Source organism: Ciconia boyciana, chromosome 16 (genome assembly GCF_034638445.1).
Source record: "Ciconia boyciana chromosome 16, ASM3463844v1, whole genome shotgun sequence".
NCBI lineage: Eukaryota > Metazoa > Chordata > Aves > Ciconiiformes > Ciconiidae > Ciconia > Ciconia boyciana.
Genome location: NC_132949.1, coordinates 9095365 through 9237571, shown reverse-complemented (window position 1 = coordinate 9237571; position 142207 = coordinate 9095365). Strand labels below are relative to the sequence as shown.

Here is a 142207-nt window from a genome sequence, read left to right as displayed (position 1 = left end):
TAACCACCACCTGCAAACGGACTTGGAAATAAAGATGAGATTGGCTTAATGACCAAATCCGCTGTCGATGGCAACCGAGCACGGTTTGAGAGAGCAGTGACCCCCTGAGCACCATCGCGCGCCCGGCGTGGGTTTGTGACCTGAAAGCATTTGCAAGCAGCCCGGCCTGACCGATGGGCAATGCAGGCGAAGGAGGCAGGACTGGCACGAGGGTGGCCGGGAGGGCCATCTCGTCACTGGGGTAATCGAATAAATGTGAGGAAGCTTCATTTCTTCACCCGGTGACTCCAGGTACAAGCCAGCTAGCCTGTGCCTCAGTTTCCCCATCTGCAAAATCACACTGCTCTTTTATACAGAGCATGATTGGATATCGACTTGCAAATCTGCCTATTTATATATATATATATACACACACACACACATATACTATTTATAGTGGGAGAAAGAGGAATTTCTGGCTAAGATGCAGGACATGCTCCCCCTCCCTCAGACATGCTTCGAGGGGGTCACAGCATCGCAGCCTCCAGCTGCGTTTGCCAAGTTAAACCCAAGGCAGAAGACAGGACAAACAGCCAGAAAGGGGCTGGGCTGGGGCAGAGGCTGGGTGCTGGATCCGAGCGGGGTCCAGCGAGTCCCGGGGGGTTTCCGTCAGCTGTGCCGGGCTGGAAGCAGATGTTTTGCAGCGCATCGACAGATGCTGCATTTCTGCTCTGCTCATGTGCAGGCAGTAAAATGCTGGACGCCAACTGGGTCCACTTTAGCTGGGATTTTTATGGTTTCCCTGAGAGGGGTTTTGATAAAGTTAGAAGTGTTAAGCAGAGCTTTGAGCCCCATCAGCGTTAGTAAAGCCACGGTGCCGGGGGGTCCCTGCAGGTCAGGTTTACCCATCTCCAGTTCCCCTCCAGCAGCATCCAGCTTCACCACGGAGCCAAACCAACACCCAAAACAGGAGCCATCACCTTAGCCCTGCCGATAGTGAGCTCCCTGCTGCCGAATGACGATCTTGGGCCAAAACTAAGCGTGTGTGGGGTGAATGAAGAGGTGGGTTGCAGTGGGACAGGGAGAGCAGGAAAGCATCGACATGCCCGAGCATCCAGGCTGAGCGGTGCCTTGTCGCCTCATACCCTGCGAGACAGGTCTTCCCAAGGGAGGAGAAGGAGCTCAGGGAGCTCGTGCACACCAGGGTGGGCTTTTATACCTTCAGGCCTGAGGTCTGGGGAGGTGATCCCTTTTGGGGGGTCTCGGGGGCACCCAGGCATAGTGCCTCCCGTCCCAGCTGCCAGGCACAGAGCCGGGGAACCTCACCAGAGAGCATCAACCGCGGTGGGGTTTGCACTGACGGAGCTGCAGATTTTTACCGGGCGTGAGCGAGCAGCCTGCCCAGCAGCAGCGGCTGTTTGCCTGCGCACGCCGCAAATCCTCCCTGCCTGTGAATCAGCAAGGTACTGGGAACGCAGGCGCAGCTGAGCAAATACAGTCGCTACATGCGGTTATTAATTGGACAAATCTCATATATTTTGGTGCTTGTGGAGCTCTTTCAGGGAGGTTTCAGTGGCTGAGAGGTTATTCCTCCTTGCATAGCTGCTCTGGGAGCACCCTGGGTTGCTTGGTGGTTGTGGGTGCTGTAAGTCATACGAGGACCTTGCTACACCCAGGCACGTGGAGAATAAAGTCCCGCTGTGCACATGTGCATGAATATAATGGCTTGTGGCAGAGAGAGGGCATGGGGGCACAGAGGGGGGGCTTGCCTGAGGGCACAGGATACCCACAGTCCCTGCTCACTTTGGCTTCACAGCCCTGACTGCAAAGGCTGCAGCCTGCTGTCCCCCACAGCGTCCCGGGTCCCCCAGTCCCTTTCCCAGCGGGCTATTCCAGCCGCTTTTGGTGCTGCTCCCTAACACCCCTGTTTACCCACGTTTTCCCAAACACCAGTCCAACGGAGACGTTCAAAGACGGCCGGGGCAAACACATTTGATAAAAGGCACAAGTAAATACCTACAGCCTCCAGCATTTGCTCTGGATTAGGCAGCCGGCAGCAGCTCTGCCCATGCCCCCGGGACCCTGCTCTTCCCTCTGCCCCCGCCCCGCATCCCTCCCGCTGCTGAGAGCCCCTCGTGCCCTGAAAAGGAGGGCAGCGGGCCGAGAGCTGGCTGCACCAGAGAAAAACCCCTGCAAAAGGTTCGTGTGGCAGGTAAAACCCTGCAGCGCGGTCCGGGCTGGATGCTGGCGCTGCCCGAATGCCCCACAGCATCTCAGGGGTCAGCGAAGGGAGCGCTGCTGGTTTTCCCAGCCATAAGGGGACATCAGACAGTGGAAGAGTCAAGAGCAACACTCAAATGAAGCAGAAAAGGAGGAAGAGGCTGAGCCTCGCTCGCCGGAAAGGTCACGCACGCAGCATCTTTATGCACAGCTAATGATCCGCACGGGTCAGCGCTCCCCGCCCCGACCCCACATCCTGATGGCAAATAAAACTGCTTGCGCTATTAGCACTGTGTTACTCAAGCTGAGGGCAAAGTTATCAACTGGTTTTGCTCTTATGGAGCCTGGAGACAAGGGGAGGGATGAGCAATTTCAACCCCAGCACACGCAGGGAGAGGGCTGGCAGCGGGCGAGGGTGGCAGAGCAAAGGGGAGAGGCAGAGCACCCTCGGAGCATCTTCGCCGGCACCAAAAAGCGCTGTGATTGCTGTGGATAACACCCAGGGAAGGGAGCACAGGCAGCCGCGGGCTGGGATCACCCCGGATCCAGGCCAGGGGCTGGCTGGCTGCAGCAGGAGCATCACCCCAGGGCCTTAACAGAGGGATTCCCACTGCGGAGAAGAGGATTCGCCCCATGGCTGACCTCTTACCGAGCTTTTCCACGTTTCTTATTTTCCAAACAGCTGCTTTCTTGCGTGCAAATAACACTCGCCCCCTCCACGCTGCCACTGCAGAGGGTGAACAAGTCACACGCTTGGGGACAAATTCCAGAGCTGCCACCTTCTATGGCACAAGAAAGAAGCTGACCCAGCTGGGCTGCAGGGCTTGCTTCACCCCGGCACCCTGGGATAAAACACTCCCACACCGACCCCAAAATCAGTGGGAACCGGCCTGCCAAAATGCAAGTTAAGACAACAGCAGCTGGAAAGGCTTTGCTGCTGCCACCGAGACGCCAAGCCCACCTCTCCCACTGATGATATTCAGCCTGAAAACATCTTTTTGATTAAATTCTCCAGCTTTCAGGGTGCTGCGCTGCCTGGCATGTAATATTTAGGCTGTTAACGGGGTGTTTCATCTCCGCCTTCCTCTCCTTCGTGCCACTTGCCTCTGGGCAATATGAAGGACTACGTGTGCTCCCTTCCCTGCTTGGATCCATGTAGTCAGTAGGTGTTTTTCCTCTCCTCAGCTGCAAGACAGGGATAGCAGGGCCCCTGAGGAGGCTCAGTGGTATCTTTGGTTTATTCGAGGGTGGCAATAGATCAACATTGCTTTGTACGAGCCCTCTGAGATGGATGGTGCAGGAAAAAAGGACAAGCCAGGGCTGGTGGGGGGGTCCTGCCTCCTCCTGTGCGATGTCCCAGTGGGTTTGGCCAGCCCCAGTGACACAGCCTGCGTGGGTTTCGTCTTTGCTTTGGCTTTGTGTGCAAAGAAAGCAAAGCTCGCTTTCCCTTCAGATACGTGTTTCCGTCGCTGCTGGGGCTGCACAGAGCACGCAGAGCCTCTGAGCTCCTGGGCACATGCCTCGCCCCTGCAGAGCCCACCAGCATCCCCCAAGGGATGGACCACCCCCCCCAAGCTGGAGAAATTCGTGCTCAATAACTGCTGCGACGGCTCCTGCGGGCTCTGGCTTTGGAGTTTATCTGGGCAAGATGTGCTTAAACACAAACAGGACAAAAGGTTGGTGGCAGATGGGATGGGGATCCCAGCAGGTGACATGGGACCAGCCTGTTCCCCACCGCCCTCGCTGGCCATGGGGACAGGCAGATCTGGGCCAGGAACATCCCCTCCATCTTCCCTGGCAAACGCACGGAGGAGGCTGCGGAGCTGCCTGGTAAGCGATGTATTTGGCCCTGGCCTAAAAATGTCAGTTGATGTTCTCCTTCCCCATGACAAACGTGCTGAGGTTTGATGCTAATAAAACTGGGGGCAGGAACTCAATAAAAACTCCAAATACAGATACAGCAACTGAACTGTCCAAAAAAAAGTTTAACCCTTGATCATCCTCTGTTTTGATATATCATTTATATTTTTTTAACACAGAGAAAATAGAAGTTCCTTCATTTTAAGCAGCTGCCACACGGCCCAGGCCAGTGATGAGGGCAGATGCACTTCAGAAGCCCTGGGGAAGGGGGACGGGGCCGGCCCGGCCGCTCTGCAGGAGCGAGGAGCATCCGGCCCCGCCAGCAGCACCAACCTGCTGCACCCAGCCTGCAGCCGGCGCGTGGAGTCATGGCGATGAGCCTCATCTCGCTAATAAAATAATTGAACATGATCGGCTGCCCTACTCGGATCATGGCCAATATCCATCACATAAACCTCATCCGCCAAGAGATTTATTTGTTAATGAGGGAGGAAAAAAAAAAGCCCATGGAAGGCTCAGTTCTGCTCCGAGTGGCGCTGGGCTGCTGCTGCAAAACACAGCCCTGGAGCTCGTGTGGGTTTGCACCAAGTGAACTGGAATCAGAGGGCACCTGAACCCATGCCAGGAAGGCTGGGCTCCTGCTGAACTGGGGATGGTGGTTTGTTCTGGGATGATAGAGTACCGAGGGTTGGAAAGAGGCCGGTTAGGTGATATCTCAGTGCCCGTCCTCCGGCTCTCGTTAACAGGGTTTGCACCCTGCACCCTCCTTACCCGACTGGCGGGGAACAGCCCGGCCGCTCCTACGGAAAAACAATGAGAAAGCAGAAAGAGAAAAATGCCCATAATGTAACTTCGCTAATAAAAGACATGACAAGGATAATAAATGCAACCTTTCCTCGGCTGCTCTTCCTGCTCCAGAAACTATCCCTCACTCTGAAGCACAGGGTGAATTTTTTTTTTCCTTTTCAATACTGAGCAGATTCGGCTGCCTGGCACAGCATTTTTTTTTCCCCCAGCTTGGTGCAAAGTGTCTGGGTCTGATCTCGGGGGCCAGATCCTCACGAAGGATTGAAATTTGTGAGCACGTGGGGCAGACGGCTGCTGCTCCTCCCCAGGCCATCAAGGCTAAAAAAGGACCTGCTCCAGTCACTGTTTTGGGGGGATTTAGAAGGGTTTGTGTGTTTTCAGGTGGCGTCTTCTGGACTTGGCTCCAGATGCTTTAGATTTTGATATTATGTATTAATTCTTCCCGGATGTTATCAAGGTAACCAGTGAGCCGGGATCTAGAAGCACAATTCCACATCGCTAGACTGCAACGACAAGTAAAGGATTTCACCCTGGGGGGAAAATCCCTATGTTCGTACACAAACAATATGAAAAACACAAGTTTTGTTTGTACATGAGCAAAATCCCGTGTTTCTGCCCCTTGGACGTTGGACAAAACCCGGGATTTACTGGAGGTGCGGGCCAGCGTCCCGGGGATGTCGGCTCTCAGGGTTTCTGGGGGAGCCCGGGATGGATCACAAAACCCCCCAGACAGCAAACCCACCGCCCTGGGCTGAGTTCCCCATGCATTAGTCAAGAAATATAGGGTATTTTTGTGGAAATCAATCAGTTTGAGAACAATTTGCAGATGGAGCAAGCGGCCAAATGCCCGCAATAACAGCGGCAAACTCCTCTCACCAGCCCTGTTTTTTTTCCAGCCCCTTTTCCACGAGCACCATGGGCTTTCCTCCACATCTGCATTGCACGGACACGTCCCTCCTCTCACCCCAGCCTGGTTTAGGCCACAGCAAACGATACACTAAATTGATCTGAAAACACAATCCGGCTCTTCTTTTCCTTTCTCAGAGCACAGGCAGCTCTGCAGGCAAACCCTGCTGGGCAGGAGGAGGGCAGCCAGGCAAACCCAGACGGATGCTGCAGCCGGCTGAGAGGGTCCCTGGCTCCTCTCATCCCCCAGCCTCCACCTCGCTGTTGAAGCCGAGACCACAGGCAAAACCTGCCTGAGATGATTTTTCTTTCTCATTTTCTATCTTCCATATTCTTTGGACAGCCCTTCTGCCTGGCAATATGCTAACGCTGCCACCAAATTGAAGCTGGAAGATTAGAGCAATCGAATCCATTTCCGCAGGATACATTTAACTGGACAGGTTTTGCTTTAAACCTAAGTACCCTACTGGGGATTCATTACCAAAATCCATCCGCTTCCCATTTGTTTCTAATGGGAGGGAAGATGAGTTTTGAATAATTAAAAGCCAGCTCCTCTTTGCCTGCCCGCCACTGGACGGAGCAAAGGTTGTGCTGCTGCTCTGCCCACTCGCCGCTGCTCCAGGGTCCGAGCACTGCACTATGTAGTAACCCTACCAAACCCAAGCTATTTACTAACCCTGCAACCCCCCTGAACTGTTTAGTAACCCTACAAAACCCCCACACTATTTATAGAATCACAGAAAGGTTGGGTTGGAAGGGACCTTTACAGGCCATCCAGTCCAACCCCCCTGCAAGAGCAGGGACATCTCCAGCTAGAGCAGGTTGCTCAGAGCCCCGTCCAACCTGACCTTGAATGTTTCCAGGGATGGGGCATCTCCCACCTCTCCGGGTGCCTGTGCCAGTGTTTCACCACCCTCGTCGTAACAAATTTCTTCTTTATATCTAGTCTGAAGCTCCCCTCTTTTAGTTTAAAACCATTCCCCCTTGTCCTATCACTACAGGTCCTACTACAAAGTCTGTCCCCAGCAGAGTAACCCTACAAAAACCCACCTGGCTCCTATTTGCAGGACACACGCAGGATCCTGGCTGGGACATGAGCTCCTGGGATGGGCGCTGGGCTTTGCAAGGCACCGGCTGCGAGTCAAACCAGGCACCAGGTGAAACCAGTGCTTTAAAAATATCTCCCTAAAGGAGGAGCTGGGGAACAGGCACTAATGTTTTCCAGCTTAAAGCTCTTCCAAATTCTGGTCTGTAGCTGCATCATCTCAGAAGGGCTGGGCTGCCCAAGCACGTCGGATGGCAATCGCTTTCCCTTGCAAGGGCAGTGGGGGAAAGTGATGACAAATTCCTCCGGTTAATTAAAAAGCCCCACTCCAACAACATAGCAGAGCTTCTGAAGTAATTTATGATCGTTTATTCATTTTGTCCCAGCACAATCTCTGTGGAAATGTAAAATTCAGCTACTGTATGATTTTCTCTTTACATTGACTGGAAGGAGAAAGAACGAATACATTCTGTTAAATTAATTATCAGCATTGATTTCTTGTCTTTTTTATATTTTTATCCTGAGACAGAGCCCTTGGTAACTTTGAAGAATCTCTAGCACTCAGGCTTGGAAAATTGATCTAGCGGTTTCTGTGAAGCAGCTTTTCCAAGCTCCCCTTCCTCAAAATACACTCTAAATGTTAATTTGCATGCTCGAAAGGAACTGGGTGATTTGTCATTATATTTGCCTCCTCTCCCCTCTCCCAGATGTAGCTACTCGTTCCCTTCTTAATTGATTTTCATATTTAGATTCAGTTCTAGGGAAAGTAATTTGGGGACTGAATCGGAGAGAGAATTAATAGCTGACAACAAACGAGAACTTCGATGGGACTTCATTAGGCCATCCGAGCGCCCAAACTGGTCCTCTCTTCCTCCAGCAGTTTAATTTTCTTGTTCTATTATAAATCATTATATTGAAAAATAGCTACTAAATAGAGACTCCTCACTGCTTTTGTAAAGCAGAGGCGAAAGCTGCCAGAGAAGGGGGAAGAAATTATTTGCAAACATTCATTGGAATAAAAGCCCTGGAGGGTCTCTCCCGGCTCCATCAGTCATTGCCAGCGGCAGCTCGGGTGCGCAGGATCCGTGCATCGCTGCAGCCTGGGGCCGGACCCAAAGCACAGGGGGAACGTGGGCAGCAAGGGCAGGTGCTGCAAAGCCTGGTGTGAGGTACGTCCTCCCCCAGGCATCGCGGACTCGCCTTGGGACGTGTCCCCATCTCCGGCTGCGTACAGCGGGAGCGGGACCTGCACTGGGGAGGGGAGAGGAGCCCGAGGAGGTGCCGTGACTTGCCCAGAAGAGATCCCATGTCCTGAAGGCACCTAGGGAAGCACAGCCACAGAAAACAGCATGGAGATCTCCCAGGATAAATGCATTCCAGGCCTTTTGCAGCTGGCACCCACAGCTTGCAGCACCCTTCGCTGGCAGAGGACACATGGCAGTGCTCGTGTCCCCTCCCTGCTCAGGGACCTCGAAGCGCACGGGGTGCTCGTGACGGCCAAATACCTGCGAGCTTTGGTTGGAAGAAGCCTGAAGCCCCGAGACACCCTGGTGCTGCTCTGAGGCTCCTGGGGCAGCCCTGCAGGGATGCCATGGCACAGGCAAGCCCTTGATAGCCTCTATCATCCCAGAGCTCTCGTTAACATTACTTAATTAACGGTCACAAGGATACCAGGCAGCATAGCAGTGCTCCAGCTGATGGGAATTACCCAACACCAAAAATTTCCCTGGGTTGACCTGCCCAGGGAGCTGAAATTCCACTTCAACACTGGTTTTACTCATTGCACTTTCAGCACCTGAACTTGTAAAAAAAAAAAACAACCCATCTTTTAAGGAAGAAATGTTTTTCTGCCAGTATGTTTCATTTTAGGGCCACTCCAAAGCTGGCTGGCTGGAGAAAGCAGTTTCTTCCTCCCTCCTACTGTTCTAAACACAGTTAATTCTTTTATAAATTAACTTGCACAACGTCACAGTACATTACCTCACCTTGGAATATTTTTATTCTGAACTTTGCATGGCTGATAAATGGAACGATGCTTGGATTTTCTCTGGGGATGTTTTACCCATAATGTAACTTATTAAAATACAGCTGACTGCAGAAGAAATAGCACTTTTTCAACAGGGTCCAGGTTATCCAGCGAAACACAGATAATGAATAATGGTTTATGGCAAAACTGATAATTCAGCAGCTATTATATAGACTGGCCCTGTGGTTTCCTTTAATCATTGGAAATTGCTAGGCAAGGTGCCATGGACCACTGGCTAGCTGAAAAGCAGGGGTCCCCACGAGAGGAATGGCACAAGGTCACCTCGAGGGGTGACAAGCTCGGGTGAGCCCTGCCAGCCACAATGTCCCTGCCCACCCGCTGTGGCCAGGGAGCTGTACCCGCTGCCACAGCCGTTGTGGTTTATTCCAGCATTTTATCCCTGGCTGTGAAATGCTGCTTTATTTATAGCAGGGGCCGAGAGGTAGAGCAAAGCGGTTTTATTTCTGCGTGTGTTTGCTTTCTCCCATGTGCAGGGCAGGATGGGGTGGTGGTGCCCAAGCCACAAGCAGGAGTCTTGTCTCGCCCGGTACCACCGGCTGCTCCGCCGGATCCAGGGGTACACGTCCCTTGGGGTACCCCATCCCCTGCCAGCCAAGGGAGGGGATCCCAGCCCTGCTGGCTGTCCCCGGAGAGCGGGGAAGGGCTTTCCCCCTCCCAAAGGTTCAAGGACACTGGGCACGTTTCTCCAGTTATTATCCACATTTGCAAAGGCTGCCCCTCCTTTCTCCATCAGCTGCAACCAGCTCCAACAGTGTTAGGTTTTGCTGTCAGCTGGCAAACACCTCCTGCCATTCAAGTCCCCCTGCCCACCCCATGGCAGAGGCGAGGTGGCTGCTCACACCGTCCCATCCCTGCTCCCAAACCGGCTCCAGTTTTAGCCACCGGCAGCCTGGCTTGGGCCCAGCACATGCTAAAGGACAATTTCAGCAGCCGAGAAGAGAGAAGGCAGCTCCCACTAGAGCCAAGAAGTGGACATAACCCCTGATGCACCAGTCTTTCCACGTTTCTAGAGACAGACACGTGCCCCGTACCAGAGCCGTGGCTCTGGACCAAAGGCACCAGGATGCCTCCAGCAGCATCACAGCTCCTCTGCAAGGTGGGGCTGGGGGAAGCCGTGGGGCAGGGGGGAAAGCTGTGGGGCAGGCAGCCCTGCCCAGCCGGGGCTGCCCTTAGCCCTGCACTGCCCATGAGCAGCACCTGCCTTTGGCCTCATCCTTCCTCAAAAAAGAAAGGACATGCAAACCCTCTTTCTCCCTTTCCCTCCCTTTTATAGCCAGGGAGGGACCGTTAACCCTTCCCTGCCTGCAGGCCCTTGGCTGTAACCCAGCTGCCCCCTGGGCCGGGCAGCAAGGGGACATCATGGGGAGAGCTGGCGCTTCCATGTTGGTCCCCTCCCATTTCTTCCCTTTCCGGCCCCCCGTTGCTACCCAGGGTATTGCTTGGCTGCTACCAGCGGTGATGAGAAAAAGCGAATGGTAAATAGACTCATTTTCTGCAGGAAGGTTAGCCTGGAGAATAAGCGGCAGAGGGGCAAGTGGAGCTGTTTGAAGGATCACGGAGTCGGGGGGAGCGTGATGGGCAGGGAAGGAAGGTGCAATATGCTCTCAGGTGGAAGAGGAGAGCAGTCTGGGATCGCTCCACCCAGCCAGCATGGTATCATCCGACAAGCAAACTGCATTGTGTCGGGAGGCTTGGGCTGGCCCCAGCCTGGGTGACGTCCAGGGACGCTGCCGGGACTGCCAGGGGCTCTGTTGGGTAACGCTAAGTGACCACTTAAGTCCTATGCCTCAGTTTCCCAACTTGGACCCCAAGGCTAACCTCGGTTATCAGCAGTGTCAGTAGTGACATGTCACACGTCCAAAGTACAGTGAGAATCTCTGTAGAGAGATGTAAATCCAAGTCAAACACTTCTTTGTATCTCTTGGGAAGATCAGACGGTAATTAGCTCTGACAGCAGGATCCCAGCTGGCAGGAGGGCAGGAGCACGGTCTCGCTCGCAAGCACCAGGCACTGCTTGCTTAGAGCCAGCTCTCCAGTCCTGCCTCATGCCAGAGCATCCCAATTTCATCCCCGGTGGGGCTTGTAAAACCCAGGCGTTTGCACGTGTGGGCTCTGCTCAGTGCTTAGTTGGGTCTAAAATAGCTTCCCTGTCCTGCCTGCAGCCGAGCCTGGCTGGGTCGTCTGGGATGGGAGGCAGCGAGCAGATTGGTTGGAGGCAACAGGCTGCTAGAAGAGGGCAGCTGCCTGAAGGGTTTCATGAAGACCCCCCTCTGCATTAGTGACCCCCATGCCAGCCCCAGCACAGCCCGTTATCCACGGCGTGAGGGGCTGCAGCTTGCAAGGCTTGGCTGAAACTGCCCCAGACAGCATCCGAAGACCTCCCTTTTGCTGATTAGCAGGCAGTCATGCTTGCAGCTCCTTGAGACTCTTCCTCCTCTCTTTAATAAATACCTCCTCTTCCTCCAGTGGCAAATCTGCCTGCGCGGGCAGGAGCCCCGAGGCCGGACCGCAGGAGCTGCTGGGGCAGCGAGGTGCCTGGGAAGCGGGGCGGCAGCTGCTGCTTTCCCAAATCCCTTCTTAATTATGCACAATGAACACTTGAAAATCTGACCCGAGGTGGCTGTTGTTGAGTCATCCTCTGTTTAATCGCTTGCAAATATTACAGTCTCGCAGTGTGGGCTGTAAATTACCAGCAAATAAAGTGTGGAAGCTGCTTTACAGCTAATATATTGCTTCTTGGGAAAGTTTTGGATTAAATGAGTCTTTCTGCTGAGATAACGGCCCCTTCCACAGGTATCAGGCTCTGGTGAGGGGCGCAGGGGATGCGGAGTGGAGGGCTGGGCTGGAGGATGCTGCCCGCTTGCCAGACCGTGCCTGCACCTTGCAGGTAGGAAGAGCCATGGGGAGGGTAAAACACGGAGGCATCCAGTCCAGCTGCTGTGACAATGTTTGTGCCACTTGCTGAGAGCCTCCGAAGTGCCAAGCGTTGTTTGTCAATATTTCCCAATACCCTCCAAGGTGAGTCTTTCTGAAGATTTCAACATGAGAGTTCGTTAAGTGACTTCAAGTGAAAAAGAAAAAAAATATCCACTATTCAGCAGTACAGATTTCCCCGGAGGCTTCTGTTATTATCGTCTTCCCAGTTATGAGTGATTTATCCTTGATGTTCCTGGCTTGGCATACGCTCTGCAAATTATCGCTCCGGTTGTGAATCCGGCCCATCTCAACGCCTGGGCAGCCGCCGCAAGTGCCAGCATCCCTCCGCCTTCCCGGGCAGTCCCCAGGCTCTGGGCTGTCCTGCTGCCCGTGCGCGAGGCTGGGGCATCATCCGTTGCTGATGTCTCTTAAGCTCCAGCCATGGCCAGCCCTAGATGATTAAAAATTGTTGCAGGAAATTTTGAGATTGGGATGAAGCTTGGAGGTCTCTGCTGTGGGTTGATGAAGCCTTTGGGGCAATTTGGCTGCTGCCATGTGGATCTTCATGGCCACATTTGGTGGTGACCCGAGTCAGGCAGGACTTCTGCCAGCAGCCAGCCCTTTTAGGAAGGTCTCCAAGAACAAGATTGTCGAAACTGCCCCCAAATTTAACCTAATTTATTAATTCCCATCTCTGGACTTCAAGGTCCTCTGTCCATCACCAAAATGCATCTGTCCCAGGGGAGGGAGGTGGCAGTTGTTTGGGAATCTGAGGAAAGGTGATGAAAAGCAGAAAATACCAGCAATGCTGCTGAGCCGTCTTCCAAAAATAGGTGGTGGCCAAGCAAAGAAAGAAAAAAGTGTCTCCTCCCTGCCTTGAGCTGTTTGGGTTTTTTCCAGGCACACAATTAGATGAATTAGAGGGTTACAGAGAGGCCCAGGGCTGAGCCGTCGCCGGGAGAAAGTCCTGCTGGGGATTTGGCCCTGGCACCGGCTGGTGACGGCTCAGGCCTGCGGCAGGATGTCCCGTCACATTAAAAAGACACATTTCCAACCTGTGGCAAGCACAAAACGATGACTTGGATGTGGTTCGTCCATGACTAACAGGAAGTAAGATTTCACATCGTTTCTAGATCATTCTCTTAGTTGTGCTGAAAGGAAACGGTACTCTGTGGAGCAAAGCGTCCCCCCCAGGAAAATCAAGGTTATTTCAAAGTTTTATAACTTCCCATTGGCCATCAGAAAACAGGAGGCAAAATCAACAGCAGCCTTGCTCAAACGTACCCCAACCCAGTGTCCCTCTCATTTCCTAGAAAGGCAAACTAAGTGTTAAGAAGCGCTACTGCTTTTCCCAATCTTCCTCCGTAACTCCAAGACAAAGGATAATTAATTGATGAAGGAGCCTCTTTCTATGAAGACACTTACTCTACTTTGCAAAGAAATGCAAACTATAATTAGCAGGGTTTTTTTTTTTCTTTCGGCGTGTGCAACCTGCAAACACTCAGCAATCCTTGGGGGCTGCTGCGCCGGGGGATGGATCATTTATAGGTGTTGAGCAGGGGTCAGTCCTTCAGGCATTTCAGCAGCAGCTGGTGGCACAGATGAGGATTTTTCAGAATCAGCCAGTGAGTTTAGCTACATTTCAACTCAAAGCATCACCTTGAGGCAGAAGGAGATGTGTCCACAGTCTGTCAGTCCCTCTGTCTCCATCACTGATGGCTTTTAAAAGTCCTGCAGGTTCCCCTTCCTCCCCATCTGCCTCAGACACCTTGCCACCACTCGGGACTGCAAAGGAAAACCACAGTTCCTATGAAACAGAGGTGGGAAATGAGATGTATGTTTATATCAAGGATGACAGATAGAAAGGCTGTGGTTGTTTTCCCGGGGTGCCCAGCCGGGGTGTGCCTTCCCAGGGCTCACCCAGCATCTCCTGCGGACCGGTCCCTCCCCAGCTAGGCACCCAGATCACTCTTTATTTGGAAAACACTACCCATCCCATATAGAAAAAGCCTGGGGCAACCAGAAAGCCATTTCCTCTACCAGAAATACCTGGAAGAGAGCAAAAGAAGCAGGGAGGAAGGAAGCTATAAAGCAGAGGAAGCTGTAAGGCATTCAAAACCTTGGTACGGCGACGCTCGGGAGCTGGAAAGGAATAAAAGAGAATCTGGTCTTTGTTCACCCCTGCAGCCACAGCTTTGGCAAAGATGAGCTAGAACAATAAAAATTCCACCAGTCCTAGGTTTTCCTTGATGAATGTTGAGGATTTTCTCAACAGGAATTCTGAATAGTGTGAAAATAATAATGGAAAACATTTTTGCTGTCTCCAGGGAGGAAGATGCACATAAAGTCTTTTTTCCTGGCCAAGTCATGCTGGCAGCAGCCCTGGGTACAAATAGCTGCTGCACGGATTTCAGGAGCCACCCTTGGAGAAAGACTGGAAGGAAACATGTCCTTCCCTCCTTCTCTCTCTCCTTCAGCTAATTTTGTATTTCTCTTTCTGGCTGTGCTGCAGAGAGTAATGAACATGGGTGATTTGCCATCAGATAAATGGCATGCCATTAGCTGCCTGTTTAGAGACTATATTTCCTCTCTGTGATGAGAGCTCAATATCTTTCCGATGAGTTATTACTTGGAGATCTTCTAGACCTGGACTTTAAGTACTGAGCAATTACTGTGCCGTAATTCCAGGGCTGCTCGCCTCCCTGCTAGGCACAGTCTCTTAAGCCTCGTCAGGTTGACTGGAGGAAGCTTTTTTAGTTTTAAAAGAATGACTTAATGGCACCTGTTTCAAGCAGCTCCCTTTTCCCTTCTCCTTTTCCATCCACCCTTTTCAGTCACCTACTGCAATCTCCTCACCCTGCCCAGCAATGCTGGGTGGTGATGGAGGGGGTTGTTGGGGCTCCAGGCACCAGGGTTGCATCCTGCAACAGGAATATATTGGAAATAACAGAAAAGTGGCCAAAAGCTTGTACCTACACCTGCATTAAACCATGGCACTGCTGCCCCGTTATGCCCAAGCTCTCCTGGGGGGCTGGCACAGCTGCACGTCCCAGCCCCGCGTCTCCCAGGGATGCAGCCCATCGCTAACCCTGCTCCCACCTCATCTGCTTGGTACCGCCGCCGCTGCCAGCTCCAGTGGCCTGGGGCAAACTCCTTCCTGCTCTAGGGCCATCTCCCCTGTTTGCAAAGCAGGAAGAAAAGCCCTCCCCTCCACTTTGGGAAGAGCCCTTTGCCCTGGGACACAAGTCTGGAGCCACGTTTGCATCTTTAATACAAGCGATTATTGCACTCCAAGCTCCCAGTCGAGGCTGGAGCTCGGTGTGGCAGCAGCAGAGGCTTGAGCGGTGGTTTTGTCTTTAAACCTCATTTTAGCGGGAGTATCAGCATGTCCTGAACTTTTCTATGCCTCGGGGGAGTAGTGGGTGATGTTGGGAGCCACATTTGGAGCTGTTTGAACAAAAGGTTCCCAAGATATGCCCATTTTCCCCTCCTAAAAATGAATTACAAAAGTAATAGGTGCTTCTTCGGGCTTTGCATGGAGCTGGAGTTGAGCCCAGCTCTTGTCTGACATGATCGCGGCGTGGGCTGGAGGGAAGTGCTGAGGCTGTGAGAAACAGGTGCTCTAAAACTGAAGGAAAAGCACCGAAATTTTGCCAACAGGCTGAGCCAGCCCTTGCGCTCCCAACATGTCCAAGCGCAGGCAGTCACGCTGCTTCCCTCAGGGGCTGGAGGCTGAGGGGAGACAATGTGCCTGGAAGCATCGTCCCTTTTAGCAAGCACCAGCAGCTCCTCTGCCTGCAAACCTGTGCAATCACTGCCAGAGATTTGCTCCCTGAAAGTGCATTTCTTTTTTATTAAAGAATACAGCAACAACAAGCAGAAAACTCAGGGCTAAAGCCGCTAATGCGGAGTTCACGGTGCCTAGGGCATCTCATGCATTTTTAAATGTCTCAACCTGCGGAAGTGGAAAACAAGAGAGCAGAGTGGCCCGGGGCCATCCCGCTGCCCACGGGACTCCTGCTCCGGGCACCCCTGCTTCCTCCCAGCCCCAGGGCACCGGGGCTCCGCACTGGGTCCCCAGCAGCCTGGGCGGTGGGATGGGGTCGGGGTGCAGCAGGATGGGGTGCAGCGGGAGGGGATCAGCAGGGATGTGATGCAACAGGATGGGATCAGCAGGATGGGATGCAGTGGGATGGGGTCAGCGGGATGGGATCAGCGGGATGGGATCAGTGGGATGGGATGCAGCAGGACGGGATCAGTGGGATGGGATCAGAAGGATAAGATCAGCCAGATGGGATGCAGTGGGATGGGATACAGCAGGATGGAATGTAGCAGGATGGGATGCAGTGGGATGGGATCAGTGGGATGGGATGCAGCTGGATGGGATCAGAGGGATAAGATCAGCCAGATGGGATGCAGTGGGATGGGATACAGCAGGACTGGATCAGCAGGATGGGATGCAGTGGGATGGGGTCAGCGGGATGGGGTCAGCAGGATGGGATCAGTGAGATGGGATGGGATCAGTGGGATGGGATGGGATCAGTGGGATGGGGTCAGCGGGATGGGGTCAGCGGGATGGGATGCAGTGGGATGGGATGCAGGATGGGATGCAGTGGGATGGGATCAGTGGGATGGGATCAGTGGGATGGGGTGCAGCAGGATGGGATCAGAGGGATGGGATGCAGCGGAATGGGATCAGTGAGATGGGGTGCAGTGGGATGGGGTGCAGCAGGGGGGGGTGCAGCAGGACACAACACAGCAGAACAGGAGGAAGCGGGATGGGACGCAGCAGGATGGGATGCAGCAGCATGGGACGCAGGGGACGGGGTGCAGCGAGCCGCGATGCACCAGCGAGGCCGGGTGCCTCCCCAGCCCTGCTGGGAGCCGCTTCAGGAGCAGGGCCCAGCTCTTGCAGCAGCCCCAAACTCTAACTCTCAGAAAACAGGTTTATTCACAAATGACAAATTCCTATTCATTAAAGAAGAACATTCCTGATGAGCAATTAAACACCTGAGTAAGTCTCAGGTGGATGGATGGATGGATGGACGGACAGACAGACGGGTGATGAGCACCACAAACCCCCTGGTTTACCAGGGCAAACGCTCTCTTACAGGAGAAACGGTAAAACAGAGCTAGCCAGGAAACTTGCTTTTTTCCTCTTTTTTTTAGCATCTCTTCTTACTTTTGACTTCACTGCACCTTCAGGGCTTGGGAAGTCTCCCAATACACTCACAAAGGCACCGTGTGCCTGACGGGCTCAGGGGGCTGCCCCGGCCGCTCGTGGTTGGGGAGCTGCCTGTTTGAATCGAAATCTCTTTCTGTTCTTCCTATGACTTTATTCCCACTATCAGATGCAGGAAAAGCACCCCATCCTGGGACAAGCCAGGCAAGATGTCCCACACCACGGTCAGGTTTGTCTCTCCCTTTCTCTCCTCCAGAAAAAAACAGGATTATTCTTTGCAGCGCTGGGGTTTTTTTGAATGACCAGGTAATGGAACAAACCTATGGGAGATATTTCAGCCTCCCAAATTGCTGACGTTGAAATGTATCCAGGAGACCAGGCTAATACTGGGAGTATTTTAAATAGATCAAATAATGATTGCTTTGCAAAGCCAGATTTTTACATCTCAGGCCTTGGGCAGGTAGAGTTCAAGTGCGTTTCAATATGTATTAATAGTGTATTAATGAAGTCCGCATACGCCGCTTGCAATCTTCAAAGGCACTCTTGTTTTTGAACTGTAATTGTCCACTGAGAAATGACAAAACAAACAGCAATTACACTGGAAAAGGGATTTTTAAAAAATTATGCCAGTGGGACTGGAGCTCATAAAACAGCGTTGGTGATATATACACATTAAACATTTGCCAGTTGCTGGAGAATTGAAAGCAGAGAATTGCCTTGTTTTCATGTTTTCTTTCTTTTCCCTTTTTTTATTATTAAATTGTTGCAGTGAGAGTGATGCCCAGGGATGAAGGCAGATGGTGCATCTGCAGCCAGACCCGCGAGGAGCTCCCGAAACACCCCCAGGCTGAGCGGGGGACCAGGGCTGGTCCTCTGGCATCCCGGGCTCGCAGGAGACGCGGTCCCCAGAAATGCCAAATAATTCCTCCGCACCCAAGGTGCCCGATGCGGCTGCGGCACCGGGAGCTCCCTTCCAGCATCGCTGCCCTGTAGGAACGAAGCTACAGGACGTGCCCTGAAAACTGGTCCAGCCTCTCCAAAAAGATGAGACTTTACCCACCCAGAGGACATTTTTATTAGCATGACGCTAATAGTTCGTTATTTTTATTAGGGTGGTGCTGTCCCTCTTTATGTGCAATCTGTAGAATTATTTTCCACAAGATAATATAACCCACTTTGGACCCAGTGTGCAGAAAACTGTTGATAACAACACGGGGCCATTTATTTTGTGTGGTATTGTTAAAGTGAAAACACCAGCCAGGCAGCGGTGGGCAATTACTGTCAGCTCCTACCTGCAAATAGGGAAAAATTCCCCTTCCTAGGAAGGAGAAAGAGAAGTTATGGACTGGACTCAGTGCTGCAGCAAGGCAAATAATAATAATAATAATAATAATAATAATAATAATAATAATTTCTGTGTCTGGAAAGATTAGGGGCTGAAGTGTTCCCTGCCTGCTCTGCTGTGTTGGGTTTCCACCTTTATTTTTGGAGCATTTCTAGTTTCAGACTGGTTTCTCTTTACCTTAAGTACACTTTTCTATTAAAAATAGAGCATTGTAGTGTTGAGACCTAACCTACTGTAATTTAAGTAGCTTGTATAAAAATGTTAAGCAGCACATGGTTGCTGTCAGCTCTATAAAGAAGCTCTAAAACCACTGAAGCGTTAGAAGGCTCTGGCTGAAGGGCCGGATCCAGCACCTGCCAGCATTGCTACCCTCCGAAAGTGCAGGCAAAATAAATACCTCTCTGCATCGACATTTTCCACTGATTTAGTCATCGCAAAACCGAGGAATTTGGGATGAGAAAAAATGGAAAAGCTCGTTTGCCTTTTCCTGCCTGTGAATAAAGCCTAAGTAATATATTAATTTTAAAACCATAAAGAATATGAAAATCGGGAACAAAGCACCAAGCTCCCTCATTGCAGATCGTACTTACCTTGTTTAGGAGATCAGTTGAAAATGCATGCTCAGATAAGCTTATTTTTTCATCTGTAGCTAGCACATTTTAAATGGTTTTATTTAACTAATAAAAACCATTTTTGATGCTGGTTTTTGGGCATCTTAAATTGAAAACCAATTTCCATCTGAATAGACCATGGCACACGTTGTGAGTTCAAAATTAATAATCATCTCATAAAAAAGAAATGCATCATTCCCTATATTATAACATAATAAACTGCAAACACAAAGATTTGCCATAAATATACATTAAGCTACATAATTGCTTAAGTAATCTCGCATACATGAAGTGTTTTCTGTTTAGCAAAAAAAGGAATTGTAAAAGAAGTAAGCCTGCAGGTTAGTGGTTACCAACCAAGAAGAATCAAGTTAAGAAAATAAATAAAACGTAAAAATGAGAAATAAGATTAAAGCCGATCGTTTAAACCAAGCTTTCTGCTTTGCTAATTTAAATCATGATTAAAATGGGTAGCTGAAATCAATCGTCTCTGAAGTCTTCAGCTTTAAAGCTCTTTCCACCCCAGCAAGGGCTGGGGAAGGGGGGGGCAGCCCTGGCATGCCAGGGGGTGCAGTGGGCTGCGGTGGGACACGGTGGGACACGGTGGGATGGTGGCAGGGGATCTGCCAAGTCACCCCACCTGCAGCTGTCGGGCTGGTGCTGAGCTCTCATGGATTAAAAAAACTAAATTAAAAGTGCCAAGACCTACCCAGGGTCGTTAAATCCTTCCCAGCCCTGGCTCCGTCAAACGCTGCATGCTTGGGAAGACGCTTGTTCCACAGTTGTTCCTGACTGCACGGGTCAAGAAAATAAGCTAGAGGTTCAGGGAAAGCCAGGAGTATTAGAAAAGAAGCGGTCTGATGGTTGATGCTCAGTTTTGATGCACATCCCCTGACGTTCAGGAAACGATGGGTGGCCCAGAGCCGCAGGGTGGGGAGATGGGGGGCCAGCACCCAGCAGCCACCAAATCCATCCCCTCCCAAGTTTTATATGAGTAGGATATGCAAGCTTTATAGGAAAGCATTAACAGGCATCCTCCCAGGTAGGCATCCTGGAAGCCAGACAGGGTGAGAAGGGGCAGCAGCCGCGTGCCAGCCCCACGGCAGTGTCCCATCTGCTAACCCATCCCACCTTGATGGGAGACGGGAACCGCCTTGCTGCGGCCATCGCTGTTAGGGTGCTGCGGGGAGCCCAGGGATGTGCTGTGTTCGCAAAGCCCTACAGCAGCACCCACGCCAGGACCCCCCCGCCACGCATGGCCGTGCCACCACCCATGGGTTTCCCACCGCTGGGGAGCAGTGAGGGCTTCACATCCCTCCATGCCAGGCTCCTGTGGTCCTTTGCACTGCTCTCGAGGAAGCGTAGTCTTTTTGGAGTGGATGGGGAGATATCCGAGGAGCTGGTTTGGGATTTTAGCAGGGCGTGGGACAGCCCAGGGGACATGCAGTGACGTGGCGGTGCAGCTTCCCGCTGTCTACGGCAGCATCCCGGGAAGATACTGGGTTAGAAAAAAATACAATTCCTTCCTGGCATCTCTCCCTGTGACACGCTTCCAAAGTGCACCCCCGCTCCTGAGCAAAGCAGACCACCTTTCTTTCATATGAAAGAGAGAGGCTCAGCAAGATGTAGCAATAATCTGTTGTTTTCTATTCCTCTGCTCAGCAAGGAGCCTCTGGCAATGGCAGGGAAGGAAAGGGACCTCAAAATAGCAGCAGACTTTCTGTGCAGCTGGAGAAGCTTTCTGGAACAAAGAAAAACCTGGAATAGAGCAAACGTTCCCCTTCCCCATCCCTATCACAAGGAAAGGGCTTGGGTGCAAGCAGCGTGAAACACCCTATGGATTTGCTTGGTTGGGAATAGCTAGCAGCACCCGCTTGGAAGAGGCAGGAGGCTCCAAAGGGGCATCTACCACCCTCAACCAGCTGTGGCAGCCCAGGGCTGGGGCTCCCCAGTGCATCTGCTTTGGAAGCTGGGTTTGCTTCTGCTCCCCCACCAGCGTGTCGCGCAGCTTCGCGTCTTGGCATCGATTGCTCGTTCCATGGAACAGGCACCTCTGGCCTCAGCCGGGGACCGCTGTGCAGTGCCCTGCCGCTTGCCCGGCCAGCACGGCCCCGTGGTCCCACCTGCGCTTTGAACCCTCCAGCAGCTGATGGTTTTGGATTGAAACCAGAAAGGGCATTGGCGGAGTGCTGGGTCTGAAGGAGAGGCAATCCAAGAGCATGTCACCCAGGGGCTCCCTCTGAGCCCTTGCCTGGGAGAGAAATGCTAAAAATGCCACCGTTTCCTCTGGGGGGAGCACCCACATGCCAATAGCCAGGCTGGCGCCAGGGGATGAGCATCTGCTGTACATGGCTGGCACAGGAGGAGCACACCAGGCTGCACCACGTCAGACCCTCCCTGCCTTGGGGCGCAGGAGGGACAGGGCCACCCATCCCCACGGGAGCCACCGCGTGAGCAGGGCGCTGCGCTGGCTACCAGGGCGCTGCGCTGGCTACCAGGGCGCAGGGGAGGCGGCAAAGGCTCGGCCAGCTTGAAGCCCCCATTTGGAGCCCGTTGCCTGCGGATGGGACCACGCTGAGCTGCGCCTGCCCGGTCCCCACCATCAGTCCCCTGCCATGCCTCCAAAATGAGACCTGAGCGTCTGAGCTTCATACTCTTCATCAAACACTGCAGGCCTTCATCCCCTCTCCCCATCATCCTCCTGCCCTCAGAAGGGAGAGGAGATGCCTCAAGCCAGCACAGGGGAAGCTGCCCTGTAGCTGGGGCTGCAGGAGCTGCTCTTTGCTGGGGATGGGACAACAGAAGGACCAGGACAGCGTCATTCCTTCTGCTGGCGCACGCAAGCAGAGATTTGGTCTCTGGGAGGGGTGAGAGGCATTTTTGCACCACCCAACCTTGAGAAGGGCTCAGCCCCAGGAGGGTGCAGACCCCACAGCCGGTTGCCTGCCCGAGGAGCAGGGACCAAGCTGCTGCGATTTTTGGTGCCTGCCTGACTTGAGCTCTGGCCACATCCCAGCTTGGTAATTTCCGAGTTCCTACCACCACCTTGTTAAACCAAACTAGGCATAAGCTGAAAGCAAGCCGTGGCGAGGAAAGTGTTTGCAAAGCACCAGCACCAGATGTCCCAGGTCCCGGGTGAGCTTGTCTATCATAAAAAGCACTAGCTCGAGGCTTTCTTTGTCTCGCCAAAAAACAAGCGCTAAGGCTAAGCACGGGCCTCACGCTGCCAAGGGGTATAAATTGGCACCTATTAGCCATCCTCAAAATAACTCTAACTTGTTTGACATAATGAGGTGATTAAATCAGCATGAGAAATTCTGCTTCTTGAAGCCAACAGGACACGGCGAGATAAATTGCGTTTCAAATCTCAGCACAATTAGGGAAAGGAAGGAGCATGGTTTGGGGAGGGGGACGTCTGTGTGGGCTTCATTGAGCTTGCTGTGCCGTGCCAGCAGCTCCAGGCTGGGGTGAACAGGGAGTCTGCATCGACCCACAGCCCTGCCTGCTTTGTTAGTGCTCTGAGGGCTGGGGAAACACAAAGATTGCCTAATATGCCTGATTTCGCCCATTTTTCAGCCCCCCAGACCTATGAGGGCATGTGAGGACACAGCTGCAATGGGTGCCAGCTCTAGTCAACAACCTGCCACCATCTCCCACACCTACTGCCCACGTGTTTTCCTGCCGCCAAACTCTTGCTGTAGAAACTCGATGCGTTAAAGCTGATGTTAAAACAGATGGACTCCCCTGGGACAGCCTCTGTTAGCAAAGAGCATTTCGGCAAAGAGTTTACTTTTGCTTCAGCAGGTAGGGGAAACAAGCAGGAAAGATGCTGCGCAGCACTTAGGCAGTCAAGGGAGTTTGCCCTGTTGGTGAGGAGCACCCAAGCAGAGTCTCGGGTTGGTGTCCTCAGCTGCTGGAGCCGGTGAGCATCTCCACACCACAATGCAGGAGAGGATCGGCCAAACATGAACACATGGGTGAGAGCTCCAGAAATCAACCTTCTGCCAACACCAGCTGACCCAGGAACTCCCCAAGATCCTGTGGGACCTCTCGGACCCCCCCAGCCCTCTGCTGCTTTGGGAGACCTCCAGGGTCTCCACGTCAGCATAGATCTGCGGAGCTCCACGAAGCCATCCGCCGCCATCCCCCTGTACAGACATTTCCAGCAGATTTTCAATGACCTTCAAAGGGTTGTCTCTGCTTGGCCGGCTCTCGTCTCTGATGATTTGGTGCCTCTCTGGTTCCTGTCATGCAAATGGAGGGATGGTAAATCTTTGGCCAGCGGTAAATCACATTTAGACATCACAGGGACTGAAGATAATGAAGGTTTTTGAAATCCAATAGTCCCTAAACACTTTCAGGTGCCGCCTTTGCCTGTCTGTCTTCATGCTTCAGGGACAAATAATTCCTTACAATCTGTGTTCCCGGACCCTTTCGCCTGAACTCCAGAGAAGGATTTCAGTTAGGTCTAGCACAACGTATGGTCATTTGTCATAAAATTATTTTTGTTCATTTATCTCCATTCTGCCTTTTCAAGTCCTTTTCTTGAGCGCTACTTCGGCCAAATTCCCAATTCCCTGAATTTATTATCACTATAAAATGGTTGCCTGCTCCACAGCATGACCTAGACGCGCACCCCACTGCGATGCTTTAGAGGCCTTCGTCTGTTCCTATGGCAACTGGAAAAAGAGGCAAGCACTGCAGCCAGCATGGGGACGCGTCCTGCATGGGTGCTGACACCCCTCCCAGCTGGGAGGCCGCGAGGAGGCCGGAAGAACACGGGGGATACGCAACGCTGGGAAGAGTGGGGCAGAAACACATCTCCCTGGTGCTTTCTGTTCCCCCGTCACCACACGGCAGCTCTCTGCTGGGTCCGCCTGTGGCCAGGAGGACGCAGCTCCGCTGGGATGGTGCTTGGCGCTTTGCGTGTCGGTCTTGCTTTGCCGAGGTGGGATGGAGACAACAGGCGCTCGGTGGGACGTGGATTTAACCACGGGGACATGGATATCAGCCCCAGGTCACCTGGGTACCCACAGTGCTGCCCGTCCATCAAAGCCCACCGCAGCCTAAGGGAGCGCAGCCGGGGTGGTGGGGGGACCTCTGCCCCACGATGACATCCAGCCGGGTGGCACAAAATCCTGTGCCCTGCTGGGCTGGTCTTGCTCTGGTTTCTTACTCTGTTTGTCCTCCAAGTAAAATACCTTGCACAACCCCACTCTCTCCAAAGCAGCCACCTTTGCAACAAAAAGCTGCTTCTGCAAACTCTACTGCCTTTAACCTGTTGATAGACATTAGCGCCTTTACTTTCATTTACTGATGTTATTATCTTTTAATTATTTATTAATCAATTCCCACATCAGCCACTCCATCAGTTTGCCCGGGATCGAAGTGGAGCTGACAGGCCTGTAATTATTCAGGTCATCTCATTTATCCTTTTTAAATGTTGGCAGAGATCTCACCTGGGAAATCAGCAGAGCAGATTCAGCTCTTGCTTTTGACACAAACACGATTTTGTTTTTCCTCCTGTGATGGGTCCCTGCCCCCAGGCCAGGGATCCTGCGGGGATTGCCTGGCCAGCACCTTGCATACAGCCACAGGCACCGTCCCCGTCTCCTGTAGCATCCCAGCTTTCATTAAAAACTGGGAAAACAGCATGGAAGGGCCCTTCCATCCTCTCCGTGGCACAGGGACCAGCTCCTCTACTGCTTGCAGAGCATGAGCTGGGCACCAGGTATGACAGCTCTCAGGTGTCACCACAATATACACTGTATTTCCTAAGCATGCCCTGTCCTGGGGTCTATTAGTCAGCCCCATCACGCAGCAGGATGCTTTTCCCCCATTTCCCAGTTTGAAAACAAATGTTTAAAACTAAAACAAATAAAACTGAGGGGGGTGCTGGCCTTGCCCCAGGGGAAAATTGGGAAATAACCCAAGGGGGCTACAGATTTCGCCCTCCTGGGTGTTCACCGTGGTTCCTGACCCGATGTCCTCATGTGGGTCGCGCTGACAGCGTACGCGAGCATCCCCACAGAGCTTGCCACGGCCACGGGGCTCAGCCCCGAAGGGGAGGGGACCGGCAGGACTTGTAGCGGAGCGGGGCAGGAGCTCTCAGGTGCCTCCTTCCCTCCCGAGGCCAGCGGTGTCGGGGCCAGAAGCTGTCCCCACAAGGACTCCTGGCTGCTCTTTGGCCCAGGCTGATCTTTCCCCAGTCAAGCAAAATACCGTGAAGCTGCAACAGCCTGAAAGAAAACAGAAAAAAAGAGCATTTGCGGGCAGCAAACATTCATATCAGGGCTCCTCCAGCAGATAACTTATAGCCACCTATAAAAGCTACACGCAGCATGTCTTCCGAGGCCAGGCTGCTTTTAACACCCATCAAAAGACACTGAAAAAAAAGTGAAGGGGGATGAACAAAAGCAGCAATGCTACGGAGAAGCACCCTGGCTGCATTGCATGGGAGGCGGCGCGTTTACACACACCTATCGCCCTTGATCCGGCGCTCCTTGTTTCTGATTTTGCACTTACAAAGGATGCTGCTTATTCAGGCAGTGCCTTGAGCGACCGGCCGAGCCCCACGCGTCCCTGCTGCAGACAGTACAAAGCACTCCAGAGATGGATGGGAAATAGCTTCTCCTCCATCTGCAGCCACGCGGTCATGACACCCTGGCAGGAGAGACGGGCAGAAAAGCCTCGCTCGCTGCCATCTGGCAGCTGGAGCCCAGGGAGCTGGGGCTGGAGGTGAAGGAGAAAATAGCTTTTCTGTTTACCCGCTTGTAGGAAAGAGCAGGAGGTTAAATTGGGACCAAGAGCTGCTTTGCAACCCTGGCAGGGAGCGCAGAGCCACATTCACGACCTCTGCTCACTGCTGCAAGAGGTTCTTCCTGAAGGCAGATGAAAATATGGGGTTTTTTGGTGCTGGGATGCACTTGGAACCAGAGCAGACATCACCGGGCTTCATCCAATGTTGATCAAAACCCCTCCAAGAAGCGGCTTTATACCAAAGGATTTGTGTGGGGTTGCTGTTGAGCAGCAGCAGAGTTTGTTATGAGCAAAGGTGCCGCAGGGAAGATACCAGGGGATGAAAAACTACTGCATTTTAATGCCCAAGGCTGGCTGGGGCTCAGTGGCATCTCCCTCTAGCTGCTGCTTTGTAATCCTGGTTTGTGCTCCCCAGCCTCCCAGCGGGTCACAAGCTGGAGGCCAAAAGCATGAAGCAAAAGGGCAATCTGCTGCGTGGAGGAGGTGGTCCGATTGCAAGGGATGTTCTGCAGGGCTCGGCACTGCGGGGACTGCTCAGCGCTGCTGTGAGGAAGGAGACAGCAGCAAATGCCATGGCAGCGTTTGCCAGCCGGGAAAGCTTGCAAAAAGGTAACAGCCTCCAAGCAAGTGTTTGCGTGCGAGTTGCAGAGCAAGCGTTGCTGCAAGGCCCTCACAGAGGAAGCTCAGCGCTGTTCCAAAGAGGCTGAAATTTGGGTCAAGGAAGGGTTGGAGTCAACCGCCTTCCTTCCCTCCGCCTGAAGGCATGTTTTCAGGGTCCTTGGGCATGGGAAGGAACCCTTGCTCCAGGGCAGCCTGGGGGACATGATGGGGGCTGCTCCCATCCAACACACCGAGCTCCAGATGAGCGGACCCAGGGAGCCTGCACTGAGCTGGCAGGCAAGCGGCACTGCTCCGGTACCGTCAGCAACCTACGTCAAAGCAACACCAACGTTTCCCACCAAGCTTTCTGAACATGAAGTTTCTGTCTATGCCCAGGCTACTTCATTTTTCATCTCTCCTGGCTGTGAGCTGCTCCGCTCCTTTCCAACTGATCCTGGGCTCCTCTTCCTATTTACTGCCTGCCCCATCCTTTGACCACAGAGATGGGACGCGCCTCTCCCTTCAGCAACGCAAGGGGATGGCTGGAGGCAGCGTGGACACCAGAGATGAAGGAAACCCACCGGGTCCCTCTGCTCTCTGTGGCCACGGCAGAGCCATCAGCAGGGAAGGGTGTGCGGAACCACGGGTTGAATGGCCCCAGCTAGGAGCAGCTTCGCCGGTGCCGCAAGCCAACCTCACACTGCAATTGGGAGAACCACCACCGACACGGAAAGGACGAACACCAAGCGCTTCCTGAGCGTGGCAGGCAGCATTTCCACGTGTCCCTATTTCTGGCATGATAAACCCCAGCACATTATAAGGAGGGAGCCCACTGCTGTCTGAAAGGCTTTTAAAAAGCTTTGTTCAATACACGCGTGGTTGTTAAAAAGCCCGGCATCGATTCTCCTTGCGCATCCCTGCCAGCCCATCCCTCCCCAACCTCCCAAAGCCACCGCTTCTCCAGCGCTAGGATCCCTTTGTATGGCAGCATTTTGTATAATGCACTCAATATGATGAAGCTATGCAGTGGGACTCACAGAAAAGTCTTTTGAGCACACCTAAAGCTGCTTGTTAACCAGAAGGGAGATACAAAGAGCACAAACTGCTTACTGGGATATTACGGCTCACGTGTGCTGCTTACGCACAAGCCCCATCGCTACCCAGCAAACTTCTCAGGAATTCAATAGTGCTGAGAATTTAATAGCTGCAGGGATGAAGCTGTGAAAAATAAACGGGCTTTGTTTGGTAGCTTCCTGCCACTTGTGGAAAACAAAGTGGTTTCAAATGCTGGGACTTTAAAGCTGGGTATTTTTAAAATAAATAAATAAAAAAAATCAAAGGAGATTTCCAGCCGACATCTGAGCGGTGAGATGAGCTTGTTTGGGAAGTGTTGGGGAAGGAGCTGGAGGCTTTAGAAACGCTCATCCCTTCCTCCCTCCCGTGACAGCATTAGGACAAATGGAAAGAGCCTTCAGCCTCCCGGGGTCTGCATCGCACTGCCTCGCTTCTCGGCTCTGCGCTGGGCTTGGGTGGGATGTTGCCGCCGGGGTGCCAGGAGGGGACATTTCTTGCAGGAGCAGAGGTGTACGTGGCCTGGGGTGAGCATCAGCCCCGCTCGCCCCATGCCGAGGGACGGGGCAGGATGACGGGCCTGCGACCCACAGCAGGGAGGCTGCAAAGGGAAAGCTGCTCACCTGTGGAAATACAGCCCAGCAGCTGGACAAAGCGTTTCCCTTATTTACAGCAACTTCCCAGGACCCCAGGTCTGAATTGAAAGCATTTGCTCGCTTTAAGAAGCTATTTAGTCCTCTACAGAGAAATGCACAGCATCTCCATAAATTCCAGCAGTGTCCAGAGGGCAGCAGGATCAGAGAAAATGCCCTGACCACAAATCCATCAATCTCTTCAGGAAAGAATCAATTTTTATGTGCTTGTAGCTGTGGGCATTATTGTTGACCTTGTGAAATCATAAATAGAAGGTACTTTAGGCACAGTCCCTGCTTTCATGTGGCTTATTTTTCTCTTCCTCTCTCCCCCACCTCCCCATTTTTGGAAGGTAGCTGCCTACTTTGCAGGCAGCCTGCCTAGAGCATCCTCGCTTGGAAATATCCATGCTTTTTTTTTTTTTTTTTCTTTTTTTTGCTAAAGGCAGAAGAGCCTCTTGATGCTCCTGGGCTCCATCTCCTGCTGGGGGAACAGACCCAGCCAGCGCTTGGGTTAGCATCAGCAGGGCACAGCCAAGGCGGGCGAGCGCGATGCACAGAGCTGCTGCAGCCTGCGAGATGCATCCAAAGTCCTTACCGCACTCATTTAATAAATTCTTACAGCTATGCTTTTTTCACCATGCACCCACAGGTGTCATGCTCCTAGGTCAAACTGTGCTGTTTAGTTGTACAGGGTAAAATAAAGTCTATATGTCCATAACAAATGAGCTCAGAGTTTAAGTCATTGCACTCTTAAAGGTACCTGCAACATCAAATTTTGCTCTGAATATGCCCTCAACCCCCTTTTATGGGCGCTTGAAATGCCTGCATGCATGAGTGCACTTCTGCAGAAGCACAAACTCCCAAGAAACCATTTGGAAACGGATCAGGAATCTAAAGGCTTTTGCAATAATCTTCCCCCTGCTCTCCCACCTCCCAAGCCTTCCTGTAGGGAGAGCTACGGGTTTCTTCCTACAGCGGTGCAGGTAGGTATTACAGCATCTTACTCCAAAAGTGCCTGAACAAAACTCCATGAAGAAAACTCCTCCTTGTCTTTGAACGTAACAATGCCACCCTAGAGCAGCAGCATGGGATGCTCTAAGAGCTGGTCCAGCCTCGGATGGGTGCCTGGTACCCCCTGGGCTACATTAGACACCCAGACTACCCATCTCATTCCTTGGGCTATTTTCTTTGCCTGGCCAGCTAAGGAAACTGTAGGGATGCTTTTATATTTGGTAGATTACAAAGCTGCTAAGCTTTGAGAAGGACACGAATGAAGAACTAATACAAATTGAAAATGTTCTTTTTCTCCCCCCATGCCTTTGGAGCAGCCCTGCCAGCTCACTTCACAGAGGCTCCCACTTGGACCACAGCCCCGGTTGTCAGCACCGTGACACAAGGAGCAGCCAGGCAGCGCAGGGTCCTTCCCTCTGATGGACCCGTTTTGCCTTGTCATTAATCATCCATCTAAGGAAGCAGCAAATATTTTTCCGCATTATGCTTCAGTGGAAAAAAAAAATATATATATTTTGATAGAAGAAGTTCTAGCACTCCAAAACAGTGGCTAAATCAGACCTCTTGCCTCTTCCCAGTTGCACAGGCTCTGGACAGAGCAGCTGTGGATTTGGGGAGACACCCCCCATGCCATGAGCATCACCTGTCACCCCATTCACTCTCCTGGGGTTTTTTGGTGGTCAGAGGGCGAGTGCTGCTCACGCTCCCCTCGAGCGGGCCCTGACATGGCTGCACCATTCGGGGCATCCTACCCCAAGAGCTACAGAGAAGGAGGGTCAGGAGGGTCCTGGAGAGAAGATTTCACAGTGCTTCCCTTTTGCCGTTGCCTCTTGGCAGGCAGAAGCAGGCAGCACTGAGGGCATCTTCCTGCGGCTCCCTGCCACAGCTGCAAGCCAGCGTCACCCGGGACTGGCACTTATCCTGCCTGAACCTGACTCCCCCCCTCTAAACCCACAAACATACCATTCCTCCATGCGGCTTTTGGCCCCCAGCACCTTTGCAGACCCCATCCTGAGCTCAGTGCTTTCTGCAAGGCAGTAACACGCTATTCCCTCAATCCACACTTGTAATAAAAACAGGGCTCAGACCTTCCTAGGTTTTAAGAAAACGAGAGCAGGGTCTGACCCTTGCAAAGGATGGGACCGGTGCTGGGATGCTGCTTCCCTGCAGCCAAGCTGCCCAGGGCGCGGGCAAACTGCTCTGCTGCTAAATGAAGGCAACACAGTGCCCCAGCAGAATATGATGAACTGCATAAACAAATGCAAGGCAGCCAGCACGAGCAGCACTTTAATCAGGTCAGATGAAAAATTAAGTTTAAAAAAAAATCCCAGATTCAAATCTAGTTTCTCCCATCGACAGTTCATGAGCAGCTCAGCTCTGGAGAATGAGCAAGAAGAGAGGACAAGGGCTCTGCAGAGCATGGAGAGACCTGTCTGGGTCCTGCTCCCCTCTGCTCAGCACAGGACCTGGTGCATGTCCTGGAGGGGAATGTTCAGTGCTGGGCTTTGTCTGAGCAAACCCACCTGTAACCATCACAGCTGGTCCTCTCCTGTGGGGACCACGAGCATCCCACAACCAGGATTTAAACCCAGAATTGCCCTTTGCCAGATGCAAACCCAGATCCGGCAGGAACAGCCCGAGCAGTACCCCAGGCTCCCCGCACGCACTGGATCGTGCCGATCCAAGAGCTCTCCTCCCCGCTCATCTACCCTTGGGCATCCAAGTACGGGAGCTATCGCAATTGCTCCCATAGCTCTCCCCAGCCCCAGCCCCTGCAGCTGGTAGGACCCCTGGGAGACCAGCAAGATTCATTCACGACCATCATTAACTCACGGCCACTCTCAGAAAACCGGGGGAATCATGGCAAGCCAAGCCAGCAGGCAGCACAGGTCCCTCGGCCGATGGCCAGGAGCGCGGTGCCAGCCAGCCCTGCTCTTTCTCCAGATGCACAGCCCAGGGTTGCCTTTTTCTTCATCTCCAGCACCCAGCCAATTAACTAAATAAACAAGAAAACAGCAATTAACCCGGCGTTGGCCTCTCCAGCACCCTGCTAGCAATGCTCCCTCGAATGAAAGCTAACAGATTTCCCTGCCACTCCAGACAGCTTGAGGGCATGAAATCAGCCATCATTTTTCATCCGCCGCCCCCTCCAGCGTCCCGTCTGTTCTGCGGCTCCCAGCCCCTCCAGCCCGCTGCCCTCACCAAAACGCACCCGGCGGATGCCTTTTAAGTGAAGCCAGACCCAGAGCTCTGCCTGGCCCACCACCACTCAGCCGCTTGGCCTGGGAATATCTGCAGAGGCAAGTGCCCGTGGGTGCGTCTCAAGAGCCGGCCGAGTCCCCGTGACACGTGGCCCATGCAGGGCTGCACGGGTGGCCCTCGGCACCCCCGGGTCTGAGCACCCCAGGGCAGAGTCAGGTCCCTCTTCAGCCAAATTTGTCAGCGTTTCAACAGTCTCTGTCCTTGATCCTGTAGCTCAACCCAGTTATCTAGATGTCTGCCCTGGCCCCATCGCTAGTGGCATCAGGGCAGACCTGGGGTCCTCAGGTCTTCCCGCACATGGAAACACGCTGCAGCCTCTCACCAAAACTCCTCACCCACTCCCTGGGAGCATCGCAGCCGCTTTACTGCTCCGGGATGAGCTGCAAGGCTGGATCAGGTTTCCCAAAAAACTTCCTCCTTCCTCTCAAAGGAAAGAGGAGAGGCACGGGTTTTGTAAAACTACTAAGAAAAAAAAAAATATATATATATTTTACAGACTCATCTGCACTGACAGGCAGCTCTTTGAAAGCCAGAGTGCCTTGTAAAATCTGGGTCAGTTTTGTGAGATTATTTTGAAGGAGCGGAAAATCATTTTGACAACTTCAAACTACCCCGTTTTGGCTTCCCCCTCCACCCCCCCGGGAATAAAGCGCGTTGGAATGACTTTTTGTCTTTATAATCTACTGAAGTTAAATCAAAGTTAAGACCCAAATAAAATGCCCCGAATGATTGGCGACAGAGCTCTGTGAACTCTCCCCGTGGAGCCGGCGGGGATCAGCCAGGTCTCTCACCCAGACCAGCGCTGCCACAACTGATTAACTGAGTCAGTTAAATCACTCCTTGTCTCACCGATGCTCCTCATTTAAGCCCAATTCCCTTATATTTCCAGCCCAGCAGACATCACCCTGAGGGACAGAGACCTGGGATTGGTGTGCCCATCCAGGAACCACTGATGCCCTGTTTATGGGATGGGAATGAGAAAATATTCACGTTACAGAAGAGGAGTATCCCCAGCGCGGGGATGGAGCTGGTCATGCTCTGTCCTTAATGCAGGCTGCAGGCGCTGCCCCACGCCCCGAGGGACAGACTCGCTGCCCAACTGCAGGCAGAAGCTGCCTGCAAAGCCCCACACCTTCCCATCACATGCGGGTGGGCCAAAACTGCCATCCCACATGTGATGAGACCCATTTGAGGACATGAACCTGGGTGACAGCAGCATCACGGCGCAAGTGCCCTGGGTGCTGCCACACCAGGGTTCACCTGCTTCAGCAGAATCTCATCCTGATCAGCATCGTCTGCTCTCCTTACCCCACCGCTCCTATTTCAGGAGAGACTGACCAGCATTTATTGCCATGACCTTCCCTAAATACAGCCCAAACAGTGCAAGATGAGCTTTGACAAGTAGAGAAGTGGCAAAGGAGGTATGAGCCCACGCCCTGGGCAGCAGATCACCCCCAGGCCCCTTGGGGGGCTGCAGCAGCCTCACCTGTACGAGGACCTGCTCCCGCGGGGAGGGCACCCAGGCTCGAGCAGGCTGCGCTCCCACACTGGGCTGCTGGGTGCTCCCAGGGCCACCCACTCCAGCACCCTCCCGGCACAGCTCGTCAGTCTCCGCAGCACAAGGACTGCAGACAGAGAGGGTGATAATTTCATTTCCCTTGCAAATGAGGCCCCGTTCATTCCCCATCCCCAGCACCTCATCAGCAGAGCCGTCATCTCCGCCCCGCTCCCCACCAGCCTTCACCGCCGCCTCTGCTCGCTTCAATTTGTTCACCCAGCCCTGACAAACAGCCATTTCCATCTCATGAGGAGCCCTGGCCGTCACTGTGTTCTTACCGTCCTGTTGCAGACGGTTGATCAGGCAGGTTTGCTTATTAATGGAGTTATGACAATTAACTATTAATAACAACAACAACAACAACTTGCTTTTCTAGCAAACATGGTTCCCCCAGACCTTATCCAATGCCAATTGCTGAAGGCCGTGGCCGTATGGATATGCTGCTTAGGATGGGATGCTGCAACGGGCTGGTGCCTATGTGGAAAAGGGGCTTTGTGGATGCAGGAAGAGCGCTGAGGTCGGAGACGTGGGTGCAATGAGCTGGAGAACCCCAGCGGGTCCCGCCTCAGCACGATGCTCCCCACGAGCCCCCACGCCTGCAGCCCCACTGTTCACTCCTGGCAGGGAGTATTTTATCCCCCTGTTTCCCCATGCCTTGCCCTCCTCCATCAAAGCTTTCCCAACCCCGCTGCTACCCCACGCAGGGTGGGGGTCCAACATCAGCCAGCCTGAACCCATGAGCTTTGCCAAGACACCGTTTTGCTATATTTAAACACGCCTGGGACCACTCTGGGTCTCAACAGACCCATTCCCCAGCAAAGGTGCTTTTGAACTACACTGTGCTGTAGCAGAGTAATTAAAAGCAAGCCTGAAATCTTCCCAGGGAACTCAGAGCACAATTAAGGCTGAGAAAGCTCCAGAAAACAGACTTGGACCTCCCGAGTCCCCTCCCAGGCAAGGGACGGCTGCAGGCACTGGGTGGGGGGCACAGCAGAGCAGCCACGGGATCACGCTACCTCCTGGGGTGGGCACCTGCCTCAGTTTCCCCACTCTGCTTACTGCACGGTCTCCCATGGCATTGATTCCGATCACAGCAGTCACTGACCTCCCAGAGAGAGCTGCACCCCACGGCCGGGAGCCTGCACCGCCTTGGCTGGAAATCCTGCAGGGAGCAGAGAAGGAGCCAGTTACAGGGGGTCCCGCTGCCCCCCGGGATCTCTCCTCAGCCCGACCCAGCCCAGCACATTGGTGCCCCCCAGCCCACAGCCAGCGTCTGCCCTGGCTGCTGACAGCACCTGAGCATTCCTGGGTAGCCCAGAGGCACCGGGGATGGGCTTCATCCTACCTCAGCCCTCCTCCCTGCAAAGCAGATCGATGCCAGCCCCACTAGGAAAAGCCAAGACAGCCAGCAGGATCCCACCCCGCTTTCATTAATTTCTGTTGAATAATTAAACCCTGGGAAGTTAATACTTTCTGCTTAAAAACTCAAACTGCAGTGTTTGTAATTACTGTTTTATTGAAGCATTAAAAATTAAAGGGCATCCTGAGGTTGCAGTTAGTGCGAGAGCTGCATTTCGCCCTGGGTAAGAGGAAGCCGAGCTCTCGGACTCCAGCCCAGTGGGGGGGGGGGGGGGGGCACGGCCTCCCATCCCTCCCCCTGCCACAGAGAGCAGGTTTTGGGGATCAGCAGTTACAGGAAGAGCAGCCCCCCCAAGCCTGGGGGTCCTGGCCACAAACCCTGCCCAGCTCAGCCTGGCTCCTGAGACTCAGGCTGCCTAGCTCAGGATGGGGGGGGACCCCTGACAGCCCCCAAACCATCACCCACATCACTGCCAACACCACCCCAACCCTCCCCACAGGGCACAGCGGTGGGGATAGCAACTCACCAAGGCAGCCTTGGGGCCCCCAACCATCCCTCCCCCCAGAGCCCCCCACCCACAGCAGCACAGCCCAGATCCCCTCTAACAGCCCTTTATAGGCTCCAGCTGCTCCCACCCTCCCTGCACCGTGGTGTGGGCTCGCTGGAGGCCAGGCTGGCTCCAGGCTGCTGCGCGTGGACCCCTGGGAATAGTTAACGAGGGCGGAAAGGTGCTTTTAGGACCACAGCTGCAAGGAACCCTCATCTCCCCCCCACCCAGCTCTTGTGTGCTCCCATCCCTTTGCCATCACTTCATCCCATCACAACTGGAGATACTCAGTCTCGAAATTCACAGCCAGAGCATCCGCTGGCCCCGCAGGGCTAGGGAATGTCTGGGCTGGGAGGATGTCCTGACGTGGGGTGGCTTCCCCCCCGGAGCAAGGGGGCACAGCCGGAGGGTTGTGTCCGACCGGGCGGCTTCACAGCAGACAATAAATGGCTGGAAATGTCGGCGGAAATGTTTTCATGCGTGCAAAAAGGCGAGCAGGCGGGTTGGAGAACTACCAGCTCGTGGCGAGGTGCTCATCGCCCGTGCGTGGAGGATCCCTCTGCCAGCTGCTGGCGGGGAGCTGCTGCTGGATGCAGGAAAAAGGTGGGGAGGGGACACGGTGGGAGAAGGCAGAGCTGCTTCTCCTCCGCCGCGTGTGGCGGGGAGGTGACCCTCAGACCCTGCCAGCCCACCCTGCCAACCCAGTGTGTGCCAGGAGCAAGGCTGGAAGGGCACAGAGGCATCCCGGGATTTTTAAAACACTTCTGCGTGGCTCATGGGAAGGGTGACAAAAGCCACTTTGGTCCCCACGGAGGACGCCTCTCTCTTGCAAAGGAGAAGCTTAGCCCGGGGGTGACGAGGCCTCCCTTGTTTTCCCAAATCCTATTTTAGGAAGGAAAACAAACATAAAACCCAAACAGGAGATGCTTTATTGGTTCTGGGTGGGGAGGAAGAGCTATTCAGCGCTATTCACATCACCTCACTGCTGCCAAGCCGAGAGCATCCCCTGTCCCTCCTGCTGCTCCCGCCGGCCCCTCATCCCAGTCCTGCTCTTCCCTCCCAGCCTCCGTGTAATTTCTCTCAGGAGATGTGGCTTGTGCCACGTTTCCACCCTCAGCTGCCTTAATGTTCGTGTTTCTGTGCAATTCGCAGTCCTGAGTGTTGGCAGGTTGCGTGTTTGAGAGCCCAGAAATATCCATCAGCTCTTTCCCCACCAGCCCGCATTACTCCAGTTTGGGCTGCTTGATTCCCCAGTCTGGGGCTGCGTTACTCCAGTTTGGCCCCCTAATAGCCCATTTTGGGGGCTGCAGCAGGCCTCAGCCCTGCCCTGGAGCATCCGACCGTCCCAGCCATCCCACGCCACATGGACCAGCACCGTCCCCACGACCCGGGGACCAGTCCAGCCGGATGGCTCCACAGACTCCCAAACTGGTTTCCATGGCAGCCAATTTTCAACTGTCTCATCGGTCTCCATGGCAATAAGACTTCTCCCTCCCCATCCAGGGTGGTGGGGCGTTGCTCAGGGATTCCCACAGCAGCCCCCCTCAGCTTGAGAACATCCCCCCCGGCTTCCCCAGCAGCTCCCCCAGCCCCCCCAGCATCTCTGCCCTGCGAGCAAACCAGTGCAACCAGTGCAGCTCACTGCACCTGCATGGGCAGCACTGCCTGGGGGCCTGAGGGGCACAAACCTGCTGCGAGCGCCAGGGATGGCCCCCAAACTCAGCGAGAGACAACATCAGTTTTTCTTCCTTCTGCCCCCCCCATCCCTGATGGTTTCCTGCTGCTGTCTGTTGTAGCTGGGGCTGCCTGGCAGGTACTTGGCACTCTCCGAAACCGAAACAAGCAGGGTTGTGAGCCATCCCTCTGGTAGGAGAGGAGACAAGCTTTGTGACAATGACGCACAGCAGATGCAGATTAATTTTATTTTACAGTCCTGTTGAGGATTTCGAGCTAGTCACCGATACGGGACTAAAAATACCACCAGGGTCCTCAAGTTTTTATTTTTCCCGTTCAACGACACTTATAAGAAAAACACCCAACCAAAATAGCATCTACAGAACCGGACCGAGCCCCGCGGGGGCGATGGCAGGAGCTGGAGGTGGGAGTGTGAAGGCACCGGCTGCGCGCGGGGCGGCCGGAGGAGGATGCAAACAGCGTTGCCCTTCCTCTGCGGCAAAACACGCTTTCATTGAAGATAACCCACGAGACCTGCGGTGGACAAGTTCTCTGCAGCTTTGGATAAAGCTGAGCCAAATGTAAGAAGCATAATCCTGTATTTTCTGTGCTGCTAAATATTGGCAGTAATGATTCTGGGGGCTGCTGCAGTGAGTTTGTCCTCTCCGGGGCATTTAATAGAGCTTTTCCCAAGTGCTTTGATGCATCCTGGACACCGGGCACCCAACATTTCCTTTGGGGCCACGCTGGGAGCCAGCCTGTGGGGTGAAGCCCCTCCAAGAGTTCCCCTTTCAGCCCCCCGGCCAGTGCTCAGTAGCCCAGGAAGGGACCTGAAGCCAAACCGGCATTGGCAGCATCTTTCCCAGTGCCCGGGCAGGAGGCAGGCAGGCAGGGGGGTTGTGGCTACCGGGCATGATTCTCACCCCGTGGGCCCAAAAGCAAATTCCCCAAGGTAATAGCAAAGCCGTGCTGCGATGCTCCCACAAGCAGGAGAGGGGTGCAGGGAAGAGGTGTTGGGGTTTTGCTGGGTGGCCGTTAGGGAGCAAGGGAGGGAAGCAGGGTGGGTTTGGAGCCGGGGCTGGGCTCAGTCCTGAGCTGCCGCTGGGACTGCAAGGGAGCCAGAGGCCACCGGCACCCGTGGGCTAACAAATGCAATCAAGAGCGGCGCAGGAGGAAAGGACTGCTCCGTATTCCCATTGAGACCAACCCGTCATGGGAGGACGCTGCTTAATTTATGTGCTCAGAAAAAGAAGAACAAGCAGATGTTTTCATTCAGGCTCTTTTTAGCATAAAACAGCAGTGGAGAAGGACAAAAAAAGTTGATGAAATCTCCCCGCAGTTTAGTTTTCTGGTAGGAAACCGCTGTAACGGGAGCACGAGCAGCCAAATTCGCAATGTTCTTGGAAAAGCAGCGATGATGCAATCCAGCGCAACAGGCCCTGGCAGTCACGGGGGGGTCACTCTGCTGTCCCCCCACCTGTCCCCCATCCTGGGGAGCGGCACGTCGAGGGGACCAGACCCAATCTGACCCCCGCTGGGGTATGCCCGGGTGGTGGCGGTGGCAGCTCTGGTGCTGGGGACATGTAACTCCACGTCCTCTGCTTTTATAATAAAGTTAAGGCAGATAGTGCGGTTGTTGCTTGGGGGGAAAGATGATTAACCACTATAATCCCAATTACAGTTTCTAATTGGGATTAATTTGCTGAGTTAATTAAGTGTGGAAATCTGTTGCCTCCCAGATTCCTTTTATGTACTTCTTGCTCCCAAGCCCAGACCCTGCCTGGCCACATGTGGCCACAGCTGGAAGGGCAGAGCACTGGTCACTACTGTGTGACAACTAGAGATTTCTGTGGCACTGCCACCGCCGGTGACAGCCAGCTGGGCTCCACTTTACCACCCAGTTGCTGCTCTTCACTTGACCTAGATGGAGAGACGGCAAGATCTGGGTCAGGAACCAAGGTGGCTTAAACCTCAACGCCCAACCTGAACAAGCCTTTGCAGAGGGACAGAAATGTTGCAAGAGCCTGGGGACAGCAGTGGCCGAGGAACATCTTCGTTGCAGCTGCATCACAGCCGATGCACGAGGGGCTGGTGACGGAGGCTCCTTGCAGGTAAAACTGGTGCAACGCCCTCCCGCAAGGAAATCCCAGCGTGCCAGACGTGGTGAGAACAAAGGACGTGGGGCGAAGCACACATGGGGGGCTCAGTGGACAGCAAAGGCATTTCCTGGGATTGGCAATGCCAGGAAAGGGGAGACGCAGCGGTTCGAGCGCCCAGGCTCTGTGCAGTAGCCAGGGCAGCTGGGTGTACCTTTCCCGAGGAAAGCGTTGCTGGAAGGGTGCAGACCAGGCTCTCCCCGGCTGCAGCTGCTGTACAAGAAAGACATGGAGCTGTTGGAGCGGGCCCAGAGGAGGGACACAAAGATGATCAGAGGGCTGGAGCACCTCTGCTATGAGGACAGGCTGAGAGGGCTGGGGTTGTTCAGCCTGCAGAAGAGAAGGCTGCAGGGAGACCTTATAGCAGCCTTGCAGTACCTGAAGGGGGCTGATAAGAAAGATGGGGACAGGCTTTTTAGCAGGGCCTGCTGTGATGGGACAAGGGGGAATGGTTTTAAACTGAAGGAGGGGAGCTTCAGACTAGATATAAAGAAGAAATTTGTTAGGATGAGGGTGGTAAAACACTGGCACAGGCACCCGGAGAGGTGGGAGATGCCCCATCCCTGGAAACATTCAAGGTCAGGTTGGACGGGGCTCTGAGCAACCTGCTCTAGCTGGAGATGTCCCTGCTCTTGCAGGGGGGTTGGACTGGATGGCCTGTAAAGGTCCCTTCCAACCCAAACCATTCTGTGATTCTGTGATTCACATCTGTGCCAGCGCTGCACAACCGGCTCGCCTAGCTCCCCTGAGCCACATGTACGGATCATGCCCCCGCTCCCACCGCAGCAAGACAGCTGGCAGAGCTGCTGGCACTTCCTATTATTTTTCTCAACACTCTCCTGAAAATTAATTAATTCAATTAATTGAATAAATAAACAATCCTCCACACTCATCGGCACTGAGCCAGCTGTGCATTGCATCAAGCTGCAAGAACATCACCGATTCCCAGGCTGACTTGCTAAGGAGTGAGCGGCCCAGGTCTCTGTGACATGAAACTGGGGAGATTTGGGAAGGAATTGGGGCTGGCAAGGCAGGGGTTGCAATGCAACGTTCAGCAAAAAGTTGCATCCACACCCCTGAAACAGCTGCTTTTCCATGCAGGTTGCAAAGTCTTTCCTTCTTTCTTAGAGATGCTGTCAGATGCTTAAAGGAACTAAATTACCACAGATCATTATTTCCTGTTTTCTGGCTTATATTTATAGAAAAGCTGATATGTCTGGTAGCTCACACTACAACTAAAAGCAAATCTCTGTCGTGTTTCCAACTGGTCTTTACTGGAGCTGGGTTCCAGAGGGTGGGAGGTGGTGGGAGCCTTCTGAGGGATGGCGAGGAGCGGGGCTGCACACCCCGCCAGCCCCTTTCCTCCCAGCTTTCCAAAGCCAGCAGCCAGGGGTTGGGAATGGCCACATTATTCCTATCTTTTTGCCCTCCTGAGGCCCTTTGCAGGCAGAGGTGGCACCTGCACCCAGGGGCCCTAGCTGGGGGTCCAGCCCCACAGAGGCACCTAACCCCCCAAAAAACCTCCCCTCTCTCCTCATCCTCCCAACCCTTAATTTTTCCCCCTTTCCAGATGACCTGGATGCCAAGGGCCGGATCCTGGCTCGGCTCCCACGCTGCCTGGGCTGGAGGACATCCCATCCCCGCCATGGGTGCTGGCAGAAGCTGCATCCTCAGCAGTTTCCCTCTGCTTTGTGGATGGAGCGTTGGTATTTCTCTGCCTGCCTGGGGAATAATATTGAATGGACCCCATCTCTCCTGAGAAAATATTGATCCAGAGTTTTAATGGCTTTCCGCTAATGAGCCACAATGAGTGTCACTCGGCATCACTGCTTGAGCTGATAAGAAAGCTCACTTAGCCCCACAGCTTCAAAAGGGTTTGCCCCCCCTCCAAGTCCTTTCTACTGGGAAAAAAAAAAAGAAGAAAGGAAAAAAAAAGGCAAAATATTTCACTGCTCTTTTCACTTAGTAAGTCTGAGGACAGATTTTCAATTTGTTAACTTTCTTTATGGCTCTGGCTTTGCCAAAGGGAGCAAGAGATGAGGGAAGGGGACAGGAGATTAAATGCATTAGTTTATTTTGGGAAGTCTTTCTAAAGGGGGAAAAATAATAATAATTAAAAAAAAAAAAAAGAAAAAAAGCATGACACCAGGGAGACAGGACTCAATTAAAGCAAGACCTTGAAATACATGCACCAGTAGTCCCAACCACAGGTCCATTAGACATCCCTGTCAGGCAGATGCGTTGGTTACCGGAGGCTGTGTGGCAGCTAGATCCATCACCTGGGGAAATAACCACCGGTGCTTACATCTTCAGCAGCTCCTTGATCTAGCGATAAACCCGTTAGGGGAAATAAATGGGTTTCTTTTGCCCGGACTGTCCACATCATGGATGCAATTTGCCATTTTACTCAGCTGCTGATAAGCAGGGGATCGGGAGGGAAAAGCCGCTTAACGATTTCCTAATAAAGCCCCAGATAAGAGCGGAGCAGCGCTATTACCTCCCTCCGGTTGTGATTTACAGCCCCGATTGCTGCTCCGGGAGCCAACGGTGGCTGAGCCTCTGCAGGAGAAGATGCTGGTGCGGGGAGAGGGGCCCAGCCGGCAGCAGGATGCTGCGAGGGGATGCTGCGGCAGGGACCACCCGCCCTCCCGCCAGACCCCTCCACTGCCCCAGCTGCACTGGCAAGGGAAGGTTTTGATGGCATCAACATTAAAACCAGAGGATGAAAAAACTCCAGAAAGAAAGTTCTGAGTGGCATTCCTAAGAACAAGGCTCAGGAACAAAAAATCACCCCTGGCTCCATTTCTAGGTACAGCAAATGGATTTCCAGAACAATATCATTCTTTTGACACGCCTGTCCTGGTTTCACAGCTGCCAGAAGAGGAAAACAGGTTAAAAAAAAAATTCCAGGAGGCTCTACCCATGCGATGTCACCAGAGATGCCATCAGAAGGTCCTGAGCAGACCCCAGGGGCTCCCCACACACGTGCTCTGGTTGTTAAATAAACTGGCCTGGCCATGAAGCTGACAGCTCCTCATTTGATTTTTAATTGTTTGATTTTATTCATAGTTTTGACACTGTTTCCCCTTCTCTTCCCCCTCCCAACTGGGGATTTATTCTTGGTAATTAGCTGCGGTAATTAGAATCTCTTTCACATGGCAGTGCTTCATCTTCCCTTTAAATCTCTTCCATGCTCCTACTTAATAAAATGTGAACTTAATGTTTGTATCATCCTCAGATCTCCCTTCCAGATGGAAACGTGTCCTGGCTGGGGAGACCGGGGCAAGCGCTGGAGACCTGCTTGAGCAAGAGCTTGGGATGTTCCAGCGATCTCTCAGGCACAGCTGGGCTCAGAAACAGGCAGAGAAAAAGCATTTCCAGGTGACGAAGTCCCTTCTCTTTTACGCCAGCTCCTCTGGGAGCTGCTGCTGACCCAGCAGCTCTGTTCCTTGCTGCCACCTCCATGTCGGGGTGCCCGGGACCAGCAGCACTGCCCAAGTCGATATGCCCCACAGCCCTGGCACACGAACCCCACATAGCAAACAATTCGGTGCCAATTCTGCACCCAAAGCCACTGTTAATACCCAGCATTGACGTTACTGAAGCAGGCAAGCCCCCACCTTGCCCCTACGTGGGATTCTACAGACCAAGGCCTCCCCCTGCTCCCAGCAGCTGGGGGTCCATGCGGGACAAGGCAGGAGGGGCTGCCCCGAGCCCCGGCTCCGGTCCCCGTTACATCCAGCATCCGCAAGCGATGTGCAATTACCGACGGGCCAACAAGAGAGGCTTTTCCCCGGGCAGCACCGAGAGCAGGACTCAGTGCCAGCTGATAGGGAAGAGACATGACAGGTAATACCAGAGCATTACTCAGCCCCATCACCCAAATTTACAGGCTGGCTCGAGATCCAGCAAGGTTCCAGACAGATCATTATGTCCCATGACAGCAGAGAAGGTGAGACAGCCGCCTTTTATTTCAGCTTAGAGAAAAATGCTCCTGCCAGGGGATAATTGGGACTCTCTGCAGCGGGAGGCAGGCGCTGGACTGCCGAAAGGTGAAGGCTGTTTTAGAAGCAGGTGAGCAGAACCAGTGGAGAAAGCTGCCCAGGGAGCTGATGCGCAGTGAGCGCTGCCTCAAGAGGCATACTCAGCCTCTTGGTCTTTAAAGCTCACTTAGATCCCCTATAAAACCAAGTTTTATTTGGTCCTTGCAACCCTGGGAAGTGAATCGCTGGTGGTTCCTGCTTGCAAATCCCCCGTGCCTCTCCCAGGCCGGCTCCTGCCCACCCAGCGCTCGCAGCAGCCGGGGCGAGTCGTGCCGGAGCCTTTGCCAGGCGACGCTTTGTGACCGAGATGAAAGATGCCATAGAAAGGCACAAGGTATTGTTGTTCAGCTCTGCAAAGAGAGGTTTGTGCTGCTTTTATTTATACGCATGCTGGCTGCAAGACACAAAAATTACTTAATCAATCCTTCCCCTTGTCTGGCGTCGCAGGCAGGATGGAGGCTGCCTACGCAATTTTGCGCTGAAGATGACAAATTGCTCCAGGATAACGGCAGCGTCTCCAGCTCCTGCCTCATCCGGCGCAGGGTGCGGCCGATCTTGCCGTGGTGGGCTCGCAGGCTTGGCCAAAGGGATGCCCGGAGGACACAAGCACCATGCGGTGTCCCCCTTCCCGGGCCCAGAGCAGGGAGATGGCAAGGGGAGCTGGGGGGGGAGCTGGGGTCTGCCTGATGCTGTTGCATCGCTGAGGGAATGGGATTTTTCTCCCAAAACCCAGCTGCAAGCCACCGAGCTGTGGGGAGGACGCGCTGGAGGTGCCAGGGCCGTGTGGCACAGCTCCAGCGAGCGGCTGGGTCGCAGGGGAGACCTCATGCGCTCATCCTGCCATGCCGCTGCTCTCCATCAGTCACCTCGAGCCGGGGCAGGGACAAGCCTGCCAGGGCCTGGGACCCTGTGGTGACACTGTCAGGACAGGCTGCCACCCCCCCAGCCTCCCTCGCCAGCCGTGCCAGGAGCTCTTCCATGCAGGGAAGGGCTGGGAGGGAGTTTCCAGCCCATAACTTTCCAGCCACGTGTTTTACGGGATGCAGGAGTCTCACCATCGAATGATTCCAAGCAACTGGAGGGCTGAGCACCAACCTCACAGCAACACACTCGCAGCCTTGCTCCAGTGAGCAACCCTACAAAAACCAACCAGGTCACCCCAGCCAGCACTAACCCAGCAAGGGGACACGCCGGGAGGGGAAATACCGGCAGCAGTGAAAACTCCCCTAAAGTGAGATGAATGGCATGAAGAAAAGTTAGAGAAGCGAAGACCACGCATGGAAGATGGTTGCTTGGAGCTCACCTCTTCCCGTGGCTGCAACATCTGGGGCACGCAGAGACACGATGTTGCTTTCACAGCTGCTGAGTTGCCCCCTCTCCCCTGGCCTCGGTCTGTGCCCGCCGGCAATTCCTTTCGACTGCTGCAGCGTCCTCCTTCCTGCCTGCTCATTTGAACCCCGAGCAGCCCCCGTGCCCCTGCCACCACCTCCAATGCCTCGGTCCCTGGAGGGATGTACAGCTCCATGCACGGTGCAGCGGGGCAGAGAGCAGCCCAGGGGCCGGGGGGGGAATCGCTTTGGGCACCTCCGCCCTGCCAACAGCATTGCCCGGGGGCTGGCATCCTTCCCGGGAGCCCTCCGTGGGCCCATCCTGCCCCTCGCTTCCCAGGGACGGCCTGGGGCCGTCCAGCCCCTGCCAGCTCTTCCTGGAGGCACCGTGGGTGCAGACCCCGCTGTGTCCATCCAACCCAGCCGCTCTCCTCGGGCTTTGCCCTCCCCCAGCTCCACAGCCAAGGCAGGCACCCGCAGCCCCCCTGCACCCCCCAACACAGCTCTGCCCAATAACTCCCACAGAAGGGCTGGGTGTTGCTTCCCCTTTAATTTACCACTTGTTGGGGGGAGGGTTAAAAAAAAAATCAATAAATAAAACAACCTAGGATGCTTGAAGAGGATGAAAACCCTGAAACTGCAGTCTGCTGGTGGCTTGTCCCATTGCCAGAGGAGGGGAAGGGTGTCCCTGGCCCCCCTCTCCCACCACCCTGTCCCAGCACCACCAGGTCCAGGTGGGTTCGGATGCAGTCAGACGATGCTCCTCGAGAAGAAAATGAAACCAAAGGTCAGGACATGGTCATTCACAGTTGACTGGCAGATGAAACAACCCCCAGAGTCTGACACCGCTGGCTCACCCGCCGGGAGGGACCCATCCCATCTCCCTTGGCTATTGCAGAAGCTTTGAGAAAAAGCCACTCGTTGCACGTTGCGTGTCGCAAACACGGGGAGGGGACACACCAAGTCACAAGCAGTCCCTGCACAGAGCCACTTGTCCTTTGCGGTAGTCGCGGCAGGGGCAGAGGCGCCGGTACTTGGTGTTGTAGCCTGCACAGCTGAAGAGCAGCGGCTCCTTCTGGAGGTAGCACTCGTGGACGTTCTCGGCCACTGCCGGGTAGAGATGGTTCATCTCGTACTCGGTGCTGTCACAGGTGATGCTGAGCCTGGGAACAAAGACAAAGGGTTGGTTCAGGTGAGGAGGCTGCCTGGCTTCACTGAAGGGTTTTTAGTGCTGTTCTGTCCTTCTTGGGGAGGTTCCTTCACCAAGCGTTGAGCCATGTCTTTGTTGGTTGCACCAGCTGTGTTTGGCACCCTTTGGCTAGACGTGAATGCTTGTCACCAGCCCAACACACCACGCAGGACGGAGTGACCCTTGCAACTCAACCCTGCAGCCCAGAGACCACCCCAACCCTTGCATGGGCCATGGATAGCTCAGGAAATCAGGCATCTTTTATATCCCCCCACTGACCAAGAGGTCTGTCCACTCTCCGTGGGCACCTCCCGCAGCAGCTGATGTCCCCTGGAAGGGCACACGAGCTCAGTGGATGCCCACGTGTCCCCGGATAGCCAGAATTAGCCAGCAAAGCTGAGGTGGGCATCAGCAAACGCCCCGAGGAGCAGCAGGAATGCCCGGTGCGGATCTCAGCATCCCTCTCCTCCCACCTGTGCCTGCGTCTGCAGACGGAGAGGCATTGCTGGCATCACCCTCCCACCAACCCCTCTCAACCAGTGAGTCCCTGAGCTAGCTCGTTTTAAGGTCTGGAGGGGGGGGAATGGGGGGGAGAGAGTGAAATCCAAGCCCCAGCTCTAATTTATCATATAAAAATGTCAGTGGGACTCACAGCACCTGCCTGGCCAGCGTGACAGCAATGGTAATGCTCGCATTTTAATTGCCCACAGAGCAGCACGGAGCCTGGTGGCAGATTTATACTCCATTAAAACTTCATTGCTGTATGTTCAAAATGCAGTTTTATAGAGAAAGACATTTAAAAAGAGGGAAAGGGAGAGAGCGTGGAGGAGGTGGAGAGGAACGGGGTGGTAGAGAGGGAGGAACAGGGTGGCAGAGAGGCGGAAACGTGCCTGGAAAGGCTATCGTTGCCTTCTGAAGCGTGAAGCTGGTCAAGGCCAACACATGTGAGCAACGGGCTGCTTTACAGGCAGCACCCTGCCTACATTGCCTGGGGTGTGAAGGTACCTCGATGGGATTTCGGGAGGGAGGACACAAGGAAAATGGGTGCTGGGGTGGGGGGGGCAGGGGGAGCACCGTCTGGCTGATGGCCCCCACCACCGCCTTGCCGAGAAGAGCACAACTCACTGGAGAAACACCTCCTTCTTGTTGAGGAACCTGAAGAAGGTGGGCTCGCAGACCAGCCCGTGCCGCCGGCATGTCTCGGTGCAGGCGTGCCGGGTCTCCGACACCCACACCTGCAGCGAGTCCACCGGTGGCCAGGCGCGGGGGTTCCGGCTGGCGCTGGGGGACCACACCAGGTGAGTGGCGTTGGGGGACAGGGCCAGCGGGCTCGGAGGGCTTTGCATAGCAGGACTCTTGGCCTTGGGAGGCAGAGGAGGAGACGATGTGGTGCAGAAATCCTAGTGGGAGAGAAGACAACGGGTCAGTGCCCGGAAGGACAAGACGAAATGTTGGGGATGGGGAAGGGAGGCTGCTGGTGGGACAGGGTGACACTTGGGCTGCTGAGTTTGCTCCTCAGGTTGAGGTCACCTGCATGTATGGATGGCACCTCCTGCTGTGGGCACCAGCCACCTCTTCTTCTCCCAGTGCTGCCTTATTCTCTGCAGCAGAAAGCTTGGCCTCGACCCAGCCCCAGCACCCCCAGCCGCCCTCCACCAGCCCCCCAGAGCCTTTGGTTCATGACAAATCTCCCCCAGCCCCCACCTCCTGGTGTCTCTGTGCTTAGGCCACTGGCTGCACAGCGCTGGGACTCGGCGTCCCTCGCTGGGGAGCTGCACTGGGTCACCGGTTTCTCTTGCCCAGGGGAACAGGGACCGACCCATGGGAGAACAGGGATGGTTCCCAGGGAGGACAGGGATGCTCCCCCAGGAGAACAAGGATGCTCCCCAACCTGGTGCTGAATGTAGGCGTGGATCCGCTCCAGCATCCCCTCGCAGGTGTACTCGTAAGGCAGGTAAGGGTCCACCTGTGAAGGGGGGAGAGCAGAGCGCAGGCAGCAAGCGGGGACAGCCTTGCCCTCCCCCTGGGCCTGGTGGCCCAGGACAGCAGTGCCCTGGGCAATGGCTCTCCCCACCCGCTGAGGCCCACGGCTCGTGTCTGTCCACCAAAGCAAGCAGGGCAGAAAACTAGGACTGGAAAAACTTCACTAGCCATAAAGCACTTGAGAGAAAGAGGGTGAAGGATTAATTTGGGTTCAACCTGTGTATTGGTGAAAATGAAGTCACCCTGTTCCATTTTAGTCTCACTTTTCTTCATTTTTTGGTAAGTTATAAAATAAAATCAGTTTTCACGCAATAGGTCACTTCCAATTAAAGTATGAACTGTTTCAGCCCAAGAAACACTGCAGCTGCAGGCAAGGGGAAGGGGGAGTAATTTTAAAATACAGAGGAGGGCTTAGGACTGGTAAAGATGCTAAGCTAGTCCAGAGCAAGAGCATCCCGGTGGTGCCCTGGGTCTGGTCTAGCATCCCTTGTTCCTCTGCTCCCGTGTGCTCTGACCTGGGCACGGCTCTGCCTGCTCAGAGGAAGGTCCAGGCTTCCCTGCCCCGGTGCTACGACCACCAAACCCCGCGGCTGCTGAAAAGCCCACGGCTAGGACCGGCTGTGCACCATACAGAAAAAAAATAATATCTCTTTTCCCACTGCCACTTCTCTGAGGGTTCGCTGCCCAGCGTGGCTGGCTGTGATGGGGTGGAAGCTGGCGTCTCTCCCAGCCTCCAAGGCTCGGTGCCCCCCGCTGCCGCCGACACAGGCTGGGATGGGGCTGGGAGGCAACAGCCGCCGCACACCGGGACGGAGCAAACGTTGATGCCCACCTCGATGCCGGCACTGTCGCTGCATCCCCACGTTGATACCTGCTATTTATACAGAGCCGGCAGCACTTAAACCACGGTGTATTTTTAGCGTGGGTTACGAAATGCTGCCGGTCTTCGGGAGACTTCTGCCTGCGCTCACTTCCCAACATCGCATCTCCCTGTCCCGAGAGTCACCCTCGGGTCCTGGCCTGGGAAACCCCCTCCTCTGCACAGCAGCTCAGCAGCATCCCCCAGACCAGCATGTCCCCTGCACGGCGGCAGCGCAGGGTCCGGGGCGAGCAGGCAGGAGCAGGCAGGAGCAGGCAGCTGGGCTCGCTGCCCTCCAGCGGGGCTGGTCTGTGGCCATTGACCCGGGGTCAGCGGTGATTTTCCCTGTGGGAAGAGCATTGCCACAAGGGCTGCGTCACTGATGCACCCCTTCCCTCCGGAACAAATTATTTTTTCAGGAACTTTCTGCCCTGGGAAGACAGATTTTTCCACACTCCCTTATTTTTCCGGAGAGATGTTACATGACCCGCAGGAGAAGGGGCTGGTCCTGGGATCCCTCTTTCCCCTGTGCATCTCTGCGGAGCTTCATGCAAAAGAAGGATTATAAGCAAAAACACCGCAAAGATAATTCATCCGGAAAACACTGTTTCATCTATTTTCTGAGCTCTGCACCTCCAAAATAGCTATCTCCTTTTGAAGTACCTGTCAAACCCAAGCTCAAAGGCTCAGTCTGACGAGAAGATCCCTCTAAGCATCTCCCTGCCATAAATATCCCACCTGAGATCTCAGCCAGGCTGGAAATCACAGCTGCTCCATCTAATTACAGATATGCATGCTAATCAGGACTGACACAATGACAGGCACTGATCCTGCCTCTGAATTGCTGATGGGCGCTCAGTTAACCGGGGCAGAGTACTCCACAAAGTAAAACCCTGCCCCTCTCAGCTGCACGACACCTGTGCCAGGCTGGGTGCTGCCTGGCACCTATTCAGGGAGCCAAACCTCCCCTGGTCAGCGTCACCAATGCTTGGTCTCATCTTACCGCTTTCATGGCCACAATGCTGAGGGGCTTTTCCCAGGACCCCATTACGCCAGGCACGGTGCAGATGTAATTCTGTAAAACGGCGTCTTTCCCCCCCAAAACACCGCCCCGTTACACCCAGTGGGATACAGCACATCCGCAGCGGGGTGGAGGCAGAAAACCTCCTTGTGCCTGCACGTGTACCCACAGGTGATGCTCCAGGCGCAAGCCCACCTGCCCGCGGGCTCCCAGGAGCCCTGGTGGGTCCAAGGGCATCAGGAGGCTGCAGCCCCCGCTCCTCCAGCCCCAACACCCCCATGTGCCCCTCTCCCCCCAGGGGCTCCCCAAAAGGCTCCTATTCCCCCCCGCTCCCCTCTCCCGGTCTTGTTAGGTTTCAGCTCGTGCACCTGGAACTGATAGAAAATGCCAATTTCAGGAAGATAATTGTTTAATTAAAATCTGACAGGCTTGGCCTCCTCTTGACAGCCACATCGTTAATGCTGCTCCCCCCACTGGGAGCTCAGGATCTCCCCAGAGCCCTGGGAGGGGGCAGGAGGGGGGCTCCGAGGTGGGAACCACCACGTCCCGCTACCCGGCAGAGCGATGCACGGGATGCCAGGGGAGGGAGCGGAGCGGTCAGTGAAGATGGATTTTGCCATCCTTTCCCCCAGACGTCAGTGGAGAACACAGGGCCAGAGCTCTCCATCAGCCCCGGCGCTCTCCATCGGCCAAATGGGGAGCTACTGGTGCCTCATGGGGATATCGCCGCCAGAGCCCTGGTTTTACAGTCTCCAGCAGGAATCCCAGAGCTGAAGAGAGCAATAAGTCTCCCTCGCTCAAAAGGAAAGGAAAAAAAGAAAAAAATCCAAACGTCATCAGACAAATAAGTAGAAAAATAATGCAATTCTCTGCCGGCACTTAACAACAGGCTGGGAACACTTTAACCAGCTATTTCTGCTGTGATGTTTAATATGCCACTCTTTCAAGCATAGTCTGAAATGTATAATTTTCCATTATATTCTTGTATGTTTGACTTTAATATAATGAAACCATCTCCCTTCACTACACCAGAATATTGGGTCTATTAAATTGCTTGTGCGAGGACTATTTTTGACAATGGAAAAAGCTGAAGGCCAAGAAAATGGTGGTGCCTGCAAACCTCTCTCCTTCTCCAGCCTCTAACCCCCGGCTAACGGCCGTAATCCATCACCGGGACAAGCCTCCCGGCATCACCTTTTCCAGGAGGATGCAATTCATCTCTTGGCCCCGTGCGACTGTGCCGGGATTTGATCTCTGGGGTAGAGGCACTTGGTGCTTCCACGATTTCAATTTTCCTTATAAACAGGTCAGGGATGCGAGCCATCAGGGAACCCAAAGACCGCTCCAAGGGGAGATGAATGGCAGAGGCACGGCTCGCCAAACACCTTCCTCAGCAGTTGCAGGGTGACCTGGAGCGGGTGCCACCTCCAAAAGGACGAGGGAGAGGAGCACAAGGGCTTTTCTTGGGAAAAAAACCCATATTGCAAACCCAAGCCACGATTCAGATCTCTCTCCAGAAATAAGACGTTTCTTTCAAGCAAATCTAGGTTGGCGAAGGACACCGGCTGCATCTCAGCTCCTTTATTTGCACAAATACAGCAGCCAGCCCTGCCAGCAGACCCGACCAGCTCCAAACGCACCAAAGGACGGGCTGCCAGCCTGGCCGGAGCCAGGGCAGGGCTGTAGGTGCAAGGATGGCACATCCCAGCCCGAGCTGCAGCTCTGGCTGTCTGCGATATAAATCGGGACAGCTGTACAGCCACGCCAGCAACCTGGCCGGAGAGCCATGGGCAGGCTGGGGCAACCGCAAAGTAACTCTAAAATATTGCTGAAGCATCAGCAAATCCCCCAGAGCCACGATGCTCTAAACCAGGGTGAGCTTGTTTGTCAGCTTGACCGTATCAGAATTACTACCAGGTTCATGAAACCAGCTCCCAAAGCCCTTGAGGGGTCCCAGCACCCGGCACCCTGGTTCCCAGCACCCGGCACGGCATGGCTGCCGCTGGGAAAAGCCGATGGCAGAGGCAGAGCAAAGGAGACACCTCACAGCTTCCCACAACATCCCACGTCACCAAAAATGTTTTACTGAGTTTTGCCTGGAAGATGCAAAACTAAAGCTGTGGGATAAGTGATTTTTCAGTCATCCAACAAAAAAAAAAAATAAGAAAAATAAAGTCCATTTCAGGTCAGTTTTCAATTTCCAATGTTTCCACCCACCAAGGAGGGGAAAAATGCTGTGTTTCAGGTTCAGCAATCTGTTTGGGTTGGTAAAGCAAAGGGAAATGCATCATTTCGGATACAACCCTTCCTTTCAATAAACTGGCAGGGTATTTTCAAACAAAGGAAGGCAGATGGGAAACAAAAACATTATTTCATTCCACTAATGTTGAAATGAAGTGTTTTGACTGAAAAAATAAATTGGTGGTGGTTATTCTGAAACACAGACAAATTTGTTAGATATTCTGATAACAGAACACCCCATTTTGCCTTTGGGGAAAAAAAGAAGTCAGTAAAATAGTTTCTCCAGGCTCCAGTACCTGGCTGGGAACAGCAAGGCTAAACTGCCTGGCCACCGGCTTTCTGCCGCTCCTCCTGCTAATGCCCTTGTTTTCAATTCCTGCTGTAACAAACAGTATTTTAAAGACAAGATACCAAGGGATTCCTGAAGCCAAAGACCATAATCAGGCTCTTAAGCCTGTAAGGTAGGTCAATTTTTAGGCTTAATTGCCTTGACAACATCTCTAATAAAGCAGACCTTTCTATCTAAAAGACAAAAAGGGAAAAAAAAGAAGTTGCTGTAAGTTATTCACACTCACTCCCTGCTCTGCTTCGGGAGGATTTATACAATATCTTCAAAAAACAACCCAGAGAGGCGAGTTGTGGGGTTAACCCAGTGCGCTTCTTGGTGGGAAGGAATAACTTCTCTCCAGAGCGACTGCACGTTTTCAATGCAAGCGGGATGTCGGCACCTGGGTTTATCCATCTGAGGCAAATTTAGGACTTCAGCCTCCCGGCAGTCGAGGGTAATTACAGCGGCTGGGATGCTTCGTGGGAGGGGACCTCGGGGTGGGGGTCCCTGTTTCCGCAGAGGTGGGTGGCAGCTTTAGCTGCCCCGTGGTCCCATAGGAGACAGAGTTTATCCGACTATACGTGGTGTCAGGCGGGGATGGCAAACCGGGAGCAGCCGCCCTGGGATGCCTGGCTGCGGCAGCCGGCCCGCCCAGGCAGCTGCCAACACTGCTCGCACGCTGCGCCGACGTTACAGACGCCCTTGTTCCAGCTCTGCTTCCCCTGCCCTCCGTCAGCTGTTTAGCAACTGAAGAAATGTTAATTAGAGGAGGGAGGGAGGACGTGTTGTGACTGCACCACAGCTGCATTTACATGATGAGTGGGAATGGGGAGAAGAGCGGAGATGGGAGCTCGTCTTCGGGCAAAACAGGGGTCGGCACGGCAGCGGCACGCTCCGGGTGAGCATCCGGTGCCAGAGAGAGCGGGTCCTCCTGCCCGGTGCCCATCACACCACCAAATCCTTTCCTAAAATCCCTTTTTTTTCTTTTTGTTTTTAACCAGAATTATCATTAAGCATCGAAATGACCCGGTGCACATCCAGTTGACATTGCAGTGCAACACAGCTGCTCAGGAGCGAGCAGAGCCCTTTCCTCCCGCTTAATTCTCCAGTCATTTTTAAATTATTTTAATAGCATGGCAGCACTATTTTCTTTCTCCTTTCTGGAAAAACTGAAAATTTCCTTCTCTCTCCTGAAACAGAGACCAGCAGGTCCCAGCTGCCCGCCCATGGCGTTGCCTTCGCTTCGGGACCGTCTCTTCAGCCCAGATGGTGGAGGGTCAAGCGCTGACAGCTGGCCCGGCAGCACAGCAGCAGGGATGTAATTATTTTTAATTTAATTTTAATCGAGATACCAGAATGAATGTGCAAAACAACAACTGTTTTCATAAGTCGGGTTTGTTCGGTCTTCGCAAACTCGTAGAGAAAATCAGTGCGAGGTGAAGAGCTGCGGCAATCACCCTTGATAAGGTGCCAGACCCAAGCAGACGGCACGGCTACATCAGCTGAATAAAGTCCCCAGACTGCCACAGACACCCACCTCTGCAGCCTCTAACATGGGGAAAAGCAAAGATGACATCTCTCCAGCCAGCATCACTCCTGTCCCCCCCAAAACCCCACCCGGCACCGCAAACCCTGGACCTCTGCAGCCCAACACAGAGCCCCGGTTTCACAGCGCATCGCTACCCTCACGAGGGGATGGCTCATCCCGAGCGAAGGAAATTGCCAGCAAAACAGAGATCAGCACTTTTCTTCCCTCCAGGAAAATTGACTTTAATAATTTGGACAACTTGAAAGGCTCCTGCCACAGGGCAGGAGGTAAATATTCATGAGGGAGCGTTTCCAGGGCGGGCGCAGCAGGAGCGCTGCCTTCCCGGGGGGGCCTCACGTCCCTCCCTCTCCATACTTCCCTTCATCCTTCACAGAGGCAATTCCTGGGGCTCTTCCTATCGATTTGCTCGATCTGAATGATAACGACGAACAGTGAAATGGGGAATGGCAGGCGCAGAGGTCAGTAGCTCCCAGGGTACTTGCAGGGAGATGCTCTCTGGGTTTATCTTTGCTTCACGCCCAGCACTGCCACGCATCTCCACTAACCTCAACCTCCAGCTCCCAAACCTCATCTTCCTTATCTCAGCTTCCCCTTGCTCCAGCTCTGCCTGGAGGATGCCCAGGGGATCCCTCAAAGGCACGGCACTGCCCTGGGGAAACATCTACGATGCTCGGTACGAAAGCAAGGCGAGAGCACATGTCCCCCTGAAGCTGCAGGAGAGGGGTTCTTCTGCTCTGCACATGCAAATAATATCCGAGGGGAAGCAAGGAAGGAAAAGCAATTAACGCTCGAAAGGGAGAGCCAGGCACCAGCAACCGCTGCTGAGATCTGTCTCTGCAAACCCATCAGCAGGGAGATCGCCCCACCACCTCCTCCGAGCTGTACCTGGGTCCTCATGATGGTTTTGATAGCAGCTTCAAATTCCTCGGAGTTATTGTAGTCGACAGTCCACACATGCGGCTTCCCGATGAAGTCTTCGGCATATGGGTGTTGGGAGGACACCTAAAACACAGCAGTGTGAGCTGGTTTTTGCAATCCCTGCCAGAACGGATGCTGTCTACTGCTCGCAGACGTGACAGCAGAGAGGAGCAGCAGGCTGAGGCATAGGCACGCTGGGTTTTAAACAACTGCATATAGAGATATGCTGGAAAAAGAAGGTCTCCTCTGAACCCAGCTGCTCCCCGACATCAGGCTGATGCTCTAAAATTCCCGCAGGGTTGGGATGCCCCATTCCCATTAACACTGAAATCACCTCCGTGGCCCTGAATATCTCCATCTCCGTGATACAAGTAAAACCTAACCTTGACCTGAGCCATTTGTGGGTCTGGAGTGGCAAAAATAGACCAAAGCAGCAAAGCTCTGGGAAGGCACTGTGTCTCTAGGGTTTGCCAGCTCCAGAAACATGGCAGAGAGAAAATCCATCACCACCAAAGGCCGGGGAAGTCTAGCACCATGAGAAAGTGGTGCTGGAAGCCACATCGCCCCAATGCCACAGACAGCCCCATGCACTGGTACCCTGCAGCCACCTGCCTCTCACCAGGCAATTTTTAGGGATATACCTCTTTTGTTTCAGCCCCTGAGCTGCCTTTTCAGCCCCACATTGCTGCAAGGCAGCCAGAGCCCCAGATCTGCTCTCAGAAAGGGAAGAGAGAGGATGCTGAGCAGAGGAGGTGTTTCGGGGGCACCGTGAAGTATTGCGGAGAGGCCTGAAAACCCGCCAGCTGGAGGAGGAGAGCAGTGCATGCTCTGTGTTTTATTCTCCAGCTTGCTGTCCTTTCTCATTTTTTGCTGACAGATTGGTCACCTCTTTCGCCTCCAGTGTATAAACGCCCTGGGGCATTTCACAGCCCTCACCCGCAGCTGCCCTCCCGGCTCCGGGCTGAAGCACAACCACAGCACCCACCCAGGACGGGTGCTAAGACTGGCAACTAATTAGGGACAGACACGGGGGTGAAGGACAGCCCCACCCCCCAAACCCATGATGGGCACTGCTGAGCCAGGCTGCGGCAGGGCTGAGCCGCACGGCCCCCCCGACAAAGCCCTTCTCGGCGGAGGCGAGCATTGCACTGCATTATCCACTTTATTAATAATAAAAGAGGCAATTTTCTCAACCCTTTAACTTTTAAAGAGTTCCTGCTTCACTTAGATTGAATTCCCAGGGATGGGCAAGCCTGGGAGGGATTTTGTACCCCTGCAACACCACGGAGGTCCCGGTGCCCCTCCAGGTATACAGAAGGATGAACAGGGGAGCATCAAGCCCCGAGTTGGGAGCAGAGTATGGGCTGTGCGTGGATCTGTGCTGATGGGGAAGGAGCTGGGGATTGTGGTCTGCAGAAGTCTCCTGCAATCCCTTCTCCTGCAACCCTTGCACCTTCTCCTTTGCAACCCCAAACCCACAGCAGGGCCCCTTGCATCCAAGCGCTCTGGATGGAGACAATGAGAGGATGGGAGAGGGGACCCCACCTGCAGGTATCCGCACTTCTACATTTGGAGGAAATCTCACAAAAAAAAAATAAATCTCAGTTTAGCAACTGCTCTTCCCTGGGCCAGCCCGAACCCCGGTGTAAAGGGGGTGGCTCCATCCAGCCCATCCGCTCGCCTCCTGCCAGACTCGCCTCTCTCGACGTCGGCTTCCCGCGGAAGAACTCGTGGTTGAGGGAGCTGTGCGGGGGGTTGAAACGCGCCTGCAGGAAAACGCAGCCGTTGGCGATCGCCTCCAGCGGGGCAGGACCCTCGTAGGGGAACCCAAAGCCAATGAAGAGCTGCAAGGGAGCAAACCCATATGCTGGTGAGCGAACATGGCCAACGCTATAGGAAAGTCTCCCAAATAACCCTCCAGCATCCCTCTCTGCTGCTCTGGTCCGGCACGCCAAGCCTCTAAAGGCAGCTCCATGCAGTCCAACACCCCATAGCTTAAATGTGCTAAAAGCTCCCCCTGCTCCATGGCTCACAGCCCGCTTGGGCAAAGCAACGGGGTGTTCAGGAGCTGCAAGTTCCCCCGTGGTGGCTATAACCATCGTATTGGTCCTGTATGGAGAAATACTGGTTTGCCAAAGCCATTTGGGCTGGAGAACTGACAGCATTTCCCCCAGACACACCAGCTGAAGGTGACCGGGATGTGCCTGCACCCCGCACACTCACTCTGAGAATCCCGTTTATTTTTATCACAGCCACGGGGAGAAAAAAACCCACCCCCACTTAGCAATAAATGAATTAATCAGGAAACTTTGTGCTCCGTCTGCGGACAGTCTGCAAGGAGAAACTCATCAGACACATCTTGATTTGAAATTATGTGCTCTGCTCAGCTCCCGGCTAATTAGCCCTGCTGATAGCGCCTGCAAGCCTGGGAGGAGCGCAGATAACGGCCTCCCCCCCGCCCCTTCCTTTAATTAGGTTTTATTTCTCAAGGCAACTGAGTCCTCGCTGCTGGCTGGTTACCGGGGGACGGCGAGCAGGGTCCCGCGGACGCCCCGGCTGGCTCTCACCCACCTTCGCCTTCCTCAGTAGCTGCTGAAATTCGTGCTGCGGCAGCAGCCCGTGGTTCTTCACGAATGCCGGGACCTCGGGTGGCCGCTGTGTCTCGTAATAAACCGTGCCGTGGATCTCCATGTACTTGTTGAGGATGGCCAGGAACTTCTCCTTGCCCTAGGCAGGAAGGCAGAGGTGTGAACTGCACCAGAAGATGGGGCTGACCCCCCCACAGTTATAGGGGGAGATTTAACTCTCAAACTGCTGTCCCGGAGCACCCACGATGCTTCAGCCCAACCCACAGCAGTGCAAAACCCACACCCTCCCCTCCGCATCCCTTGGACACACGTCCTGGACCGCCCCAGGCTCCCAGTGAGCCCGGGTGGCTGCAGGATCCAGCACCCTGAACATCAGCACCTCGAGCCCCTGCCTTCCCTGCCACCTCTGCAGGCCACTTCCACTCCGGAGCTGCTCAATTAAAGGTTTCAGGGGTTTCAGGGGGAAGTTTGCAAAGACCAGAGCTTGCTAATGGCCTCTTACTCCAAGTGACAAGTCCCCAGGATTTTCTCACTCAGGTTTAACCCCGTTTTACTACCTAGAAAATCAAGGTGGTCATCAGTTTTCTTCTTTTGGAGGCTTTCCTCCTTTTGCTCTCCAAAGCAGCCTTCGATTTTAACAATTTCTCTACTGCAGGTTTTTTTGCTTGGAAAAACCACACAGGGACCATCCTTTGGATGCTGTATTTTCAGCTTGTTCCAGCTCTGCAATAGGCCCCGAAACAGCAGAGACTGAACGCTGTATTTCTGCCCTCAGCCACATATGCCTGGACTTCTCTAAGGCTAAAAACAAGCACTTTTGGTGGGATGAGCCTGTGGGGTGAAATCCTGGCCACGGTGCCACTAACACTCAGATCAGCACCAGTCTTATATCGATTCCCTAATGCAAAGGGCCTGGGGAGATGGGAGTGAAACACAGCTTACAGTCCCTGGGTAGCACCGCACATCACTGAGCATCATCGGGGGGGACCGATCCCCAAAGCCCCCTACACAGTGGGGTGCTGGCATGGGAGACTCCCTCCACCCACTCCGTTCGAGCACCACGAGCCGCTTCGACCCCTGGAAGCTGGGCAGCAGCCTGATGAAAACAGCATTTCCCAGCTTATTAAAACTTCGGAACACTCCTGTTGCGAGCCAGAGGTGAGAAGTTCAGAGGGGTAGGAAATGAGAAATAACGGGAACGTAGGTTTAATGAAATGTTTCTAAATGTCAAAAAGATCCTGCTCTGGAGATGGCTCTTAGTCCAAGGCTTGTAAATAAGCACCCGGCTCCAGAAGATGGAGGTGCTCTTTTCCTTCCTAGTCCTCAAAATCATTCAAAATAAAGAAACACTCCTCTTCCTCCTTATTTTATTACACGGGGTGGCACAAGATGCGAAGCAATGCCCAGGCAGCCTGGCCTCGAGGAACGGCCACCAGCAAGAACCAGCCCCAGCCCCTTCACCCAGTAATAAATTACCCCAAATATGCAGTTTTGGGGAAACTGATGTTGTTTGTGAATTCTGGCTAAAAGAAGCAAAAGTTCATAGCACTAAGGGTGGAGGGAAATGTCCGTTCTGAGGTTTAACTCTCTTTAGTGCCTTCCCAAATTAACCTAACTAAGCTCAAATGAAACTTCTGGACAAGAAAGGGCGGGGAAATGGTAGAAAAAGACGACAAGATGTTACAGTTCCCCTAAAACGAGGTTTCGTGGGTTTCAGTAGGTTTTTTAGGGAGCCCCCACGCTAGGCAGATGCTGGGGGAATTTGCTCTCAGACATGGGAGGTGACGGAAAAGCCACAAACACCAGTGAACAGGAGATGGCGTGGCTGGAATCCTGGCCCACCGCGGGCATCCCTGTGAGGGCAGAGCTAATCAGGAAAAGTGGGGACAGGGAGGAGATACAGCCCCCGGCTGCATCAACCCGCATCGATCCCGGCAGCTCAGGAGGACCGAGCCCACGACGACAAGGCAAAGTCGACTCCAGCAAAACCTTTTCTCTTGCGAGAAGATGCGCAAAGGTAAAGCCCAGCAGCAGCTGGTGTGGTACAGTACCTGCAACTGGAACAGCCCCAGGCGGTGCACAAAGGGAAAAAAAATAGAAATAAATCAAGAGACAGTGAGAATTAACTCCTTCTTTTAAGCCCTGGAAGGAAAAGCAGCTGGCTAGCTCTGGGTAAGAGAGGGGAGTACACATGTCCCTGGTCACTACAGGAGATGTAGGGGAGATGTTTTGGGGGGCCGGGGGTATTATTGGTCTTTCTGCTCACTGGCAGAGCAGTCTGGGGCTGGGGGAAGAGCGCAAAGGCTTTTACCCCACGTCTGCTGGCCTAGAGGTGACCTCAGCCAGGATGCACCAAATGTGGCCGAGTGTTGGGTCCCAGCAAGGACCAGCACCGGCCACCACCGGGGACGGAGCAAGAGCCCCCGCAGCACTGCCCAGCCCTCTCCCCTGGGCATTACAGGCATGGGAGGGCAGGAGGGCAGCACAACCCCCTTTCACAGGTACCTGAAAGCAGAGACAAAGCATCCCCATCATAACACAGGAAATCACCTAACGGCAATCATTGTAATTAATACATAAAATCATTGATATGAAATCCTCAGTCTAAGCAGCCTGTTGGGAGGAAGCATCGCCTGGAGCAAAGAGCAGGGAACGGGGTCTCGCCAGCCTCTGCCTGGTTTGCTGGAGGCACTGGACAGGTCACATCACTGCAGCAGCCTCAGCTTCCCCTCTACGAACGGGACAAAGATGCTTCTCTACAAACGCACCGAGATCTGTGCCTCAAAAGCTCGGGGTAAGAGCCAGAGGCTGCTGCTACCCCACAGCTCTGCCCACGACTGCCCCTGCCTGCCTGGCTGCTCCCCGCAGTGCTGAGGACACCCACCTTCCAGATGCTGGCCTCCTTCCCGTACACCACTGCCATGCTGCTCACTTTGTTGGACTTGATGAATTGCCTCTCCGTCTTGTTGAGCTCCTCTGACACGAAGCCCATGAAGGAGTTGTCAGGGGTGTGAGCTGTGGACACCAAGGGGAGAAGACACGTGGCTGGACAGATGTTTTCTGGGACCTCATCAGTGTTGAGGACGCAGCCCCATTGCAGTACCAGAGCTGAGATGAGCCCGGCTCCAGAGCCTTGCTGGAGCTTGGAGGAAAAATGGCATGAATCCTCATCCAAGCAGCTCATAAAATACAGGCTTTGGAACGCGCTCGAGACACTCTTTAAACAGTAAGGCATTTTTAAGGCTGCCAAATGGGCTTTATCCAGCAACGTTTGAGTCACCCAGTGCCCAATGGGTCACCACGTTCCTTTCAGAGAAGCACATCATCTTTCCACACCACAGGCAAATCTGAACCACTGAGCTGCCTCTTGCCTCTAAAACCCCAGCTGAAACAAAACCAGGCTTTGCAACCAAGACCGCCTTGGCATTTGCCATCCCAGGAGCTGGAAGCTCCTGGCTGTGCCTCGTGTTTGGCCCTGGCTGTGCTGGAGCCAGCAACCCGTCATGGAGAAAGGAGCCAGGTCTTTCTCTCCAGTGCATTTCTATAGCCCAAGAGATGGCCAAGCAGATTCAGGAGCTCCTTGCAGGCAGTGGACAGGCAAGGGGAAGCAGGAGCAGAGCCGGGGAGGACGGCATTGCCCATGCATCACCTCCTAAAGGAGGCAAGCCCCCGAAACTGCCCTGCCGTGCCTCTGTCCCCCACTTACGGAACATGGTCATGAACTGGGTGGGCTGCAGGTTCCAGTAACCCCAATTGGTGCGGTAGCCACGCAGCGTGGCATACTCCTCATGGTTGTAAGCCGGCTCCGTCCCAAAGGTATCGATGACCCGGACACGGCACCTGGGAGAGGAGACAGGACCTTGGTCACACCTCGAGGACCTCGGTTCGAGAAAGTCCCACTGCCAGGGACATCTGGTGTCCTCGGGCAGCTCGTCCCTTGTCTGCTCCCCGAGCAGAGCGTACGGGAACATCCCAAGCAGCCCTTCCCAACCCACTGCTCCCTCCTGTAACATGCAATTTCCCCTTGCAGAGCTTTCATCTCCCTGACGTTTGCGAGAATGATGTATCTCCTGAAGACTTGTTAATGCTTTTCCCAATATCCTGGGAATGCTGAGGCAGGCATTACCAGCAGAAGAACGAGGAGAGAAGGGGAGCATCAAGCAAGGGAAGAGCAAAACAAGCTGAATGCAAGAGCAAATGCATTTATAATAAAAGCAATAACACCGCTTGTCATTTTTCTCTCTAATAAAATTGTGTAGGATAGTGGAGGAGATGGGAGAAAACATAATAAATAGCAGGACTATCAGCACTAAATTAAATCGCATATTTTCCTGGCTGGTGATGTACCAGAGGATGATGACATTTGTCTTGATGCCGAAGGAGCCAGGGACGGGGCTCTGCTTCTTGCAAAGAGAAAAGGCTCGCGCTTCCCTCTGTGGCGTGGCCAGCCCTGTCTGCAGGCACGGTACTTGGAAGCACACATGCACCGCAGACACACGCAGGGCTTTTTTTCCCAATTCAGTCTCTTCTAATGAGGTTTCATCTTAAACACGTGAGGCTCTGGAGCGAGCAGACCTCGTGCTGCAGCAGCGGGGGACACAGCACGGCAGCAGCTGGCAGAGCCAGGCAAAAATCAAAGGTGCAATCAAAGAGTCCGACTCCTTGGACGTGGAGGCTATCCTTAGAGGTCATTAGCATTAGTCTTTGCCTGCTAATTAATGAAATGGAGAGTAAGAGAAGGGAGTGGCTTTGCTTACCTGTATTTCTTAAAGGAGAGCCCCATGTGCTGCTTCATCTGTTGGAGACCGTGGTAGTCAGTGTAAATCAGGTCGAAAGGCAAAGGATTGGTCAAGGGGCAGTTTCCCCGTCCTGGAGGCACCCCTAAATGACTGGGGAGAAGCAGGAGGGGCTGATCAGCTCCCCAGCACCACAAAAGCCCTGCAACACAAACACTCATTTCCCTGCCCAGTGTTTAACAGGGGCCATCAACCAGCTCCCCAGCTGATGGAGGGGAAGGAAGATCGTTCTCCTCTCCCCACCCTTTATTTCTTGGGCCAAAAATCTGAGGTTTTGGGGAGTCCTCCCCATCTTTGCACCTGCTCCAGCCGAGTTCCTGCTCCTCACACATGGACGATGAGGCTTTTGCACAGCATTCCCAGCCAGGGCTCACCAGCATCTCATTCAACACACACACTCCCCTGGACCTCTCTTGTCGAAGACACTGGATTTCATTTGCTTTCATTGCAGTCACATCAGTGACAGACTTGCAGAGCCACATCTTTCCCCTCTTCCCCGCCTGCAAAGCTCCCAGCTTAGCCTAAATCTCCCTCTTCCCAGTCCCATATCCCTCCCAGTACAAACACCATGCATCCTTTCTCTTACTCCAGTCCTTACAGGTACCCACCACATCCCTGAGCACCCTCAGAGTCTCCTCAACGCTGGTGGCACTGCCTGTCCTTGGATGTTGTGCACATTTCATTAATATTTCTGACTTTTTGTCCCATTTATGAAATAGTTCAGTAAAGCGAGGGCAGCCGGACCCTGGGTCTCGCTCAGTGGGTTTTCAGCCAGTTCCTTACAACAGCTGTACTCAGCCCCTCTTCCCTCCTCCAGCTGATAAAATGCATTATGAAAATCCAGATAAACTAGATCAACTGCAGTCTCTTTATCAAGATCATCAGTTACCTTGCTACCAAGGTGATATGTGATTAATCTGGCATGATACAAGGCTGGTAAACCTGTGACACGTCTCCTTCCATTTTCAATTACCTCTGTGAACTGATGAATCCCTCTCTCCAAAGCTGTTCCACTAAGTGTACCACTGATGTCAGCCTGACAGCCCATCTGCTCGTCTGGACCGCGTTTCCTCCCTCTCAGAAAAAAATCTGTGACACCTTCCAGCTTCAGCAGGTTTCTCAAAAATCCTTGTTACATGTACTTGTGATTTCTGAGTGCCAGTTTGCTCAGAAATACAAATGATCCACCCCTCAGTTTCAATGTTCTTGTATTTTTTTTGTCCTCCTAAAGAAAATAATTCCTCATCCTCACTCCCATAACCCCACTCACACCCAAAGAGCAACAGCAACATCCTCATGGAAAACCAAAATGTTGAGCTGATTTGGTCCGCTCAGGGTCTGCCCCACTCCCACCACGCAGTCACCCCATTTCGTTCTCAGTCCTTCTAACAGGGCTGAGGAATTTATGTTTTATTTTGCAAGTCTGAGCTCAGACAGTGTGAAATCTCACCCTTAGCTCCTGCCTGCCAAGATATCTGTCTTTGTTTTCTTCTGGGCTCTTCACTTACTCCTGGCACCTGTCTGGAGATGGGAATTTATCCCAGCCACCCCTGCAAGTATTTCCCCTTTTCTTAGGAATAAAAGGTCCAGCCAGGTTTTAAATTCCCAGGCTTTGTAGCCTTCATTCTGTGACCTTTCTTACTGGTTCTCCTAATCTCTCTGCATTTCCACTTCTGAACTTGAGAATCCTCTTTCCAGCCCTACCTGGATTTTCTCTGTCCCTTAGCTGAAGCTTGAATGGACCCGCAGTCCAAGGGTCCATCCTCCAAGGAGCACTTCCATAAGGTCCTCCTTGCCCAGGCCTACGACTACGCACAGCATTTCATCTATCGATCCCATGGCTGTTTGCAGAGGAAATTGATAGCTCTCGCACCCGGGGAACAGCCAAGTTATACAGTTATCACAAGCATTTGCTCTCCAATCTCTCCCTAGTCTTCACCAACATCATCAGAAGGGTCATATGTAGCCAGTGAAATTGGTTGGCCATTATAGCTACGATAAAGGGCTCTTGGTTGGCTCCTGGCCATATCTCCCTCTTCTGATATGGCTTGCAAGCCCTTGAGTGTTGGGCACCAAAATCCTTCTTCCAGCCCCATCCCAACCTGAGACCGGTGAAGGGTCATCCCACACTCCTGACCACGACTGTGACTCCAGAGAGTGAGTAAACGTGGAACCACGTCGCTCGCCAAAGCCAGGAAAACCACAGAATTTCAACTTAAGGCAAAAAGCTGCGTTTGCAGCTGCTTCATTGCTCTTGTCACAAGGAATATAAGCGTCAGCTCAGGGCAGCCCGGCCGGGTCAGCCGCGGGGGAAACAGGTGGCAGTTTTATCACTTTTATGCACAATTTTACACGACATGGCTGATTGGGAAGATGGCAAGAATAGAAAGGCTCTCACCTCCAACAGCCACCTCAGTACGATAAATAGGGCAACAAGGAGACCCACCCCTCCCGGGGAGGCTGAAGCAGAAGGGGAAATTTTAAGCCAGTAAAAAACCCTAGGATTTTATAGAGATGCAATGCTAAATATCACATTTGCTAGCTCGTGTACTGCTTTTTCCTCAGTCATCAGGAATGTGTATTCAACAGCTACAATTACTTTGCTGCTAGAGGATGAGCACGCCTCTGCTGACCCCTCAAGCCGGGCAGCACCTCGCACTCTGCTCCTCTGTGCTCCTCAAACCACCCCTGAATTTTGACTAAAGCTGATTGATAAACCTTGTATTTAACTAAAAATCCCCAAATCATAATGCTTCTCTTCCAGCATACCCCATCCTCTCGCTGGTAGGCATCACACAAGACACGGTGTTACAAAATCATCCATAATTTTAAAGAGCCCTAACCAAACTTGACAAGGGGCTGCGGGAGACAGCAATTAGTGTATCTCATACTGAAGCCTCCAAAAACCTTCCCACTGGTTAGGTAGAGCAGGTCTGGCTTTCCCAGCTCCCCCTCATCACCGCAATCTGCCACCTGTCCCCTCTTCGGGTGTTCGGGACTTGCCACGTCCATTTATACTCCCAGCACCAAGGCTGCGAGGCAGGAATAGATCTAAAAGCAGGACTGGTGTCTTTAAAGCAGAGCATCTCTCTCATTTACCCCCCTTATCCTTCCTAAACACTTTATAACCACGGATTTTAATATTCCAATCATGCAATCCAGGCTGCATCTCTGAGGTGGGGGGGATTTTTTTTCATTTTTCCTTATTTAAACATTCTTTATTCAAGCTTTCATCATTTGCCAGTTAAGTCAACTAATCTTCTACTAAACCCAATTTCACTCATGGTTGGAGTGAAATTTCCCTGATTTTTCCTCGTGCCATGTACTATTAATGGCGCTTGAAATTATGCAAATAAAATTGATGAGCGCAAATGCCGCCTTCTCAGCCAGCGCAGCCAAGAGATTTGTTTTTGAAAACCGCTCAATCCCAGCTCCTGGAGAAATCTCCCCTCCCAGACCAGCCAAGGATGGCCACCGGCTCGTGCCCGGGCTCAGCAGCTCTGGAGCCCCGGCAGGTGACCCGGTGGCTTGTCCCATCCCGACGTCCAGGATTAGTGCCTCAGCTCAGCCATCTCCTCTTTGGGAGAGAGCAGCCGAAGCAGCTTCAATCCAAGCGGATGCAAGCGCCTAGCTCGCCTCTCCGCCAGCTGCCTCCACCAGCTGCGCCTACTCCAGAATAAATCTACAGCAGCTTCTTGTCCTCCTGTTTTCCCCTTATAGGTACTTTAATCAACCAGGGGACGCATTCCCTTCCCCAGCGCGGTGCAGGCTCTCTGAAATCAGATGACTGGGGGGTTATCTTTACATCCCATTGACCTATTTTCAAATTAACCCAACATTTCCTTCCACGTTATCACTCCTGGGGCTGAAAAGTCCAGCACTAAATGGATCTCGTGGGCATCTGCTGGCAGGCTGGGCCAATATCCTATATTATATTCAATTGCATCTTCTCTGCCCCCATCTGCTGTCGTCAGCAAGGCAGACTGCAGCAGGCGAAATGGAGGAGGGCTTCTGTTCTCTCTGCTCCCTCGGCTTCTCCCTGTCTACAAGAGCCCAGCAAGCCCAGGGCCATTATCTGGGGGATGAAAGGTGCCAGAGCCAAGCCCGAGCGGCTCCCGGGGGTCTGTGACAAGCCTATCACGAGCAATTTAAAGTGCAAGTCAGAGCCCATGAGATCAACACCCCACTGCCTGGCCGCTGCTCCCAGCTCTTTCTCCTGCTAGAAGGGACACGATGACCCCAAACCCAAGGTTTTCCAAGCAATTACAGTATGCTTTTTAAGCCATCTGCAATGGTTTTACTTTTGCAACACGCATCTGGATTGTTTCTCTGGCCCATCATCAATCCCGTGTGACACAGCCCTACCCAGCTGGGGGTGATGTTCAGCAATCAAGTTATTTATTTCTGAGGTTCAACAAAACCCTGTTTTCCTGTCATAGCAGGACGCAGCACTTGCTGGAAACCTTTGCAGCACGTCCCCAGAAGGCAGCTAATGCCGAGATTTTGCTGCTCATCTGAGCAGCAGCAGCTCCAGCGGGTCTGGGCAGGGCTCTGCTGGGACATCCCCAGGAAGGCATTTTTTCTGGGCTGCAAAGATAAGCCATGAGGAGTGAAGAGTGCTGGATGCTTTGCATCTTGTAAGGGGATTGAAAGCCTCCAGAAATCGGGAGTCGACAGTCCTGCGGGGCTGGAGGCTGGGTTTGATCCAGGGGCTCCCGGTTGGACCATCTCTGGGTATGCTGAAACCTGCGTCCTCCCCGACCTCGCCAGCCCAGAGGGGCTCTGGACCCCTGCAGGGAGGATCAACCCTCCCTGCATGCCAGACGTAACCTCCTCTCACCTATATAAATTATCCGGCAATTAATAAAGTTATTATAATCTTTATGTGACAAAGCAGAGGTTTCTGCAATGGCAAAGAAGCCAGCGAGCGAGTCATAATTTGGCTACAAAACAAACATATTTCACGAAGGAGCGCAATTTAACAGCTCGGTAATTCCTGCTAATGTATGCACCTTCCTCTCCTACAAAATAAAGCCCTCAAAGGTGGAAGAAAGCCCTCCCCACCACTCCTTGACATGGCAGGGCGGCTCATCCCTGCTCCTCACGTGGCTGCTGCCAGCAAAGCTCCGAGCCGCCTTCTCGGAGGCGCCGGGAACCCGCTGTAATTAAAGGGAGCAGCTTTTGCAGTCTCGTTTTGATGTACCTGGCTTTTAATCGCAGAGCTACACAGCTGCAACTCTGCAAGCAGCTGTACCTGGCTGAAGAGGGGAGGAGGAGCTGGGAAGGTGATGGGATCCACTGTCCTCTGGCGAGAGCTGCCCTCCCAGCCAGACAGAGTCAGACCCTGGGAAAGCACAGGAGGGTGCCAGAGCAAGCAGCTCTTTCTAGTCAGCAATTCAGCAAATAATTAAGAAACTTCCCAGGAAAGGGAAATAAATACTTGGGCTCCTCCGCAGAGCAGCAGAAGCTGAGCACTTGCATGCTTGCAGCGCCTGGACAGACCCTCGGACAGACCCTCAGACAGACGGGCTGTCCCCTGCTGTCCCAGCTGCTCCAGCAGCTCAAAATGAAGGGACAGTTTTAGCCAAATCTTCATGGACACCACTAGAGCAAAGCCGATTTGTACCCACTAACGTCGCAGACCCCTGCCTACCGCATCACCTAAGATATGTCTGCTGGAGACGTGTCCCGATTCAGCTATGGACTAGAGAATCCAATAAAGCTCAGACACACAGTGGCGTGTCCAGCATTCATGTAACCCCTCGGTTCAGTTTTCATCACCTCTGTCTTTGCAAGGGTTTGCAGAGGTCAAATACTCGCAATTGGGGGCATCATCTTCAGCTCCCACCGAGACCTATAATCAAACATCCAGCCTTTCTGAAGCCCGCAGCATCCCGTACGCAACCACGTCCCAGCACAAACATCAGACCCTGGCCAGAAAAAGAACAACCCGGCAACCCTAACAGCTTTCAGAAACACTCAGTCTCCAGTAGTGGGAACATCTGATGCTGCATTAAAGGCTGAGGTTTCCTCCCCACCGGTGCGGAGCTGATAAATGCCACGGCCACGCCACACAGCTCCATTAGGACCACATGTGACTGCTCACTTCTGGCTATTTTCACAAGAAGTTCGTGGCTTGCCTGCACAACGTCAGGACTGTATTTGCCAACTGGCAGGGGAAGGTGAAGCCTGGAGCCTGTGCATCACACGAGTTTTCACGTGAACAGATGCAAGACAGAAAGATGGCTTTTATCTACAGAAAATAATTAGAAATGCCTTCGTCTGGACATCCTGTTTCCATTTGAATGGCCTTTTTTGCAACCTGAATACACCTCGGTGACTGTGGAAAGCGCAGGAAAGTAGCAGCTATAATTAAGTATGTGCCAGGCAATGAGAGGAGAGCGGCGGCAGCGGGAGCTGAGCCTCATCCCGCTGCGGTGCCGGCCCTGCCGTGGTGCCAGCCCCACTGCAGCCCATCCACGCTGCCCCGGCACACGGAGAGCGGCTTGTTGCCCAAACCACACGCTGGCCACAGCTACCGCTCGGCAGGGAAAGGGCTGCCAGCACGGGATACAAGCACGTGCTGAAAATTAAGTGCCCTGCCAGGGCCGGTATTAGGAGTCCAGAACTTGACACCGGAGCAATTAAGCTCCAAGAACACTTTGTAAAGCCCTGACCCCACGAGGCATCAAATCCTGTTTTCTTCGACTTTCTGTCCTGCCTTATGAGCAGTTAATTTCAAGGGGGCCATTGCAAAAAGCACCTTTCAGCATCGCCAAGATCAATAGTCCCTGCCGCTCCAGCAGCTCACAGTGCCGCACCTCCATCTCCCTGAGCCTCTCCCTTAGCCCCGCAAAAGCAGCTGGAGATGCCGACATGACCATACCCATGACCTAAGGAGGGGGTAGGAGCTGGAGGTCCCCGCAGCGCCCGTTGTGCCCCTTCTCCTGGGGAGAAGGGCTGAGCGCATCCCTCCCCACCTGCCCTGGGGTGCGGGTGCTCCAGAGGAAGAGGCTCAGCTTACTGCGGCTTTTGCACCGGCGCAGCCACCGGTCCGAAGGTGCTGCTTGGAATTTTCCAACATCTACTCCTAAACTGCCTCATTAACAACTCAGCTAAGGTCTTTCGGGCAGTTCCCACTCCTCCCCTACCAAGCAACACACACACACCCCCACACACACACCAGCCTTGATTCCCACTTCCCTGAAAGCACATTTTGGCTACCAAAGCAGCATAAGGAGCCTTCAGTAAGAATAAAGTGTTTGCATTCAGATTTGGGATCTTTCCTCCCTCCCTCCTTCAAGGCAGGGCTCAAAATGCTGCCAGCTCCCTCCGCTGCCCCTACCCACCCAGCACAACCCTCCGATGGAAAACAGTTCCTGACTCCCTGCTCCAGCTCGACGCTTTGCTTCCCTCCCGGGGAGCTGCACGCGCCCCGCGATGCTTTGCACCAGCCCCCAGATAATCCCGTGTTTCACCCCTCGTCTGTCAAGACACATCAGAAGCAGCTCACAAGTTCACCAGGAAATGCAAAAGAGGACAAACACCTGCATTTAGTTCGACTACAGGAGAAAAATTAGCCTACAGTAGGACACAGCAGCGGAATTCACAGGTCTTTAAGGTCTACAGTGGGCAAAAGATAAGCTAGATAAGCTAGCCCTGGAAAACCAGGGCTGAGCTCAGCAGCACCTATCTCAGACCTCACAGGGGCATTTGGGCAGTGCCTAGCTGAGTCCTGGAGCAAGCCTGCAGATCCCCAGAGCTCCTTGGCTTCGCTCCCGATCAGCATTGGTCCCCCAAATGGAAGGAAGAACCATTTAACACCCCTGCTATTCACTGCTTGGCATCTGCTGCTCTCCCTGTTGGAGCTCCCCGGCACGGAGAGACGCCCAGGTTGCGTCATGCTCCCAACCTGTTTTCACGCCCAGCCCTCCATCACCAGCTTTTTGGACCAGGAACTTACTTTTCATCCTCGTTTGCCTGATCCCCAGCATTTCAGACCCAATCCTGACCACCGCCTCCGGGCAGTGCTGCATTGCAATCAATATAGATGCTAATAATGAACAGCTCTCAGATAACTACCAGCTGAAGTGTACGCACACAGACCTTCCAGTGATCCCTTGCCAATGATCAATATGTGTAGAAAAATCAGCTCAGAAATTTGAAGAGACAAAAAACAAACCAGCAGAGAGGTTATTCCATGCTGAATAATTTATGGGCGCCAGCCTTTGCTCCATGAAGGCCGTGCTGGACGGGAGCAGCTACAGCTCTGAGCCATGAAAGGAGCAGGGGGTGCCAAAGAAAAATAAACAAGAAGTAGACTCAACATTTCACATTGCTAGAGCAAAATATCCCCAAACCCACCCTGATGCTGGTGCCTGCCCTGCTGCAAGCTCAGCAAGAGATACCCAGGATGGGAGAGGACAAATTTAGCCCCGGCCTACAGTGGAGCAAAGCTTTGCTGCTTCAGGAGGTTGCACAGGGGCAGGAGGGATGAGAAATCACTTGGGCTGACCCTTCCACAGCAACACAGCTTTAGCTTTGCTTCATCCCCGCACCCCAACTCCAGCCCCTCACGCATCCCCTGGCTCTCTGCATACCAACCCCTGCCCAAAGCTGCGGCTACAGGTAAAGTCCCCTCCAGGCTTTAACGAAGTACCCAAGATTAACTATTAGCACAACTCAGGATTAATTACACATGTTCTGCTAAGCCTCCCGCTTGCTCGTGGTCAGGCGAAGGCTTATCTCAGCACTCCTCAGAGCCACCGCTAATGCCACACCAGCCCGATAGCAGGGACGTTGCTGAGAGGTCTGCAAGCACGGAGCAGGATGGCTGGCACCGCTCGGCCCTCCCCTTGGGGGGGACCTCTGCTCCCCCTACGACACCCATGTTAACCCATCTCTTGACGGGCTGCAGGAGGGTCCCAGGGAACACTGGGCTCGGTCTCCAAAGGGACAGAGGAGACCCAGCTACAGCCCCAGGTCCTGCCTCCGCTCGCCCCAGCCCCATCAACGTGGAGGTGGGCCCACAACGTAGCTGTGCGGCATTTAAAATGTCATCAAAGCCAGGCACAGGACATGCGCTCAGGGAGGTGGGGACGGTTTCTATCGCTGGGACAGACAGAAGCGCACGACGTGCAGCCCAGCCCGGCTCGCTCGCTCCCCTCACAGCTCCAGAGGGGAAGAGACAGAGCTGCCGTTCCCAGGCACCCTAGGGGACGGTCCAAATCCATGTCAGAAGAGGAGGTTTCATCACTGCCAACTGATGTCGAAGATCCTACACTTCTGAGAAAGGCAAAATACTACAGGCAGCAATGCAGCTCTCTCCAGAGTCACTCGCAGATGGAAACAGATGCTGCAAAACCCCCCGTAAGACTCAGCCAGCTCCTTCCCCTTGTTAAACGACCACCACGAGGCTCTTCATTAAAAAACACAAACAAGAACCACACAACAACAACGCAACCCTCCTAGCCATTAACTTCTTCCATCCTTGAGTACATGGATATTATTTAGCATGTCAATTTAGCTCAGCACGCTATGCGGAGATCGCCGTGATACATGGCCGCCTCTTTGAGAAGCTGCTGCCTTTTGCATTAGGACCAGGATTTTTTTTTTTGAGTTAATTAGTTGGGAGCTAATTCCATTCATTAATTCTGACTGCTGCAGGAGCTGGGTTGGGTTTTGTTGTTTTTTTTCACTCCCTTTTCAGCATGGCTCATTACGCGGCCAGTGCTGGCTTAGCATTGCCCAAAACCGGCTCAGTCCCCGAGGCAGCTTCAGGCTTTTCTCGATTTATAACCCACCCTAATTTGCATTTTCCCTGGCACTTGCCCTCCACTTGAGATGTCTCACTGAAGGTGAGGAAATCTTGCGAGGTTACAGGAGGCAGCAGCATCGGCCTGGTAACAGCAGAACTGCATCAGCAGAGAGGAACGCAGCACACGGTTATCTTCTCCCTCTTACTTTTTCCATCTAATATTGTCCCCTCTGGGAGACAGGGTGCTGTCTAGAGACACTTGTAGAGCGGCCTGGCGTAGCTGTTTGCACACTTTCACCCTGTATCACTCCATATCCCACGGCAGAAAAAGCCCATCCCTCTGCGGGAAGTGCCCCAGCAGCGGCAAGTTCCCCCGCAGGTCTCGAAGCCGCCACCAGCACCTCCTGAGGAGGGACTCCTTGGTGGCTGCCACCCCCCTGCAAGGGATGCAGGTTATTTTTGGCAGCCGCCCCAGCTGCCTGCCTCGCGACGGAGCAGGAAGGGAGGGAGGGAAGGAAGGAAGGAAGAGAGCACAGTCACTGCTCAAACAACGCCGGCGAAGCCACAGGGTTTGAGCGCAGCCATGCATGGTGGGAAGAGCCAGTGACCTGTGGGACACCTGCATCCTGCAGCCACACGGCCACCAGCCCTGCAGAGAGCATCCCTGGGGAACGGGGGGGTAAAAGGGAGCCTTTCCCACACCCAGCCCCAGGCAGGCGTCAGGGGACACGGGTGATGCAGTGTGCTGACAGCAAGGGATTAATGCTGCTCAGATCCAGCACCGGGACCACAGGGCAGAGCCCTGCCCCAGACATCTCCACATCAGCCCCATGCAAAGCCCTGCTGCGAAGCCTTAGTTTGCACCAGTCCTCCTCGCTTTCCTGGGACGCAGAAGGGATGGGATCGATCCCAGCCTTGACGCTGGTGGCTTGCACCCACCCAACACTTGCACCAGCACAGCACCAGCGCTGCCCGAGATGCAGGTGGGGAAAAGCCACCCCCAAGCCTTTGCAGACCTCGTGCTTTCATGCAAAACCTCGATGCAACCCACACCCACATGGGGGGCAGACCCTCTCAGGGGGGACCGTGCACCCGCAGCATCACAGCACCCACCTCTGCAGCTCCTTCAGGGAGACTGTGACCCTCAGGCTGTGTCCCAGGAGGAAGAGGGCAGCCAGGATGTCAGCCCACTGCACCATCTCGCCCAGCGGGCCCCCCTTCAGCACCCGCGGACTGAAAACATCCCCTGACTCCTCCGTCAGGAAGCCGATATGGATCAAGACCTAGAGAGACAAGGAGAGGGGTCAGTGCTGGGAGGGGTGGTGCTGGGGGAAAGGGACAAGTTGGGTTTTCCAGCCCAAAATGACTTATGGTTCCCAATTTCCTCCAGCTCCTTTTGCAGGCTGTAATTATTCAGGGAAATCATTTGGGTGTAAAGACAAGTGATCTATGTCCAATTAGCAAAGACCCAACAGTCAGAGGCTACCAGCTCCTATCGACTGGTGCTCTGCATCTTGGGACCAGGCCCACGTTCCCAACGTACATCACAGTCCGTCCCACGGACCGGAGCCCCATCTCCCGGCACACAGGGACCGAAGGACAGGGCACCGCAAAAACACAAATGGGAGGGCCAGCAGCCTCAGCACCTCCACGAAGGAGACGTGCCAACCTCCCTGCCCGCTGCTGACAGCAGTCTGCTGGCTCGACGTCGTCTCCCTCCCACCAGGACCTGTCTCCAAAATTCACCCCATCGTTCAGCAACGCCGGTCCTGCAACGTCCTGAATGCACGCAGAGCCGTGCCCATGGACCACAGACCCAACCCTGCAGACCCACGTGCCTCCATAAATGAATTTTCCTCCCAGCCCACTCGCATCCCAGCTGTCTCCGCTCCCCGTGTCCCCAAGGGCTCAGCTCTTCCATCCCCCCCACCACGACCACCCCACGCAATTTGCTCGTACGTGTTTCTGGTCCCTTTGCCGGCCCTTCAGCTTCTGCTTGAGGCGCCGAGCTGCCCGCAGCCACTGCTGGGCCAAGTGCCGGATCCTCTTCTTCATGAAGCTGAGGGACTCCTTGCCCGTGCCAATCAGCTCCAGGAGGCGAGCCAGGTCGCTCCGGAAAGCTGCCTAGGAAAGGAGCATGCTCTGCATTTTGAGTGTAGGGAAAGCAGCTGCGAGAGGAGCCCCTGGGCTGCCACGGGGGCTGGCGGAGGCTTGCCCATCACGGCTGACGTGCCGTGGGTCCTTCCTGGATGGACAGCTTCCCCTGGTGCCACCAGACCTGACACCAGAGCTCCTCCACTTAATGCACCAAATGCCAGAGGCCCCGTTTCACCCAGAGCATCTCGTGACATCCCGGATTCCTCAGCACAGGAGAGACATGGAGCTGTTGGAGCGGGCCCAGAGGAGGGACACAAAGATGATCAGAGGGCTGGAGCACCTCTGCTATGAGGACAGGCTGAGAGGGCTGGGGTTGTTCAGCCTGCAGAAGAGAAGGCTGCAGGGAGACCTTATAGCAGCCTTGCAGTACCTGAAGGGGGCTGATAAGAAAGATGGGGACAGGCTTTTTAGCAGGGCCTGCTGTGATAGGACAAGGGGGAATGGTTTTAAACTGAAGGAGGGGAGCTTCAGACTAGATATAAAGAAGAAATTTGTTAGGATGAGGGTGGTGAAACACTGGCACAGGCACCCGGAGAGGTGGGAGATGCCCCATCCCTGGAAACATTCAAGGTCAGGTTGGACGGGGCTCTGAGCAACCTGCTCTAGCTGGAGATGTCCCTGCTCTTGCAGGGGGGTTGGACTGGATGGCCTGTAAAGGTCCCTTCCAACCCAACCTTTCTGTGATTCTGTGAAAACCCATGTGCAGCATTGTGGCCCTGCTGACACCGGTGGCTCTGGGAATATTTATTTCCAGCAGCCTTGAAGCCATCAGCTCCCCCCCAGCCCCCCAGGACCAGCAGCACACAGGCTGTCCCCACCTTACCTGCACCCGGGGCAGCGGCGGGGGGGAAGGCAAAGCCGCCGTTCGGTTTCGCCATGGCAGGGGAGGGCAGAACCACTCGACTTCGCTGAGGTAGATGAGGAATGAGCACTCGGTGCCGTCCACGCCAAAAAACGCATAGCAGGGGTCGGAGGTCCACCTGGCCCTCATCCACTGCGAGGGGGAAAGAGATACGTGGGACTCGTCCTCTGGCCAGGAGGAGACACGGCAGCCCTGCGAGCTGCCCTTGCTACGGGCAACCTCTATTCTCCATCACCTTTCTCTAGCTGGGAGCTAGAAATGAAGGGCAGAGGGTGGATAAAGGGCTGCAAACCAGCACGCACCCAGCACCAGTGCCGATGTTTGCCTGCCCGGTGCCTCCAGGACACACAGGGCAGAGGAAGAGCCAGAAGGGTTTGCTGGGGGCTCCCTGGGTTTCTAGCACTGGTTCCAACACCAACACGTGCCTTCCTCGGGGGCACAGCCATTAATCCCCAGGAAATGTTACACCAGAGGGTTTTCTTCTCGTTAGCTTTGCTGGGGAGCAAGCCAAGCCGCTGATCTCATTGCCCCGGGTGCAGTGGGGCAAGGAGGCACATCCACCAGCAGTCCCCGAGGATGATTTCACATGAAGGAGAATAACCAGTGACCAGAGCAGCAATTTATCATCCCCTGCAATGGCTCTTGCCGGCCTCTTCCTAATTCAACTACAAAACCAAATCTACTCGGGAGACAGGTCGCTGCGCCCAATATGTAAAATGCAGCAATCACCCGGACAGGAGATCGAATTACAGCCTTCCACAATTAAATTACATTCCAAATTTACTCAAATCATGGGAGGAAAGGATGCCTAGCACCAGGGGAAGAGGAAAATACAATCCCCCCCAGTATCATTTTAATATACCCTTCAACATCTTTTCAGGGAGACTTAGCCCTGCAGAAGCCTGAGCTTGAAGCAGGAGGCTGGGAAGGGGAGGGAAGAGGGAGATGCTTTTAATTAGTTCATGTAAATATGCTCTCTGACAAAGCAATCATGCTCCGGGCCAAATGCTAGGCTGCATTCGGGTGTAAAGAGCAGGTTGGGTCAGGCAGGACATCCTATTTGAGATGGAGGTCCTGGCCACCTTAACGAGATGCTCTTCTGTGCAATGCTGAGATTATTCCCCAGACACTAGATAATGCTCCAGATATTTAAAGACGACGTGACAGTGCCTTCTCCTCACCGTGCTTCTGTCATTAAACACAGAAACTGCAGGCAGGGAGGGCTGCAGGCAGAGGTGGTCTCACAGAGCTGATTCTGCTGCTGCCTGCACACCTCTGGGTACCATGGCTTCAGTGCTTTGTACAACGAAAACTGAAGGTATATGCCTTATTACTGGGGGAAAACAGTTACATTCATATAGCAAAGGCTCCCAGAGGAGGTCGTGTTTGTGTTTTCTCCTCCTTTGTGTTTTCTCCTCGCAGCATAGCCGTGCTTTTGCTTTCCACATCTTTGGCTCTGCTCCTCCTTCTGCAACTGGCTGCACCTTTCCCATTTTAAAGCAAATAGTTTTATTCTGGAAAGCATCCCCCTCCCCACTGCCCTTCCCAGTTTAACCCCTGGGGTCATTGCTTTGTGCCCTTCCCAGCAGCTTCCACCCGAGGTCGAGACCCTCTCCCAGACAGGGAACCCCGACTCACCTCCACTTTCCCAGCACAGTCAGGATATTTGGGGTCCCTGGGCACCTCGCACTGGTCCCTCCTGCCTTCCACCACTGCAGAAAGACAATTTGGGCATGGGGAGAGCCGGGACAGGCCGGTGAAGCAGCTAGAAATGCTGGGAGGGGAGGGAATGGGATGGGATGGGATGGGGCTGCCAGCCCCCAAGCATGCTCATCGGCACCGTAGCTGGGCCGGCAGACAGCCCCATCCCACTTGATGGAGCAGGACACCAAGACGTGAAGCATCTTCCCCAAGGTCAGGGAGGAAACAGAGGAAACCCCCCAGCCCTTTTTCAACACCAAGAGTGTGTTCCCCTTTCCTAAATCTCAGCAGGTCTCTTTATAGCACCTCCCTGCTGCTCTTAGCCTGGTCCAGACCCCAGGTCCCACCTATCCACGCTCCTCTTAATCATCCATAAGCAGGCTGCAGTATCTAAGGAAGCACTTGACAGCCTTTACGCTGTAAACTAGCAATAAAAATTGTCCTGCTGAGCTGTTGAGAGAAGACTCAGCCCCCAGGGCCACCCCTATAATAAGGCACAAAAGTGGCTAAAAACAGTAATAGGGTATTTTCTTCCTCTGTGGTCGGATTAATAAAAGACAACACCCTGCCTATAGCCCTGCTTTGCCTATAACTGAAAAAGCACGAGGTGGAAGAGGCAATAGAAGCATCTTCTACCTGAGGATGCCAACCCAAACCTCGGGAAACACACAGCCGTGTGCAGAAACATCTGGAGAGCCCAGCTGCCCTCACAGCACTGCCGGTTGGGAACGTCTCTCCTAGCACTGGATCCCCTGGGCTTTGGATCCAAACCACCACATTTTTCTATCCAGGTGTTTGTGCTGGCACTGCTCCTTGTCTTTAATTCTGCATTTAATTCTGTGGCATTTATTTCTGACAGCAATTCAGATTTGTCATCATTCCTCCCCCTTGCAGGCATGAGTTTCCCGGGTCTTGCTCCTCTGCAGATTGATCTCCCCCGCTCTCCAGTCCTCCTGGGCCAAGTGAGGCAACGCTTTCAGGAGAAGATTACTGCTGTCAGAGGCCACAGAGGATGGTTCCCTACGCAGCCTCCTTTTCCTGGCTGTAATAGCAAGATGAGAGCCCTGGAAACCTCCGAGAAGGCTCAGACCACGCTCAGGACCTTCTCTCCCTCAAAGAGATGGTCTGGCCATGTGCTGCATCCGCACAGAGTTGGACACAAACAGCCCTGGAGGTCTGCTGAAGAGCTTCAGGTGCCCTACTTAGTCCTGCAGACAGGAGTGAGCTGGGTAACCTCAGATCCGCATCCACTCCCCTGCATTTTTACCAAACTTTTCATGCTAGGCTTGGCTGGATCTCCCTGTTGCAACTGCCTAACACGTAGGACGTTTGGAGCATGGGGACCCCTGGGGACACTCACCTTTCCCGTTCAGGAGGCTGTTCCGGAGAATCTGATCTACTTTTATTGCGATGTCCGAGACATTTTGAGCTATAGCTTGGATCCTCTCCATCAACCCAGCTGCTGGTTGGAACCTGGGAAAAAAAACAAAGAGACCCTGAAAACTTGATGTCTCCCAGTGGTGGCACCCAGGGGTGCTTATAGCAAACCTGCCGTCCTTGGAAGCTGCCAGCAGGTTGAACTTAGCTCCAAGATGCAACATGGGAACGCCTGGTCCAGCATGTACTGGGCAAAGAGCTCATTGCCTTCCAAGAGGTTTGATTAAAAACCTATGTAAACCAGTATTCTACCATTTTTTGCAGCGTGCTGATAAACACAGATGCATCTGTGCATTTTACATGGGGAAATATTAAATAGGCTGGAAAAAATTATTTTTCTTATTTCAGATGTGCTATGTTTGAAAATCCTCTGCTGCGATTATTGGCCTTGCAGTGCATGTAGGAAGCTGTGCTTGGAAAAAAAGGGAGAAAAAACCTAAAATACAGAGAAAGGAAGGCAAAACCGGAGGAGAGCTGAGGAAGCTTGTGGGCCTGGAGCAGAGTGTAGACAGATGCAAAACACGCAGGACACGCGGATGGCCTGAGCCAGCCTGTCCACCAAAGATTTAGCGAGCGCATTTCCAGGTCCCGCAGCGAGGAGCGTTGGCGAGGGCTGTGCAAGGACAGGGTGCCGGGGTGAGCGTTGGCCGCACAGCAGGAGCCAGGGTTGAGCTGAGCGTCGCAGCCCCAGCAAAGCCCGTGGGCACCTTCCCACCAAGGCTTGAGATCAGATTCCACTGGTTTGAATGTCTGCGTGTGCCGTCTAGCAAATTAAACCTTGCAATCAATACCGTCCTGGGTAAACAGCACCATTAAACTCATCTACATAACACATTGTGTAGACAGAGCGACAGAGCACTATAAAGAGGCCGGGTGTCAATTAAAACCTGGCGTAATATATAAAAGGGCAAGAGAACTCAATCCATCAGCAGCGGGGCCCTGCCAGGCTTGACAAGGAGCAAGCTCTCCACCTCCACCGCCTTGCCTGCCATTTCCACCGCAAACAACAACCACGTCTCGACGAGCGTGGTTATCGCAGTAAATAATTTCCCCTTCTGCAGCATCTGGGTCATAAGTTTTTCCTCCTGCTGCCGCCGAAATCATTATAATACAAGGAAATGTCACAAGCAGTGAGCAAAACCAAAAGGGCTACCTTGAATACTCTTGGCACAAAAAATATGTGCTGATGTCAGGTCCTTCTCAGTGAAGTTTTATGTTTGTTCTCCAGCAGATCAGTGAACCCGAAGGCTGGGATTTAAAGTACCTCTGTCCTCAAGGCTAAAAAAATCCTGGTTTTATGAACCAATACTGCTTTGGTTGTTGATTTAAAGTCCATTCGCTAGCAGTGAGCAGCCCACATTTTTCCTTCTGGCGTGGTTTACGACCATCAATACTCAACCTGCATACCTCCATAGGGAGCCACATATCTTAGGCTTTTAAGAAATAATAATTAAACGCAGAGGACACCATTGCCCCCAAGAAACTTTCAACCTTTTGCAGAGAATAAACCCCAGGTCTCCTGCTGGCTACTGTAACCGCTGCAACAGCAAGGTTGCTCACAAGGCTCTGGTAAAATACGGGCACAAAAATGACCTGTGACGAGCTCTGCATGTGAGCGTGGCTCCGAGGAGATAAAATGCTCTCGGTCTGAGGGCTACACAGCTCGGCCAGCCCTGAAAGCTCTCAACCCCCCGTTTCTGCAACCCTTTTTGCACTGGCAAGCAGCCATCAGACCATGCAGGTGATGCACATGCGGTCAGTAAACAGGAAAAAGCTGAGATGGGCAGTTTAGGAGCAAACATCCCAAGGATGCAGTGAATTTAGAGCCAGCAAGCCCAGCCTCCTGCTCCAACAACAGGAGAGGGACGTCGGCTTGGTGGAGATGCTCCTCAGGTTTCTCCACTGCTCATGGAAAGGAGAGAGGATGAACACAGCCATGGCAGCCCTGTTCCCGTGCTTCAGAGCACCAAATCAGCCCACGATCCAACTTCTACCTCCTCCCAGAAGCTATCGCAATTCTCACTAGGGTCCGAACCAGCTCCCAAACACCCAAGTAATTAGGTGAAACCCCAAAGTCAACAGCAACCTCGGTCCCCGTCTCCTCTCTGATGACCTCCAGACCACAGCTCAGCCAGGACTGAGCACTGGGCACCCACAAAGACGTTCAAACAAAAATCAGGATCATTATCCTAAATAAACAGCTTTCTTCCAGGCTCAGCCTCACAGCCAGCCTAAGTCCTGCCGGAGCTCCAGCCACGGAGGCAGTTTCCACTGGGTGATGGATCTGGCCTGGCGTCTATGCCAGCTTGTCCAGCTCTCGTAACCTGCAGCTGCTCCCCAAACACAAAGATTTCAACTCAGAGCCCTTTGATGTAAAACGTATGTTTGATCATCACGCTCAGACAGCACTTCCAGTTCTCGCAAACAAGACAGCCGCGTCGCATGGGCTCTGTGAGGCTTTCCCCAAAAATGCAGAGGGTTACTGAAAAGTGACACGTGGTTCAGTGTCCACCATGGTTCTTGGCAATATATTAAGAAGATGGAAAAACTGCAGAAAACATCCCTCCAAAACAAGCAACCCGGCTCAGATCTCCCACCACTTGCGTGCTCATCACCCTTATTTGTCAAACCAGTTTTTTCCAAATCCCCATGACTTTGAGCGAGGGATTTCATGCTTGGGGTGAAGAGCTGTGCTCCCACATCGGGAGCTCTGATGGGCCTCGGTGTTAGCACTAACACGGGCAGCACCGAGTCAGCCACCTCGGTGTTTTTATCTGTCGGGCAACAAGGCTATCACTTGAGCAGCAAATTTCATTTAACGTATTAAAGAGATGACAAGAAGGTTAAGCAAAAGTTGCATCACCTGTCATTACAGTGATTTGTCACCTAGGTAGAGGACAAGAAAATAAGACGTTTAAAGTAAAGCCTTGAACGCAAAAAGGTTTTCTGTAGCTCACCAGAATTTGATGCCTTATTCTTGGTAACTGGAGACACTGGGAAGGACAAGGTAAGTGGCTTATTCTGCTCAGTGACAGCTAAGAAGGGGAATATCCCACCGCGTGTCTCCATCCAAGCTGGGACGCCAGCACGGCCTCTGCCAGCCCAGTGGAAAGAAGAACTCGCTTCCAGCGCTACCCCTGCACAGGGAGCAGCGACAGGCTTTTTTTTTTTTTTTCCTTGTTGCTTTCTAAGTTTTTCTATAGCGACAATATAAATGCCACCAAAATGCGCTGGGGCTGTGCCAGCTATTGAAACTACAGTAAATTACTATGGGTTTTCTAGAACAAATTTTTCCCTGGGACCTTAAAACCGTTTACTACAGCAAATACAGTACTTTTACTTCTAACCATCAATATTGATTTCGTCTTTATTATTTTCAGATTTATATTTCCTCATGTTGATTAAGATTCAGATCACACTGTGCCTTATAATGCACTGTATACAGTATTCGTCTCGTTTCAAAAACTGCTATTAAGATATATCTTTCCCTACTGGCAGATCATTTGCCATATAATATGGCCAGAGGTTGAGTTTTCGTTTACTTTTTCATGCATTAATTTGGTTCCCTTCACTTTGCCTCTTGTCCCCTACCCTGCAGCAGCAGCTCAGATTCAGCCTGTTTATCCCTTTACAAGGCACTGTATTTTTATTGCCTTTTATAAAAGTGCATTATGAAAAGATGAATCTCTTTCTATTTGTGTGTTGTCTTCATAATACAAGCCTTAAACATACTTGCTTGTTCATCCGATATTTCTTGCTATTAACTGGTGAAAGCAGTGACTTTGGGAAGACCGATACAGATGGAGAAAAGCAGATGCTTTGAAGATAATAGATCAACAAATGCAACATTCGCACAGAGCAGTTTACCAAAGGATTCCAACTTGCTCATTATGATATCTGCGCTTCCATTTGCCTCTTTAAAGATCTTTTCTTTTTTTTTTTTTCCCCCCAAAGACCCAAGGCAGAGCAGAAAGCAGCTGGGAAGGGTGCCCAGGAGCCAGGGCTGATGCTGGGCTCTCGCTGCTTCCCTGCTCCGGGGACACAAATCACCCCCCGACGTCCAGCCCCACAACAGCCTCGCTCTCCAGGACAGGGAGCCGAAATCCCGGAGGCGGTACTGATGGATAACCCTTCCCAGCAAGGGGAGAAGGGCCTCTTCCATCCTCCTGGCTCCTGCTGTAGCATTCGAAGTGCTGCCCATTAAAATAGCTGGGGTATCTCCTGGAGAAACAAACCCCTAGGGCATCTCCAGCAGGTCATCCCGTGGGCTCAGGCTCCTCTCCCCATCCATCCACCCCGGCGGGACAAGCTTGGAGTTGCCCAACAGCTGGTGGGGGACAAGCCGAGGGGTCCCCAGGGATGTGGGGAAAAGCCCTCATCCAAGTGCTGGATAACTAAAAAAGGTGATTTAAATCTCCAAGAAGATGGAGCAATTACAAGCTTTGCTGCTCTGGCATAAGAGAATCCAAGTAAACCTCATCGATGCTGGAGGCAAAACTTTTTGGGGATCCATGGCCTTGTGCGCGTCTCTGCATCCTCTCCAAGGTGGCCTGCACCCGAAAGGCCGGGAGCCAGGGCTGCCCATGGGGGAGCGAGCAAGGACAGGACCACGGACACAAGGGGGTTACCAGGCGGCTGATGCTCTCCCTAAAATTTGGGTCGCGGTCCCCTGACGCCGATGCTCCCGAGGGAGGGTGTAGCAGGAGCGACAGCGGTGGCTGGGTGGGTGCCCCCCTCACCAGGCTCAGCTGCACGCTTTGCGTTTATTTGACTTGTAATCCTGGTTTCAATCCTCATAACTCCGGTGCTGGAGCTATTACCCTAAGCCTGGATAAACAACCTTGGCTTGGTTTGAGCTCATGGTCCGCGCAGTGGTGGGGAGGCAGGAGAACAGCCGAGCCCCGCGAGTGCCGTGATGGGGAGTGCGGGAGGGTCCTGTGCCCTGCTCTGCTTGGGAAAGGCTCAGACCCCCAGGGAGCAGAGCAAAAGCCCAAAGCCCTCGTTGCTATCAGCCTGGCAGAAATTTATAGCAACGTTAGGAGGAAAAAAAAAGCGCTGGGGCTGATGCACGGGACTCGCTGCTTTGCTACCCCCAGCACGAGCTCTGCCAGGTCGTTCAGCTCCTCGGTGCCTTTCCTGACATCAAACAAGGACAGGGATGCTGCAGCCGGCTTTGCAACCCCCCCAAGAGCCACGTACAAGAAGGCCCATACCACTGATAAGCGGTTTTATGCTTCACAGGCAGCTCCAGCCAGTCAACTGGAAAAAAATTTAAAAATAAATAAAAATATTTTTAAAAAAATAAATCACAGAATACCATATGCTTCCAATACAATTTCTGGTGTCTCTGTATACCGCAATCTTTTCCATTACACCTCAGGGTTGAGACAAACAGCTCGGTCTTCCCTCCATGAACACCTGAATAGAGACTTGAGTTTGCTCTGGCTGTGTTTGCGCTCACTGGGAATTCACCCTGGGCAAACATCCCAGAGAACACGTGTCGGGACGGGAACGTTCCTTGGAAACTCATGCGAAGCAAATATCGGATGATGCATGGGCAGAGTCCTGCCTGAACTCCTCCAAGTTACGTAATAAATCACGTAATAAGTACCGGAGCATTTTACTCACTAAAGTGCTTCCATTTATTTTAATTTCAGTTTACTGTGGGTGAAGTTTCTCACACGAATGCATTTAGAGGACCAGACCCTGAGCTAATCCAAACCCCGCAGCTGCACACCCCAGGGGAGGATGCTGCCATTTTAGCGAGCTGGCAATAAATTTCATGAAAAAAAATTATGAAAACCAACTTTCCAATCAAAGCCAGTATCTTGCCAACACAGGGAGAACTTGCCAGCAAAGTATAACCAAGACCATTAATTCAAATATTTTATGAATGCTACAAAGTGCTCTGAGATGCTTCCCAAGCAGAACACGAAGCCGAAGCCACAAGCCCAAACCTTTGCTTTCCTCCTGACTCCCAGAGCAGCACCGAGCCGAGCCATACGCCCGGGTAGCAGCGGGTTTAATTTATGTGAACACGAAGGGTCATGGGATCGTCTCTTTGATGTATGTTAATCTTCACTTGATTGGGGCATAAATCAGATATATTTGCCTATGTGTTTGAGTAGCCTTATGCAGGCTGCGAGAAACCGCCTTCAGTGAGCCGCGAAGACATTGCCAGCCCCAGCAGTCTCAACTAAGAGGACCTGCCAAAAAATTAGACCAAAAATATCCAGTTTTAACCACGATCCCCAGGGCAGGGGATCCCCTGGATGAGATGCTCTCCCAAGCCTGTGCTTTTCTGCAGCCCTCAGCCTCACATTTTCTTTGCCAGCTGGGTGTTTCGTGGGCACGCTCCACTTCATTTTGGAAGGGTTATTTTGGCAGCCTGTGTTTCCACCATCAGCACTACAGCCTCCGCGGATGCCTCCCTCCATCACACCCGTGCCTCCCTGCTGGGAAGCCCCCAGGCCCATCCCTCCGGAGGGGGCTGCTTGCTCCCGGCTGCTCCCAAATCAGGGACATCTGATGGAGGGTTAACAGGATCTGATATTCCTCGTAGGGTAAATCAGACGCACAGCCTGGGCAAAGGCACCCTGGTGCCATGCTCCTGCCCACCCCACAGCACCATCACCAGCCCCCTGAAGCCCTGGGCTCTGCTTGCCCTGGGGCACCAGGTGCCGAGGGCTTTCCCCGTGCAAGCTGCCTGAGACAACGCAACCAGCCACGGCACAAAAACGCCAGCAACAGCACTTTGCCTCCACGTGTTAGTGCATTAAGAAGCCTCATTTGCAAAGCCCTGCGATAAGGCAGCCCCTGGCATATCAATGTTTCGGGCTGGAAAGGCACAAAATAAACAGAAAGCAAAGTCTAGCATGGAATTAGGTTCAGCAAATTGAGCTGGAGGTGCTGGGGGAGATACAAGCCTGGGAGCAGGAGGGGAGGGTGCGAGTGACCTGGGCACACATGGGCACCTATACCTCCGCCGCGTTGGCGATGCCCATCACCCTCCGGCTGCGGGTCTCTCCCAGTGAGCCCAGAGCCCCTCGGGCAAGGTGGGGGCACATGGATGGATCCTGCTCTGCTGGCCGCCCTGCTACTGATACACAGCCACCTCCCCGCTCTGCCTTGATTGCAATTGATCTCAGCTGCCAGGCATGAATTTCCCTGTGCATATCCTCCCCAACCCTGATGGGGACCCCAGAAGTGAGGGGTCCTCACAACCCCCTGTGCTGTGCCCATCCCTTCCAAGCTAGAACCAAAAGCATCCAGGACCAGGCTGCAGACATCCTCAGGAGTTGGCAAGAAACAACTCGCTGCCTCTGCAATGAAACAGGTTGCAGGACCCGTGAGGAAGGAGAGCACGGGGGAGGAAGGCTCCCACGGCACTGACTGCAGGGCTCCCCTGCCAGCTGTACCCCTCCCAGTCCCACCCATGGCAGCATCAAAGAGAAGATGCTGCTCCCGTGGCCGAGCTCTGCTCGGCAAAACTACAGCCCAGCAAAGCTGGGCTGGATCGCAGGACAGGTCTTACCTTCCCCATGGGCTGCGCCAGGGCTCTTCCCGCTCTGGACAGCTTTCACAGTACATAGCATCAGCCTCACCTTGCAGATGCCCTCGCTGAGCCCCACAGCATGCTGAGGAGATGGGGAGACGATGCACGGAGGGGTCACAGACAGCTCCGGGCTCACCTGGATAGCAGGGGACTGTGGCATCTGGCAGCGATTTCTCTAAAGCCAGCTTATCAACAGCGACAATTCAGGAATTAATAGAGCCAGGCTGGCAGGATGCAGGAACATCACCCATTTAGTGTCATATTGTGAGACTTTTAATTACTAGGGGAATATGGAGTCATGTAATGATTACAAGAACAAATACTTAAAGTGTGTGGAAATTAACTGAGCCTTGGCAGTAATTAAGCTTGAAGATTAATCAGTCGTTAGCAAATAACACCCTTTGCAGGCTAACCACTATGTGGGGAAGAGGGACGACGGGGATGCCAGCGCTGCAGACCCCAGACCCCTGGGCAGCCCGGCCCCCAGAGGAGAGCTTCTCCAAGCCCCAGCACTGCCGGGTTACGGTGCCAGCTTGGGTCAGCCGCTTCAGACCCCCTCCTCCTTCCCTCTTAAGCGTGTTCCAGTGGGGGACCAACACTTCCACTGCAAACTAATATTTCCCTCGCCCAGTAAATAGCTCTCCAGGAGGCTTCCATAAGTACTTCTAATTTCCTTCCTCTCTGATGATTTACAAGGGTTGCTTTCAATTAACAGCAGTATTGATTTTTCTGCAGTGGACTGGCAGGCTGCTCGCCCTTGTTAGGGAACCCATCGCTTACCTTCCCTGCACGGGCAGGGTGCGGACAGGGGGAGCCCGGGGAGGGCTGGAGAAGGGATCCAGCAACGCCCGGGGGGCACAGCAGGCTGGTTCATGGGTGCAGCCTGTGTCCCCTTACCCCAGTGTGACATCCCACAAAACCCTGGGGCTGCTCTTCTAAGGAGGACGTTGGACACTTGGGTTTTCCAAGAGTTTTATCCAAAGCATTGCAAGAGGCTGGTGGGCTGCATATAGAGGCACTTCTAGAGTATTCAATCAGACAGCACCTATGGAGCAAGAAAGATCTTGGAGTAACTGTCAGCCATGTAAAGCTGCCTGCCCTGGCAGCTGACAGGCTTTCCAAGGCAGGACATTAATTGCACCCTGTATATTTAAATTCCTCCTTGTATATTCCAAGTGGGAAAGCCACCCCCGCCCTCTGCCGGAGCGGTGCTGGAGGGGGACAGCACTCACGGGGGCTGCAAGGGACTAATTACAGGGCTATTCCATAAAGCCCACCGAAGCCTTCACCTCTTCATTTGGGGTTGGCAAACCCAAGCCCTCCCGATCTCATCAGAGATCCAGCATTAAGGAGAGCGCTTTATAAAAACAAGAATTAATCCGCTTTTGCGCAGGTGGAATTGCAAAGCCTGTGCTCGCGACTTTGCTGAGCAGGGAAGGAGACGAAGGCGGCTGCTTTAACCAGAGACGCTTTAAAGAATAAACTCCCTTTGAAATTAGCACCCTTTAATTGTATTATCTTTCGCTGACAGCTTCAAGTCGGTCACTAGTGATCAAAGAGACAGAGACAGGGAAGGAAGGCAGAAACAAGCCCTTGGTGGAGTCTGGGGGTCCTAATAATGAACAGCACCAGGGCGTCTCCACGGCCCTGGGGCTGATCTGGGTGCAGGAGACACCACTCGGTCCCCGCGCGGTTGGTGGTGCCCGTTCCCCCTTGGCACAGGGAGTCCCCGGGGGCTGCAGCCGGCCACCCCCCAAGGGACAGGGACTTCAGCACACCTCTCCTCAGCTCCGTGGGGTCTCAGCCCAGGTTTTGCACCAGCTGCTATTCGATTCCCCCCAGGATGCTCCACGCAGCTCTGGAGAGCATCCATCAGAGCAGCAGGGTCAGCCTGGAGCCGGGCTCTGCTCGGAGCAGGGCGGCAGACAGGGTGTATTGGCTCTGCACCCTTCCAACTGCCTCGTGCACCCTGCAAAGGAGGGCAGGGACCAGGACAAGCCAAGAAGGGTCACTACGGACGAGGAAGCGCACCTGGCAGCAGAGATGGAGCCACTCAAACCTGCTGAGACCCAGCACAGCCGTAACACTTCCAACACGTCTCCTCTGACCACAGACCCCAGCCAAACCCAGGGACCGCAGGGAAGAAGGAGAGTGCTCAGGAAACGCTTCACAAGTGTTTGCAAATGCCGCTGGTGCTTCATTACAGACCGCCACAGCAAAAATCCATCCACAAGAAACCCCCCCACGATGGTTGCTTCATCCGGAGATGCTCCGCCCCATGACTAAAGCCTGATCTTCAGGGGCCAGGTGAGAACAAGGAGATGACACAGATCGGTTTTGATGCAGGATCAAGTGAAGGGACTTGAATGCACTTAAGGGGTAATTTATAAGGAGCAAAAGGTGATAAAGTAGTTGTCCCTGATTTTCTATTCCTGAAAATTAAGACATCTGTAATCTCAACCGCTCAAGCCCATCTCAGCACATACACAAAACCCGAGGCTGTTTTGATGTGCTGGGTCCATAAGCTCCCATCCTCTCTGGTCTCCCCAGGCAATGGCCCCGGCGTCACCAGCCACACGGCAGATCTGAAACATGAGATCCCCACATGCAGCAATCGCTGCCAGTTCACATTAAATGCTTTTAAGTTTATCTCTTGGCTGCTGGTGTTCAGAAATTACCATCACCTGAAATTACTGGTTCTTTTAACACAAGATGGGCCAAGAAAATAATCAAATGTGAGCAAGCACCTTCCAGTCGCTGGCTGTAGTAGTCCTGCCCATTCCTCTCTGGGATTACTGTTGTCCTCCTTGTACGCTTGGGTACCAGCCAGCCTCGTAACAACAAAATCCCCAGCACCTGCCATTACCAAGGTAAATTATATTTTTCAGTGGTTGAAATTATGTTACTTAAAAGGCAAGACCATGCACTCCGAGGCTGCCTGTGCAGCTTTAATTCATGTGTGCACGCAGTACGGCATAGCACAGCGATTAATTACAGGCTCGCTTACTCTATTTTCCATTATAGGCAAAAAAGAGACTTGTAAGGAAAGCAAGGGAGAGAAATGGAAATGAAGATGGAAACAGGGAGGCACAGGAACCCCCGCCGGCTGTCAAGCACGGCCACGGCAGGAGGCAGAGGTGGGAATGCCAGGCGGGAGCTGCCAGGACTCACCGCAGCTCCTGTACCGGCTTCGGTGGCACGGCACAGGGCAGAGGAGCCCATTGCATGTCACATCCCTGCCACCCACCGCTCACTTGTCACCCGTGAGCAAAATCTACGCGGGCATTTTCTTTGCATTGCAAAATTTGTCCCAAGCACTGCCCCTCAGTTTCTTCACCTCTGCCCCTCCACATTCAAGTTGCTTTAGTTACCATTTTTGCAGGCCTTGGCGTGACAGGCAGATGAGTATTAATAAATGTTTAAAGGCTCTCAAAGCAAAGGGAAATGTCTCTTTAGCAAATCAGCATGTCACGACGGGAAGGTCTGATGGCATCTCTCAAGCTGCCGGCCAGGACGGACGCGGTGCGTGCATCACGGGGAGCCAGGATGCCAGCTCTGTGCAACGAGCGTTTCGGGGCCTGACAGTTTCCTCCTCTTTCATTTTAAGCCTTGCTCAACTCCAAGGCTGAGCATATCAGCCCTGGATTTCAAATAACAATCACTTCCACAGCTACCCAAGGAATACGGGCACAAAGAAACCGGCCTGAGCTCGCTCTGGGATTTAATGGCAGAGGGAGCCCAGCCCACGCACCAGGTACCGCTCCAGCCATCGGCGAGCCCCACCTCTAGCTCCACCACAGCACAGCAGTGAAGAGACACCCTCCCGCACTGCAACACTAGCAGCTGGGACAGGTGCTACAGGTAACCCCAAAATTCACAGTAATTTCAGAAATCCCAAAAGAAAATGTTTCCAGAAATGGCAAACAACAAGACCACAAAAGATCTGCCCGAGCTCCACTGCCCTGATGGGCTCCACCATCCCCACGCAGCAGCTGAGCCCAACACCGCAGAGTACATCGGGGTTTTTTGCTCCTGCAACCCCCCCGAGCCCGGCACTGCTCCACGGAGTCTGCACGGGGCATCGGCGCGGCCGACTGACCTGTCCAGAGGGAATCGCGCTTCATCCCCTTTGTGGAAGTCAGTGCTATTCTCCAGCCTGGCCAGGATGTCCATCCTCTTCATCAGCATCTCCAGCATGTCGCTCATTCGCCGCAGCACCCCTCGGGACTCCAGCGCACCCATCACTGCAGGCACACAAAGAGCAAGCGAGACGCGGTCATGGGTGTTGCCATGTCGGATCAAGAAAATCCCCCTCCCCATGGCTTCAGCCCCAAAGCTGCCCGCGGTCCTGTGCTCCCCAGCCCCGCTGATGGGCTCCGTAGTTTATGGACCATCTCGGTGCCCCGCTGTCCCTGGACATCCCCTCCCTGGCTTTGCCAACAGACCCGCAGCCCCACACACATCCTCCTGCCTGAGCATGGGCTAATCCCTGCCTGGGGATTAGCCCATGCTCAAATCCAGCTGGGCTGCTGCAGCTCCCGGTAGCCAGCACTTACACCAGCCCTGGATCCAGCCTCCTCGCCTGCCTCTCCGGGCATAAACTCCTGACTTGTCCACCCGATGCAGTCTGTCCTGAGCGCGTACGGGAAACCAACTTTATTCTCAAACACGAACCAAATGGCCTTTCATTTTGCACTTCTATTTTTCACTCTCCAAGACCCACCTAGCCCAGCATGCTGCCTTTGATGGCAGCCTACAGGGGATGCTTAAGGAAAAGCATGGGAAATGGAGCAAATAGGTGGTCCTCCCCCATCATATCCTCCCAGCAGCGCCGGATTTTCCTGTTGCAGAGAAGAATTTCTTCTCTCTCCAAATCTGCTACAGGGTGGGTGCCCCAGCACTGGAAATAGCTCAGTCTCAAACACTGCCAGTACGCTGCATCTCAGCAAACCCCCCCAGCAGGGAAAGCCCCCGATTCCCAGCCCCATTTAATGCTCTGCTTCCTACAGGTTTGCACAGCACCAACCCGCTGCTGTGTTGAAAGTACCGGGGGATACACAAGCTCCTGGCTCCCAGTTTGATCTGCTGTCTAGTGACAGGCAGCCCCGAGCCCGAAGCCAGGGAACAGAAAATAAAGCTCCTGTTTCATCTCAGCGCAGCTCATTTCACGTTAGTAATAACTTAATCAGTGCATAATCCCCTGAACTTCTCCTGTTAAGCTTATCTCCGCTGTTCCACTCACATGTGCTTTTCAAGAGGCAGCACATATTTAATTCAGGGAGCAGCAGGAGCCGGGCGGGCGGTGCTGGGAAGGCGAGTGGCTGCCAGACACGCCGGGTGGCTATTGGGACTGATGGACATCTCGTGCATCTCCGAACGGATGCAAAAGTGGCTCTTGCAAAGCCAGAGGGTGGCTCCGCTGGTGCATCCCCTGGGTCCCCCACCCCACCCCGGCACAGCACCCTGCACCCAGCTCAGCCCCGGCGGTGGGATGGAGCGGGGCATCCCAACGGCATCGCGTGCCGGGGACAGCCCCTGCGCGGGCCTCTCCTCGCCGCGGGAGCTGACTCGAGCCACTGTGCACATCAAACAGCATGGAGGCCGGCCCGCGTGCAAGGTCTATGTGGTTTCGGTATTCGGATGAGCGCGGCGCGTGTGGCCATGGTGGGAACCAGCTCACTGCGACGGCTCCCGCTGCTGCAGAGATGCGGCCCCAGCAAGCTCCGCACTCCCCTGGTAAATCACCCACTAACTCCAGCTCCAGAAGCTGCGGCACTGGAGCCGTGGCTGCCAGGGGTCGGTTCCCCAGCTCTGATGTAGGAAGGCTGCATCGGCACCGCAGCACAACTGGGGGCTTCGGCACTCGCATGCCCCCCGTCAGGCTCTCGCCCCAGCGGGCACTGTGAAAGCATCGCAGCACTGCAGCTGCCTGTCGCTGTAGACGCATGGCATGTGAACGCAGGGTTACAAGCCAACCCTTAACCCCTCCGAGAAGCTGACACCAGGCCAGCCAGATGCTCGCCAAAGGCTGTCTTCCACACTTGGCTGAGGTTATCAGCAACACATCATTTTTCCTGACGCTATCTAACAAAATAGAAGAAAAATTGAGAGTAAAAGTAATTCCTCAAAAAAAAAAATCAAAAAACAAAAACCCTACTTTTATGGAGATTGAAACTGGGCTCTTCCCCAAATGCTCCCTGCACTCCCATGGCAAGAAGTCAGCGACTTCTGCTTGAATCGCTGAGTGCTCAAGGTCCTGTGCAGCCCCAGACCTCCCTGGATGGGTCTGGGAACGCAGGAGCCACCATTGCTCATCCCACCAGGAAGGTCTCCCAACCCCCTGCGTGGGACACAAGTCACAGTGTGTCCCATTAAAGGGCAGAAGTGCTAACAAACTCACACTGGAAAGATGCTATGGGGGAAAAAAGTGGAAACTTGGACGCTGGAGCTCAGTTTGTACAGGGGCCTCCCCAAACACAGCTGAGCAAACCGGGCAAAGACACAGCCAAGAAAAATAGAAAAGCTCTGAGATGGGCTTAAGTCAGAAAATCCACAGTAATTATTTCCCCACAGGACTGAGCCCACTCCGGTGACATCCATACCACGGCTGGGCTGTGTTCAGGGCTTGCAGCCCCTGGCACCCTCCACCCACCTGCCCCAGGCGGCTTCCAGGACTGACTGCCCACCAAACAGGGATTTCTGCTCAGGATTTGCTCCTGCTCCAACATCCCAGCACTGCCAGTGGGTCAGAGCTTAGACCTCGAACTCAGTTTTTGAGGGAGACGGAGACTGTGCATCCTTCTTGCATGCTCCTGTGCCGGCAAGTGAGTCTGGAGGTCAGGAAGAGGACCCGATACAACCCCTACAGCTGGCCAGAAAGGCTTAAACCACAACCACCACATTTCCATGGACAGAGTGGTACCCCTGGCCCAAGGATTTGGATCGCAGCTTGTTTTGGGGGGATCAGGTCGTGCTGGTTTGCCGGGAAGACGCAAGGATCCTGTCCGGAAAGGCAATGGAGATGATAGAGAGCCGCTGCTGCCTTTGCCACTTGGGGCTGGGCTGTCGCCCCAGTTTGTAGCCAGGCTGCATTCATTTAATTATGAAGGCCTGTTCAGTGGTGCAGCTCATTTGAAATGTAAATGGCTGCTCACAAAGCCCGGGCAGAGAAACAGCTCTGGCCCCTGATTAAAACTCAGACACACGTACAGAGCTCGTCCCCACAGAAGAGACCTGGGAAAAGTCCTTTCCTGAGGGGTTTGGGATGGGTCCCGGGAGCCTCTCCAGCCCTGCTGAGGGAGCCTAATCCTGCCCTGGGCAGGGGGACAAGGGAAACTGAGGCACGGAGCTACACAGGGCTGACGTTTCCAGCAGGCAGCAGTGAGCTGACGTCCATGCCGGGCACCCAGGGGTGCTCAGCACCACATCCCCACCGCTGGGGCAAAGCCCCCCAGGGATCGCCCCATGCTCAAGCAGAAGCAGGGGACGGAGATTTCCTGCTGCTCAGGCTACATCCACCCGCCAGGCAATCCAGCCGAGGGTGCCTGCTCGGAGTCCTCACCACAGAAGCACAGTCAACAAGACAGCTCTGCTCCCAAGTCGCTAAGGAGGGACGAGGATATTCCCACTGGGGAATGAAACCATTTCCCCTTCGATCCCGGAGAAGCTTGCAAGCGGAGCTGCAAGCCTCGGCCCCGCAGCCGAGCCCCCAGCACCAGCCCAGCCCCCCCGCTGGCTTCAGCGAGATTTCCCCTTGTGTCACTGCCACCATCCAATTTCCCAGCTGGTTTCAAGCGATTCCAGGATGCTTTTCAACAGCAAAGCTCTGAGCTTTGCTGTCAACGGTGAGCAGAGATATTCCTTCTCCAATAAAGAAATAAAAAACCACCCCAAACCTTAAGTAAAAATGGTACTAAAAAAAAATTCTCAGCCTTCACTGGGTTATCTTTTCGGGCACCCTGCCAGAGCTGTCGCGGGGCGTATCTCCCCCAGCCCTCCCCTGGCTCTTGGAGATGAAGTTGAAGCCGTTCCTCATCAACACCTCTCTTTTTCTGTTCTTGGTCTTTGTTGTTGTTGTTGTTGTTGTTCCAGAAGCTTAAGGAGGATAACAAGAACAATTTGACATTTTTGGCAATGATTATTACATCTCTTGGAAAGTGTGTCTCATTAAAACCAAAAGAAAGGAAGAAAAGTGCTGAAGCGACTCTTTTAAAAATGCAAGAGCCAGGATTAATTTGTTAACCTGAAGCGGAGACCCAGACACCCGCCGAATGGCTGCTCGGCTGCCTGACAGCACGTGCCAGCGATGGGGATTCGGAGGACGGAGGCGAGCCTGGCCGGTACCCCCAGCTTCTCCCCTTAAGCCAGTGATGAAGATCCCCAAGAGACTTGCAAACAGCACTGCAGGCAGACAGGATAAACCAAAACCCAACTCGATAGCATGAAAACCCAGTAAAACAGTCCTGCAAGCCACTTTTTTTTAAAAAGCAAGCAAGCTGCTAATTACAAAGGAGAAATATTCTAATTACCCTTGATAATCAGCAATGATGGGAAAGAAAACACAAGTAAAACTGCTCAACAGATTAATTGGAGTTTGCTAAAGTATGACAGGTTTTTGACAGTTTTCCTGAGTGGCAGCCACTCTTTAAAGGCAATCACTGAACCTGACAGAGGTTTTCATAGCAGCACTAGGAAATAATGATTGCAATCAATCATATCTTACTGGATTTCATGAGACATGCTGGTAAACACAGCAGAGGGAGGAGAATTATTTATGGTGCTTCAGAAGAGCATACAGCTAAGTAATTGGATGAAATCAGGGAAAAAAAAGAAAGCATCCCCTAAGGGTGATATCTAGTAAAAAAAAAAAAAGTTTCTCTGCAAAACCAGTGGAATGGCCAACAGCCAATATGCTCACATGTGGATGGGTCGAAACCCTGGGGAATTCACTAATGATACACTTGTCTTTAAAATACCTTCTTGGAGTGAATACATCCCTGGGCAGGCATCCCACCCCGTGCCATTACCTGCCACCGAAACCTCCAGGAACGGGAGCCAGGACGGACGGGCGGGCGAGTTTTGCTGCGTGTGCAGACTGCCCTGGACGCGAGGGTGAAGTTCAACGCCAGATGCCTTGGGGCCACCGCACAGGAGTGGAGAGCAGCTGAGAAAGCAGCATTTCATGGAGCATCTCCCACGGCCACGGCGCAGGGGACTCCCTGCCGGGCAGCCCGGAGCGGGGCTGGGACCAGAGGAGATGATGTGGAGTGGCGCTGGCAAAGCCCAGGTTGTGCCGCAGGGGAAGGAGCAGATGGGAAGGAGTTTCCTTGCTCAGGCATCGTGTTTTGGGATCCTGAGCATCCTCCCCATGCCACCCCACCATTGCTCACGCTGGGAGCCACCTCCACCTAGCACTTCACAAGCACGGAGGGAGCGTGAGGGATGTCACCCCATCACATGGGTTTGCGTGTGGCTCTGGGACACTTGGGCTGAGGGTTTCAAAAGGAGCCAAAACCCTTCGGGAGAAAAAAATTGCATTTTGAGGGCACGTTCCCTTTAGCCACTTGGACTGATTCAAACCTCCTTGCCCTGCATAGCTGCTGGACCCAGATGACAGCTTCCTGTCCCTGGGTCACTCGGCCCCATCCTGCTTGGGGGGGGGGGGGCGGTCTCAACACTGCTCAGCATCAGCTTCATGCCGAGAAGATGGGGAAAGAGAAACATGGTGCTGCACACTGGTGCCCAGTCCAATGCATCCCTTGTGTTTTCCTCCTAGTGGGTGCAGGACCTTGGTGCCACCCCACGGGTGCAGAGGTGGCACCCCACATATGTGGCTTACAGGGAGCTTTTCCACCCAAAAACCCATCCAGCTTCAAGGGCAGCAAAGGCCTCCCTCACCCAGTGGCCACAAGAGCCCAGCCCCGACCGTGCTGGGGGGAGACCAAGGCACAGCCTCGGCCCTCATCTCCACAGACCAGTGTGAACGGCGCCGAAACATACCCGACATTTAAAATGCAATTCCACAATATATCTCCGCTGTTCATAACATGGCTGATTTGCTGTTGATTTTCCCCCCCCTTCTCAGACATAAGTCATATCCCTGCCTGGCTGTCTTGCAACAGCTGAATGCTCCAGTACAAGAAGGGAATTTGCTCAGAGATGGTAAGATATTACTTACGTCCATTGAAAATACCAGCTGAATTAATTTCAATCTAAAGCATCATTTGCTTTGCTTTGTTTTTCTCCTTTAAACGACAACTCCAGGCTACTTAAACCCCTCTAAAGGACAACGTACTCTTGAAGGCTTTCTTGGAGAAGAAGCTGGAGGATCCCCACCACAGTGCAGCCAGGCCCAGACCACACCGCCCATCTCTCTGGGTGGCTGGTAGCCCAGGGCTGTTCTGTGGATCCCATCCTCCTGGGAGGGCACCCACCCCAGCATCTCCCCGGTTCCAGGGGAGCAAAGCACCAGCCCTTCGCTCTTCTCCTCCTCCCACGCTCCTCTATTTACTTTCACTATTGATTTTGATTCAAGCAGATTAAAAGAGCCAACTAGCCAAGGGCTCTGGCTAACCCTGACACATAATCCATTACAATCACAGCCCAGAGACCCAGCACTAACTGGCAACAAGAAAGCCCAAGGCCAGGCTCAGGCTGGCAGCGATGGCCACCTCCCGTCTCCATTCCTTCAGCACCCCCCCGGGGGGAAGCTGCTCCAGGGATGGATGAGGTCCCGCTGGGTGGCTGCACCCCTCGAGGGCACCCACTCACCAGCACGGGCACCCAGCCAGTTGTTGCCTCCAGCAAACCCACCCATATTTGCCGTTAAACTGCTATGGATTTATTATTTTAAGTTATACAGAGAAACTATGGACATGCTTAGCCAGTGCCCCAATGCAAAAAGCACGAGGAGCCGCAGAGGGAGCTCCATGCCACCAGCAGCAATTTGCACCTGGAGGTGCCCATGAAGCAGCTTGGGGGCTGCCAGTGAAGCGGACGTTTCAGTATTGCTCCAGCCGCACCATCGATCTGCTGCTGAGCCGCGGGAACCGGCTGGCAACGAAGTGGTTCCCTGGTAATCAGCCAAATTAAGCAGCCTTAAGTCACCGGCTGGTAAAGTAGATTATGTCCTGCCTGCATGCTATCATCTACCCCCTGGATTTATCCATCCCCTCATCCACTGCTGTGTAATCAGCGGCAAATGTGCAGCCTCAGGGATGTTTTCACTCCCTCTCACCGCATTCATAGGCGGGCAGAGCCCATCAGGCCCCGGTACGCCCTGCATGGCCGGCTCTGGCACCGCGGGGCTGGCAGCCACGTGCCATGACCGAGCCAGGCAGGAGGTGCCCCAGGGCTCTGCTAATGCAGCCATGTGATAGCAGCGATTGCAACCCTGCCAAGGGCTCAAGAGACCCCCCAGCTTTCCTACAGCCCCCCGCACGCCGGCAGTGCCTGGGGGTGAGACACCGCAGCAGGGGGACTGATGTGCTGCAGAGGTTCCCCAGCTGAAAGCAAGAGCCAGCTGTGCTGTGGCATGCATGTTGCCCGAAACAGCACCAGCAGATGGGAAGCAGCCCCGTTCAGGCCCATAAATCGCTCCTGCAAGCACCGTGCCCCCCCTACGGCCAGGCACCGCTCTGCCCTCCACACTCCCAGCCAGCCACATCCTTGGGCTCCGTTCTCCTGCGCTGCCAACGGCTTCATGAACGATGGGCTGTACCTCGGCTTTCCTTCTGCAGCCCTGCGCCCCAGCATGCTGCAGGTCCTTCCCCAGGAGGGTGATGCTGCCCTAGGTTTCACAGAGGAGGTTGGTTAGAGAGAGGCCACAGAGAGGTCCCAAGCAAACCTCAGCCTCCACCCAAGGTCCCACCAGCCTTCCTCCAGCCTGCTGCTGCACAGAGCATGGAGGGGGGTGCCAGCCCGGTGTCCCCGTACCAGCCCCCCTGGGTCTGGGGTCTCGCTGCCTCCCTCGGGGCAGCCCTTCGGCTGTGGGACCCCGAGCTGAGCCTGCAGAAGGGGCTCCTGCTGCTCCTCCACCCCAACCAGCTCCCCCTGCCCCCCCACCCGAAAGGAAACGCCTGTAAGAGCAGACTGCAGCTCGCTATCTCCACCCTAACACACGTTCACTCCCTATTTCCATATAAATAAGAAAAGGCAGGAAGCTGAGCAATACAAATAGACACTTACATTCACAGACAGGAGCGTTTCATTACTGCAAGGGACAGCACAGGACCGTTCCCACCAACTTTTTCTTACCTCTTACCCCACAAACACACACCAGAGACCTGATGTTCCCTGTGGGAGATGGGGATGGTCCCACAAGTCCTGCCCCAAGCCATCACTCTCCAGGCAAAATGAGCTCAGTCACCTCTCCCCAGCAGCCCCAGGAGATGGGCTGGGGCAGGCGGGTCGCTGGGGAAAAGTAGACTAATATGCACAGCCCCAGCACAAGCTGCAGTTCAGCTTTTATTTATTCTGGCTTTTTAACCCCATCTTTTTCCCCCCTTCTCATCCCCCTTTCACATTTTTTTAAAAAGTACCAGCAGGTTATTTTTAGTTGCTCCTCTGTTGCCAGCCAGCACTATTTTAAATTGCATTTTAAGCTGTTCTGCAGTGCTCCAAACACCTCACGCTGCAGGCAAGGCTTTCAAACTACAAGATTAACATCGATTTTAAATTGCTTCCTAAAACACAAGGGCTCCAGTGCAGGGCTCGCTCAAGGGCAGTTGCTGCTAGCAAAGCCCAGCGGACACTGGGGCTCCCAGGGCACGGCTACACCCCATGCCAGGCTGGATGCTGTCGGCACCAGGGGCAAAGCTGGACCCCGGGTTTGCAGCTGGGACCCCCAGCTCCAGGCAATGAGCAGCACACCAGTCCCACGGTGGAGGGGCAGCCCCAGAGCAGCTCCATGGACCCGTGAGCCAGGGACCCCCCTCCATCACCAACCCTCATTTTGCTTCTTGGTCTTTACAAGAGAGGCATCGCTCCAAGGGCGTCGGCATTTAACTCAAGTGGTTGCTCCTGTTGCTGACCCAGGTAAAGTTGTATTATCAGGAGCCAATGCCCCAAGGATTGCAGGAAATCAGCCCAAACCCCTCGGGCAGAGGAAGGATTCGACCCAGCATTTGCACGCCCCGAGATCAGCTGGAGGAAGGCTTTGGGAGGCTCAGCACCACCATCGCTCCTCTGGCTCTGCATATCCAGCGCTCGAGCCCGCAGCCTTATTTACAGCTGCCCCAAAATGTTATGTTTCAGAAACAGCAGAACTCACTAATTTAACATTTCCAAAATGATTACCATTTCTCCTTCAGCCAAAAATATTGGCCAAACAGTGCTGGGCATCCTGCCACTCTGTTTCCAGGGGCGAATAAATCATCCCCTTCCTCCAAACCCATCAGCCTCCCCCGAGCCCAGCAGCCGGATCCTTCCGGCAGCAGCAGAGCAGGGCAGCAGCCCAAAGCAGAGCCCGCAGGAGCCGGGGGACGTTGGCAGAACCACGGGACGAGCCTTGGCTAATCTCTGCCTCAGCTGAACCGAGCCCTGGTCTCTTGTTTAGGCCAGAGAAACAAATAAATCAGTGGGAAAAAAAACAGCTTTTACAGAGGCTGCTATGGTTCCCACTGTGCTAGTTTTATTTTCTGAAGTACCTGCTGCCTCCCAGGCTCAGGATGAATTTTGATTTAGGAGTGAAAAGGGGTAATAAAAGCATAAAGAGCCATTAACATTCCTCCTGGCCATGGTGGGGTGTTTGCTCATCACAGGTTGATGGAAATGCCATTTGACTTCCTTATGAGCTATAGAAAATCAATTAATTGATTTAATCATTCCCTGGGAGTCACTGCTTATGGAGATAACAGTTTCGGGGCCAGTGGGATGCTGCTCCTCCCTCCTCCGACATGGCAGCGGCAGGGAAGGGGCCAGCACACATCGCTGCACCAAGATCTTCATCTCTGTTCCACCAGTTTAAGACTCATGAATTCACACTTTCATCTCCCAGTAAGTTTGGTGGCTTTTTTTTTTTTCTTTTTAAGCCTGCAGGCATCCAATTCTGAGCAGCGATTGCATCAAACCAGCAATTCTTCAGCAAGAGATGTGTCCCCAGGGTGGATTAAGCCTTAACTGCTACTATGGTAGCCCTTACAGTTCTTATTACCCCTCTTTGCCATGCAAAGCACCAATCTGCATTGTACTCTCCCCGCACATCCCCGCAGAAGTGGACAGGAACCCCTGGTGTCACGTGGAGCCCCCACGGACGCCTTTATTTTCCTTATTTTAACAGCAGTCATTTCCCTGCCTGCAATAGCAATTTAATAAGAGCAGTAAAGTTTTACACTTCCACTTTAAACTCCCTTTCCAAACATGGGTTGGAGATGGGAGCAGAGTGCACGTTCACCAACCTGACGGGGGATGCAATGCTCCGGGACTGAAGTGGGACGGCCACGAGGAGTAGGCATGGGAAAGGACACAGGCTTTTAATGAACCACCACTTTCTCCACCCAGGCAAAGCACTAGTCTGCCCCAAAAAAATGCAGATTAAGGACACCCCTGTGTTGCCCACGGGGGTGCAACCCCGGCACCAGCAGCAGCCTCTTGCCGTGGCACAGAGGGGCCAGCGGCACTCACACCCTGGGGTGCTGCAGGGGGCAGCTGACACCCACAGTCACTCCCAGCAGCACCCGTCACCATCAGCCATGCCTCAGCACAGAGCATCACTTTAACCCATAATTAAAGAAGCCTCCCCCTACTCAACAGGAAGAGCAGAATAGGTTGTTATTGCTGCCATGTGCGGCGTTACCTGCTTAAAAGAGCCCCTGGAGCAACCGAGCATCTGGCAGGAGCTGGCAGGGAGCGGGGCCAGGGGCAGGCAGTGTATGAGGCAGAAAGCCCTCACCCTGCATCTGGGCTCTGCCTTGCTTTGGGGTCTCCATTAACTCCCTTCTCCCCACCAATGCTTGGGCAATGAGGAAGAGAGAACAGCCCGGAGCAGCGGGAGCTGCCAGAGCACAGCATCTCTAGGCAAGCCAGAGAGCTGGCCCCACTGCCCCTGCATTTTTCTGGAGGAGGAAAAAGCAAAAGCCCATCATCCCCAGCACAGCTCCTCACCACGGAGGTGCTCCCAGTACCAGCCAGCTCAGCTTGGCACCGACCAGGCAACTTCTTACAGCATCAGCTGGCTGTTCCAGCACCCAAGGCTGCTTGGAGCAGCTTCGGATGGGATGGACACAGAGAGGCTGGAAACGAGCCCCGGGCACTGAAGAGCTGCACAGCACGCTCCTCCCCACGGGTCTCCCCTGCCTGGCACCTCTACAGTGGCCCACAGGCTCCAGGAGACTCAAACCCAGCTCTGGATGCAGCAGCAGCTGGTGCCAGGGAGGTGACACGCGCCCGCTTACCCACACCCTCTCCTCGGGGACCTGGGGCAACACGCCGGCTAACGGCCCCACAGGCACTGCGGGAAGAGGGGGATCAAGAGGGAAAGCTCCTGCTGCCTTTCAAGTGGGTTTTGCATAAGCAAATCCTGGATTCAGATCATGAGAACGGCCTCATCCCTCCACCCGGACAAGCATCCCGGCCACTGCCTGCACCTTCCGGTGAGACGCGCTCAAGCAGCGGATCCTGACAAGCTGCTTACAAGCCGCTGCATACAGTTATTTAGAGCTGCTCAGCAGACAACATCAAAACAAACACAAGCAGCCCGGGAGAGGGTTATAACTCACTTGGGAAGAAATCGGGAATAATTAGCGCTGAGTTTGCACAGCAGAGTCTGCCCAGCTCCCTCCCTCGCTCTGCCCATGCCCCCCCCATCACCATCACTTGGTTACATGAGACTTTGCAACTGGTTCTCCTGTCACCTTCACCATGCATTGAAGGCAACAAGATAAATTTATAACTTGCATCACTTTTTGCAAGCAAAGGGAACTCAAGCATCCCTGGAACCGCACATCTGCATGTCACATCTCAAGGAGGCAGCAGCCCAAGCTCTTGCTCCCGGGTGCTCTCTCCAGCAAGGTCAGGTAAGAAAAGGGGCTTTGAAAGCCATAAAGCAACTTTCAGGTATTTTTCCCAACTCAAGCTCCTGTCAGAAGAACTGTGTGCTCTGCCAAGGAGAAATAACTGAGGAGCAGATTGGGATCTGTCACAAGTGGCAGTGACCCAAGTTTGCAAATGGGTCCAGAAATTACCTTTCCCAAGAGAGAGGGAACTGGAATGGGAGGATGAACACATCTGTGTTTTGCTTTAAAGCTCCTTCGGGCTGAGCAGCATCTCACTGCAGCCAGAACCTCACAGGCAGAGCCCAGCCGTCCCCTCCTCTGCTGCCCTCCCTCGCGATCAGCGGCACACAGAGGGTACGTGGTGGGTCAGGATCACGCACGCAGACCTCCTCCTCCCCTGCCAGCACGGCCGACTGCAAGGGAGGACGACAGAGTTATTCAAGCTCACTCTGATCATTAGCAAATCTGAGCTTGACCTTTCTGCATCCTCCGTGAGAACAAAGGGCAATGGTACCCGGCCATGCTAACCCAGCTGGGATGCTGCCGGAGCACAAGGAAACCCAGCAGAGACAGGAGCAATGGACCCCTCCAAGGAGACCATGTAGGTTCTCACGTTTCTGTTTGGCCTCTTTGCTCTGCTCTTTGGGGAGCTGTTCAAGGGATTGAACTAACATGAGATCCCATCGCTTCACAGTACTATGACTCTGGAACAGTGAAGATGCCCTACAAAATCCCAAGCAACCTTCAACATTATCATTTACAGCACAATTCCCCGCTCCTCCGCCCCCCTCCACCATCATCCCTGCTCTGGAGAGAAACAGAAGCCACAGACACCAAAGTATTCAGCTGTGCTGCACAGCCCAAAACAACCCCCCTCTCTCTCCTCTTCTGTGTTCATTGATGGAAGAAATTGCTTTAAGCAGGTGAGACTCCAGGAACTGGAGAAAGCGACAGCCACGGGAGAGGCAGAGCACTCCAGTAGCTGGAACAGAGGAGGGGTGCGGGGTTTGGGGAGAGAGAGCAGGGCAGGATTTCTGCCAGGTGATGTTAAGCACCATTTCCAGTGCAATGTGCCTTGGCTGTTGTCTGCTGGACCTCTCCCGAGAGTCCCGTACCCCAACAGAATGAGCCAGAGCCATTCTGATGCCCCAAGAAGGCAGCGCTGCTCAGCTTCACCCACAGCCTGCATCCAGGACAGGATGCCCCAACCCAGCAAGGGGGACTTCCCCAGCAGGCTTGCTCCATAACTTGTCCACATTTCTTTTTCTTTCCCTGCAAAATGGAAGTGAAGGACAAAATCCCAGAGGCTTTTGCAGCAGAAGCTGTTCTCTGGCCACCTGCACTTCTGCCGTGCCCCAGACCAAGGAACGGCCCTGCAGGCACTGATGCACTGCCCACCTCCAGGCAGATTTGCAGGCCAAGGCAGTTACCATTGCCCAGCTGCAGAAAGTCCCTGTGGCGTTGGGCAGCTTTATCTGCACACCAGGCTGACTGAGAAACCCCCTGCCCCAGTCCACAAGCTGTTTAATATCCCACCAGGGTCCATGTCCTGCAGCCCCGAGGAGATCAGACCCCAAAACACATCTCAGCAACCTAGGACAAGGTGCAGCAGCCTTGCAGAGGATGTGCTTCACCCCTGCTCACTTGCATTTTCCAGCTTGCGCTCTAAAATCAGCTCTCCCCCACCCTTGTCCTTCCTTCATCCCCCGTCCCCACTGATCCTGGTCCCAAAGCGGTTGAGGAAACACAACGCAGGAGCCCGACTGTGGTCACCAACAGGAAACCAGCTGGAGATGCTGCTGGGAGCTCATTTTGGGGTGGAAAAAGGCAGGTGTCGAGCTCTCAAGCTGAGCACCAATCCAGGCAGGAAGCACTTGAAAACGGGTTGAAAAGACCGTTATGGGAACAGTAAACACACAACTCCAGTGCTCAGCAAACCACCGCTTCCCAAAGGCATCGAGAGTCAAGGACCTCAGTCAGCATGAGAACTGCTGTTGCAGCACACAGACCCCAAGCACTGAGATATCTTTATCTATATGAACCACTCAAAAAACTTGTATCGAAGTACCACCAAGGTCAGCTGAAATTAAATCGGTGCCCTCTTGCAAGAATCAGCAGCCCACAGCAAGGGCAGAGCTCAGCTCCAGCCATTTCGGGACATCAGGACCTGTCCTGCACGTCCCCTGGGCCTGCAGCAAATTCCTCCTGCACCTCGTACCCTACCATACAGGAATCAACAGCAGGAGAAATCAGAAGTCTTGCCGTTTTTTTTTAAACTAGCTACAGCAGTTGCAGGCAATATTCCAGCCACACCTAATCACGTTTTAACACTTAATAACCTATTTTCCTCCGCTAATCCCCTGCAGCAGCAAGCTGCACCAGTGGGATGTACATCACTGCCAAAACCAGAGTGGGGCACGGCTGCGGGCAGAGGGACCGCTGCCAAATCCCTCCCCAGCCACACGGCCAGCACCACAATTAAAGATCTTGGTGCCTTTTCAGGATCAGCCCCCTGCCCCAAGACAGCTCGAAAGAAAGACGCTCGGAAAAAAAACAAACCAAACATTTTCAATTCTAAAGAGGAGGAGAGAAGAGGGCACAGAAAACTCAGTCTCTCAAGTCTAGAGTCACTCCCAAAGCATCTCCCACATTCAAAATTTATAGACCTGTCTGTTCTCTTTTTTTATCTAGATCGTTGTTTGTAGAACAAATTCTCTCGGTGGCTATTTCAAAACAAAGGAACTTTTGTCTGTGTTTACCTGACAGCAGCGGATTAGGATAAAATAACTTGTATTTCAGAAGGTTTTTTTATTTATTATTAAGACGCAAAGCCTCTGCTGCATCGAATCACCAAGCAGAGAATCCATCTGAGGAATGATTTCTGGCACACACCGAGAAACTTGGCTTTTGACAACAGCCTCCAAGAAGGGGATTCACATATAAAAATAAAATTAAAAATGGGACTAACTTTTGGACTGTGACATTATCCATTTCTCCTTTTCATGCTCCTGCCTCACATCCACCTTCATTTTGGTTTTGATCGGCTGCTCACACAGTTCAGAAGCCAAGAACGCTCTGAGCAAGTCTGGGACATTTTCATAAGCTTCCCCTTGGATTGCAATTTCCGAGGTTCAGTGCTGGGCTGGTCAGGACGCTCAGGGAGAAATAGGAACAGCCCCAGCCTAGCCTGGGCCATGATCCATGGGTTTTACCATTTATCCACAACCCAACAGGATTTCTCCAATGCAAATGATTTTTAAGCGCTCGGGTGCTGGGCTTGACCCCCCCGGCTCTTTGTACCCACCCCAACCCTGCAGGCATTTAAGCGCATGGGCAGCGTCACTTGCAGAGCATTGCTGCTGAGCCTGGCAGGACACCGGGAAACAAGGACCAGAGCAAACAGCCACAAAAGCCAGGATTGCCCCCAAGAAGGGCCACAGGAGCGGACACTCGCTGGCCACAAACATACCCGACTAAATACACTGGCTACGCTGGGGAAGCAGCCCACACCCAGAGCGTATGAGGAGAGGGTGCTGCCAGCTTGCAATGCAAAATTAATCAATTAATAAACAATGCTCAAAAGTGCCCATTAAGCCCAACGTTTTGATGAGCCCATGCGGAGAGAAGAGCAGCAGCAGAGACCAGGCTCCTTCCCCAGGCAGGACCACCAGTGCGCTCCAGAGGGTTTCACCTCGGGAGCCCAGTCCCGGGAGATATTCGAGCCCGGGCTTCAACGTACGGCAGACCTGAGGCCACGCACCCAATAACTCCTCCAAAGCCAACGGCCCTGAACCTGTCCAGGTTTGTGTGAATACTGGCCTGATTCCCACCATCACTCACATCAAGAGCTAATCAGCCCAGCAAAATTAACCTGCTCCTTTGAGCCTGTCTTCAGACCAGCATTGTGCGCTTAACAGCAACAATAGCAACCAGCAAAATTTCTTGGGTTTCCTTGAGATCCATAATGTATGTTAATTAAATGACAGTTTGTTATTCAAACAGACCTATTGACACTTTGCACCACTAATAAGAAGCATATCCATTTCTGTTCCCATCAACCCGCACCGACTTCGATGGGCATTGAGCACTCCTCCATGTGAGCTCAGCATCATCCCAGCCGGGAGGGACCTCTGACATCCCTTCCCCGACCTCCTGCTCCAAGCAGAGCAGACCTGGGGGTCAGACCGAGCTGCCCACAGCCTCACGGCAGCTAGATGTGCTTTGAAAGTCTCCAAGGATGGAGTTTCCCCACCTCGCCAGCTTCCTGGAGGCTTTGACTCCCCATTTCCCAGTGACTCCCCATTTCCCAGTGGCACCGGTGAGGTTGCCCAGCATGCATCATCCCTCCTGCCTTTCTCCATGGGTGTGATAGTTGGTTTTTCCAGCCATCAGGGCCTCCCCCAACAGCCACAACCTTTCAAAGGTGACAGAGAGGGGTCTGCAGTGACACTGGCCAGCTCCTGTCTTGTACTTGCCCTGAGGTCTTGGTCCCGCTCTGCTTTCGGGGTTTCTCACCCTGTGCAGCTGTGTGCAGGGAGCCCTGCTGAGCCCGTGCGGGATGGACAGTCCCTATGTACCAGTATCACAGGAAAGGCTGAACCCCAACAGCCTGAACCCGTTAAAGAGCTAGAAAAAAGTTAAAGAGCTAGAAAAAGCCTCTCAGGTTGTGCCTGCCAAGTCCTGGGGACAAAGAATATAACCCTCTTCCAAAACAGCATCCTTCCTCCAGAAACAGCAGAGGGGATGCTTCACGTTTCAAAACAGCGTGCGAGACCATGAACAAACCAAATCTTCCCCAACAAAAAACACAACAGCCAAATCTGCAGCAATTCAGCTGGATGCAATACCTTGCCTGGCAAATCCATCCAATAGAAGGAAAAAAAAAAAATTAGCTTTCCATTGAATTTCTGAGCTTTCTAACAAAGCAGGACTTGCTTTAGCCAGTTACAGACCTAAGAAGCCAAAAGCTTGAAAAATTAGATCACAAATCTTTTTTCTTCTTTAAATGAGACCGACCAGCCATTACCAGAACCAACACCCAGATCCCCCAGAGCAAAGCAACGGGTATCTCTCCTGGCCGGCAAGGCAGCCGCTCACAGCACACCCCTTCGCAGAGCCAAGGGGACCCACCGTGACCGGGAGCTCAGATGCAAGAAGGTGAACCCATTTACACACCTTGAGTTAATCACCTAAAGCAGTAAGCAGAGGTGCGAGAGCCTGAAAAAGGAGGTTTCTTTTGATCCAGCTCCAGGACTGCGCTTACATTGTGCCCGGTAAACAAAAAACACGCAGGGATGGGAATCAGTGGACTCAAAGATCCGGGCTAAGTTGATGACGAAAATAAGGATGGGAAAAGCTATTCCACTCCAAGGCATCCAGAAAGGGGATAAAGAAGCTGAATAATTGTCTTTTTGCCATCGTTTCGTCACAACTTTAGAGTCCTCTGGGGTGGGATCAAGGGCTTCCGCAGGTTTCTGGAAACCTTTGCTGCCGTTTGCAGCACGACCTGTGCCACCTCTCAGCGCGGGCTGGTCCCACAGTTAATCAGCCCCTCTTTGCCTTTCTTCCAGTTCTCTGCAAACTCCCTGGGGATGCTGGGGCTCTCCTGGGACAGAGGGCAGCTGTAACAAGTGACACCTTTTATTCCAAACTCGGAAATCTTTTCAGGACCCTTCTCCTCAAAAGCCAAGCCTGGAGAAGGCGGTGGTCTGGGGACTTCATCCCACCCTCCTCATGTGCCGCTTCTCATCCCGAGAAGGAAGAAATCCCCTATAACCAGGTTTCACTCACCAGCCATCCTGGGAGCTGCGCTTGGCATGGGGACAGGGATGTTAACACAGCACCCACCCTCCTCGCAGGAGCAGGTACCCTGACCATGGTAAAATATGCAGAAAATACCGAAAGGCGCTGATCCTGCAACCTGCTCTGGCTCAGGCTGAGGTCAGCTAGGCAAACACCAGTCCCTTGGAGAAGGGGCTTAACGGAGTTGGTGATGGGAACACTTAGGGGAGCACAGGAGGAGAAACACCAGCCGCCGTGTACTCCATCCACGGGGGAGAAAACAAAGCCAGCTGCCGCAGGCTGCACATTAATCTCTCCGAAAGTCAACTAAGCAGTTTACAAGCTCCATCCGACTTCTGCAAACCACCACTTTAGCCCTCTCCTTCTGTAGGAAAGCAACTAGCACTTCTTCCAGCACCACAAGGAAAGGATTTAATGCCCAAAAATCACATTCCAGGCAAAGCTGGGGAGCTCAAATCCCTCCATGCCTTTGTTATGGAGGAGGAGAAGAACACGGTGGCCTGACCAAGCCTATCTCTCCCTGCTCACCAGAGTTCAAGCTGGGCATTTCCCTCTGTGCAATTCAGTCATGCTGTTCCAGGCTGGGACCGCAGAGGAAAAGTCAGGGCGAAGCTTAATTCAGCGCAGCAGCATCCTCCCAGAGCAAGGGCAGGACACGATCCTCCCACCATGGAAGCTGTCTCCTGAGCTGACTGCACATCTCGCTAAAAAAGGTGTTTTAAAAAATGTAACAGAAAGCACACTTGCTAAAAATCAGAATACTTCTCTTCTACATTTCGGTACCTCCATGAAACCACAAAGGCCTTTTATTTTTCCATCCCTAAAGAACAATTTCCACTCCCTGCAGACCAAAACTGCCCAAAATCACTGAGTCCTCCAAGCACCCAAGCCAAATCCTCAGCATGTCAGACCAGGTGCAGCCCATACAACCCACACCACCGCCAGCAGCTGAAGGTCTAATCCTGTCAGCCCCAGTCACCAGTGTTTTCCCATCCCTCTGCCGTGAGCCAGGGTCAGCATCCGCACTCCAGCACACACACGTCCCCACTGCGCCTGTACACCTCTGGATGTGAACGCAGCCAGGTTTTAGCCACATGGCTGCAAAGTGCCCCATGCCACAGCAAGAAGGGGCAACAGGACCTGACGTCCCTGAAACGGGTCAGGAGGGAGCCTTGGGAATGGAGGCATCCGAGCACCATCCTCCCTGCATCCCTGGCGCTCGTCAGCTCGGCTGGACCACACGCAGGGGGGGTCATCGAGCATCACGCAGGACAGGACGGGCACGGAGCCACGCTTACCTTCAGTCCGGATGGTGAAGGGTGAGTCCCCCAGGCGCTTGGCTGAGAACTGCCCTCCCAGCGACGTCATTAGGAAGCACAGGGTGAAAAATCCAATGCCCAGCACAAATATCCTGCGGGAGGGAAAGCAGAGCTGTAGAGAGGTGTGACGAGGAACCGGCTCACTCCTGGGACAGCCCCACCACCCTTCATCCCCCTGGGGTAACCCCTCTGCACAGCAGCAGGAGCCGCTTTGTTTTGGGGTGTCTGGAAGAGGCAGCCAGGACAATCCCTGCCTCCTTCCCAACTGCTCCATCCCCGTGGCTCACTCCATCCAGCCCAGGCAAGGAGCATCTCTGCAGCCCCAGTCCCGCAAGAGCACACCAGTACCTCACCCCAACCACGGCCAGGCCCACACGCACTTCAGGAAGAGCCCCGAGATGCTTCTGTCCAAACCCTGGCACTGAGCAGGCAGGTTTTGCCTGAGAACACCCTCCAAAATGCCTGCAGCCTGCTCCGACGGGCAGGCCTCAAGAGGGAGCGGAGGACTTGCACCTTAGGTGGGAAAGCTGAGCCAGACCACGACTGCCCTTACGATGCTCCACTAGATCCAGCACAATAACCCAGACCACAGGAACCACTACAGTAAACAATACCCATTTTTCCCCTGGCAGCATCCAGAGAAAAGGGAGACCTTGTACCTTCCCTTCCTCCCAAAGAATCTAAAAAAAAACCATTTTTTTTTTAAAAAGTTCTTTTGTTCCCCCTGTAACTAGGCCACCGGTATTTGCCATTGTGTCCAGCATTGCCTGTGCAGTGCAGGCAGCCCTGTGCACAGCAGGACGAGGAGGGACCCACGCTGGCAGCACACACGGTGGCCTGGGACCATCCCATCGCCACTTTGTTCATCCGGGCTGGCAGGAAAGCGGCTCCCATGGGGACGCGCCAGGCAGGATGCTGACCCGCACGTCACTCCCAGCCGAGCTCGTGGTCACCTCCAGCTGCGAGAGAGGCAGGAGCTCTCAGCGATGCTCCTATTCGGGCCAAATTCAGGCCAGTAACTTTTTGGGGGTAAAAAGGCTGAAGGCAGGAGCTCTGTGCAAGCAGGAGGGTTATTGCGCACCAGGGAGCATAAAGCCAAGCCTCCCTGTCTCCCCAGCATGCAAGCAGAGCACGTGCACTGAGGGACAGACGCCTGGCCTCCTTCCACCGCTCAGAGATGCTGCCACTGCCTCCGAGTCTCCGTGGAGGTGCAGCATCCTCCGACAGACACGCGGGCCAAGCCCCGGCAGAGCCTGTGCCAGCGACCCAGTACAGCAGCTCCCAGAGCCGTGCCCATACCAGGCATCTCAGCCAGCCAAACCCAAGGAAAATTTCAAGGAGGAGAAGGAGAAAAGACAACTGCCATTCAGTCTCATGAAACAACAGGTTTGTCTTCAAACAGATAAATTCTACGTGGGATAATGAGCTGAGCAAGCCCTTAGGGGTGCCCACTGGCATTTCTGCCTCTCAGCATCCCCGAGCTGAAGGGAAGCAAACCACCGAGGACAGGAACCAGTAACTCTCCTTTACAAGTTTACAGCATTATCCGCAGGACTCAGGAGCCACGCACAGAAACACAGTGCAGCCACCGAACACCAAAACCAGGCTTTTCCAGAGAATGGCTTGCAAAGGAATGCCACAGCCCTCCATCTAATCGTTATTGTGTAATTAAAAGGCAGAGGATTAGGAGCCAGCCATTAAGTCTAGGCTACAACGCGCCAGCATTGCAATTATCTGTTGCTGGAAAGGGCTGGCAAATAAAGTAACTTGCTTCAAAGCACTTGTTAGCTACAGGAGATGTTGTGGAGAGCTGAAGTACAGCATCAAGCAGCTCCAGAAGGACTGGGCTTCCCCAGAGAGATCTGCTGGAGGAGCTGCCAGGGAAGGTCCCTCCTGCCCCAGCACGGCACAGCCAGGCTTCCCCTGACTGGAGAGGCTCCTGGGCAAGACACGGTGCCTTCACAGGACCTCACAGGCTCCCTACCTCCATCCCACCAGCTCCGACGATGCTCTCACATGGCCGACGCACACCTGAGCCCCAGACCCAGGGCAGCTTCGCTCTCAGCATCAGGCAGCACAAGAGCAAAGGGTTTTCTCTGCCTGCTCTGAGGAGGATCAGCCCTGCACACCACAGACAAGCATCTAACCCCCGTCCATCCCCCCGCTCCCACGGATCAGCCCTGCTCCATCCCCAGCTGGCTCCCAGCAGATCAAGGTCACCTGGCCACAGGCTCTGGACAAGCAGCACCTGCAGCTCCCGATCCCCTTCTTACCTCCCTCCTAATCGAGAGAAAAAGCACCACCCTGGTCTCATTAGCATTAACGAGCTCTGTGAGCAGCACACTCAACCCAACGCAAATACTCATTAACCCTTTTGGAGACCCGCAGCCAGGTGCCGGGACAGCTGACCCACCTGGGAGAGGGGACCAGAGGGGACCACCAAGTGCATCGGTAAAACCGCCTGACATCCCTGTGCAGGCACTCCAGGAGTGAAGCAGCTCAAGCCCCTTTTATTTCTGAAGGAGGCTGCCCTGGGAGGTGGAAAGCAGTTTAAACAAGCTATAAAAAGCATCGTGCACTTGGCTAATCTGGACTCCTGTCCCTGAAGGCCTGTCTATAGGCACAGCTGGCATGCCCTACAAGCAGCCGCCAGTAGAGCACAGCCATCCCCTCCCCAGCAGATGCTGATGAACTGTCAAGCTGCGGCATCTGCACGTGGAGATGAGTACAGACCGCAGCCCCGCTCCCAAAGCAGACCTCAGAGAAGGGTTTCCAGAGAGCCGTAGTCCAGCTCTGGCAGGGAGGTGATTATGGAGGTAGCAGAGCATCCCTGATGCTGCAAAGCAATGTGGTCTCCCATAAATTGCTTGGGGAAGGGGTGATTTGGGGACATTAGTCTGTTCCCAATATCATACCCTGTGCCCAGCCATGCGGAGCAGCGCTGGGTCTGGAAGAGGCTCTTAGGAACACGACAGAGGGGATTGCAGCACCCATCCTCAGAGGGATGAATTTGTCCTTAGAGCAGGAGAGGGGGAAAGCCGTCTGCCATGGCACCTCCCCGGCAGGAGAAGACAACAGCACAGTGGAGAAAGCACAATCTGGAGGAGGAAGAGGAGGTCAAAGCCCAGCTGTGCCCCACAGGCAAGGGTCCTCCCCGGGAGGACATCATGGTACAAAACCTACCCAAAGGCCCCATCCTGCTGCCAGTTGCCTCCTCTCCCAAGGGACATTTTAACGAAGCATCACCTGATTAAATAATCAGAGTTGATCCTGCTCTTCATTCTCACCCCTCCTATTGACAATATCTTCATTATTATGCAAGACCTTGTTTACACATTTTAATCTTCATAATTACACTCTGGCAAGGAGTGAAACACCAAGAAGAAAGAAAAGAGGAAGGAAAGAAAAAGAGGAAGGAAAGAAAGATTCAAAGGTGATCTGTGCTCTAGCATCTCATTAGGAGACAAAATCTTTTTGACTGGATTACAGAGAGAGTGGGGAAGATGCAGCATGCTTTTTTCCTAAGAAAAGAGGAATCAGAGCCTAACCAGAATTAATGTGCCTAGGAGAGAAGCGGATCCAGCCCAGCAGCAGTGCTCCAGGGAGCAGGGAGGTTGCAGGGATGGGCTCTCAGCCTGACGACCCCATCTCTTTTACTTTATGCTGATCTTGTCCAGGTGAATAAAAAGCTTAGCCCAGCCTTAACTGCCTGGAAACTCCTTGTGCAGAAAACAAACACAATGAAGTAGGTAAAACATATCAGAGCCCAGATCTTCCAAACGGCCCATCAGATGCACTGGGCCCTCTGCCCCCAAAAGCAAGTCTCACTCACTGAAGACCATGGAGCTCCAATGGCCAAGTGACATCTACTCTGCGCGCTGGCTTTGCCTGTCGTCACACATCACATTTAGTTCATCGCCTGGGCATGGTCCTGGTGCCAAGTCCCTCTTCACATCCTCCCCAAACTGAAATGTTCACAATTCTGGGTTTTGGCTTGGTGTCCAAAAGAGAAGGAAGTCAAATTCTTCGAGTCTTTAATGAAAATTGGAAGTGATGCCCCAGTCATTGCAGATTTTGGCCCATGGAACTGAGAGCTGGATGCGGCCAGGAGGGTCTGAGCAATGAGCTGGGAGATGATGGGGGGAGGAAGGTGTCCTGGTTTCGGCTGGGATAGAGTTAATTTTCTTCCTAGTAGCTGGTATAGTGCTGTGTTTTGGATTTTAGTATGCGAATAATGTTGATAACACACTGATGTTTTGTTTGTTGCTAAGTGGTCAAGGACTTACACTGGTCAAGGACTTTTCAGCTTCCCATGCTCTGCTGGGTGCACAAGAAACTGGGAGGGGGCACAGCCAGGACAGCTGACCCCAACTGGCCAAAGGGCTATTCCATACCATATGGCATCATGCTCAGTATAGAAACTGGGGGGAGTTGGCCATGGGGTAGCAGTCGCTGCTCGGGGACTGGCTGGGCATCGGTCGGCGGGTGGTGAGCGGTTGTATCACTGTTTTTTTTTCTCCTGGGTTTTGTTCCTCTCTCACTCTCCTGTTTTCCTTCTCATTACAATTTATTATTATTATTTTGTTCCAATTATTAAACTGTTCTTATCTCAACCCACGAGTTTTCTTACTTTCGCTCTTCTGATTCTCTCCCCCATCCCACCGGGGGGGAAGGTGAGAGAGCGGCTGTGTGGGGCTTAGTTGCCGGCTGGGGCTAAACCACAACAGAAGGCCAGCAGCACCCAGCGGGATGGGGCTGTGACACTGGGACTGTCTGTCCATGGTGCTGCATCACCCAGCTGGGACCTACGGGGAGAATATTATGCAGGTGCATGGGGAACCCAAGGGCTACAGGGAAAGGTAATATCTTTTATTACACAAGTTTTCAACACCCAAGTCTCTTGAACCCAAAAGCTGAGCCACAATTTCTAACAGCAGCGGCCAAGCTAATAAAAAGATGCTCCCTCTCCTGCAAATCTTGTTTTGCTCAGAGCCCAAAACCATTGCGGCGCTGCCAAAATGATGCTCAGCCACAGGAATCTTCCTCCACGAAGGGGACCACAGTGAATTCTCTTACTGGCCAATGTTATAGACACATGAAAAGCCTGGCTTTGGTTTCCAGCTGACAAACTTGCCTGAACTCCCCATGTTCTGCAAAACCAAGAGCTGGGTGAGCTGGACCAGGGCCCTCCTGGCCCCATGGTGAATTCTTGCCTGAATCCAGCACTGTCACAAATGAAACACCTTTTGCTGCTGAGACAAAGTCAGAGCCATCCTTGGACATTTCTACAAACGGCTTCTACACTGATTTGCTCTCTTTCCCCTTCCCATTTGCTGCAGGCGCTTTCACAGCTCAGGGCTTTGCATTGCTTTGCTAAGCATGTCTGGAGCAGGATTAATGAAATGTTTTGGTGCAAAGGGTCAGGTTTCCTGTTTGCTGTTTGCTGATAGCACTGCTGCCAGGAGTCTACATCAGGCAGGGGATCGCACCATGGGCTTCCGTAGAGCAGCAAGGCTTTGCCCAGCCAGCAACAAGCACCCGATTTACAGGATCCATCCTGACTGCCAGTATCTTCTCCCACTCCTGCAAGTTGTCCCTGATCCACATCAGCTGAGAACATGGGGTGCTGATTTTAGGGGAGCAGTGCTGATTTGCACCGGGTTACAGCTGGAATGGGGCAGTGCCAATGCTTGCCCACGCTGGGCTGGGAGCAAGGCGACACAGGACCGTGACATGGAGGGGTCAGGCTCAGCATGACACCAACGTGGAGGAGGCGCGGAGCTGGACGCTGCAGGACAGCTAGGAGAGGGTCTTGGGAATTTCTCCTCTTACACAGGGAAAGCCTGACTGGTTAACAACAGGGTAACCCTGCTGGTTCCAGTGGCACCTATACTGGTCTGTACTGGTTTGAGAGCAGAAGCCAGCCCAGGGCACACAGACAGGACTCGTGCAGGTGCTCCACTCTGCTACAGACACCAGGGACCCTCCAGCCTGGTGCTCTCCTGCCATCACAAACCCCTCGTCCACACACATCCTCATCTCCAGTGGGACTTTGTGACCACCCTGCGACTCAGTCCCTGCGCTCCCCCAGCCTGATCCCAGGTCACCACTGAAGATGGGCTTCCCCTGCCCCAGAAGTGATGCCCAGGGCACAGGGGAGGGCAATGCTCAGGCCAGTCACTTCCTCATTACGGACTTCAAACCTACTTAACAAAGCAAATAGCCAAGCAAAGAGTATACCCCTGAGGCGCGTGTGTCCTTCCCACCTCTCTCACCGCCATTCCCCACCCCACGCTCGGAGCAAGCCCGAGCCGTGGGGATCCTTCGTGCCCTTGCTCCGCCACCACTTTCCGACATCACCTTGGCCAAGTCCCCCAGCCCCAGGACACTGCTGCGGGATGCAGCCTCAGCAATCCCTCCAGGCAAGCGGTGCAGAGCCATGCAACTCCAGGGGAGAGGCAGACAACATCCCCAAACCTGACCACAAGCAAGCGGCACAAACGCAGCCCTGTCTTCCTTCCCAGCTCCGGGCAGTGGCCTGGGCTAAGCAAAAAGGCAGCAAGCAGATCCTTCTGGTGATCCCAGGCGATCCCCGGCCCCCAAACACAGCGGGGAGCTCTGACAGCTGCCGGGCTAGGCTCACCCCACCCTGTGCTTCGCTCCCCGGCACTTTCCCCTTCTGTGGGTTTTTGGTCCCTCTCCCCATAGAAAAGCCAAGCAATTACCACCGTCTCCCATGTGTCTCAAGCCTGGGAGCAACCAAAGCGCATCTCCAGTGAAATAAGGAAGCTGGAAAGCAAAGACTGGAGAGGGGAAGCAAATGTGTGGAGGCAAAAATGGGGAGAGTTACACCAAGGGGAAAAAAACAATAGGTGGGCACAGGCGTGCCGGAGCCAGAGGGTTTCAGGCTTGGATATCAACCCCAGCCCCGCTGCCAGTTCAGGGTGGGTTTCAAAATCCCCATCAGCACCAGCGGATTTAAACCAGAGGAACTGATTCCCCCGTGAGTACTAACATCTCTGAGGAAGATATTAAAAAAAACAGCGGCAAACAGCCCTATAATTAACCCCCAGAAGATACCGGCGTGATGCGTGAACTGGGAGCCGCCAGACAGCGAGCGCTGCAGGACCAGCACGCTGACCTGCGGGCAAACTTGCCTGGATCCCTGACATCTTAATCTGGGCTCGATCCCCCCCCACGGCGAGCCACAGCCCCCCACGCAAAATGTGCGCCGACACCCGCTTCCCACCCCGCAGGGGCCGAGCGAGGCGGGGGGGAGGCGGGAGGAGGGACGAGAAAATAACAACTTTACCTAAAGGGTCTCAAGGTGACGAGGCATCTTCTGACCATTATCTTCCCATCCGCGTTGACTGTGATCATCGTTCAAAGTTGCGGGGGGAGCGGGGAGGGGGCGGCCCCCGCACCCCCCCTCCCTCCCCGAGGCAGCGAGCGGGGCTCAGCGGGCGGAGCGCGGGGCTCCGCGGGGGCGCATGGCGGGGCGCGGAGCGGGCGCGGAGCGGGCGCGGAGCACCTCCCCGCCCGCCCTAGCCCTACCCGCTGCCGGCCGAGCCCATCGCCGGGCCGCTCCGCTCCGCGCAGCCCGTGCGGGGCGCCGCGCCCTGCCCCGCTCCGCTCCGCGCTGCTCCGCGCAGCCCCGCGGAGGCAGCTCCTCCCCGCACCGCCCCGCGGAGGCTGCGCCGGGCGCGGCGTGCCATCTAGCGGCAGCGCGGCTGCGGAGCGGGGGTGCCGGGGGGTCTCCCCGGGGCGGGGGGTGCTGTGCGGAGGGCGGCTGCCCCCGGCGGGGAGAGGCGTTTTGGGGCGAGGATGGCCGGTTCGCGGCGGGGAGGGCGGCCGCACCCCGGGGCAGGTGCCAGCCCCCGGCGCGGTGAGTTCCGGAGCCGGGGATGGCCCTTGTTGGGAAAAGGTGGGGGGGGTCAAAGCAGAAACGCCGCCGTGCAGCCCCCGCGGGTGCTGTTTGCTTTTGGGGGCTGCGAGGAGCAGGGCAAGCCCCGCTTCTGGGGAAAAGGGGGGTCTGGAGTCAGGCTCTGACAGCCCCGGCCTGCGGCTTTGCTTCCCCATCACCCTGTTTTCTTTCTGGGGGGGTCACAGTCACGGCCCACAACGTCGCTTCCCAATGTCCCCGGGCACCCCCGGGTGCTGCCGAAAGGACCAGGGTGGCGTGGAGGGGCCGGGGCAGGGAGGCAGGGAAGCATCCTTGGGAAGACAGAGAAGGGGCCATGAGAGCTGAGGCAGGAGAAGCAGCTGCTGAGCTCAGCAGAGGTGTTCCCGGCTCACGCGTGAAAGGTGACAGGCACAAAAAGCCTCCCAAAGCTTGGGACATAAAGGAGCCGAATGTGCACAGAGCCTGGAGGCACCCCGTTTCCAACCCCGACTCGAGGGTGCCCAGCCAGCATGGGTGCACCCCACCAGCAGTGTGGGAGGGGATGCAACGCCCTGCGGGGTGAGCACAAAATTGCAGAGAGCTGGAAGGACACCGTTGTCCTCGGTGTGCATGTTTGGCCAGGCTCCAGGACAGGACCAGGCTCTTGTTTGGGGGGGCTGTGGTGCAAACCAGGCCCCCTTGTGCCATGCTGGCCCCATGGCTGGCCATCCCTCTCTGCACTTCATACCCGCATGGGCACCATAAAGCATAGGGTGCCACGGGGGAAAAGCTGCCCCTTTGCCTTCCCGCCACGGGTGGGACGCTCTCCTCCCATGGTCTTTCCCAGCCCTTCTCCATCCTGCTTCCTTCCCAGGCCAGAAGCGTTCCTCCAACCCCAACAACATGGCATGGCTCAACCATCTACTCTGCGAGTGCTGTGCAACTACAACGCCCTCCCAGCGCCCACCACCCCCTCTTTTATAAACTGATTGCGGGCTCCTTTGCTTGTGCAGAATCCCATTGTTTTCCCATGAGGCTGATGAAGAGGAAATGCCGTATTATGACTGTTGTGATACCGTAACTCTGATTTCCATAGGGATCCCAGGCACTCACTCTGCTTCCTTCTCCCTGATGTAAACCAGGGGTGGCTTCGGTCAGCAGAGCTCCAGGTAGCATATGCTGCAACAGCATCCGACACAGGTGAGCTCAGAGACAAAAGACAGCTGGAAATTTTCCACAAAACAGCACTTTCTTGCCATGAAACAGCACTTTTTGCCAAGAAGTGAGAAGAAAAACCATATCCTTTAGGGTTTCGTAAATACAAAAGGGTTTTTGTGTTCATCCAGACTTTTCATGGGCAGAGGACAGGGAAAGAGTCATTGCCACACTGGGTCTGAGCAGGATAATACTGGGCTGAGGCAGGCAGACACACAGACGTGCTGAGGATTTGCAGAAAGGGTGGCTCAGAAGCAGCAGTCAGTGCTGTCAAGCCCAATTCAAACCCTTAGGTCAGCTCTCCCTGATCTTCAATACAGGCAGCCCAACATCTTGGCAAGGACATACCACCCCGAAGCCCATCCTGTGGGACCTTATGGACATGACCATGCAGACCCACTGGGCTGGACAGACACCTAACTCCAGCTGGGGTGCCTCAGTGCTTGCCATTTTAGGTGCAGTTGGGAGTCTTTTGGTGCATCTGGCCTTCTCTGGAAAAACCACCTGGTTTTCTTAACCTGGCCTTTGGGAAAGGAGGGAAGCAGCAGACTAAAGAAGGTGCTGTGGGCATCCTACCACCCCTGATCTCCTTGCTCCTGCCTGCTGCCTCCATTCCCAGCTCCTGCTCCTCCGACAGGAGACCCACCATCCCCATCTGAGCTGTAAAACCACCTTAAAACCTGGTGTTTCCCCCCTTGCTGCTCTCGACAGCACCCCTCCAGCAGCAGGAGGCAGAGCCTTTCACTCTGAGCCCAGCTCAGCGCGATAGGGCTGGAAGCCTTCCTAATGAACATAAACACAAAACATGAAGTGGTCAACGGAGCAGCCAAATTGCTGCCTCCCGTGTGCCAGGAACCAGCTGCGCCTTCCTGAGAGGCTGGGAGGAAAACCTGTCCTGGGGGATGCAGAGCAGGGAGCTACGAGAGGTCCAGCATGGGGTGAATTTTGCTGTGGGACAGGACCCCCCTCTCACCTCTGTAAGGATAGTACCAAGGTCCCTCTGCATATCCCACAAGCTCCAGGTCATGCCAAGCGGCAGCTCTTCCCTGAGGCCAATGGCAGCACAGTTCCAGTAGGAAAAGGCTGGGGTATGGCGAGGAATGACACATTAATTTTGTAAGACTTAAGGGTGAGGGTCATGGCAGGGAGAAGGGACCAGGGAGGAGATGGTGCCCCCCCATGCTTCCCTCCAGGGCTGACCCCAGGCTGGATAAGTCCCCATCAGCCCCCCAAGGGCCTGGCCATTTCTCGGGCAGGCAGAAGGCCGTTCAGCCACCTTGGCTTCCTCCAGGTGCCTGCTGCAGCACCAGCCAGCAAAAACTACAAAATAAAATGCCAAAATCTGCTCTTGGCAATCCCCATTCAACAAGCTTTTATTTCGCCAGCACATTAGACGGCAACTGTCCATTACCCTGCCCGGCAGCACACAGGCATTAGTGATGTTGTAACAGCCCTATTAGCAATGTGCAAAACCCCATAAACCCAGCGATTACCAGGGGAACTCCAACGTGCAGGGACACCTCCACAGCCAGGTAAGGGAGGGAGGGAGGGAGGGAGGCCACCAGAGCCCACTGCTCTCCTTGCTGTAGGTCTCCTGCCTCTCGTTGCAGAACATCCAGCCTCATCCCAAGTCCATGAGGCCATGTGGGAGAGGGATTGTCTGGAGATGGGGAAAGGCATACCCCATATGCACAGCCTGGGAGGCTGCTGGGGTCGGCAGGGAGCAGCAATTGCACTCTCAGTGCTGGCCAGGGAGCCAGGCAGAGTTACCTCTGCTGCCCTCAACTCCTGCCAGCGCGATCGTGTGCAGGATTCGTCACCCCATGGACAGAAATGTGGCGTTCGCTGGCCCCGCGGGGCCCTCGTCCCCGAGGAGAAGTGCTGCAGCAGACGGTCCCTTCCCTGTGCTGCTGCTTGAAACAAAAGCTTAATTAACTACCAGTTTGCTGTCTGTTTAGAGGGATAAATCTAAAATCCAAGGATGGTAATAAAGCGGTGAATTATCTTCTTCGGCAGCTGAGAAGCAATGGCCCCAAAAATCAATAGGCTGCAGTTATACGTACACACACATACATGTACGTTTGTTATTATTACGAATCAGGCAGCAGCAGAGAATGGAGAGAACCAGTTCAGCAGTCGGCTGGTACAAAAGAAACCAGTTTTCCACCAGTTACAGCCCCTGCCCAGCCAGAGGTAGACATGGATCATCTCCGGTACAGGCTCCAGACGGCCGCCTCTGCAGTCCTGCCTGTAACCCGGGGCAGAGCCGCGGTTCCAGCTCCAACACTGGAGCATCCTCCAGCAGCCAGGACTCACCCTGTGCCGCTGGCCCAGCAAAAGACCTCAGGAATTTTCAACTGACCTTGAGTAACCATATTACCATGAGTCCCAAAGCTCCCTAACCTAGCCATCACTGGGCAGAACATGATGGTTTAGACCACCACAACTGGAGAAAAGGGGTTATAAATGCAAGGCAGGCAGTAAACCACCATCGGCAAAGCTTAAAATATCATATCCCTGTAAAGGGCACAGGCTGACAGTCATAGCTGCTCAGCTGCAGGCGGCACACACGTGGGCAGCTCCAGACAAGTCACAGTGACGGCATTTATGTTGGCTTTTGGTGAGCAATGCCTGAGTGCTGCCAGGGCTCCAAAGGCACCCCAGGATCCTCCAGAGAGTCTTTGCTCCAGCCCAGGACCCTTCTTCAATGCTTTCCAAAGCCTGGGGCTCAGACTCTGCTCATGTTTCTTCTTGGAGCCTCCTCTCAAGTGTCAAGTTACTGGGTCTTCATGGAAAAATAATGATCACAGAGAAGGAGAATCACAGCAAACCACAGAGCTGTAATGTGCTACGACAAGCTACTTTCTCAAGTTCTCCCCACACACAATTTTGCCCTTGAGATATGAAATATAATTTGATTGCAGGAGCTGCAATGCCCAAATGCTTTGGGCATAAGATCACTTAGTCACAGTAACTTCTCCGTCCCCCTCAAGCAACATTGCTGGATACAAGGCACTCTTTATTGATATAAAACAACTTAGCTCTATCACTGCCTCAGCCTCAATTACTGCATTCACGCCTCTGTCCATCTCTGAAGCAACAAGGCGGAAAGGCTTCAAGCCTGGTACCGATCTCCCGCGCCAGCGAGCATCACCAGCCGCCCCGCCGGCGCAGAGCTGCCTGCCAGCGCCGCAATGTGCTCTCCCTGTACCGGGGGCTCCCGCAGGCACCGAAGGGCTGCAATGCCCGTGCAGGCAGCCCTGCTCCACCCCTGCAGTGCATCGAGGCTTTCTGCCTGTTCCCAGCCTTTCCGGGAACAGCAAAAACAGCCCTAAATTTGCTCATGTGTCAGCATTTGGAGAGGGCACCAGGCAGAGAGCGGGATGTCAGTGTCCTGAAGCCACCTTTGCATCCCCACCCACAGGGAGCCCAGGAGCCACGTGGGTCCCCAAGACTGCTGAAGGGGACCAAGAGAAACTGGGAGGGGCCGTGGCTGATGGGGCATCTCCAGCAGCAAACAGCACGGATGGCCTTGCTGCTGCAAGTGTTAAAGGCTTGTCCACCGGCTTAGAGTCCCTGTGATCGCAGCCTCCAGAAGATGCAATATTTCCCTTCGAAGCTTGAAAACCCCAAGCGCTGCTCAGCTAAAAGGCAGCTGCAAGAGTGCACGTGACGCTACCCCGGGGGGTGTTTTACCCACCGCGAGGGTCCATGGGGCTGTTCTCCAGTCCCTGGGGCTGTTCTCCAGTCCCTGGGGCTCTCTGCATGGCTGAGGTCCCTGGGGGTGCAGCGTAACCCCAGGCAGACGCTGATCACTGCCCCCTCCATCCCTGGGACGGCAGCTGGGAGCCCAGCAGTGACGTACAGCACTTCCGCACGGCTGAAAGGTCAGAGCCAGCAGCATCCCCTGGGCACAGGTCAGGCAGGGTTAGAGGCTGGTTGCAGCCCTCAGCAGTCAGGCCCGGGCTCTCCCAGCTTGCCGTATCACTCCACGCTGCTTGGGGAGCAGGAGGAGCATTGCAACCCTCACCGGGCTGCGGTTGCAATCACCACAGAGTGCTGCAGCCCACGGTGCTGGTAGCACAGCACAGGACGTACAGCTCTGGTGCTCAGGTACCTGCTGGAGGTGTACAGCCAGGTCATGTGTAAAACATGGGATTCTACAGCTCCCGTCAGCACAGGGCAGTGTCAGCACAGCCTTGCATGGGGAATTTGGGAAGCTCCTGCCCTTGAAAGCCTGTCAACACAGTGAATCCTTCATTTCCATTAGCTACTAATTCACTTACAGCAAAGGAAAATAATAGAGGTAAGGATCACTCCTCAGCTCCCAATAGGATTATGTGTTTTGAGAGCAGAAGGGAAGCTGAATTTCCCTTTCTCTTCTTTGAGAAAGAAATTAGTGCATTTTTCTTACAGTGTTAATTAAAACCAGCAATGACCCTGGCTTCACCAAGAAGAAAACACAAATGGTAAAAGGAAAGCCTGAACCAGCTTTATTGGTCAGAAAGGTTTCCTGACTGCCCTGCTGCAAAGGGAGATGCCCAGAGGAAATAAGAGCAGCAATTAAAAATTAAAGAGAGAAGCAGAGCCGTACAGCAGATTACCGAGATGTATTTGTATCGCTGCAGTGCATTAACAGGGCTGCAGTTCCCCTGGGGGGAACTCCTGACACCCACGGGGAACAGAGACTCCTGCAGTCGTGACAGCAGTGGGCAGCTCTGCCCAGCTCAAGTCCAGACAGGGAAGGGGAAACAAAGAAGGGACCAAGCCCAGGGTAAAGGAGAGCAGCGGGGGAGAGTGGGTGGGAGATGCTGAACCACAGCTCCCAAGGGGAAAAGAACACCCTCCCTTTGGGTGAGGTTATTTGAGGCTAAACCCCCGCAGAGAGCCCTCGCCAGGAAGGGCACAAGGCAGCACGTTCTGGGTTGGATCCAGACACCTCCAAAAAAAAAAAAAAGTCAGGCCCGAGGGCTGGATCTATCCCTTTGCCGGGCAGACTTCTCAGAGCTGCCAGTTCAGGTTTGCCTCCTCCTCTGCCTTGCTGTCACACTCAGCTGAGCAGCGTTTTCCAGCCCGGCACCGTCCCGGGAGGACACTCCATCTCTCAGCCATTGAATTAGCATCGAAAGGACATCGCGCAGGGGAGACCGCAAGAAAAATAGGCTGGAGGAGCCTCCCAGGCTGATTAGCACATTGCACTGAGCCCCTGCAGCAAGCGCTGCTTCCCCAGACGGGGGGTGTCCAGTGGCCACCACTGCCCCGCCAGCCATCCCACTGAGGGTTTTGCATCTCCCGCGGCCCCAAGGCTCAGCCAAATGAGCTCACTGACCTGGTGGCATCAACACACGCGATTTGGAGAAGTGTTTGAGCTCAAGGAAGAAGGAGGATGCAAAATGGTGCACCACGGGGCTGGGAAGAAGGGAGCGCTTATAATCCCCCACGACAGCCTCCTGCACGTTGCATGGACTTATGCAGGGGCCAGGGTTCATATGGACACCCCAAAGTAAGCCTGGGCAGGACACTTACACCCCTTGCAACACATATGGGGAGTCCCAGAGCCGAGAGTCACCACAGTTAGCAGCGGGCTGCTGGAAGGTTTGCACCAGCATTAGCCAAATTAAGAGGGACAAGGCATGTCACGCTTCAGCTGTAATTAAAGAAAATAAAGTCAGGGGTTAGGAGAGCAAGAACTCTCCAGCCTTTTAATTACTGCGGGAGAGTGGCCACTGCTGAACGGTGCTCGCAGCCCTTTCTGCTGGGGTTTGTAAGGAGTTTGCTGCCTCTGCCCCACGTACACGGTGTCCCCGAGCCCGGCAGCTGCAGTCCAAGCACCCAAAGGGGAGCTGCGGGCACATGTCCCCGCGCCCCATCCCTTGCATTCTGTCAGAGGGGAGAGAAGCGCTGTTGTCTCAGCCAAGGCAGCCCCCAAACGCTGCCATACCCCAGGCAAAACACTTCTGCCAACACGCAAGCGCAGCTCTGCAGCCGGGCAGCGAGCGCATCCCTCCGCAACGGGAGCCGTACGTCTTCATTTCACATTTCATAAACCCGTCCCACTCCCTTGCTTATCCTTTGGCTAATGAAGCCCTGGCTTTCCACTGGCACTGCCTCAGCTGCCGCATCCCGGGCAGGCTGGGGAGATGCAGTGCTGGGATGCCCCACGCCAGCTCCCATTCCTCTCACCCTGGCTGTCCCCAGGGAGGGAGGCAGGGGGGGTACAGAGCCCACGTCGTTATAACCGGGGAGGTGATACAGCCCCACCGGCAGCCGGGGCTCCACAGGCTCCTGCGTTGCTTATTAACGCACATCCATTATCCACGAACCGAGCATTCACGCATGGCATCTCCGCAACACTGGCCCCGGCATCGCACTCCCCTTATCTCACATTTCTCACAGGTAACGGGGAAGAGGGCTCAGCCGCTGCTGCTGTTGGTCCCCAGGGGCTGGCAGGAGGAAATGGAGGAGGTGATGGTCTGACTGCACCAGAGCCAGGCGGGAAGGGCAGTGCTTCACTCCAGTAATGGACTGAGCCTCAGCTCACTGGGAGAGCTGCATTTTGGGGATGCTTGGGATGCCTCTGTGCTGGCGCCTGGGCGTGGCAGGATCAGACCCCAAACAGGGTCCTCCGCTGTCCTGTTTTGGATGTGGCTGGTGCGAGGGGGAGAGCAGGAGAGCCCAGCATGGGCTGAGGCTCCCTGGGGTGCCCTCATTGCAGCGAGGACATTGGGAGCCTCCAGCTGGGTTTGGGGGTCCCTGCCTCCTGCTGGGCTTTCCTTCCAGTCACCCCTTCAGCAACCAGAGGGACAGACCCCCTCCCGGGCTCTGGATGCTGCCCAGGCCCATCTCTCATGGGGCTCGGCCAAACTACTGCACCCCAACAGCCCCAAAACTCACAGCAAGCACAGCAGGAGGATCGCACCAAGCACAGCAGCCCAGCGCTGGTGGAGGCAGATACAGGTATTGGGCACAGGCAGCTTTTGTTATCAAGCCCCTCTCTTAACACAAAGCATCTGGTAGAGCCTGGGAGCCACCAGCACCTTCCTCACCCTCTCGGCCCCATCCAGAAAGCGATGTCAGCTCCAGGCACAGGGCACGGCCCCAGGAGCCGGTGGTGCTGAGGATTATCCAAGCACGGAGCAGCTGGGGGCTGAGGAGGAGGCACCAACCCGCAGACCTCTCCAGCCAGCACGGGGGGGATGCTCAAGGTGATTTCTTTGGGTGCCTGCCAGCCCTAGCTATGCTGAAGGCTGCTGCATTGGGAGGCAGAAACTGGGAGAAGTCTCATTTTGCAGCCCCATGCCTGACAAAAGACTTCAAAAATCACCCAGGAAATCATATATTGTCCTGACTTATTCAAATTCATAAAGCAACAATTAGAAAGCCCCCAGCTATGGGCTGAGATCATGCAATTAGACCATTAAAAAATAAACCTCTGAAACCCTCAGACATTTAAACCTGATAGGCCATATGAAGAAAAATGTTCACTTTTCATATACAATGAGGGGAAATAATTTTAGATTTTTATTATTATTATTTTAGAAGGGAAATAAGCATATTTCAATCCAGTCAAGAGTGAAATTGAGTTTAACAACAAAGCAATTTCTATTAGTGGAGACCCAGGAAAAAAAAATACGGGTGAATAGAAAACTCAGAGAGAAATGTGTCAGACAATGGTGGAATTAGGAATTAAAAGCAACTTTGCTTTACTGCTGATAATATAAGCACATAATGATCTCCCTCATTGCTAATGTGCTGCCTGCCCATATAAACACTGTAAAATCACAACAGCAGAAAAGATTGGGATATAATTCTGCCCCCTCCCAGCAGGGAAGGGAAAGGGGTGCTGAGCTCTGCCAACCCCCATTAGGGCTGGTCCATGTTCTAGAGAGCACCTGGAGCAAGATCCAGGCCTTCGCATCCGCAGCAGGAACGTGCCTGCCCGCGTCGGGGCTGAAAACGGGGTGGCTTTCACCCCTGCTGAGCATCTGGGGGTGCCCTGCACAAAAATCAACCTCGTGGGCGTACCGAGGGAGGCACGGGGTGCCCTCCGCACGGGGCTGCTCCTGCCTGCCCTCCGGCTGCCTGGACCGCGGGCAGCAACACCGGCAGCAACCTGGCAGGGCTTGCGTTCCCAGGAGGTAACTGCTGTTGGGAAAGGCTATCTAATCCCCGGGGTGTTTCCTGGCGTGGCTCTCCCCCTGCCCCTGCCATCCGAGGTGACCAGTCCTCCCACGTGTCCGGGAGCCCGGGCTGAGCTTCCCGCGAGGGACGTGGAGCCATCGCAGCCTGCTCCCCCAGCTCCCAGCCCCAGTAATCTCCTTGGTGAATAATAACCTGTAATTAGCTGCTTCGTTTGCTTTGCTTTGGTGTGTGGCTTGCTTTCAGAATGGCCTCCTGCCCCTTCACCCCAGCAGGGACAGCAGAGAAGAGAGAAAGGTGTTTCTGCCTCCTGCAGCCTTGATGCCCTGGGGTGGATCTGGCTGTCATGGATGGAAGCTGCGAGAGGAGAGGACCCCCCCACGCCCACCGCCCGCAACTGCGGGGTCCGAAGCGGGGGGTGCTCAGCAGGGACAGATGCACAGGGCAATGGATGGGCAGCATCCCTGCTCAGGAGAGAGGCAAAGGGGAGGTCCTGAAGCTGGGCACACCTGCGTCACAGCTGCGGCCTGGACCTGCCAAAAACCACCCTCACGAACACCAGCTCCTGGCCAAATCCTGTCCTGCCACACTGGTTGTCCATTTTCCTTCATCTCCCTGAATATCCTTTCCCATCGTACTCTTCTTCACCTCCTCTATTCACTGCTCACACTTTTGGAGACAGCACCCAGCTCTGACATGTCCCCCATATGTCCCCTGCCACCACTGAGCCACAAGCGACCCCCAGAGTCCACGTCCCAGGGCTCGCAGCGTCACCGCGGGTTCTCTCCAGGACGCAGGCAGATGCCAAGGTGTCATTGCTCCTCATCTTGAATCATCTCCATTGCCAAGGATCTAGGTCATTGGGTTAAAAATTGAAAGTTTGAATAGTCTAAAGTATCAAATCTTAAAGCAATTACACTGTCCTAAATCTTTATTGGCTTTAAAGATTAACTTCTCATCTCCAACGAGGCAGCTCCACTTGTTTCTCCTCAGCAGGATTCACAATTTGAATATGGAGACAAAGGAATATTGATCACGCCGTGTATTACTAAATGGATTTTTTTACACCATTTTCTTTCATTTTTCTTTCTTTCTATCGTTCTTCTCCTATAGAAAAACCAGTGAAGGTGAACTGCTGTAGGAGCTGGAGATGGGGTCAGCAGGCACTCCGTCACAGAGGCTGAGAGGAATGCAAAACTCAATTTCAAGCAAGTCCTGTTCCCTTTGAAGTCAATTAGGTGGCTCCCAAGGACCTTGGGTTGAGAGGAGACAGACGGAGGCAATCAGGGGGAGAAGCAGTTAAGTAAAAGAGCAGTAAAAGCACGGAGCAATTCCCTAAAATGCTGCCGATCCATCAGCTAAGAGGGTCTGTGAAGGAAGAAGGCTCTCGACACCTGATTTTTATACCAGCCCTCCACTCCCACCCCAGCAGAGCCTGGCCGGGGTGTGCTGCCAAAGCCACCCTGGCCGCAGGACCCCGATGCGGTGGGACAGCTCTGACACGGCACACAGGGGCTTTTCCCTGGGGTCAGATCCAGCCATAGGTTAGGGACCCAGACGTGTCCATTAGGGACGAGACCTCAGCCAGTCCCGGAGGGCACTTGTCCCCATCCCAGGGGAATTCCCCTTGCTTCAGGCTCAGAATCCCTCCAGCATGATGGGTGTCCAGAAAGGGACACCATGAGGAACAGATGGTGGCATTTGTGTGACCCAGAGGGGCCCTGGCGGGGATGGAAAGCAGACCAAGAACAGGCAGTTCCTCAGGGCATGATGGTTCGGGTTTTTCCCTTACATTTACTTACACACGAGGGAAGAGCACGCTGCTGGCGGAGCGTGTGTTCCCACATTTACCCACGTCAAAGCTGTCTCGGAGCCCATCTCTTCTGAATTTCCAAAACCAAGAGGAGAAAATCAGAATCAGCAAATTGAGGAGCAATTGGAGCTGCACTTGGCATTTGTGAGGATTGATAAATCTCCTCCAACACCAGTAAATAACCAGACTTCGCTCCTTGCTCGGAGGAGGGAGCGTTCCCCCTCCAAACACCTGCAATAAGACTTGCAATTACTGCTTTGTCTCCTGGAAACTAGTAAATAATTCAAACTCAGTCCTTTTTTTACTTTTGTTTTTCATTTTAATTAATCCACATAGAATTTTGTCCTCCAAACACAATCACAGCAGCACAGGAACAGCAGGTAGAGAATCTCATTACCCAGCTTAGCAGCCAGATCCTGGAGCCATTATTAATAGAGACTTCACCGCATGAGGAATTAATAAAACCTGACGGCGAGGAGGGAAGGGAAACGCTCCTTCTGGAGTGCATCGCCCTCTCTACCTTGTCCCCGGGATGTCCGATGGTTGGAGCTGCCAGGGGGTTGCCATGCTTTAGGGACAGCCAGCATCCTGCCTCCTGCAGCACCCAGTTGCTTGGCCCTGCAGCCAGTGCATGTGGCCCAGGAGGAGCTGCCGGGTTCGAAACAAGATGAGGAGATCAGGAAAGGTGCCTCAGCACATGCAGGTCATTGCACAGACTCTTGCCACTGGCAGAGTCCAAACGCACGTTCTCATGGTGCTACATTAATCCTTCCTTTCTCTCTGGCTACACCAGTTACACCAGTAGCAGCCACACCCTCAGAGCACTGCCTCAGCACCAGGAATTGCTCTCACCTGAGGTGGCATTAGAGAGATGCAAACACCCAGGCACTCCCAGGTACCTGCGCTGGGACGAGAGAGCAGGACTGTGTCCCCCAGCACCCCAGCTGTGAGGGGAGACCCCTGCGCCCAGCTGCTTTTGGGGGGTCAGATCCTGCCCCCACGCTCATGCCCGTGAGCCCCCTTGCGCTCGTGACTCTCCCGCAGCGAGCACCCAGCCGTCTGCCATCCCTGGGTGCTGGGTCTGCTTCCTGGGTGACCCCACGGGGAGGGTGTTTCTGTAAGTGTCCAGAAGAAAACACCTCCTCCTTGGAGCACCCGCTGTATCGATGGGGTTTTTTCCTGACATAAGGCAGTCCCGATGGGGCAATGCTCAATACAGGCAGGCACACGAGGGACACCTTTCTCCCGAGGGATACTGCATGCACGGCACGCTCGTGTAGCGACTGCCAGAGAGGAAAATGCCAGTACTACCTGGAGTCACTTGCACAGAGACAAGGCGTGGCTGCGGCTGGCTGGCAGCACACGCTTATTCTGCGCTTTCTTGCCTATCTGGCTTCTTTTCTGCTTGTTCCCCCAGACCTGAGAAGCACCATGTTGGGCGTGCAGGCTGCTGCACCGCAAGGCAGGGAGGTGCGATTCACTTTTAGGCTCGATGGCTTCTCTGCCTTGATCAGCTGCACTTAGACAGACAGCAGTACATCAATAAGCAGCTCTAATTAGAGGTGTTAATAGCGCTGGGAGCTGGGGGAAAGCGCATCGAGGCAGGAGGGAGAACAGTTTGCAATCTAAGGAGAGTGACGGGAGGAGCTGGGAGACCTGGGATGCCCAGGACCTTCCCTTTCACACCCAGCAGGTGGGACAATCAAGCTCCAGGAGCCCACGTGAAATTGCCGGCGAAATATCCCTCATGCTGATTATCTTGAATAATTTATGCAGATGTTATCATGCATTCATATTTTATGGAAGTCTTGCAAAGCCGTGATCATGGTTACTCACAACCGTTTGCTCCACTTCCCCATCAGTGGCGGGTGTGGGGATGAAGCCGGTGTGCAGGTTACACCTCGGGGACCTCGGCTCCCCACGACACCAGGGACAGGGCACAGAGCAGCGTCAGGGCAGCCGCATTCCCAGGGCACCAGCACAGGCTGGGTTTTACCCCTCCATCCCAGCATCCATCCCCCCAGTACCTCCAGGGTACAGGCACCCCAGGGCAGAGGGGACAGGAGCACTGACAGTCACGGACACAGCGCAGCAAGCACAGCTCCCACCACGACCCCGGTCCTGCACCCCTCGCCTCGCAGCCCTCTCTGGCCCTGATCCTGCAAAGCAAAGAGGCCCCACGGCCCCAAGGAGGGACCCAGGAAAGGGACAGCTCCTGCAGCACCGTCCCCTCTGCCCAGGAAGCCGTCACACAGCGATGCTGAACAGGACAAGCCGACAGGAGCTGCTCCCAGGGGAGCGGGGCCCCTCGGTCCCCCGATGGGTGGGATGCAGGCTGGGGCGGAGGGGACCCCAGGGCTCCCACTACCTGATGTTGAGCTGTGCAACCCTGCCAGCTCCAGCGCTTCCACTGCTCTCCCAGCCGCTGTCTCCCTGGAAACTGGAGCCGGTGCCGAGGCGGGAGGCAGGAAGGGGCATCGCTTCCCTTTAGAAAAGGCGGATGGATGAGCTGTGCGGCAATTCCTTCCAGCGAGGGGGGTGGATTAAAGGCCATGGCTCCTCTGCTGCCCGGCTCGAGGTGCAGCGGGCAGGACCCTTCCCGCCCGGGGCTTCCCAAGGCTGTGGAAGGGCATGAGCCACCCCTACATCTCCCCATGGCTCCACATCCCCATCTGCTTTGGGGTCAGGAATACTCAGCGCCCTGACTCGAGGCCACATGGGGTGGTGACGGTCGCTGCAGGAGAAGCAAAGGACTTTGTGGGGAGCAGAGAGAGAGCAGGAAGAGGAAGGGGCAGGTGGTGGATGAGGTGGAGGAGGAAAGACAGGAGTAAGGGGAAAATCTGAGGAACCCAAGAGGAGGTGCTCAGACCACGCTGGAGGAGGACATGGCTGCAGGGAAGCCTGCCAGCACCCGCCAGAGCAGAAAGTCAACGATATTAAAAGCAGACACTGGATATTTTAATTCCCTGCGGCTCCTGCTCCTCAGAGGACAGCAACAATGACTGAAACGCAAGCAGAAATTAAACGAGAGGCGTGTTGGTCTGGTTTTTCAGCCTGTAAAAGGCACGAGGAGCACAGCAGAGACACGGCTCAGAGGCGGGCAGAAAGGACCGGCACGTGTCCCCAGCCAGCCCCAGTGCCATCCCTGTGTCACACATCCCTGGGAGGTGCCGCTGGCGCTGCCTCCCCACCGCCATGCTCTGGTTTCTGCTGTTATTTCTTTCCCTTCAGGGGCACCCCAGGAAGTCTTTGCTCAAGCTGCCCCCTCCCGCAGCAACTTCCATCTTTTTCAATTAGAGAGCCTTCCCTGAAAAGGGGCCAGAAACCTGAGCTCCTGCAAGGCAGAGCAGGGGGATGCAGACAAACGGCCTCTGCCACGCTTGGGTCCGCTGCTCAGAGCCTCATCCATCAGCATCACAGGCACGGCCAGCCTCCCCCGCGCCAGGCAGGGGACGAGCAGCACCCCATCACCGCCGGGGTTAATCAGGTTTGGCCCCTGCCAACAGCATCTCGCAGCCCGGGGAAGGCAAGCGTATCCGAAGGCAAGCAGGAGCCTGGGGACTCGCCCAGAGCTGAATTTCCTCTGGGAACTGGCATCAAGCTCCGTTAGAGCAAGTGATTTATTAGGAGAGCTTCTCCTTGGAGCAGCTGCGAGCCGTAAGGCTGTAGTACAGGCATCTGCTTCACCAGGGAGGGTCATGAACAAGATGAGGTGATTTACGGGGCAAAAGCCGCTGGTTTAGCACAGGGTGTACAGCATGGGGCGGCCCTCGGGGCTGGCTGGGGCAGGAGAGGTGCCACCAAGCCCAAAGGGTCCCTGGGTGATAAGCCGTGGGTGGCAGTGCCTAGGGACAGGGACACCCCCACCTCGCCGCAGCCCAGCCCGCAGCCCAATGCAAAGCAGGCAACGAGCCCCGCTGCCAACAAGGCAAGAAACAGAGGAGGCAGGGAGACCACATCTCAACTCCGAACCTACAAACGAGCCTTTTTTTTTTTTTAATCTTTTAGGGAAACAGCTTCTCCAGATTTTGTCTGGAGCAGCCAATCAAACCCAAAGAGTTGCATCCGACTGTGAGGGGAAAAAAAAAAATCCAGGTCTATTAAAAATGATGAAAGACACCTTGACAGTGTCCTTTTAATGTAATTAAAAACCTATTTAAAGGCATGCCAAATGTTTACTAATTAAACGAACGCTTCATTCTGTAGCCATAATGAAAAAAGTAATTGTGATACTTTTAGCAAATCCCAGGTTTTTTAAGAAATAATTACTTTATAGAAAATCAGTTACTAAATTAAACCATTCTTTACCCGCTGTTATTTTTGCTCTTTTGCTCATTTTGTGCAGCAAGTCAAATCCTGAAATTACCTGGGATAGATTTTTATTCTGAACAATGAATATTTCAAAGGAACTAGGAACAGAGAAAGAAGAAAAGTAGGAACCATTAGTGGGTCCCCAAACCTTAATATGTGGCTGGTGGGAAAGGCGTGATGCGGTTGGAACAGACGAAATGTGCCCGCGTGGCTGTACACCTGGTGCACTGATGACAGATCTCCAGCAAACCGACCCACTACTGCTCCACCTCTACCACCAAGAGAAATGAGGACCACCAACGGAGGCAAAGCCTCCGCAGCTTGGGCACAAAGGGTGGGTCAGCCCTCCGAGCAAGATTGCCATGTTGTTCATGGAGTCAGCTGTAGACTACACTGATCACCTGAGGATGAGACAGGTGGTGGAGTCTCTGACCTCGGAGACACCCAAAAGCCAGCTGGACATAGTCCTGGGCAACCTGCTGTGGGTGGCCCTGCTTGAGCAGGGGCTTGGACCAGATGACCTCCAGAGGTCCTTTCCAACCTCAGGCAGTCTGGGATTCTGTGATGACCAACCCAAGGAGCAGGAGGGCAGGAAAGGTGCTCTTATAAGAAAGGCAACGCTGCACACCACAGCCCTGCCTGCAAATCTCGGCTCTGCACTCAGATGCCGTCGAGAAGTCATGTAACCTCTTTGCGCCCTACCTGCAAAATAGGGTCCTCAGCTTAAACCACAAATTCCTCCGAGGCAGGACCATCCCCTTGGTGAGCATCTACAGAGACCAGACGTGCTGCAGCTGCACACCCCAGGGCTGCCCCGACACTGCCAGGCTGCCGATGCTCTCCCCGAACACCGGTCGGGGTCTGAGCTCAAACATGGAGGGAGGGGTAAAGGAAACCAAGCACTCCCGCCCATGTCATTAATAAATACCCATCATAAGAGTTTCTCTGTCTCCTCCTTCTGCAGACACTCTCAAAAGCAATCCTGGCCAAGAGAGGGCCCTTATTTCTGTACCGGAGCACACAGCCCTAAATTGAACATGGCTCTATAAACCACCCGGCGGTTGTTTTTCAGCCAAGGTGCGTGCGTGTGCTTCAGCCTGTCAGCTCTACCTGGCTCTTTCCGAGAGGAGGCACAGACTTTGAACACAAGCCCACTAATCTAAGATGACACTAGGCTGAATCTAGAGAGAGGCAAGCGAAGTGGCGGCGGTGACCAAGCATCTGTGCAGGCAGGCAGCGGATGGCTGGATCCCAGTTGTCGGGTTGCAGGGGCCTTTGATAGCAGATGGAAAGTCTGATTGCATTTCCTGATAATGGATTAGGAGGCTTATCTTTGATCTTGACTTTCTCCCGGTTAGCTGATTTCTTGAGGGGCTCTGTGGGGAGGTGTTACAAGTGATTTATTAACAAAATGAACTGCAATGCCAGGAAAAGCTACTTCTGCAAAACGCATTTTCCCTCTCACGCATACACAGGCTTAAACCTGCCCCCCGTTTGAACGCACTCAGCATCTTTCCTCCTCAGGGGACTCAAGCAGACCTGCTCCTTCCCTCGCGGTGGGCTGGCAGAGGTTCATCCATGTGATGGGAAGCTGCTGCAGTCCTTGCCCAGCCATCCAACAGCCTCCAAAATGTCCTTATTTGCCAACAATGGCAAATGAAAGCACCTTAAAAGGCAGGCACCCAGGGCAGATGAAACTGTAGGCAGAGGCAGCTGTGTCCCTGTGTCCCCAGCACCATAACAGCCTTTCCCCAGGGCCAAACTCCTCTCGGCTGCTCTTGCAACGGGACATTGGAGCCCAGCTCTTCCCGGGACTGGGAAAACAGGCAGCACCTCCAAAGATGTCCCGGTAAGGTGAAGGATTCGTTTTAATGCCCACGGGTTTTCAGGAGCTGGGTGTGACTGGCAGGCCAGCCTCTCAGCTCAGCTTCTGCAGAGAAGGTGGATGCTCCCCGCTTACCTTACGCAGTCTCCAAAAATAACCATGCGCTTCCAGCAGCATCGCCTGCTCCCAGCTGTCCCTCGAGCTGCAGGGAAGTAGCAGACACCCAGTCCCCTCCCGGGTGCAAGGTGGCTTATTTGGGCTGCCTAAAGGCAGGCATCACATCTGGAAGCCCTGCCTGCCCCCGGTGTGTCCAACCATAGCCCTGAAGCAGGGCTGTTCCTGTAGCCCAGGGAAAAGCTAGCTACTGAAGCTGCATGTTGCTGATCAGCCAGACTGAATAATTCATTTTCAAGTGTTTTTCCTTGAACCTGATCCGCCAAGCACGCCTCATGCTGCCCCAGAAGTGGGCTATTTTAGCAACGGTCCCATCCTGCAGGTGAGGAAGCCAAGACCTGCTCTAAGGCACCTAAAGCCAGCAAAGGAGCCAGGATCAGAAATTCAGAGCTCAAAGCTCAGCTCACCAGACTGCCTCATCTGTACTACGCATGGACAGGGCACGAGGTGACACTGCTGAACCTTTGAGATAGAGGTGACCATAGCATCAAGAAGTAGCTACAGGGGAAAGAAGGAGCAAGGAAAAAAAAAAGAGAGAAAGTGATGGGGGAGGCAGAGGAGAAGCAAGGAAAGTAAAGGAGAGAGGGGAAAGCAGGGAGGTAACCCACACATTCATCGCCCCGAGTCCACCGTGGGAGTTTTTGCTTGTTTTCTCTACAGGCACAAGTCTTCACTGCTGCTTTCTGCTGCCAGGGAACAGGGCTGCCCTGTTGGTACTGGTGTTGCACTCAAGCAGAGCGGTGCAGCCACACACAGCCTGTGCTGCGAGCCGGGCTGGACTGTGCACGGCATTTTGGAGAGTATTTGATTTGGGGGAGAAAAGAGCAGGCCAAAACCAGCCCCCTCCCACCCCCAGCCTCAGGATCTCCCAGAGCAACTCCTGCAGCAGCGGCAGGAGGGGAAGGGAGTGCTGGCCATGCAACTGCTCTGCCTAAGAGCCGCATCCTGAGCTGCCGGCTGCTACCTGGCGCGTCCCGTCCCAGCCAGCATGGTTTACCCCCACTCCCTTCCAAAGCAAACACAACAGCTGAAAATAAAGCAGACACCCCACCTGGATGGATTCTGAATTTTCTTTGCCAGCAGTTCTCATCAGCTGCAATTTCTCCATGCTTTTGGACCTTGCTGCTGAGCTACAAACCCTTGGCTAGTGAGAGCGCAGAACTCCCCCCTCCACTAAAGTGCACATTCATTTTCCCCAACAAAACCACCCACTGACCCACAGCACAGCTCTGCACAACAGGACGTGCCATTTCACATTAACATAATTATTTGTATTGCAACAGCATTTGGAAAGCCTAGGCCCAGGTTGTATGGACACCGCTCCGAAGAATTGGCAATTCAACTCAACAGTCATTTATTTGTCCCTGTCTGGTGCTGACGCGATACATCTGCGCTGCACAGTGGCAGGCAGCCCGAGAAGGGTTTCACAATTGACCCCAACGGCGGCGGTGAGGATTCGGCCAGAACGCAGCTTCATACAAAAGGATGCAATAAGTGAGCATGGGGGTACAGGAACAGGAGTCTTCCTTAAACAATAAGCAGCCTGCTGCATGTTTAATCTTATGCTTCACTGCAAGCTAAATAAATTGGCTTTTTCTGAAACGATGGCCACGGTGCACACTGTCACTGTGCCTGGGAGCCTGACAGCATCTCAAAACCAATGTCCAGGGTGAGCTGTTGAGATTAACCAAACCCCAGGTCAGATCAGAGCAGTTGTGTTGCCTTTTAGCAGCCCACTTGCTCCCCGAGAATTAACCCCTTATCTTGTAACCTTACCTCCCTGGGGAGTGGTGTTGGACTGTCTGGTCCCCGAATGCCATTGCAAAACCAAAGCACGGGTAACCCCCAGCGATACAGACCAACAAGCCTTATTCTTTCTTTTCTTATGCATGTTGCACATGGGATATTTCCAACAGATGAGACCCCAGGCAGAAGGAGGAGCGTGGTAAGTGTGCAGCTCAGATTGCACAGGAGCCGTTCCCATGTCTGCCTTCAGACCCGAGGATGAAAAATGAATTCAGCAACCAAGCCACAATTCATCTCAGCTGGCTAAGGTCTGCCTTTACAGCCGGGATCCAAGCACAGATACCACTTAGCCTGGCCAATTTCCTGTGTTGATGCTTCACCCAAGACCCTGGCAGGAGAGACTCATTAATTACAGAGGCTGGAATTGTCTCTCCGCTAGATAAGGGGGAAGCCAAATGCAGGTCAGCAGCTGTACGTGCCCAACAGAGCAATAAGCTCTGCCAGCGAGTGCTGCTACAAACCAGCCCTAGCAGGGGACGACACGAGTGCTGCGTGCTCAGCTAACCCCGGCCATGGGCTACCGCAGCTACAGGTCTAGCTTGGTGGGTGGAATATCGATGCTTTGGGGAGGAGAGATGCTGCCACGTTCAGAACTTTATTGCCAGCTGTAGCCAGCTAGAAAAGGTTTCCTCCACTCCCCTCGGGCTCTTTGCAGCTGCTTATTTCCACCCACTCATCTGCAGGTGCTTTGCAAAGGAGGTCAGGAGCTCTGCAGAGGCACCGTGCCCCACGGTCAGCCAGCAGCCACAGGGACAGGACTGATTCCCGCTGCGTAGTTGGGACGCATCCCCACCCCAAAGCGGGGCAGGTAGGTGGGACCTCGCCTCCTGCACCCGGGGCCCAGCACGGACCCTGCAGCTTCGTTGCTCCGAGCTTGGCTGCCTGCGCAGTCCCACTGAGAGGGTGAAGGTGCTATCGAGGTCATGCACGAACCCCCTACCCCAGCCAGGCTTCTGATGAATCACATTAAATGCAAAAATATCACAAAGTGCCTCCCATTCCACACAATATCCTTGCAGAATAATAGTCGGAGGCTCTTAATCACCTTCCTGAACCAACAGGATGAAGCCGCCACCCCACAAAGAGCAGGGGAAGTTTCCAGGATCAACCTCATTCTCAAATGCACATCCAGACCAGCATCCTGTCCACCAGCCCCTTACCAGCTGGCCATGCATTTCCCACCAGTGCCACATCTCCCGATCCCTTCCTGCGTCCCTCTTGTCCTCCTGCCTCTCCAAACCTCTCTCCTCGACAGCTAGGAGGATTTTCTCCCAAATCCAGCCCTTCCCAGTGGAGAGGAGGTCAGCCCCACACCTCTCCCAGTTCCTCCTTCGGTTTCCCACCTTGACCTGACCCCGAACACAGGACCTGCAGCCTCCGCAGCCATTCAAGCAGGGACGGCAGCTCCTGCTGACTCTTAGCTGGAACAAGGAGTTACCTTTACACCTGGGTGCTGATGCAACTAAAGTTGCCGGTTTGCTCATCACAGGGGGCCCAGCTCCTCTCCCATCCCATCAGCAATTCCTGGTTTATGCCCTGTGACAACAGGAGAACGGGGCTGCTCATGTTTAGCACCTCAAAGCAAACAACATCACTTCATTCCTTTCCTTTTGCTCCGTACAAAATATGCTAGGAGGCCTCAATTATAAAATAAAAACCACATCTTCCATCTCTGCTGTACAGCACCGAGCACCTTCTTATTAACGCAGGGCAATTATAATTATTGACACAGAGGTGAATGCAGAAACACCATCAGAAGAGCTCACATTTGAGAGCAGCTGTATCCCACAACCTGAACCACAGAGCATCATGTTCTGGCTGCTTCAGGAGGATGCAAGAAACCTATTGCAAACACATGGGACAACCTGCCCTCGCTCAAGCCTGTTCCTGGTTTCTAGCACTTAGAAATTGGCTTAAATTCCTCATAGCAAGGTCTAAGAGCCCTTCTGCTATTTCTGTGGTCATTAATTATGACAACTGGGTCTATCAGGGTTTTACATGCTGGAAGTGCTGCAGGTACAACAGCTAATGAGCATTACGCACACCCTATCACCTCTCGGTGCCCACAACCTCCCAGCCAAGCCACAGCTCTGCAGAAAAAGTTGCTACAGAGAAGGAAGGAAGGAGGGGGGGGGGGGAAGAGAAATAAAGTTATCTTGGCTCCCAGCCCAAGCCTTTCTCTTTTTAAGATGCATTTCAAGAATCTGCTGGCTGGTAACCTCCTCGAGTTACAAGGGAGGCTGCTTGTCAAGAGCTGACCTGAGCTGGATTTAATTGAAAGGCAGTTGCTGGCGGTGGGAGTGAGCGATCCGAAAGGGCACCTTGGGGAGGCTCTGCACGGGGCGGCCAGGACAGGAGCAGTCGGGGCGGACGGGAGCCGTGCGAGCAGAGAGCACCCTCTGCAGCTACGCCGAGGAGAGCCAGGCCCTGGATTTGGAGAGTCTGGCTTCTTGGGGTCTGGGTTGGAGAGCCCTGGGCTGCCTGCCTCTGCTCCCGCCTCTTAAATCAGATCCAGCCTGTTTGCTTTGCACTCAGCATGCCCCGAGCCTTCTGCAGGGTACATCAGAGGGCAATGCACCACTTGCATACAGACCCAGCACTGAGAGAGCCCGTGTCAAGGCAGCAAGACCCAAAGGTCTGTCTCACGGCACCTGGACGCAGAAGCCCATTTCAAGGTGTTTCTCCGCAGAGGTTTTCCCACAGCACTGCCAAACACGGAGCAGATACAGTGCATTTCTCTCTGCTCCCCCAAACCGCACAGCTTCCTCCACTCAGGCCAAATGCCCACTCTTCTCATCAGCAGTCACGCCAGCAAAACGAGGAGCAGAGCCAGCCAGGGACAGCCGGTGTCTCCCCAGGCTCTGCTGCTGCAGGTCCTGCGACGGCTTCACAAACCAGCGAGTCCCTCGGGCACTCGCAACCTGCCTCTGTTTATCATCCCATAAAGATGTAACTCTTCCCACCTCCCAGCCCTCAGACAGGAAGGCTTGTGTTAAGTTTTTGGACAGTATTTTACATCAGGAGGGGGGGCAGAAAGAGCTGTTTACAGCTACGAGCAGCTCCCAGGACAGCAGTGCTGTCTGGGGATTTGCAAACTGGATTAGCTGGGAGCAACCAACTGCTAATTCCAGCTCCACTGCTGAGGATGCCTGTCGCTTTGGGCATACCACTTCACTTTCCCTTTCAAAATTCTCTTGTTTTGCAATATTTATTTCCTGCATGAAGTTTTTTTGGGGGGAGAAATTTATTAGCAGAAGAAAAACAAATCAAGTATTTCACAGCAGTACTTTGCAGTAGAAAATACTGAGCAGTCTCCGCATCTAAGTATTATCAATATCCTAAGCCTTTAATTCCACCAGAGACAAAACAAGTTCATTTGAGAGTTTCAGTCAGTGACCCAGGAACATTATCATTCTTGCTAAATATAGCCTCCCATGAAGACATTGACCATCAAACTGCGCTTTCAGCTGCTTAGTACTTACCAGGGTATTCCCGCTCCTTTTCTCTGCAGCCTAAGCCTCTGCCACCTTAAGACTTCATCACCATCTGAAAAGAAGTTTAATTTTTAATGGTGCAACATGACCCTTCATTCCTCTCAAAATAAAGTGACACATGCACACACACACAGAGTAAAACCAAACCACACCACAGCATGCCACGAGTTGAAAAGCCAGGGAAGACAGATGCAGAGAGCTCTTTCTGTGCTTTGCACAAGCCTGGCTCATAGGTTCATCTTGATGGACAATCAGAACCTGAGCTCTGCTGATCCCTTGTTATCGCTATTTATCAACACATCATCATTTCATAACTCCCGGTTGCCTAAACGTGAAAGATATTCCCCTTGTTTTCCTTCTACGTGTTTAAGCACTCACCTCTGCATCTCACCTGGCTTGTTACCGACCTCGCCTGGCCAGGGGTAGCTACAGCCTTTGGCTCCCTCGCAGATCGAAATCTTTTGCTTTGATCCTGCAGTGAATCCAGACCCACAGTGGGGGGTGAGCTGGTGTTCAAAAGCAGAAGGAGACCCCCTTTTTTTTTTTTGCCCCCCAGAGTTTGGTCTGGGGTATGTAAAACTGCCTAAGCAGAATGAGCTTATGCCCTGGGAACCCTTTCCCCAGCCCAGTCATGCATGCCAAGCAATACCTCACTTGCCTGGTGAAAAAAAATGCTCATGGCGGGTAAAAAACAAGGTCTGATTGTCCATAGCCTTGTGACAGCCCCAGGAATGCACCCATCAACCCAGAGCTCCATCCACAGCGGACCCACCGGGTTCCCCAAGCACACATGGTTATCAAGGCAGGTTGAGCTACTCAACGCCCGGGAGCAGCGGAAGTGACAGCTCTGCAAGGCAAGCCAAGAGAGTGCCATCACCAGCAAGGGCACAAGCCCACAGTACCTGAACTGGGTCCAGCGATGGCAGCCAGGGTTAGCCACAGCCAGCAATCGCTAGACAAGGCAGGGCTGAGGCTGAGTAAGTCACATCAGTAAGACCTGGTCAGGATCGACACAGTAAGAGGCCAGGCATGGACATGCATCTACTGTGTAGCTTAAACAAGGACCAACAGCAAGCAACTGAGCTCAAACACAGCTCCAGAGGGGAGCAGGGGGTTACAGCCAGGTGGCCAGGCAGGCTGTGGAGCCAGGGAAATGGCCACATGCAAACGTGCTCGTAGCTAGCCCACAGGGGATAAAAGTCCCTGTGAACATCTCGGGGCTATCTACAGTCGCTGGCCCTTCTCCACTGGAGTCCGACAGGCACTTCCCTTAACTAATAGCATTACACAACATGCCTGGATCTCCCTCACTACAAAGGTGTCTTATCCGGGAAGCATGTCTTGAACATGAAGCTTCCAGTGTTGCAGCATTTCAAGGCATCCTCCCTCCCAATCCCGGGGACTGGTAGTTTATTTGTTTGCTGCAGAACATCATAAATATTCTTATCGGCTAGCAAACTTATAAATCCAATTGCTTTCTGCATGAAATGAAAGCCAGTGTGCATAATGCCCTTTCCTTCCCCTACAGTCATTTTTTATGTGTATATCAAATCACAGCAGCACTAGCATGAAAGCACGAAGCGTAGGCAAGCGCCGTTCCACGCTGATCCTGATGATCATCCGCAGGGGGACCGAGCACTGTCCTCTGCCACTGACTGCGAAAGGGCAGCACTTCGTGTCCTACCGACACGTCTGAGAATTTGCAGAATTAAGCTCTTATGAAGTATAATTATTATAATTATTCATAAATGTCATTGAGATCTGCCTGTGATTACTGCTCTATTTCACTCTGCAATGAGGTAAGTAAGGATGGCATATGAACGTGACTGCTGGAACACTCATTTTTCAGGCTCTCACTCACGCCGTATTTTCTCCAAAACTTCCAGTTACAGCACAAGTGCTCATTGTACTGGTGAGTTTAGCACTGCCTAGTGTCTACCCGGCTGTGTGCCCTAACTCGCCAGCGGAGAGCATCAGCCTCATGCCCACGCCATTAGCCTGCTGCCTCTGAAGGCAGAGGAGGAATCCCAGCCCCATGGGGAGGAAGAGCAGCTACTTTCATCGTGCTGCAGGGCTGGGTCACCTACACACAGGGAAAGCACCTAAATGGAAGCACCAGCTGAGGAACATGTTGGTTTTACCCTGTGTCAAGCTGAGAGTAGGAATACATGACAGTGGTCATCTATACCCTATACAGATATTTTATAGGAATATGTATAATGGGAAAAAAGGTAGTTTAGAAATATAGTCTGCAAATTTTAGATGAGCATTTGGAGAAATTTCAGCAAGGGAGAAGGCTGAGCACTCACTGCTATCCTCCACCTGCGTTTTCCTCTATCGCTCATGCTGCTTGGCCAGGACAGAGGCACTCTGGCAGCTTGCCACTCTTTCCACTGCCCCCTGCTTTTAGCACCAAACAGTCCCATGGCAAAGGAGCACAGCACACAGCCCTGAGCATCCTCACTGTTGTATTGCTACAGAGGAAATACTTTACTTCCTTAGCACAATCATTCAGCACTGGAGCTGTTAAACAAATGCTCTGTACCACAGTTATACTTTTGTGAGCACGAAACAAATAAGGATGTATGGTGGTCAGGCTCTTTTAAACAGGTTATTATCTGTGTAATTGGTGGTGGGGGGTGTTTTGTTTTTACAAAGATTAATAATCATAACAAACTCTGCAGGTCAGGCATTACCACAAGATGAGTGGCTCTGACAATAAGCAGTCACCACTGCATTTAGCAAGGATGCTTAATTGAAGCTAATTTCACTAAGTGACCTTAACAAATAGCAATTTTCCTTTAATATGACAGAATGAAGGATTTTTTTTAATTTAAGACACAAACCCTCTGTTTTTTTCCTCCTTCATGATCTAACTTTGAAGTGCAAACTCCTAAATGTCCTTTTATCCAAAGATTCAAAGGGCTGTGCACAGCAAAAGCTAACCTGCGAGGTTCTTTTCTATTTGTTCACATAAAGGACTTTATAGTTGGCTATTGAATACAGATTCTTTCTCTCAGAAATCAGAATACCAAGACCATCCAAAGATCACACTAGTGGAACCACAGTGGATTTTAACAAATCCGCAAATTACTGATTCTTGAGGGAAAAATGCAGCAAGCAAAATTTGTCTGTACTGGCCTCCTTGCATGAGGCACTTGTTACCTTCCGTCGATATCTTCATCTCTGCAATCGTATTATTTCACGTACAATCCAGCCAAACGATAGCCAGCAAAGCTGTTCCCTGCTGCTCCCTCCATGCCCTTGACTCACAGTATGAAGCCAGGACTGAATCATGCCTTTTAGCCACACAGTTTCTGAGTGGACAATAGCCCTCCACATCTACACTTAATTTTAGATAAACAGGACCCAAATACTCCACAGTTCTGATGAATTTTGCGGAGTCTTTCAGACAAACAACAGTTGAGCTAGGAGAAAAACATCCAAAGTCATGGGAAAGGATACTGGAAGAACCCACAAAACAAACCAACCAACCACATTAGACACATTCTCTTCTCAACAATGGGGTCAGTTTTCTTAAGATGGGCTCTCAAACAGGACAGGGAAAGAAA

The 142207-nt window shown here is 53.7% G+C and overlaps 1 protein-coding gene across 2 annotated transcripts; it reads right to left on the bottom strand.

Annotated features, from left to right (window-relative positions):
* Positions 1–44886: 44886 nt before the first annotated feature.
* Positions 44887–115356, bottom strand: MGAT5B (alpha-1,6-mannosylglycoprotein 6-beta-N-acetylglucosaminyltransferase B). Of its 2 annotated transcripts, none has more exons than XM_072881125.1 (17): positions 115289–115356; positions 107956–108068; positions 88963–89107; positions 77232–77344; positions 75809–75882; positions 74132–74302; positions 73111–73275; positions 72265–72434; positions 61356–61487; positions 60305–60438; positions 59477–59613; positions 56582–56737; positions 55708–55854; positions 53978–54094; positions 47003–47077; positions 46237–46511; positions 44887–45085 (listed from the first exon to the last, which is right to left on the bottom strand). In XM_072881125.1, exons 1-17 carry the CDS (start codon positions 115354–115356, stop codon positions 44887–44889), a joined length of 2391 nt encoding a protein of 796 aa, XP_072737226.1. The 2 variants fall into 2 exon arrangements, with proteins under 2 accessions (XP_072737226.1, XP_072737225.1); XM_072881124.1 differs by having other exon boundaries at positions 59483–59613.
* Between the last annotated feature and the right edge of the window lie 26851 nt (positions 115357–142207).

What these genes read in the sequence shown, in the direction of transcription:
- MGAT5B (XM_072881125.1), bottom strand. Translation starts at nt 115,356, where the DNA reads ATGATCACAGTCAACGCGGATGGGAAGATAATGGTCAGAAGATGCCTC. An exon ending in CCAGTTCATGACCATGTTCC is followed by an intron (nt 59,614 to 60,304) that starts GTAAGTGGGGGA and finishes TGGTGTCCACAG; the next exon opens with CTCACACCCCTGACAACTCC. An exon ending in AAGAAGGAGGTGTTTCTCCA is followed by an intron (nt 45,086 to 46,236) that starts GTGAGTTGTGCT and finishes CTTTGTTCCCAG; the next exon opens with GCTCAGCATCACCTGTGACA.